The sequence below is a fragment of the Armigeres subalbatus genome, chromosome 3 (genome assembly GCF_024139115.2).
Source record: "Armigeres subalbatus isolate Guangzhou_Male chromosome 3, GZ_Asu_2, whole genome shotgun sequence".
NCBI classification, from domain to species: Eukaryota; Metazoa; Arthropoda; class Insecta; order Diptera; family Culicidae; genus Armigeres; species Armigeres subalbatus.
This window is the reverse complement of record NC_085141.1, coordinates 73,624,541-73,746,436: the sequence shown is the minus strand read 5'-3', so window position 1 is coordinate 73,746,436 and position 121,896 is coordinate 73,624,541. Positions and strand designations below refer to the sequence as shown.

General features: G+C 39.8%; 1 protein-coding gene across 4 annotated transcripts; it reads right to left on the bottom strand.

Annotated features, from left to right (window-relative positions):
• Positions 1–399: 399 nt before the first annotated feature.
• Positions 400–63,783, bottom strand: LOC134220209 (protein takeout-like). 4 transcript variants are annotated; one of them, XM_062699200.1, is made up of 5 exons: positions 63,627–63,783; positions 52,062–52,329; positions 1,369–1,743; positions 1,157–1,306; positions 400–1,085 (listed from the first exon to the last, which is right to left on the bottom strand). In XM_062699200.1, exons 2-5 carry the CDS (start codon positions 52,162–52,164, stop codon positions 931–933), a joined length of 783 nt encoding a protein of 260 aa, XP_062555184.1. In that variant the 5' UTR covers positions 52,165–52,329; positions 63,627–63,783; the 3' UTR covers positions 400–930. The 4 variants fall into 4 exon arrangements, with proteins under 4 accessions (XP_062555184.1, XP_062555185.1, XP_062555186.1 ...); XM_062699201.1 differs by having other exon boundaries at positions 63,611–63,748; XM_062699202.1 differs by lacking the exon at positions 63,627–63,783 and adding an exon at positions 63,385–63,531.
• Positions 63,784–121,896: the final 58,113 nt, after the last annotated feature.

The window sequence follows — 121,896 nt, the reverse complement described above, 5'->3', positions numbered from 1 at the left end:
CATCGGTTTGGGTTGATTTTTTCATTACCGTGGGTTTAAATCGGTTATAAATCGAATCTGTTTGTTTGGTAGAATTACCAGTTAATTGGCATCAAAGGAAGATATATGTACACTAATTGCAAACACTTGTCGTGTGCCATCTAGTGATATAAACTCCTTCCAGATATATACATCATCCTATGACGTGTCTAGATGAATATAACAAAAATTCGATGATTAGACAAACAGGGTATTATGAACTTGAATGAACTCGTGCAGTTTGTCATGGAGACAAGATTGGATCGACGGTAAAATTGGGTGGTCAAGCGAAAGTTATAAGCTGATTTGTTGGAAGGTGATGTAATATTTGGCAACGATTGCACTATACATTTGTTATCAACACTTTCCCGTTGAGAAAAATTTCCTTGATTTTGCTCACGTATATTTTTTTATTTCGGCTTTCCTCGTGTTGATTTTACAATTTTATATAAAAATACACGATAAAATACTTTTAGTTATATTTACATTCAAATTGAACTTACGGGCTAGACGATTATAATTCGCAATAAGATTTTGTACGTTTCTGTTTTCCTTTTCATTCTACCCCTCGTGTCTAATTCAGAGAGGCAGCGTTCGACAAAGAACCACGAACATTAGTTTAATAGAGAAGACACATTTTACAACAGTAATACTACATCTTTAATAAATAATAACTTTTTGTTGGTTTGGTCTGTTTTCGAGAAATTTAAATTACTATTCATTTCGTATCCAACGTATGACGCTATTATTGACCAACTATGTAGAAAACAGAGTACTTCTCACTACGCTGAATCAATATCACTTAGCAGCTAGGCAGAAGCTCTTATCATCTATTCACAAACATTCGAACATTCAGCAAAGATCTAGGGATCTTTTTCTCTCGCACTCGAACTCGCATCATTCGACAGGGTCTTAGTTATCCAGCAGCCACAACCGTATCGGAATGTTGCTGAACGCATCGTTCAGGAACTTGCGGAACAGTTTGGCAATACTCTGCGAGGCCGCTGGTCTCATCTCCTGAATAAGTTCGTTGGCGTTCTGATTCAGGAACTGGTTGATGGCTTCGCCTGTAGAGCGGTAACAAGAAAACAGGGTGGATTTAAAACGTCGGAATTGTTATATTGAATGCTGCACTTACCTAACACATTTTGGGTGTTGATATTGTCCTTGACCTTGAAGCGGGCATTTTTCATGGTGAAATCTACGATCATCTTTTCGATCATCATGAAAGATTCTCCTTCTCGTTCCACCGGCTTACCATAGATCTTGGCGATGGCACTGATATCAGCTGAAGATATGTAACGTAACATTAGTTCAAATCCTTGAAAAAAAACTAAATGTGGAACTCACAGAACTCTGTCCAGAATTCTCCGTTGGAGCGCACCGGCAGCAGCAGCACGTTGCCGATGACCTCGTATTTACCGCGGGTTTCTACTCTGGGAATGCCCAAGCTCAAATCGATCCTCAGCTTCTTGACATCACTGCGGACGTCCTTGACGGTGTAGTTGCCCGCACCGTGAGCAACGATGTCGGTGAAGAGAGCCTTGATCCGCACCGCTCCGGCGTTGTTCTCCATAGCGAGCTGTTCGATCCGAAGTGGTTCCAAAGGGGGAGTTTTCAGTTCTGCCAACCCACTGGCAATGTACGGCCGGATGTAGTTGAACGAATTTTTGATGCATTTGTTAATTTCTGGATCACTTTTCCGACAGGGCAGAACGTACGAGGCTGTAGATAAGAAGGAAAGACGAAGAAGCATGTTGGTGAGATTGGTTGCGCTGATTTATAGCAATGTATTGATGGTGGTATAACTAAAGGCGTGTTTTACACACTAAGACGTACATATTCAAAATCTTAGCGTTCCCAACTTATTTTGTGGGACAACTAAAAATTCAGTAAAATATGATACTTAAGTAACGATTTCATGAAAATCTTCTAGTAACGATCTTGCCAACAAATCTGCCGAACTATCCGAGTGAAATTTACTGCAAGCAGATCCTGATTTTTTTGCAGCAATCATTATTTACTATTTTTTTTGGGCTGTCCCATATCGCACGAAAATGAATTGAATTCACAGCAACTTTCAGTAGGGGTACAGTGATCGTTCGATAGGGCACGACCTCACCCCAATTAGCGAATGCCGTTCGTTTATTGGGGCGAAGGAAGACAATCATGGGCGTAACCAGGATTTCGAGAAGGGGCGGTGGGGGCAACTTTGTTGGTCTTCTAAATCGTAGTTTTATAGTAGTTTTTGTAAAAACACATGAATATTACCACGTGAAACCAAATCCAAACCAAATCGAAACAATAATGATTAAAACAATAATGGATTTAAAAATGCGTGATTTATTGCTCATCAGATATTTTTAAATAAAGTGAGCAAAATATTAACGAAATTAGTATTCAGAAAGAATAGAAAATCGGCTATAACAATTATTATAAAAATCCTGCATTCTTCCATAAGTTAAAGAAAACTAGAATCATACATCTGAATTTCTAAACAAATCTTCTCTGAAATAATATTTGTTATAAAATAGGCAGAAAAATCAATATGCAAGCTTTCTCCAGAAATTACTTCGACAATTCCTCCTGGCATTCTATCCGAAATTCTGTCAGGGATTCTTTAGGAATGCCTCCAGCAACTTCTTCGGCAGTGTCTTCAGGAATTCCACCATAAATTTGGCCGGGAATTTATCCGAAAAATCCACCATTATTTACTCCAAGAAAATCTTCACGAACTTCTTTATGAGTTATGCAGAATTCCCTGCATTAATTCAAATAATTTCGTGCTGCTTCCCATTATTTTTAAGAATAAGAATATTCCGTGGAAATTCCGCAGAATTGCCAGTAAACATTCCTGAGAATTTCACGAAAAATCTTCGAATTTCTTGTGTAAATTCCATAAAATCAATCCGTGAATTGTTTCGAATAATTTCTTGTGAAAATTTCAAAGAACTTCTCCAGGAATTCCACCGGAAATTTATACAGAAATTATACCGAAAATGAAATCAACAATGGAATTTTCAGAGGAATTCCTAGATTAATTCGCAATAAAATCCTGAAAGAATTCCGGTGGAAACTTCAAGATTCTCCAAAAATTCCTCCTGGAATTCTTCCAGGAGTTCCACCGGCATTTCCACCAAGAATTTCTCTAGGATTTCCTTCCTCTGAAAATTCTTCCGGGAATTTCGGCAGAATTGGAATTTATTTAGGCTTCTTCAGGAATTTATATAGATTTATATTTATATAGCTTCTTCTCCTCAGGGAATTCTCCGGGAAGTCCTCTGATGATGATGATGGTCCGGCTACAAACCCCAACAAAGGTTTCAGCTAGACGAGATTTGTCTATAAGATGAATTCTCTTGTTTCCGAGAATGCTTCTGGTAGTTTCCCCGGGGTTCCTTTGAAAATTCTCCCGGGAGTTTCTTCAGAAATTCTTCCAGAAAATTCCTTCGAGAGTTCCTCCGGGAATTCCACCAGCAATTCATCCGGGAGTTTCTCCGGAAATTCCTCCGGGAGTTTAACCAGAAGCTATTCCAGGAAATTATTCAGGCTTTTTTCAGGAAACGAGAATCTACGAGAATCCCTGCGGGAGTTTCACCGCAGTTTCTCCGGATGTTTCTCTGAAAAGGAACTCCCGGAGGAACTCCCAGAGTAATTTCCGGAGGAACTCCCGGGGGATTTTCTATAGGAATTTCCGGAGAAATTATCAGAGGAATTCTCGGAGGAACTTCCGGTTGAACTTCTGGAGGAATTTATTGAAGAACTACAGGAAGAATTTCCGGAGGAAATCTCGTAAGAATTCTAGGATGAACTCCCAAAGGAACTTCTGTAAGAATTCCACGAGGAACTCCTGGAAGAATTCTTAAAAGAACCTCCCGGAGGAATTCCCGTAAGAACTCCCAGAGAAATTCTCCGAGGAACTTCTGGAGGAATTTGTAGATAAATGCCTAAAGAAATGCTAAATGAATTCCTGGAAGAAAGCCTGATTGAATTCCCGAAGGAACTACTGGTGGAACTTCAGAGGAACATCCGGTGAAATACCCTAGAGGAATATATTTCTGAAGGAACTTCCGAAATCCCATTTCCCGTGAAATTCCTGCCAAATATCGTCCAGGAATTCCCTGTGAAGTTCCTGGAGGTATTATCGGAGAATTTCTTGGAAAAACTCCTGGAAGAACTCCCGGAGGAACTCCCACAAGCACTTCCGGAGGAATTTCCACATGGAAGTCCTGAAATAATTCTTAGAGAAGTTCCTTAAGGAATTTCTGAAAAAATATCTGAAGGAATTCCCAGAAAAATACCAGGAGGTATTGATGCAGAAATTCCCAGATGAAATCCTGAAAGTATTCCCAGATGAATTGCTGAAGAAAATCCCTGCGGATTGTTCCGAAGAAATTTCTGGAAGAACTCTTGGCAGATATCCGAGTAAATTCTGAGTGAAGTCTGGAAGGAATTCTAGTACACTTCCGCGGAAAATCTCGGAATGATTTCGCTATTGAATGTTTGGAGGTATTCCCGGAAAATTTCCTGGATTTAATCCCGGAGGAATTAAAGGAAGAGTTCCGAAAGGAATGTCCGGAGAAGTTCCTAGAAGAATTTCTTATAGATTTACAAGTGAAATTATGGAGCTAAATCGGAGGATTTCCGTATAAATTTTTGAAGAAACTTCTGGTAGAATTTTGGGAAGAAATTCCGTATGTATTCTTGACGGAACTCTCGAATGCATGCCTGAAGGAAATGCCGGGAATAGCCGAAGAAATATCTAGAAGTAAATCTTGGAAAGAAGAAAAGAAACCTTCAAAGAATTTCCTCGTGAATTTTCTAACAAAAATTTGGTGGGGGTTTCTAGATAAGGAGGAATTACAATTACATGAGAATGATTACATGAGAATGATTTTCGAACGATTTTCAGAGGAATTTGTGGATAACTTTCCGGAGGAATTCAGAAGTTCCCAGGGGAGCTTCTAGAAGGATTTTAAGGAGAATTTTTGAGCCCGAAATGTTTCGAGTTGTTTTGCACTCCATAATATATATCCATAATGCATGGAACTTCATGATTTCATAAGTTTTGGCAATATATGCATGAAAACAAATGCATACCTATAATCATGAATGAAAAATCATTAAAATCATGAACTGACAATTTTATGAAATCATGATCATAAATCATGATTCCAGGAATATTATTCATGGTACTGTACAATCCTAACCAGTCGACAAAATGCACAACCTGTTATACTAACACTCCGTTCCCAAGAAGCAAGAACGGCTGAGAAGTAGCAGGCCGGATTCTTATTCAGTGGACAAGCTCAAGCCCTGTGTTGATTTATTTTTTATTTTTTTTAATCTCAACAACCAAATCGTAACGCATTGGATGCGTTACGCGAAAATAAATCATGAAATCATGAATTATATTCATGGTGTATTTTCATAACATGAAAACACGATGGATTCACGAAAAATCATAAATCATTTTCTCATTTCGGGGAACGGATTTCTACCCGTTTGGTAGTTTTGTACTTCCTTTTGTATTTTAACCTATTCGAATTGGTAGACAGATTTACCGAATATCGGTTCAGTTAGAATCTTGGGAAATAAGTGAAACCCATCATGATGTGCCGCATGATGGGTTTTACTTATTTCCCAAGATTGACTTTTGAACCGGTACTCGATAAATCCGTTTACCGATTCTAAACGGTTTATGAAGTTTGAAATCATAAATTTTGATATGCCGCATGATGGGTCTTACTGATATCTCAAGATTGAACTTTGAACCGGTACTTGGTTCAAAACGGCCCAGGAAGTACAAAGCGTCGTTCGGGGTGACATTGGGCCTAGGGGGTAAGATTGGGCCAAAAACGAAAAATGTTTCCACTCCTAATATCTCAGAAACTGTTACGAATTTTTCAGGCTTCGTCATCCGAAGCGATAACACGTCGTTATTGAGCGCGCTAGAATCGGTCGAATTTTCGGAGAAGTATTGTAAGTGCAAAACGTGGCGTGTGGCCCGGAATCCGGTGCCGGTAATATTTGGCAGTACGGGCATTCTCGAACATCAGTTCGACCATGAGCCACCAAAAAATTCGCGAAAACACGTTCCGCGTGGAGTTCGCGAAACTACCAAAAAACCCACCTCTGAAGAGGTACTTGTCGGGGTACAGCTCGGCATCACACGTTCTCAACTGGTTCGCATACAGTTGAGTCACACAGACGAGTGTGCCTTCGTGAAGGTCACAAACCATACCATCGCGCAGCAGGTGGTGGACAAATACGACGATAAGCTTGAGTACGATGTCAAAGGAGTGAAATACAAACTCCGACTTCGTATGGCTGATGGATGTGTTGACGTAAGGCTCCATGATCTATCTGAAAATACAACAAACGAGCAAATTCGTAGTCACATGGAGGCTTACGGAGATGTATTGAATGTGCAGGAACTGTTATGGAGCGATAAACACCACTTTCCAGGCCTCTCATCTGGAATCCGTCTAGTGAGAATGGTTCTCAGAGAACCAATCAAATCTTACATCACGATATCCGGAGAAACTACTTTCGTGACATACCCGAAACAAAGACATACATGTAGACATTGTGGAGAGTATCTCCACACTGGCATTTCCTGCGTCCAAAATAAAAAGCTTTTGGCGCAGAAAGTCAGCTTAAACGACAGACTCAAAAAAGCTTCATATGCTGGAGCGGTGAGAGGTGGCCCTACAACACATGCATCAGATAAAAAGGAGACTGATGTAGCACCGAGCGAAGATACAGCGGAGACATCGAGCTCTTCATCACCTAATGAATCTACCACAGGTTTGTTGGACAATGGCAATACAGCAAGTGAAATTGTGGAGCTGCGTAAAGACCCTGTTATGGAGACAGTCAACACTAACCAGGTGATCAGAGACCCGCTGACAAGGGATGTCGATGTATTGATGTCGGCCCAGGATGTGCAGAGCAGCAATGCTTTGGAAGCAACTGATGATGCTGGTCCATCTGCAAGTGGGACAGGGATAAGGGCACGCTCATCTAACCGTTCAGTTGGAGGGTTACCAAAGGACATAGGTAGATCTTCTTCTTATGGTTGTGGCATGCGTGAGAAGTCTCAATCAGGGGATAATACCAATTTGAAAGGGAAACACAAACAAGATGATGAGAGCACTAGTGAAGATTCAAACGTGTTCACAATCGTTGAGAAACGTGGTCGCGGACGGGTAAAGAAACTCAAACAGTAAATCAAGACAACCGCAAGTGTTTGAAATGGATCAATTTAGCTACATTATTAGTACCATCAATATTAATAACATTACTAACCAAAATAAGTTGAATGCTCTACAATACTTTGTGAGATCACAAGAAGTGGACATTCTACTATTACAAGAAGTAGAAAATGAGAGTTTGCATATAAATGGTTTCAATATCATCTTCAATGTAGACCATTCACGTAGAGGTACGGCGATAGCGTTGAAAAGCCACATTAGGTTCTCTCAAGTGGAGAGAAGTTTAGATTCACGTTTAATCTCAGTTAGAATACACGATAATGTGTCTATAATTAATGTTTATGGCCCATCAGGCACACAAAACAGAGCATCTAGAGAAGATTTTTTTAACACAACCTTAGCCTATTACATTCGACGAAGTGCAGAAAACGTTATTGTTGGTGGAGATTTCAACGCAATAATACATCCAAAAGACGCTACTGGAGAGAGTAACTTTAGTCTCTCACTTAAAAACACAGTTCAATGTGCAAAACTTGTTGATGTCTGGGATCGTTTGAAGGGTAGTCATACCCAATACACATACGTGACACATTGCTCAGCATCCAGAATTGATCGTATCTATGTGTCAGCTGGCATGGCAATAGACTTGCGAAACGTGGATGCACATGTATGTTCTTTCACCAACCATTATGCGCTGACGCTAAGGCTTTGCTTACCGAACCTAGGTAGACCGATTGGGAGAGGATGTTGGTCTATCAGATCACATGTTTTGACGTCAGACAATATGGATGAATTTCAATTAAAGTGGATTCACTGGACGCGTCAAAGACGCAACTATAGTTCTTGGATGCATTGGTGGACATCATTCGCCAAAAACCGAATTAAATCATTTTTCCGATGGAAAACAAATTTGAAATACAAAGATTTTCATGATCGCTATCAATCTCTATATGTACAACTTCGGGAATCATATGGCAGATACTTCGGTGATCGTTCGGTCCTAGCAACAATCAACCTTATAAAGGGGAAAATGCTACGGTTACAGAGATGGTTCACTGGTATGTTTGTATACGACAACGAAAAGTTGGTATCGGGAGAGCCAGTATCAGCTTTTCATTTGGGAGAGCGTAGGCGTAAAGCAACGACAATAAGCAGATTAGATTTGTCTAACACGGAATACATCGATAATTCGACAGACATAGAAAGCTATGTGTATAATCAATTTCGCGAACTGTATTCTCAGAGAGAAGAATATGTCAATACTGAGTTTGTAGTCGACCGACTTGTCCCTGAAGATAGTAATTCGAATGCTAAATGTATGGACCCTATATCTACAGAAGAAATATACTTTGCAATTAAAGGTAGTGCTGCAAAAAAAAAGTGCTGGCCCGGACGGAATTCCAAAAGAATTTTATGCTAAAGCTTTTGACATAATACATGTTCACCTCAATCTCGTACTCAATGAAGCGCTATGGGGCGAAGTCAACTCTGACTTCGCGAACGGAGTCATCGTCCTTGTGAAAAAGAAAGGGTCAAACAATATGCTCAAATCTCATCGAGCAATTTCTCTTTTAAACACAGATTTCAAACTTCTCTCAAGAATTCTCAAGTCTCGTTTAGATAAAGTTTTGGCTGAACACAACGTAATCAGTAGTTCTCAGAAAAGTTCTAACCGTGGGAAAAACATATACCAAGCAACACTCAGATTGAAAAATCAAATTGCATATCTCAGAGAAAAGAAACGAAGCGGAAAGCTGGTGTCATTTGATCTTGAGAATGCTTTTGATCGTGTCGATAGGCGTTTCCTTTTCGGCACCATGACTTCACTAGGTATCAATGCAAATTTAGTTGAACTTCTGGCCAAAATCGGCTGTCTATCTAATTCTCGGATACTAATAAACGGACACCTCTCGCGAGAATTTCCTGTGCAACGGTCAGTTCGCCAAGGTGACCCACTGTCAATGCATTTATTTGCTATTTACCTCCAACCGTTAATGATAAAGCTTGAACAGCTTTTCGATGAGAGAGATGATGTTATAGTCGCGTACGCTGATGATATAACAATAATCACAGCGAATAAGCAAAAAATTGAGAGAGCCAGAGTACTATTTGAGCTTTTCGGTGGTACGTCAGGAGCTATTCTCAGTCTAACTAAAACGGTTGCCTTAGATGTAGGATACATAACAGATGATAATCGATTGAATGTGATCTGGTTGGCCACTGCTGACAGAGTAAAAGTACTGGGAATTGTATTCACAAACTCTATTCGCTTGATGTCTAATTTCAATTGGGATTCTTTGATATCAAAGTTTTCTCAGAAATTATGGATGAATAAAACCAGACCGCTATCACTACAGCAGAAAATCATTCTTCTTAATAATTTTGTTACATCCAAGATTTGGTATGTTGCATCAGTTGTGCATATAAATAAGATGCACATAGCTAAATTAACTTCGATGATGGGTTCATTTTTATGGGCAGGTTGTAAAACTAGGATACCAATTAATCAATTAGCTCTCGACATAGATGAAGGAGGGTTGAAGTTACAACTTCCAAGTTTCAAATGTAAATCGCTGCTAATTAGTAGACACTTGAAAGAAGTGGAGTCAATGCCTTTTCTCTCATGCTTTCTTAGAACCGTTGAAAATCCACCAAATTTGGGAGTCGTGCCATCCAACTGCCCATGTATACGAACAATTGTACAAGAATGCGCGTATTTATCAACACAAACAACACAAAACCCGACATCCAAAGGGATAGTTAATTCATTATTAGAAAATGTAGAAACACCTAAAGTAATGCGAAAATATCCAGAAATATACTAGAAACATGTTTAGAACAATATAGCTTCAAAAAACTTAACTCTGAAGAACGCCATCTTTATTACATGCTAACAAAAGTAGATGTACTCCATGCAATTAGCAGATGCAGCAACATGTCTCAACTGTGGTTCAGCCGATGAAGAACTAGAACATCGCTTCTCTAAATGTATACGAGTATCAGGGGCTTGAAGTGTGCTAATTAGTATAATCAAAACTTTGACTGGTCGAAATTTTAGTTTCTCTGATTTGTTATTCACAAAAGTAAATACCACAAGAGAGAAGAAGATGAAAACAATGAAATTGTTTATAAACTACATCAAGTATATTAATTCTGTTAATAATACTATCGATCCAAATGCTGTAAAATTTTATTTAGAAAATTTGTAAATATAAATGTAAAACTATTAATGTAATTATACCATTGACAAATAAACGATATTTTATAAAAAAAACATTTTGATGAAAATTTTAAACAGTTCGAAATTATATTTAAATTCACGTGTAGGAAATCACAAAACAAATTCCAAGAACTAATTGTTCTCGTACCATAATGCTTGGAACTTGAATGTAAAACTATTAATCGAATGAACCCGTATTAAAATAGTGTCAGTAATGCCCCACAAATCTATTACATAACTTATTTTTAGATCATTGGGTTATCATCTTGTTATCATCTTACGATAATCTGTTGTTGTTTTGTCGAATTTTATGGATATTTTATATAGTGGTTCTGGTTTTACAACTTAATATACAGTTTGTTAGTTAAGTAAATCAATTGCATTATTCAATGTGATTAGGTACCAACGTCGATGAATCGTCGAAGCATTAAATGTCACAATTTTATTCTATACTAAACAAGAAGGAAATAACATTCATCGTCCAGGAAGTGATAATTCTATGAACAAGCATGATTTATGCCCATTGCCATAAAATCTGTTTTCATAGGCAGAAGCACGGGCACTCTCTTGAAAAGGGTGCCACTTAATTCGTGAGTAGCTAATAACACAATTGATGGCTTATAGAAAACTTGTTTTCAAGGCAACACGTAATGAATAATAATAATGTACTTAGCTAATGACAAACATGTAAGAAAAATCTTCTTGCAGTTCAATTCATCACAAAACATGAATCTTCACGATGAGCGTGATCTGCACAGACTGCTGATATGCATGGTACCATGACGATTAATAATTGATTATTGTTTGGTTTTGAAGATTAAACAAAATATGATCATCGGTTGTCATACACTAGGCAAATGTGAAATTGCAAAGTACTTAAACATATAACGCAGCCTCACTTGTACATGGACATCGTGTTCCTACACCCACTGGTGATTGTTAGCAAATCTAACAGTCGCGGGTTGGGTGGACAAAATCATACAAATAATTGTTATTTGATGCTATCGGAGAAAAAAACAAAAAGGGTAAAATGACTTTAATTGCTGATTTTTCTCCATACCACTGATATTTGAGGAAGTTTGCGATGAGTCTCGGATATTGTGATAGAAAATCCTATATTTACCTTGCATGTTAATCCCAATCAGACGAGAATAGCTTAATATCAACAAATCGCTATTGATAGCAAAATGTGATATGGACTTGATTGATCAATGCAGATACAATAAAATGCAAATTTGTTGACATCCTCTGCTGGCAGGGATCAAATTTCATATTTCCTGCAAAAAAAGTTGCCACGACTTCTTTTTTGCATGATTCAGCATTTTCAAAAAATAAAACATCACTTTCTTTATATAATTTAAAAAAAAAATCGTTATACTAAACATCATTGGTTGAATGAAATTGCGTCGGTTAAGCATAGTTCAAGGGCGGCTATCGAGAAAGGTAGAAAGCAAAACATGGATTATGAATCAATTTTGTGAACCACCGAAACAGTTGCGATTACGATGGGCGGAACGGTTTAGGTAGTTGTGCCACATCGTTGGTATGGCTGAAGCTGCATTGTTTTTGTTTTTGTTTTACTCGCCACTTTGAAACGGTATCGTTTCCCATTTTTTTGTTTGATAAGTGGACACAATCGAATGGCTATGCATAACGTGATCGTCACAAGCATGCCGACGATGGTTGCGCTCGCCGCGGTTTTACCACCGCGCGCCGTTGCGTTCACTAGCTGCTCCACCTTGACCTTGTCCTTTTCATGCATAGCCGTAGTATCGATGCGATTCGGACGACAACAGGTTGGCCTTGGAGCATCGGAGCAGATACGTATCCAGTCCCGTTTGAATTACGATAGCAATGATCTTCACCATATGCTAATTATTTGGACAAAAAGTTTGCCAGCTTCCGACTTTGCCGAAGGTCCCTAATGGTTAGCGATGAAGCGATTATTGTAACCGGATGATAGTTTAGGCAAGTTAATTTTCTCGTGCTTTCAAAAGGGGGTGGGATGGAATGGTGAATCGCTTAACGCATATTTTCGTTGTTGTCATACTTCTGCTTAGCGTAGCTATTGGACCGTTGCTGACTGACAGCGCATATTAGCACGTGCTTCGAAATTTTATATCAAATTCGCGGAAAGAGTTCATGTTACAATTCACAATATAGGGAGGTAATCTGTTGAATACTAAATCACTTGAAGATCTCCCAAGTTGAGAAGGTGTAGACTGTAGAGAGATTATCATGCCCTGGGAATTGGGAACTCGGTTTTAAAAAGATTCTTTTTTGAAAACTGCATTTTTTTCCCCGTCAATTCTAGATGTAAACTGTACAGATGTTGAGCATCATTTTCTCTTCAATTGTATAACATGGGTGCTTGACAATCGAACTCGGAAAGATCAACATCATAATTGAAAAATGTTGCTCAGCATTTTGGGCATTTTCTCCTTGATTTACTTGTAACACAATAAAAATGAGTTTTCACCTTATAACTTAGTACTTGGATGAAAGCTTTCAAATATATCTATCAGCTGAGGATATTAAAACGAATATTGGTGTTAAAATCACTCCGTACGACATGATCAAAGTAAAATTGCAGTGCGGCCCGCGGGCCGCACCTTTGTTTTGCTTTGATCGTTTCGTACGGAGTGCATTTAACACCAATATCCGGAAAAATATATTAGCTCTTTTAGTGGAATGTATTCAACCGTCTAAGACGAATTAAGTACTCTTCATTTAATTCCACCAGTTAATTTTCGTTATCTTTGCAGATACGTATTTCGACCACAACTGTGTGGTCGTCTTCAGTGTCTCGTACTTGACTCGACTTCAAGTACGAGAGTCGAGTCAAGTACGAGTCAAGTCAAGTTAAGTACGAGACACTGAAGACGTCCACACAGTTGTGGTCGAAATACGTATCTGCAAAGATAACGAAAATTAATTGGTGGAATTAAATGGAGAGTACTTAATTCGTCTTAGACGGACCAATATCCGTTTTATTACCCTCAGCAGATAGATATATTTAAAAGCTTTCGACCAAGTGGTAAATACAGGAAAAACGCCCAAAGTGCTGAGCACCACTGACATAAATTATTGGATATGCGCTTGATGGATATAGAATACATCACCCGAACTGGAAAAATCCAAGGTGTATATATCGAGGTAATATCGCTTTATCAGTTTGGCACAGTGTGCGGGAAGAAATGAATTACTGGCAAAGGCTGGTTTTCTACTCGCTGCGCCTGCGCCTGCCACATCTAGGCGCTATAGTATATGCCCAAAATAGCCAGCATGAGTTAACCGTCAGAAATTTGTATGGCGAAAGACATCTAACGCGGGTTTTCTCAAAATTAGGAACTTTTCATGAAAAACTATTTGGTACCCTCAAAGCGGCTGATTCATTGTGACAGTCAATGAGTTTATCAATATTCTTGATTACATATATTTGGAAATCGAGATCACTTTTCAGTACTTTTATTTGAAATGGAATATTTTCAAGCACTTAAAGTTAACAAACAGTACAAAATAATTTGACGACGCTTTATTTTAGCTTTGCGGTGATTATTAATTCTGAAGAAATAAATTATGGAACCACACTGCACTCTTGTTTGAAAATTGGGTAAATTTTAACAAGACAATCTCAAGTTACATGTGTTGCAAGCAGGCCCTATCAAAGCAACCGTGTGCCTCACAAAGCTCAGAAGCCCAAAGAGTGCAAATCGGCGTGGAGTGTGTAAAACAATATTTTAGTTACAAGATTGTCACTTCGATTCCCTTTGTTCTGCTGTCCGAAACATGTTGGGTACCGAACTGTCAAATCGTATGTATTTTTCCTTCATTGACATTTAGCACCCTATCCTCGCCAGCAAAAGATGTTCCGGACAACGACAATCTTTATCTTGTACACTGACCACACATATATGGGTCACTTTGTAACAATAATCAGTCACTCCAATTTGCATGTTGGGTAAATGTAAATGACTCATATTAGTGTGTGACCAATGCAATGATTGTGGGGTTAGTGTGGGGATAGTAGAATCTATAGATGAGCGAAAGCATGGCTGAGTCGGTTTTTTTGACCGTCACAGCCCTTAACATTTCCATTGAAATCGTGACGTCATGCTCGTTTGGAGACACGTTTGACAGTTCGTTTGGAGACAGAGGATTTACTTATCTTTGCTCATCTATACATATATTCCACTATCTATAAGTGTAACTAAAATATCTTTTGGTATATCCCTACATCGGTAGGGTAGCGCGTGGGCTGCTTTGGCAGAGAGTGAGTGATCTATATGTGCTGAGGCAGGAGTGTCAAAGTGCGTCACCACTATAGTCACCTCGAGGCAAGGCAGAGGATTGAGAATGGACTGCGCATGCTGAGGCAGGAGTGTCGTAGCGTATTATTTTTAGGCCCAGCCAGTTACCGCTATCGACACCGAGGTATGGCAGTGCTTCCACATAAGACTCAAATGGTGCTAATACCTGGAACTATAAGTTTGGTTCGATATATCGGGATCTATGGGATTCAGAAAGATGCTTCTGCAGAAAAATGTCTTCTACAAAGTTCTTCGGAGATTAGAAACCAAGTGACCATGAAGCTATATTTGCTTGTAAAAAAAGTACAACCCTAAAAGATAAGTGGAGAAGGGCAGCTCTACGACCGAAACAACGGCTCAATACATTGTCAAAACTGATTTTATGCACTGTTTACGTGAAAGCTATCTATTCACCGAATACGACGAATATCATAACTCAATTATCAAACGTTTTGAAAACAAATGTCGAAAAGAAAAGATTTCGTGAAGTTTGCAAATTTCAAGGTGCCTTTCCAGTAATGCTGGGTAGACACCTTTACGTTGTGTGCCACGGGGTAAGCTCTACTAGTCAAATCTCCAGTTAAAGGCAAATTCTGACCCAACGAATACCTTCACAATATTCAGTTCCGTGGTACTTATAAAACTTTCGGGAGTCTCTCGTTAAGCATAATACATATCAACATTTCCTTACCGTCTCCAGTTGCGGTACAGATAGGCATGGTCAAACGAAGTGATTCTCATGCTTTTCTAATTTTTGGCTTAAATTGAAGTCAAGGACTACACCTACTTTGATTTCTGGCAGCAATCTAATTGTCGAACAACATGCGGTGGCGGTGGGTCGTTTCGTTATCGTAGGGTAAAATATAACGCGCCTCCATCGCAGCATTTCGGTTGCCTCATATGCATATCATATGTCGCCTATAAAAAAAATGGAGCATATTTTACGGTTATGAATTTACACCTAATCGTCAAATTCGTACAAAACATACGATAAATGCACATAATTCAAGTATATTTTTGGATTTGGAATCTATAGGACAAATCTATTAAGAAATGCAATGTTATGGACAATATAGCAGTACAGAGGTTGCACATGCGACGCCTCTGTCTAATCCAACATTTTTGTTTTATACTCTGCATGATACGGGTCTATATTTTTCTGATGCCACACATTCATTAACTTTTTGTACAGTTCGTTTTCATTATCAAAAGAGCAACAGGTTGTTGTTTTCGGCTGAACTATGCTTCGGCGCTTATAGGGGCCATGCACAAAGTACGTCACGGTCTTAGGGGGAAGGGGGGTTCCAAGCAGCGTTACGACTCATACACAAATTTTAGAGGTTTAATACAAAAAGTGTGACGAAGGGGGGAGGGGGGGTCAAAAATCGCCGATTTTTGCGTAACGTACATTATGGATCTTCCCATACAGGTGTACGCGGTGTTTATATGGACGTGAGGAAAGAAATTCCTACCTCGCTCCATTTTCTCAATAGGTAAGGACACTTTCTACAACAGCAAAAACAATAAATGTTTCCTTTGTAAAACGGGTGGTAACCGGATGAATTCTTATCCCAAAAGGAAAACAAGGAAACAACCAGCGAAGGGGTCGTTCAAAAATGATGTCACAGGTTTTAGGGGGGAAGGGATATAAGATTTTGTGACACTACATGTATTAGGTATACAAAAAACGAACAGTGGGTAATGTCTGTGACATGACCGCTAAGTGGACGTAGGACTTGACTTGACCATGCCTTTAAGATACATAATATGTCCAAATTTCTCACATCAACTATTTTGGATAAATAATCGACGTTGCATACCATTTCTTCAGAAAAATATATTAAGCTCTTTTAGTGGAATGTATTAAACCGTCTAAGACGAATTAAGTACTGTCCATTTAATTCCACTAGTTAATTTTCGTTATCTTTGCAGATACGTATTTCGACCACAACTGTGTGGTCGTCTTCAGTGTCTTGTACTTGACTCGACTCGAGTCGAGTCAAGTACAAGACACTGAAGACGACCACACAGTTGTGGTCGAAATACGTATCTGCAAAGATAACGAAAATTAACTAGTGGAATTAAATGGACAGTACTTAATTCGTCTTAGACGGTTTACCATTTCTTGGCAAAATCTTCTCATCAAACCGACACAGAAATCAAATCTACCTCGAACAAGAATCATCAAAAAAAAAAATTCAGGAAGGTCACGAAATATTAGCCTCGACAGTGGCAACCTTCCCACTGAAGGACAAGTTGGCTCAACAGGGGATGTAGACTGTATCTCAGCCCTTCCACTGAAGGGCCTTCTAATCCGTGCGATAGCGACTGAAGGAGAACATTATTTTTAACTCTTAGAACTTTGAAAAAGGCTGTTTGCTTCGGCTAAGTGTAAAAAGTAAGAAAACGATCTTTTCAAATAACCGCGAATTTCTAGTGATGGTATAAAAAAGACTGAATGCTCTGCGAGCGAATGCACTTTTCTTTTATACCTTATTTTGAATCTTCTCTGCTTCCCAATTGGTGGGCTAATCAGCTAGTGTCTTGTATCCCGCTTCTTTGTCAGCCAAAGCGTCATCATCATCAACGCGTTCGAGAAGCGCTTCTTCTTTTTTACGCTTGTTGCTCGCTGCTGGCGTCTATTTCCTAACGGGACTTTTCGCTAGATACAGGCCAATAAGCCGGGCAAGCGAGCTTAGAATTGCAGTTCAGGTGGGAAGTACGTGTTCTTTTCTGAGACAACATTGTTAGTAGTAGAATGAAGGAAACACCCGGACATGGGATTTCGGATGATAAGATTTAGAATTGGTAACATGGGACGATCATTCAGTCACGTTCGCTTTGTGTGCGGTCAGTATCAAACAATGTTTATCTACATATTTTTTTTATCAATGCCAAAAAATCCAACATTTGATGAAAAATCGATTGATAGTTTATTAATGTTTGAGCTGTTATCGGTGTTTTTTTTATCTAAATAAGATTATGTGAGAGATTTGGACATCTTATGAATCTTTAAAGGCATGGTCAAGCGAAGTCCTTCGTCCACTTCGCGGTTAAATCAGAAAACGCTATTTATGAAAATCACGCATAAAATTTTATCTCTAGAATATTGGATTTGGCACCCAAGTACAATTTCTATCCCGAAGGGTATTGAAAGCATTGATTTTGATCTCTATTATTGGCTCTCTGAAGAACCGTTTGTTTTTTGGACATACATGCTGCATCATGTGGCTTTTCTTCAGCCTGTCTCGGCTCAGCACCGATGCCGGCCGGTCTCGGCTCGACTCTGCTGCTGCTGCCGGTATCTGCTCAGCATTGCTGCTTTGTCGGGTCTGTAGGGTGGACTGCTGCTGTACTGGCTAGGTTTCGGCTGATGATGGTGGCTTCGATGACTTCATTCCCTGCTAAAAGGTGTGAGTGCTGTTCAATCGATGATGCGGTTGCTTCGCTTGTCCCGGTCAGAATGAAAGGAAAAAGTCGCGTTGCGCTATTTTATGGCTTTTCGGCAGACCCAGCGACTGCTCATTCGCTGGTGTCTGCACCAATCAGAACGTGGTAATGGAATGATGCAAGAATTATGCGGTACCCATATTTATAGGTTCCCTTGATCTCAATGTTTTTCATTGAAAACAGTTTCATGCCTATTGAAACAAGTTTTTCGGGTCTTATCAAGCATGGACATGGAAGGCATACTTGAAATCTGTCGATTGAGGGGCTTACCGCAGAAATTCGTCAACTGAGACGAACGCTATTAAAGTTTAAAATCTTTCACCACAGCGTAACGCGGTCGATTTGAATATTTTGAAATAACACCCGGTATAGAGAAGAGAGAAGTAAGTCCTACGAAAAAAGCGTGACAGGGGGGGGGGGGGGGGTCAAGAAATCTCAAAAAGTAGTGGACGTCATATTTGAATCGCCCCCAAGCCATAAGATCGGTAATCAGCAGGAAAATAAAAAGGGAAACAGTACCAACTATAGCATCATCAACGTGCACTGCCCACACGAAGGGAGACCCGACGATGAGAAAGAAGCGTTCTATGCACAGCTGGGCAGACAACCGATGGATGCCCACTGCGGGATATCTAAATCGTCATCGGCTACATGAAAGCTCAGGTAGGAAGGGAAGAAATGTACAGACCGGTCTGTCTGCATACCGCATCGAACGACAACGGCCAACGCTGCATAAACTTTGCAGCCTCACGCGGAATTTCCCCGCAAGAATATTCACAAGGCCACATGGAAATCACCTAATAAAGAAACGGAAAACCAAATCGACGGTAAGTTCTTCTCCGACATCACGAACGTACGCACTTACCGCAGTACGAATATTGAATCCGACCACTACCTCGTTGCAGTATGCCTGCGCTCAAAACTCTCGACGGTGTACAACACGCGTCGAAGTCGGACGCCGCGGCTTAACATTGGACGGCTACAAGATGGTAGACTAGCCCAAGAATACGCGCAGCAGCTGGAGCTGGCACTCATAACGGAAGAGCAGCTAGGCGCAGCGTATCTTGACAATGGCTGGAGAGATATTTGATCCGCCATTGGAAGCACCGCAACCGCTGCACTAGGCACGCAATATGGTGTAAAAAAGGTGTGGAGGAAGTCCATACTTGTTGGTGTTAGTAAACCAAAAGTATAAACAAAATTTGAGGGGAAAGCTGTTACGTCACACCGTCCCATCCACTCATGAACCTCCATGAACCATGTTCTAGAAAACCTTATTTTTAATTGATTTTTTACCCAAGAAGTGAAAATATCATATCATCTGGAGCTAAATGGAAGTAGCATTGGTCAATTAATAACTCTTAAGCTTTAACAATTTGAAGTTCGAATTAAAAGGCCATTTTAATAAGCGCTTCTGCTATTTTCCTTGAGGCATACGTTTTTCATCACAACACTTTGCTGTAGTATTTCCACATAATCATTGGGAAATATCAATTCATATTCTGCTTCCTTGCTACAAAATTAATCGGCGGATGCCGAATATCCTGGATATCCCGAAATATGAGCAATAATCTGAAATAAGATTAAAAGTTAAATGATACAAAAAATTTAATAAGCTGAGCTTCCCTCACCGCGAAATATTTTTCCATGTTATTGTTTGCATAACAAAATGCTGGTTGCCCCTTGATACAATGGTGCACTGCATGACGCTAGGAGGGGAAACCGAAAAAAATTTCATAACAACTTCTGTGACGTCGGCCGTTGTCATGCAGTGAAAAGGTTGCTAAGACGCGACAGAAACAAACAACGAAAATCTAGGATAGGATGTGCCAAGTAGTCAGTACCGATTTGCTGTCACAATCGTACCGGTTGCTGATTGGTTGAAAATGACAATCGATTACTTCGATTGGTGGCGGCGCGTTTTTCGTAGGGCAGCATGTTGTTAGTTTGGCCGTGCTGCAGGTTTGTAAAGTTGATATTAAGCAAAATACGAAAATGTTTGTGTTCCAGTTTTTTTGTAAAAAATAAATTTATATTGAACTGCAAACACCATATAAATTATTCTCAAGGGTTGTAAAGGTTTAAAACTGTTGATTAAAAAAAATTGTTGCATTATCCTTTCCATCATTTTCGACCTCAAAGTCATTTTTTCAGTAGCGAAAACTTCTCTCTGTTAGTCTCTCGCTTCTCTGACAAGAATAATGGATGGAACGGGAAGAAAAACATCAAGTTTTGATACATAATATTTGGAAGATTTTGTATCAAATTACTTTGGCTGCACTGGCGACCACCTCGTCAGAGCCTAGGATAGGATGTGACAACTCAATTAAGACTGCCTTGTTGTTTTTCAGTCGGTTGCTCTGACGAGGTGGTCGCCAGTGCAGCCAAAGTAATTTGATACAAAATCTTCCAAATATTATGTATCAAAACTTGATGTTTTTCTTCCCGTTCCATCCATTATTCTTGTCAGAGAAGCGAAAGACTAACAGAGAGAAGTTTTCGCTACTGAAAAAATGACTTTGAGGTCGAAAATGACGGAAAGGATAATGCAACAATTTTTTTTAATCAACAGTTTTAAACCTTTACAACCCTTGAGAATAATTTATATGGTGTTTGCAGTTCAATATAAATTTATTTTTACAAAAAACTGGAACACAAACATTTTCGTATTTTGCTTAATATCAACTTTTACAAACCTGCAGCACGGCCAAACTAACAACATGCTGCCCTACGAAAACGCGCCGCCACAAATCGAAGTAATCGATTGTCATTTTCAACCAATCAGCAACCGGTACGATTCTGACAGCAAATCGGTACGATTTTTACTGACTACTTGGCACATCCTATCCTAGGTCAGAGCAACCGACTGAAAAACAACAAGGCAGTCTTAATTGAGTTGTCACATCCTATCCTAGAAGAAAATGACTGTGTAATGCACTAAAACATCACCTCACCTTCTTTACACCATATTGCTAGGCACGGTGCCCCGGATCAGAGACTGGTATGACGGTGAATGTGAGCAGTTAGTTGAGGAGAAGACTGCAGCATAGGCGAAATTACTGCAACACCTCACGAGGGTGAACGAGGCGCGATACGAACGAGCGCGGAACAGACAAAACTCGATTTTTCGGAGGACAAAGCGCCAGCAGGAAGATCGAAACCGTGAAGAGACGAAACAACTGTACCGCGCTAATAACGCAAGAAAGTTCTATGAGCAGTTAAACCGTTCACGAAAGGGCCACGTGCCACAGCCCGATATGTGTAAGGACATAAACGGGAACCTTTTTACAGACAAGCGTGAGGTGATCCAAAGGTGGCGGCAGCACTACGAAGAACACCTAAATGGCGATGTGGCAGACAACGGTGGCGGTGTGGTAATGAACCTAGGGGCACGCACGCAGGACATACGATTTCCGACTCCGAATCTTCAGAAAATCCATGAGGAGATCGGCCGGCTGAAAAACAACAAAGCCCCTGGGGTTAACCAAATACCAAGAGAGCTGTTTAAATACGGTGGTGAGGCACTGGCTAGAGCGCTGCACTTGGTGATTACCAAGGTTTGGGAGGATGAGGTTCTGCCGCAGGAGTAGATAGAAGGTGTCGTGTGTCCCATTTACAAAAAGGGCGATAAGCTGGATTGTAGCAACTACCGCGCAATCACATTACTGAACGCCGCCTACAAGGGACTCTCCCAAATTTTATGCCGCCAACTAACACCAATTGCAAGAGAGTTCGTGGGGTAGTACCAGGCGGGATTTATGGGTGAACGCTCTACCGCAGACCAGTTGTGCGCCATACGTCAGGTATTGCAGAAATGCCACGAATACAACGTGCCCACACATCATCTATTTATCGACTTCAAAGCCGCAAATGATACAATCGATCGAGACCAGCTATGGCAGCTAATGCACGAAAACGGATTTCCGGATAAACTGATACGGTTGATCAAGGCGACGATGGATCGGGTGATGTGCGTAGTTCGAGTTTCAGGGGCATTCTCGAGTCCCTTCGAAACGCGTAGAGGGCTACGGCAAGGTGATGGTCTTTCGTGCTATTCAACATCGCTTTGGAGGGAGTAATACGAAGGGCAGGGATTGACAAGAGTGGAACGATTTTCAATAAGTACGTCCAGTTATTTGGTTTCGCCGACGACATTGATATCATGGCACGTAACTTTGAGAGGATGGAGGAAGCCTACATCAGACTGAAAAGCGAAGCTAAACGGATTGGACTAGTCATCAACACGTCGAAGACGATGTACATGATAGGAAGAGGCTCAAGAGAGGTCAATGTAAGCCACCCACCATGAGTCTCTATCGGTGGTGATGAAATCGAGGTGGTTGAAGAATTCGTGTACTTGGGCTCACTGGTGACCGCCGATAAAGATACCAGCAGAGAAATTCGGAGACGCATAGTGGCTGGAAATCGTACGTACTTTGGACTCCGCAAGACGCTCCTATCGAATAGATTTCGCCGCCGTACCAAACTGACTTTCTACAAAATGCTTATAAGACCGGTAGTTCTCTACGGACACGAGACCTGGATGATGCTCGTAGAGGATTAACGCGCACTGGGAGTTTTCGAAAGGAAAGTGTTGCGTACCATCTATGGTGGTGTGCAGATGGCAGACGGTACATGGAGGAGGTGAATGAACCACGAGTTGTATCAGCTGTTGGGAGAACCATCCATTGTTCACACCGTGAAAATCGGAAGACTGCGGTGGGCCGGGCACGTAGCCAGAATGTCGGAGAGTAATCCTGTGAAAATGGTTCTCGACAACGATCCGACGGAAACAAGAAGTATACCGGTTTTGGCCACCTTAGTGCCTAATTTAGTCAATCCTGAAAAATACATATTCTCCAAAAAAATTTGATAAAACCTTCGAAAATTGCTTTACTTTTGGAGTTATGGGAAAAACTGGCCAAATTAGGAATAGCTGTCAGGAGGCCACCTGCGGTCATAAATGAGAGAGAACTGTGAATTAACTGTCAGGTCATTGACATGAATGATTTCGAAAAAAATGCGCTACCTAAGCGCACTCGAGTCCTTTATTCAGTCATATTTACCCGAGCCTTCTATCGAATCACTTATTAAATTGAAAAGAACTAATATTGTGAAGAATGATACATGGTGGTTTGGTGCAATTTGACTAAAATATATATCTCACTTGTACTCAATGTGTCGTACTTTTTATAACAGTGCGAGTCCCGGAGGGTTTAGTATAAGAATTCTAGAATATTTCCAACAAGTGAGTTACTAAGCGGTGGAACTTGTTCCAGTGACATATATTAATAATGCATGGGCGTGAGATACCGGACTCGTTTTAGACAGTTCAACTCCCAACCTAGAAAGCGACTAGAGCGACTTCCTTTCACCTTTGTAGAACCAATTTCCGCAGCAGCCTGCACCGAATTACCATACATTACATTCCATCGTCACCGCAGCGCCGTGGTATCCCCACAAACTCGCCGTGCAACACACCGTTCAAACGAGTTTTGCATTTCCCAACCCACCGACCGATCTGTAGTCAGCCAACAGGAAAACTAATTGACTGGGTCTTATGCTTTCTAGAAGTCTTGCTGCAAAGCAGCCACCAATAATCTTGCCGAGCAGCGGTGGCGCAGTGGCAGCAGTGAAAAACTTGAAACCGGATTGCTAAATCAGCTGACGACTAGCTGAGACGACGACAACGGTTTTAGCCGTAGAGCAGCACGCCAGCCAGCAGCCTTGCCTTACCTTGCCACTAGCATCAAAACGCACATTTTCTGCGTTTGGTCTCTGCCGCAATTTGCAGTTCCCCACACGGCAGAGGAAAAATGCATTTTTGCGCTTGCTGTGGAGTTTAGACACAGACACTATACGGTCGTTTGCGAAAGATCTTAGTCCGTCATCCGTTCGTCGTGTACAGAGACTAACCCGCATGGGTCAGTGTTGGCATTTCTCATTTTGTTGCTATGATCTGTTGATTCAATGCTATTTTTTGCTTCATGATTTTTCCACGATTTCTTATATTCAGCAGGAACTGCGACCACTTGAAGTTTTAGATTGTCACGAGATGAGCCCAACCAAGGAAGAGACGAAAGTCTCTTTAATAAAGACAATAATAATAGATTGCCGTGAGAAATTGTGTTTGCCTTGACTTTGGTCATCTGTGACAATTTCGAGGAATCTATGGAAGTGGCAACCATTTTTCCGGTAGGTATGACGAACTTCATCTCAATTTGAAACACCATCATCTTAAATGTTCGATTTCTTCGGTTAAACGCTGCGAAGTCATGGACGCATGGCTTCATGCCGTCGCGCGAAAAAGTGGCATACCTTGTGGCGGTGACCAGTAGCCTAAACCATCCCTTCCAGAACCGGTTTGGAGCGCGTGCCGGCTTAGTGCATGTCTGGGGAAAGTGCTCTGAAACGCACCTGTAACATGGTATAATGCGACGTGAAATATGATCAGTTACAATAACGCACTTTTAGCTACCAGTAAGTTCCTTTTTAACCGTGGATTTATGATTATGATGACAATCAAGGATGACGTTTGTAGTATTTTTATGGATAGTAAATCATCGAATGTCTGTCGTCGGCGTCAGCAGATTTCAAGTGAAATTTTCTCTGAAGATTCCTCGGTTGCTGGCATGGTGTCGAAACGCATTACAAATGGCGGCGCGAAAATCCCCTCCAAGAACATTCTGACAAGCAACGTGTTCTCATCGTTACCACTTGACGACGCTGGCAATCCATCGAAAAAAAAAAGTAAGAAGCAGCAATCGCAGCTGTCGCAGGTGCAACGAGAGCGGAAGGAGAAGTGACGCCGGACCTGCGCCCAAAGCTCCGCCAACTGATTGCCAGTGGCCCAAACTGCACATTCCGACAAGGATCACGACAAGTCTGTATTGGAGTTCCTTCATGTCCACATGTATGAGCACTACACTCATCACCTCCCCTGCACGAAATCGCTCAATGCTTTGCTAAGTGGATTCCACGATATGGATGAGTAGGAGCTCTTTACCGAGCTGGAAGGGGTTGCGAGCTCAAGCATGTCGCCTTCCACAAAATCGTCACGACAAGACGAGAATGTATCGGGGTCAGCTGTACCTGGTCTACTTCGAGCACGACCCAATCGCTTGAAAGGGCCGGAAGCTCATCGGTACAATAAATTACACGGTCGTCAACTGAGAGCAATTCCGGGCTGTGCACCGCAACGTGTCACAGTGCACCAACTGTTTCAACCTTGGGCATGCCAGCCAGATTTGTCCGCTACAACCAGTGTGGCGAACCGCACCCAACGGATGAGTGCGATAAGATGGAGGTGGCCGATCCGAAGTGCGCCAACTGTAGCGACAAACAACGCGCCACCACAAAGGGATGTCCGAAGTGAGCGGAGCTCCTGGAAATAAGAAAGAAGACGACCACCGGGACCATCCCGAAGAAGAACTGGGTCGGAGCAACTGATGCCGATCTTCTTGCAGCTCGCTACTCAGTTGGGCGGTTGCAAAACCCGATTCGACCAGGTCTTCACTCTTGGCATGTTCATCATCGAAAATGGCTGCTAGGGTGGGGTCTGGTCAACTGGAACGCTTGCTCGTTCAAGAGCAAAACCTTCGAGCTTAAGGTGATTATAGAATGAAGCCCGTGGTGAATTTCAAATTCACCACACGTTTATCTACATACATTTCCAAAAGCCCAAATCTGGCGTAATAGTTTTCGTACAGTGCCGAAACTCAAATTATGATTGTTCAGCTTAACTAAACAAACGATCTACCATTATTTCAGCCCCATACACGTTATGGATCTTTCATCTCGTGCTCTTGAAAAAAATATTGGAAAAGCACGTGGTTTACAAAATGGCCGATTTCTGGCTTCATTCTATAATCACCTTAAGGATTTCCTTGAGGAAGGAAAGAAAATAGACAAAATGCAGGGACATCTTCAAGCTATCGCAGAGGCGAAATCAGTAGATCATTGCCGGCGACCTGAATGCCAAGTATCAAGCATGGGGAAACAGTCGCTGCAATCAAAACGGTACCATCTGGAGCCACTACACGATCCTAAGCCCGGATTCCCCAACTCGGTTTAGTCGGCGCGGCGTCCTTTCGACAATAGACTTGTTCATCACAAACAGTGACCACATCTCGCAGCCGGTCGTCTACCAGGAGCTCGGCACAGATCGCTACCCGGTCGGTGGTGGCGGAAGTGGGCTCCTCGGTAGATCGGCGTCGGCAGCTCCGGCGAAATTATCATCGGGTCTATCGGTTCCAAAGATGCGTGGACGACTGCCAGCTGTGCGCCATCGAAGAGAGCAAAAGATTTGATCCGAAATGTCACACGTAGGCAGTACCAGGGTACTGAGACAAGACACGTTGCAATCGCTTGACAAAAATCATCCAGGCCAGAATGGTGGATTATATCTCCAATATAATCCGTGCTCTCCCGGACTGTGCTAAGCCGTTCTGGAAAAAAGCCGTTCTCGGCCCATCCGACCTTTGATTCCATTAGACAACAATGGTTATAAGAATCGCTCCTGCAGAGAAGATCACTAAAACAGGTCGTTACTTTCTTAGCTCGCACAATCTTGGACAGAACATCGTCAGTCCACACCAAGCAGCCGTCAACGAGCATGCTAAAACATCCATTTAACCCCCAACGACTTTTCGGAGGAGTTGGAGATCTCAGCTGGCGAATTGATGGTTTATATCAAATCATCGAAAAACATGAGGGCTCCAGGTTTCGACAACATCCTGAATCTCGAACTCAAACACATGAGTGCTCCGTTTTTCGAGCACCTTTCGCTGCTCTTTAAAAGGGCAGGTATCTCGCAATCTAAAACAAAATTCACTCGCGTTTTCAACGGCACACCACTCAATATGAAAGCATCGCACAACTGTCATTTTCATTATTTTACGCATGCTACGACGCTGCGACGCTGAAATAATAAAAACAAAAGTTGTCCACTGCCTCCGTATTGAGTGGTGAAAACGTGAGTGAATTTAGTTTAGGATTCTGTGATGCTTGTCCTTAACCAGTGTCTCCGACTAGCTCCCATCGTCAGCGAAAGTATTCCCCATCCGGAAGCCTGAGAAGGTAAACCAAGGAGCTCGATGGAAGGAAAAATAATAAATGTAAAAATAGCAATACAAGGGGAAGCTCGATTTTTTAAATGTTTCGGGTACCGTAAACTTAGTTCCCGGGAACCATAAAATCAGCATTAATTTGTTCGGACCCCAACATCTTGATAATTATATCTATGATAATACGTTCCTGTGCTACAATCGTTTAAAACCAAAATTTGAGTTTAATTTTATGCGTATCCTACTGCTAATTACACTATTTCCTACCTTGATGATACATAAATGTAAAATTACAATGCGGGTTGAAGAACTTCACAAATGTTCGTCCAGATTCAATGAAATGTTTACATGGAAATATACCTAATCTAATCCGCCTACTCTCTGTTAACATAGGCGTGGTAAGAACACGTGTGGCTGTTTTTCCTAGTAACGTAATAACGAAAGCAAGGAAAATCATCAAATCATCATAATTTCTATCGCGATGTAAATCTACGTTCCTACAACAGATATGACATTGAAAAATGATCACGCCCCTGCCTGCTTACTTGCAATATGCATGTTGATGCATTAAATCGAACTACTGAAAACCGAATGTTGAATCTATAAGAACGGCGAGGTGATAAGTGGGAAAGAGACTAAAGATAGGAAAAATAGCACGGTGCGGAGTGCCTCCCCGTGATTTGTCTAGGTTCCAACGCTGACTTGAAACCAATAAATAAAATGTTTGGTTTTCCTGGTGGTGCGGGGAGAATATAGTTTTTTTGGCGCGCCGACCACGCATCATTGGTGGTTAGGGCAGGGGCGTGTGTAAAATTTTCGGCGGCGGTGTATGGCACTAGTTAGTCTATATAATGCCAAAATTTTATACAGTTTCTGTAAGGATCTTATGCAGAACTGTATCACACATTAACATCTGCTATCAGCTGGTTGGGTATGGAACAACATGTGTCAACACATTTTTTTTGTGATACGACACATGATATGATTCTCCTTGATCACAGTAACCAGAATTTTTGAATTAGATAATTGAATTGCAAACCATGAAGCCTTGGTTTTATTTTAATTGTTTTCCAATTGATAATGGTAGCATTATCGTTGTTGAAATCTTGGTCTGGTTGTGAAATACCAAGCTGTCCGAAATAAGTAATTATTATTATTTTTATTATCGACATTTTGCACATTGTAGATGCATTCGTGTCTTAAAATAGTGTAAAAATAACAATCTTATATATAAAAATGAAATGGTCTGTGTTCGTATCCGCATAACTCGAAAACGGCTGGATGGATTTTTTTCATTTCTTCAGCAAAAACATTCGTTATTAGTTTCCGACGGGTTTATGTGATTTTTCCTAATGGGAAAATTACGAGTAAAGTTGAGCAAACCGTGAATAACTAAAATTGTGATTCCTACGCGAACTTTACATGGGCAGTTCGAAATGCACATTCTCGCCTACTATGCAGGACAACGTCTGCCGGGTCAACTAGTTGATTATAGAGATTTGTTTCGTTATGAAGTATTGGTGAGTGAGTCTTGTATATCTGATTCTGAGCCTTGTTAACACTCGTTGGTCTGATGGCACTTTATTGTTATTCCATGAATCTGTTTTATTTCACCGAGTTTGAGGTCTTGTAAGGAATTAAGGAGCAGGATGACATAGCCCGCGACGGTCAAGCTGTGGAACCATCAACGCTGAAAAACAGTAAAGCTGCTGGGAAGGACGAGATTCCGGTTGAGCTTCTCAAACACGAAAGTGAGCAGCTGCATCAATCAATTTACCACATTATCCAGAAAATATTGGAGGATGAAGAACTGCCTGCCGGCTGGTTGGATGGCCTCATATGCTCAATCTATAAGAAAGGGGCACAGACTAAAGTTTGCCAATTACAGAGGGATCACCCTTCCGAACTCGGCATACAAAATCCTGTCGCGTATCCTGTTTAACAGACTGAGACCGCTTGAGGAGTCCTTCGTCGGCGAGTACCAGGCAGGTTTGGTGAGGGCCGATCAACGACGGATCAGATGTTTAGCCTGCGAATGATGCTTGATAAATTCCGGAAGTAAAACTTGCCGACTCATCATCTGTTCATTGATTTCAAAGCAGCGTACGATTCAGTGAAGAGAAATGAGCTGTGGCAGATATTGTCCGAACATGGTTTTCCAGCGAAACTGATTAGACTGATACGTGCAACGATGGATGGTTCGAAATCAAGTATTCGGATTGCAGACGAAGTGTCAACCTCGTTTATGACCTTAGATGGATTGAAGCAGGGTGATGCACTTTCGAATTTATTTTTCAACATTGCACTCGAAGGCGCTATTAGGCAGGGTTTGCAGAAATCTCGCTTAACTTTTCAAAAGGTCCTAAGTAACATTTTTTTCATGAATTAATTTGAATAGCGCAATCAACAGACCAATATGAAAGCTTCTGATTGCACTACTCAAATTAATTCATGAAATATATGTTACTTAGGACCTTTTGAAAAGTTAAGCGAGAAATCGATCTCAACAGATAACGAACAACGATAAAAGAGAGGCAAAAACTGTTCCGAATCATAACAAGCCATGATAACAAATTTATCAAACTTGTATACACTTGCGAAAAAACAGAATCGGATAGACAGCCCCCACGGAAAAATGGTGATTCTCGCTTTGTTTTCGAATATTTCGTGTTGGATACAGCACATCTGTGTAGAACAAGTTGAAATGCATCATCAGAGCCAGTGCTCCCCGCATTTGGAGCTTTCTAAAAGAAATTTATCATGGGGTATAGCCTCCCGAATCAGTTCTCTATCATGACAGCTTGCGAAAAAAGTCTCTCGCGTTATGCTACATATCGTATATGTATACAGAGATGATAAGTGAGAGACTATTTAATGCTCTTTAGGATTCAATCCCTGCTATTAGGAGATCTGGTGTGCAGAGGAATGGCACTATCATCACACGGTCGCATATGCTCCTGGGCTTTGCGGACGACATCGACCTTATTGGAATCGATCGCAGAGCTTTTAGAAGAGGGAGTCGGCGAGGATAGGCTTAACCATTAACTCTACCAAGACAAAGTACATGGTGGCAGGTAGAGGTAGGGGTAGACCTAGTGGTGTTGGTGCAGAGGTAGTGCTTGTTGGGGATGTGTTTGAAGTTGTTGAAGAATTTGTTTAACTTGGAACGCTTGTGACATGTGACAATGACGTTCACCGTGAAGTGAAAAGACGTATTGCTGCTGCGAATAGGGTCTTCTATGGATTGCGTAACCAGCTTAGGTCCCGCAACATGCAGACGGAAACGAAATTTGCTCGATACAAAACTCTGATTCTACCAGTGGCCCTTTATAGACATGCATGGACATTAAAAGAGGCGGAAACTAGAAAATGGTGTGTGGCGCAGACGCATGATTCATGAGCTGTAGCAAGTATACAAAGAAGAAAACATTGTGAATCGTATGAAATATGGCATACTTCAGTGGGCTGGTCAATTAGTGCGAATGTCAGAAGAAAGAATAGCGAAAATAGAGAACCAGATAAGAGCAGGCGACTTCATGGAAGGCCACGAACACGGCTGCACGCGGTGGAGTCGGACCTGAGCACCCTGAACGTTCGGGGAAACTGGAGGAACAACGCCCAGGACCGACGATTATGGAACTCTAAGATACGCCAGGCATAAGTGTATCGACGCTGTAGCCAATCAGGTACCAGGTAGGAGGACTGCCAAACCTAGTCCCAGCGCTGTCGTATGGGCCATTTAACTTCTTTTATTGCATCTCTGGCTGGAATCGGAATTTCCGAAGATTGTTTCCTTCTCCCTTCATTAGCTAGTCGGTCTGCCTTAATGTTGCCTTGGATGCCTGCATGACCTGGTACCCAACAGCATAAAACTTTTTTGTTCTTGATGTCAGCTACGATGTTTTGGATCCATGGATGATTTGATTTGCCCATTTCTAAAACTGAAAGACAGCTAGCAGAGTCAGAGAGAATGACTAGTCGGTTATCTCGGGTTGATTTGACTGCTAGGTGGATGGCGTATGCTTCAGCTTAAAACACACCACACTGTCTTGGGAGAGCTACGGAGATGTTGATGTTTGTACCGCAGATCCCAGCTCCGATACTTTGTGTCATCTTGGACCCATCAGTATAAAGTGTAGTGAATCCTCGAAGACGATGTTCAAGCAATTCTTGTGCTACAAGACGAACTTCATCGGAGACGAATAGATAGAAGCGCTAGTGTAGAGCCAGCCATTCGAAGGAGAGATCGCCAGATTCTTTCATGATTACTGGTGAGTAGAACTGGTGCAGAACGCACCAGAAGCCAGCTTAACTATGTTATCGTTCGTCGGGGAAAAACATATTATTGGGTTTCCCCTCTGCTTACCAAGCCTACTCCACAGAGAAGGCGCGAAGTGATAATAGCTGATCCTACCTGTAGAAGTGATCGTCGTGCCCCTCGAGTCAGCCGTGATCCCAGCATCGAAAGAATTTTCATTCGCGAAGTGCAGTTTTGACTGATTTTGTACAATGTGTTTTGAAGTTGAAGGTTCGGTCTATAGTGACACCCAAAATGGCCAGCTGTTTTTTCCTTGGGATTGCCATATTTGATTAAGGAGTTCCAACATTACAGTTTTAACGGAAAAGGAGAGTCTTTGAAGCAACGGATAGCCAATACAGTCCGGCCTGTTTGAATGAGAACGTGTTTCTTGGAAAGCTTGTAGTGCCTCGAGTTTATTCGGATCGTTGTTGGACGGTCGTCTCAGTCCTCCGTCGTTTGACAGCAGCCTTAACTTCTGGAGACCAACATGGAATCGCTTCGAGGACCATTTTTACGCATGTTCGAGGTATGCTTGTTTTCGCTGCCCAAAGTATCCGATCAGCAAATGAGTCAAGGTCCATTAAAGTCCCCGGTCGTTTGGAATTCGATGTTAACTTTTTGTATTGTGCCATACAACCATTTACATCACGCCATAGTTGATTTTGTTCACCCGGGAATGGTAATCCGGATTGGTAAGTAGTCACTATTACATGTGTCTGGTAGAACAAGCCAGGGTAACCGTGATGCAAAATGATCGGAACATATTGGTCTAGGCATGACGTTGACGCAGTAGCTGGATTGAGACGAGTGGGCGAACCGTCAGTCAGAATAATTTGCTTGCGAATCAAGTTTTTTAACGCAATGAATCGTCCTAGAGAGTCCACGATTCGAGAGCCCTATGCCGGGTGGTGAGCGTTGAAATCCCCGACTGCAAGAAATAATTCTGGTAGTTTGCTTAAGGAGATTATCCAGTGGTTCAAAGATTTGTTTAGAATTAGGCGGTAGGTATATCGAAAGAACTGTGATAGGCTGAAGTAATTGAAGCCGAACTGCGATTACATGAAGGTTGGTTTGAATGCGCAGCCACTCAAAAGGTGTTCCTTCGTGAACTGCGAGTAACCAGGGATGGCTAGGGCCGCTCTCGAGCATAAGAGTAAAGTCTTGATTGATGAAATCAGCAGGTATAGTTTGAGCGCTTGCCTTCATTTCCCGGGGTGCTATAATAGCGGGTTGCAAGTTCTAAGCGAGTTATTTCAGATTTGCACAGCGGACGCGAATATTCCATTGTAGTGCAATACATCTGTCTTAGTGCAATACATCTGTAGTAGTTTCACCTTCCGAAGGTTGTTTTCTAGAGATGAGTGGAGATTTCTGATGTGTCAGTTACTACAATTGGTGATTTAGCAAAATTGATACTTAAGCCCTCAATTAAGTATATAATTTTGCTACGGCTAGATATATACTGTGAATTTGATTTACCAGGTAAGAAATGACAACTAACTGATGTTTTTGAAGGCATTATTTTTTGAACTTGAAGACGACCGTGAAAGTGATCCGGTAGTCTTTTGGTTGCGCATTTCTGACCGTGTTGGCTGGGCAATGTCGACGTTTACTGCCAGTGGTGACCAAACTGCGGTCTCAATGGAGGTTACCTCCGACGGGAACTCCTCCCCCTTTCTATGAATTTCCGAACACTATACAGCACCTAACAGCAGCAACAAACGTAAACAACCCAAAACTCAGCCATTTGCAATCACAAACGTCTACAGAGAGAGTTCTCCTTCATGTACCGACAAGCAGAACGGACAGTAAACGTTATATTCACCTCCGCTAGTATGCTGATGGGCATTTCAATCGTTGTCATCTATATGTTGGATCTGGATCGTTGTCGTTGCTCGTCCGTATTACTGAATTTGCGGGTGCTGCTGCGTTTCGCTCGTTTCACCTAATGCACGAAATCAGCGACGGTCAGTCGCTCATTGACCGATGCAATGGTCTGATGAATTTGGTATATTCCGAACAGGTTTGCGAATAGTGGACGTTGCGGCCGCAGTATTTGCAGGTGGCCAATTGCCCTCGTGACTAGAGTGACTAGAGTTATTTCTGCATCCACGGCAACATACAATGGAATCGGTTTGACGAGCTTCATCCGGAGTAATCGAACACCATTTGGAACACCGGGAAAGAAGTATTTCCATGTTTCTTCTCAAATGGAGAGAATTTGTCCAAATTCCCTCATCCGATGCACTAGCTGTTGATTGCTAGTTCTTGGTCGCAAGTCGTGTACCCTATCCTCAATAGTACCGTTTTCCACGGATAGTGGTATGGTATATAGCTTCCCCTCGTGTTCCACTTGATACATCATGTTGTGCTCTTGGACCATGTTTTGTGCAATTTCTGGTGATGATTTCATTGGTGGTTTGAAGATGTTAGATCCGGGATAGTTCGAAGGAAAGTTTATGGACAATAAAGTTAGATATGTCGGCATACTTAAGTTTGACCGGAAGAGCTTTGAAGTTGATAACGAACGTGCTTTTGACCGTAGAAGCCATTTAAGGGCATGAGCTGGTTCCGTTGGCAGAATTGAACGAATATATAACTGATGAACGGACCGTGTCCGCAAAATTACCGGTGAAATCTTTTTGTATTTACGGTGCTTCGAAAACACGAACAAAAGCTGTTATAGAACAGGAAATAAGTAACTTGAGCTGCGGTAGAGCTCACCATTTTCAACTCCAGGAAACTGTGATACAGACAGCTTACTTCCATAATACCTATCACCGCCAGCTAGTGAGGATTTGATTGAATTTGTGTTCATCACTACCAACAGACATATTTTCCCCTGTCATAAGACGAGTTTATACAATCCCATTGAATTCCACCACTTAATTGTATCTTGACAGATACGTATTTCGACCTCAAAAGTAAGGCCGTCTTCAGTGTCTCGTACTTGACTCGACTAAGTCGAGTCGAAATACGTATCTGTCAAGATACAATTAAGTGGTGGAATTCAATGGGATTGTATAAACTCGTCTTATGACAGGTGAAAACATTCCACTAAAAAGCTCAAAAAATTTTCTTGTCAGACATATTTTACCAAATTCAGTAAAATTTATTACTCTTCTTTTGGTCTTTTTGTTTTGCAGATAAAAGTATAATATTCAGGGATGTATTCTAGACCATTCCCCTGCACTGTGAGCGATTGTTGAAATCTTCGTGTGCGACCGCCTCGGTGGATCCTATGGCCTCACGGTGCGGACCCGGCTAACAAGGGTGCGACTCGTTTGTTTTGTCAACAAACTGTGGCGGTGCTGTGGCTATGGCTGCAATTTGTGTGGTTTCTTGGTCACCTATCGCTCGGCGTTGACAATTACCTACATGTGTCGACCGCGACATACCTGGCCGAATGGTAACGACCTCACGCTTCGCTTTGGGTTGAATGCGACGACGGGTTTTTGGTGAGTAAAGTTCTTAAGATAGGGCTTAATGATTAACAGTTCCCAATCGTAAATCTTTACATTTCATATTGATTTCCATGCATTTTGTAATATGATTCAACTTGACTTACCTTCAGGGAAAATTATAAAAATTGCTCGATTAAACTAGCCATGGAGGATATCCAGTTAAACCGGTAAAATCTTAAAGTTCTTATGTTGGAACAGATCAGGCTAGCATGGATTCACAAAGAATCAACAAGTAAAAAAGAAATAAAATGTTCTTATAAAAACTGGACATTCTACAACCAAGAAAACTTCTGCTCAGCTAATGCTCAAACTTCCGCCGTCAAATGAAATTCCCAGCATTTCTTGGGACGGTATCGCGATCAATACCACACAGTAAGATATAAACTCTGCAGCTTAGTGTACCACTGGAATTGAAAAATAAAACCGCACAGACAACATAGAAAGAGCATAAATAGCATATAGATCACTCAAGCCGGGGCTGCAGCCACTCCGACTACTGCTGGCTGGCTGCACATTGTGCAAGACCGTTGTACCCGTGCTCGACTTGGCTTGGTCTCAGCCATGTGTAGGTCAACGGTTTTGCACAACATTCGCTCATGAAAATGTAAATAATGATAATGAACAGCTGGAGTTCACAGCCACAACTTCCCTTGGAGGTCCGGTTTACTCTGCTGGGCACTGGCTGGCCAGACAGGTCTCGCGTTTTGGTGAACCGATTGTTCCGTTCGGCTGTTCATTCATCCCCGTGTCTGCTAGGGTGTGCCAGTTTGGTCTTTACCTTTGTTTCGACATAATTTATACAAACTAGAATTCTTGTTCGGGATGATACTCTTTGTATCAAATAGTGGACTCGAACCCATATAAGTTTAATCAAAAATTTATCTTGTTTTTAGTTATTTGTTAGTTTTGTTCCCAAAATGTTTTCAATTTATCGTAAAATACTCGAAGTGCAAAGTGAGATTTTACGGTGCAGGGCAGCATCTATTCACCCATACTAGACTTAAATCGGGGAGCACTTGAATTAGCAGGTATTTTTGCTTACTCACCGACTTTGCCCGCGTGATATTGCGACATAGTCGCACAGACAGCAACCGGTGAGCGACGGAATACGAAGACGACAACGCCGAATAGTGCACATGGCAAACCCTTGCGGCAACAGAAAATGGCAATCTGTAGTGGGGTTCGAGAGATCCGAATGCACTTTACTAGACTGGCTGGGGTGTTGTTCCTCAGAGATCATGACGTCGTCGCGACTTTGAATCGTGGCGTTTGGCTGCGGGCTGTGGAACACGGTAGATGGTGGAAGTAGGATCTTGAAACACCCTCTCGAGATTTGTGCATTGAAACGCGCGGGGTTTCGTCATTCGATGGTTCGGTGGCACGATTTTGTTAAGTTTTGGCATTTTTGAAATTGTACCTTGCTGAAATTTTACATCTGACAGTTTTTTATGAACTGTGATGAAATATTGGATGATAAACTTAGTTTAGAATTAGAAATCACTTACATAGAGGCATTGAAAACCTAATTTCCACTGATCTTGTACTAAACCCGAAGACATAAATTAGCGGATGAACGCTGAAATATTTGTATGAACCAACAACAACTATATATGGTATAGTAAGTACTTTATAAAATCGTGTAGCTCTGTACTGTCACTATCAAAATACAAGAGAAGAAGTTAAAATAAATAAAAAAAACTTCGGAACTCGAAACTTGTAGGGGAACTGTTACGTTTTCCATCTCACTGAACATATATTCATCTCATCGCAAAACAAAGAAATACAGCATCAATCTCGTCGCTTATTTTTGCTAACACGCGTGCTCACTGTTGAAAAAAATCACAAAAATAAGAAACAAACCAAACCAACAAATTCCTTTTCATTGCATTGTTTTTGATAGGATGGAAATAGGAGCTATGGGATGAATTGCCGAACCGTTCCCCTATTTGGAATATCTTCTTCCAAGGATTGTTTTGAAAAAAACAGTAATGAGGAAAGCTGGAATTGGACTTCTAAACCTAATATGAGTGAAAATAATGGGACGTTTGATTCTAAATAATAACAATAAAATGATAAACGTTGTCGTATTCTACGTCTCACTGATCAATAATGAATTTGAAATCTATCGGTTGTTGCATTTAATAGTTAGTGACGGAATGGTTAAATCGAACCAAAAAAGAACCGAACCGTACTTATAATATTGCAAGTTTAGGCAAAAAAATGTACACAATATAACGACTTTTCTGCTAAGAAAATAGTTCAAATTGTCTATACATTCATTAAATAAAATAGTTTAATAGGTTTCCCACTAATCATGCGCACACTCGCTGTAAACTGTTATAATAGAACTGTTGGTTAAAATGAAGGCAAATATTCAAAACAAGATATCAAACATAAATGGTTTTGCTAGTTTGCGAGGGGCAACTGCGTATCCAACGCATCCGCAGAGAAAATCAGGTTTTCCCAAAACGATGACACATTTTGCTATGAATGTATGGGCGAAGGTCTCCATCGTCTACCTCAAGGTTCGTGGGGTTAACGATGTCGGTATTGAAGAGCGTAGTGTTGCCGTTTGCAACAATTGGCACCAACTTTTCTAACATACCATAAAGTTCAATGGATAGTAAAGGGCGAACTTGAAATTATTGCAACACCTACAACTGGCTGTAGCTTTTTTTCCACTTGACTGAAACTAACCAAATTTTACACAGTTTATCTTTGAAGTGTATTCATACATTCTGCGAATGACTTAGGGTCTGTCTCATTTGGAGAATTAAACTTAAAAGTGACAGTTCGAAAATTAAAAAATCACCCCGTTATAAGAATGGCTGGTGCTACCCAGCAATTCCAATAGGACATCGATGGAAAATGATTCGATATCTGTCAAAAGTAATCTTGCTCTGCGAGCAGGGTTATTTGATAATTATTGAAATGTCACTTTTAAGTTTAATTTCAGTTTAATTATCCAATTGAGACAGACCCTTAGTTGTGTGGTTTGTTGCGCTCAAGATGGAAGTGAGTCAAGTGGAAAAGCGTGAAAAAAAATTGTACGCCGACTTGGAAAATTCGAAGCTGTCCTATCTTGCGTTAGGAAAACATGCTGAAAATCTGTAACTCAACCGTTTCAAGAGTGCCAAAAGTGTTCAATGACCCATTGACTTTGGATGATAAGCGTGTTGCCAAGAAGGTCTGCGTTTTTCTATGTTAGGAAGCTCTACACAGAGCTGTTGACCAAATACAAAACATACGTGAAAGCTACAATAACAAACGCCAGGGCAGGAATAGGCCTTTTCATGTGACACTGCCGAAACTGCATTTGTTTACAACCGCTGAACAGGCCTGCAAACCCGAAGGAACATTCATAATCACTTTCATAGAAGAACTGACAATTGATGATAAAATCAGCTGTTCTTAAACGCCACTTTTATAGAAGAACTGTCAATTGACGATAAAATCAGCTGATTTCAAACGTCTCGTGAAAAGGCCCATTTTACACTGGGAAAGATAAACTCCAAGTAGGTGACCGTTTTAAAAGAAAATAATGTCAAAATTTGCATCGAAATACCTAATTCGGCAGTCCATTTGCACCTGTGGAAAGCAAAGCGAAATTTTCGTCACAACAAGTACCATCAATAGTGAAATTTTTGAGACTGAGTGCCAACAAAAAAGTCTTTTACCATTTTTGGAGTAGCACAATGAAAAACCTTTATTTTGGCCGGATTTAGCTTCATGTCATTATTCTAAAAGCATACTGGAATGGTATGCGACTTATTCGGTGCATTTCTGGCCTGAACTACGTTTGATCGAAACCTATTGGGCCATGTTGAAGCGGGAACTCAGGAATACCAATAAGGTAGTCAATGATCCAAAAAACATGCGAAGGAAGTGGTTGAAAAATGATTAAATGTTTCAGATATGACTGTACAAGCTCTTTTAGACGTAGTGGAGCGAAAGCGTCGAGAGTTTTACCTGATAACCTGCAATAATTGATTCAATGTATGTAAAGTTATGTTAATATATGTATAAAACATTGCTCTGCAATGTTTGTTTTTCATCCGATAGATTAATGGAAAGTTATAGCAAACTAACAGTGTTGCAAAAATTTCGTGTTTGCCCTTTATGTTCCGAATCGGAAATCCGTTAGAGTGGCATCGACAGGTGACTTACCTTCTGAAATCATTTCCAGACATAATTAAAATAATGTCACGTCCCAAGTGTCCAAACCTTTGCCAAATCGAGCTTCGACTTTCACTGACATCCATTTTCTCTGTGGGGAAGCACCGTTTGGCCAGAAGACATTCGGCCGAAAGCCACTAGCTCGAAAGTTGTTTGGCCGAACAAACAATTAGGTCGAAAGTCATTTGGCCAAACGTCATCAATTTTCTGTTTAGCCAAAATAGTCGTTTGACAGAAAGGGCCTAAGGGATTTTCCTGCCCTTAGGCCCTTTCTGTCAAACCGAATGAGTAATACGACCAAACATGTCGTTTGGCTGAACAGGAATATGGCCGAAAATGTCTTTTGGCGAAAAACTCGTTTAGCCGAATAGGTCGTTCAACCGAAAAAGCCATTTGACAGAAATAGTCGTTTGGCAGAAAGAGTCATTTCATTGGACGAACGGGCTTTGGGACAGTTTGTCGAATGACATTTCGTTGAATGACGTTGAGTCAAATGACCTGTGTTCGAAAAGATATTTGGTAGAATGGAGATTTAGTCGAAAGGCAATTTAGTTGAATAGACATTTGGTCGAATGGAAATTTAGTCGAAAGTAAAAAGCAGCAATGGTTTCCTGGCTGCTGGACGAAACTAGCTATAATGTTCTTGTTTCGACGTTTCGGTCCGTATTTGGGACCGAAACTTCGGGACAAGAACATTATAGCATAGATACAGTTCGTTTGATACAATAATGAGACTGCTAAGCCAAGAAAACAACACGTAATGATTGAAATTCAGTCGAAACTCCACAACATACCTCATATTTTATTATTTTTATCGAAAACAAGCTCAAAACCCGGTTTGGGTCATTTCGTTGAATAACATTCAATCGAATGACGTTTGGTCAAATGATATTTCGTTTTAAGAACGTTTAGTAGAAAGGACATTTGGTAGAATAGGTATTTTGCTGGAAGTAAAGTGAGGCATATGTGGATGATTTTTTCATTTATGAAATATTCACACAATAATAAGTTCGGTATAAAATCATATTCAATCATATCCAATCATGTGTGTCATTCGACAAAATATCTTCTGACCAGGTGCTATACATTTATTGTTGATGACAAGAGGGGTTCGCTAAACGCAATATTCTGTCAGAAACATTTCCCATTTTCCTTTTATTTATACTTTTTTATGAACCCATCATTCCTAGGTCAATCTATATCAGAACGTCGGCTCCAGGGGCACGTTCACCTCAATTCAGGAGATTTGTGCCACAAGTCAATCTATAGGTCAATATATGAGTCTTAATTAGATGATTTTTTGAAACATCGCAAAAAACCATTTAGTTTTTAACTTTTATTGATTGAAATTTCTTTCTTTCAAATATTCATTCGACGAGACGACATTCATCCAAATGTACCAAGATTATTTATTCAAAATCTGCTTTTGGCTCAATGTCCATTTGATCAAATGTGCATTCGATCAAATGTCCATTCGACCAAATGTCCTTTCGACCAAATGTCCTTTCGACCAAATGTCCTTTCGACCAAATGTCCTTTCGACCAAATGTCCTTTCGACTAAATGTCCTTTCGACCAAATGTCCTTTCGACCAAACGTCCTACGCCTCTAATGGACTATACATTAATTTGCAACTAAATGTCCACTCGACCAAACGTCCATCCGACGTAATGTTCTTTCGAAGAAATATCATTCGAATAAATTTACTTCGATGAATTGTTCAGGTGATGGTTTTGGCAAGGCTCTAGAGGTTTACGATGTCGGTCTCGAAGAGCGTAATGTTGTCTATTGCAACAATTGACTCCGTCTTTTCGAACATACCATAAAGATTAATATGTTCTTGATTGGAAAATCGTCAAAATTGAGTCGTTTGGGGACTTTTCTTAAAGTATTTTCAGACATTATTAAAATAATGTCACGTCTCAAGTGCCCAAACTTTTGCCATATCGAACTTCGGCTTCCACTGACAGTCATTTCTTGTGCGTTAAACCTCCATGAGTCGATATTGAAGAGCCTATCGACTCATGAAAATATCGAGATGTGGAATAGAAAATCTATTTGAAAGAACATTTACAGTAACCTAGAAAATATGATCGAGCCATATAACATTGACTCATGGACGTTTGGCTATAATTGAGAAATGAGGATTGCGAAGTGAGAAGGGAGAGATGAGGAGTGAGAAGTAAGAAGCGATACGTCTTACTCCTCATTTCTCACTTCTCACTCCTCAGTTTTTTACTTCTCATTTCTCAGCGACATTTTCGGCCGTATGGCCAAATGTCATTTTCGCTTAAAGGGTTCTTTCTGCCAAACGGTAACTGGTAGAATCAAAGCTTTATCTTCTTCTTCTTCGTATCTTGTGTGGTAAGTACAATGAATACAATACGCCCAGGAAGTCGAGAATGTTTCCTACCAGTAAACATCCTAGACCCGACCGAGAATCGAACTTGTCATCTCCGGATTTGCAATCCAACGCCTTTTCTTGCAAAGAGGTCGAGAGACCCAAACAAAGAATATTAAGGAAAAGAAGGAGTGCCCATGAGAACAATAAGAAAATCTAAGATGCGATTCAATTTTGACGAAATGTCCATTCCAATTTTGACCAAATGTACACCCTTTCGAAGAAATGTCATTTGACCAAACGTCTTTCGACTGAATGTGCTAATGGCATAAGAACAGATACTGTATTATGATTTGGCACATACAATTTCGGAAGATTTTAATGAAATCGTTGCATCGAAATCTTACAATTTTGTATCTTTTTAAAAATCTTCCATTTTTTGTATTATATCATTGCAGAATTGTATATGCCAAGAATTTATACAATAATTATAGCATGATTTGTGAAAACGTCGTGTGTCCAAATGAAAGGCCAAACCTTTGCAAGCCACGGCCCATTTTCAGAATGGCCACTTGCTGGCGGGCCGTAAATATTTTTTATGCATGTTCAAAATAACCAAAGTAAAATAATTTGTTTTTCAGAATGGCATTTTGATTTACACGATTCAATTGCGTTTGAACTACTTTTTTGTGTGCCTATTTTCTTTTTCTTTTTACGTAACAGGACATGGAATTGTTGACTTATTTCCAATACTCGGCGCATATTGATTTCACAATCAAGCGTCGCTACATCAAGAATATTGATCGTTTTTGCATATCCAGCTTTCCACGCTCGCCATAATGGCGGCTGCTATAATAAAAGTGACATTAACTGCTTCCCGACACTGAACTGAAATTCCGGTCGAAGCAATCGTTGAATTTTCTGGTAACCAATGACTTCAAATGAGTTGTTTATTCCTCTATCAACAAACAATATGCACCAGAATTGAAATCTTATAATTTATTACTTTTTCTTCTATTTTTAGCTGGCACTTCTCTATTTCAGCGATTATTGGATGAAAAAACAATGTGACCACAGATTGAATCATGGGACATTCAACGTTCATCGCTGATGTGTAAATTATTATGCAATATTCAAGCACATTCAAGGCCGCCGTCTGAATTTATTGCGAAAGGATTCATTTAAAACGAAAGGTGAAGCTTAATGGGCTTTCAAAACGATGAACATCCTTCTGTTCATAAGGAATCCATCCAACAGACTGACCATTCAAAAATTTCCGATACTGGGTAGACATTCTATAATACTGTTCAATTAGTCACGTCAAAACTACAATTTCCCGGATAGCTGTACGTTTGATGCTCATACGCTACCTAGTCCAGACAACCACCGATGAAAGTTCCTAGATGATAGCGTAAAATTTAATTTGTTCGGTCTTTTATCAAAACCTGCTGCAATCTATTATAGATTTGATCATCTTATAATCATCTATTTAGATATTCAAACATTGATGTTTGTATAGTAAACACTGTAAAGTATTTCCTACGAATTTGTTACAGGTTCTGGTACTGTGCAAACTAATGTGGTCCCATATCTCCTCAAAGGCACACTAATAATAAAACATTCTTCAATTAGATACGCTTCTCAACAGATAGATTTATCATTTTTAAGTTTGATATTTTTCTACGTATAGTTATTCAGATTCTTCTTTATCTTCTATGGCTCTACATTCTATATCCTCGACAGGACCGAGAATCAAGCTCGCCATCTCCGAGTTGGGAATCGTACGTCTTTGCATGCAAGGCTATCTGGAGCCCATGAATTCAGCCATTCGCCCATATTTTTTACGTATACCGAAACTTTCTTACAAATCTGGTTCAGTTAAACTTAAACTCTTATAGGTCTTAAAGTAGGACACGGGAAATTGTATAAAGCAATATATTCATTTATAACCATGTGAAGCCTGCATTCAATATTTCAATTGTGTAGTTAAATAGCGCTAAATAGGTATTCGAGAAATCATCGCCAACATTCAAATAAATGACTCTCATTAATTCTAAGACATCGATTCATTGACTGGCCTCCTTATTCCATACTGATAAACTATAGACAAATGTCTAATCGGTAATAATGTTGATGTAATTATGTTGTAATTTGCAATTTATTAATGATGTTTTAGCCTATCGATTATTAACTATACATCAAAATATGTTTGGTAAGGTGGTAAAGATGCAATCCGATTCACTTTGGGAAGTAAAGCGGCCTGAAAATGAACCATTTTTTGAAGAATGAAAATAGATCCCAAAAGCAGAGAGAGGAACAAGTTCGTGCCGTGGAACCAAAGATGATTTAAAAACCTCCTAGTACGGCATCCGGCTTAGTTGCAACTGACGAAAGTCTTTAATAAATGTCAAATTGTTCCAATCAATTATCTGAAATGTGCGTATATGATAAGTAAACTAGTTGATTGAAAAGTATTGTTGCAAACAGAACGATGTTCATCGTTCCAAAAGCCCATGAAGCTGCACTTTTCGTTTTAAGTGAATCATTTCGCAACAACTTCAGATGGCGACCTTGAATGTGCTTGAATATTGCATATTAATTTTAACATCATTGATGAACGTTGAATTTCAAAATCCAATCTGTTGTCATATTGTTTAACTTTTATTCAATAATCGCTGGAATAGAGAAGTGCCAGCTAAAAATAGTGAAAAAGATATTAAACTTCAAAATTTAAATTCTGGTGCGTATTGTTTTTTTTTTTTGATAGAAGAATAAACAACTCATTTGAAGTTATTGGTTACCAGAAAATTCAAAGAATGCTCAGACTGGAATTTCAGTTCAGTGTTGGGAAGCAGTTCTTGTAAAAATTTTTATGGCATCCGCCATTATGGCGAGCGTGGAAAGCTGGATAGATCTTTTTGGTAAAAAAAACGCAATGTGCAGAGACATATCACAAATTATTTTTTGTGGCTGATTAACAATCGTATAACAAATAAACAAATAGCTTTAATTTTCAAGTGGCATAACGCCCGTGTTGTTTCCCGTCATTGCCGGAACTCCATCAGTTTTTAGGCCTTAAGTTTTCGAAGATGAAATGAAGCTCCTTCATACAGATCATAATAACAGATTTCCTCATGTCTATACCTGAGATAGATGATTCCTACTTTGAGATCAAAGCTGCTTATTCTTCTGTAATATGAAGATAACCATGAATTCCCCTCATGAAGACATGCATTGTTTTTTACATTCAGTATTTTCATCGATTGTAAGCAGGTAGATTCAAAAGCGGTTAGTCTTTTCACGTAACTTAGCTTTCAAGTTTTTTTGAAAACTCTAACTCTTAACCTTGTATTACGACAAACTAATAGACTAACGCAAAATGAACTCCCCCAAGAAATTATGACGTTTGAGCGGGTCGCATAATGAACGCAAAATGAACTTTTGTTCGAGAAGACGACCCGCTCAAATGTCAAAATCCATCGGGTGAGTGAATTTCATGAACTCCTGCACAGGTCTATACTACTGAAGGAGGCTATTTGTTTAGAGCACACCATATCATATCAATAACAGCCGATATGCATTCTCTAACAAGTTATCCGTCCTGGAAAGGTTTCATCCGTATTGCCAAAACATCATTAACGGCAAAACTGACCCGTGTTGCATTATTCGATTCCGTGCTTAACCAGATTTAATAATACACGCAAAAAAAAACGTTCCCGAATTCGTGAACCACTAACAATACACCGTGATTTGATTCATGTATTTGGGAACACCAGTCACGTTTTCCAGATCGTTCCAGGAAATGTGACTGTATTCCCGAATCCGTGACAGTTGTTCACGAAAAATACACCGTGAACTCGCTAGTTCACGAATTCATGAACGCTTGTTTTACGTGTATTAATTAGTAATAATCTACAGTATTTATTAATAAATGATAAAAAAGAGCTTTTCTTCAGATCTGTGCTAAAAATTCGATGTAAATATTATCAACGCTTAGCAATAATCTTTTGGACATACGACCTTTTAAAAAATCAGGCGATAATTGTAAGATTTGGTTTTTGTCTGTATATACCAAGATTAGATGTACTAAATCCTCCTATTCCAGAAATAATTTGTAACCGCCTATCGTCTGGGTTCAAGCATATTATCAGAAGAACAAGATTGAGTTAATTTCTTCATCATTGTCTTTGATATAATTTACACCTATCCAAAATTGAACAATCCATAGAAACATAGAAAACATACATGCAATTGTCATTGAAGAGCTCAGTCACCGCGAAGGTTTCGTTGTGGCGCCAGACTAAATAGTTACTCGTGTAACTGACTGCTGCCTGCTGCTTAGTGGGGTAGTGGGTATCAACCAAACCTTCCGGACTGTACACGAATTCTGCTGTATCGGACAGTAGTTGCAAAACCACTGCTGATTTTATTATTGTTAACACGATAGACGATACACGATCATTATGACAACAAAATGTTTAAACTGTTATTCGTAAACCAACTTTGCTCGGTGTATTTGCTGAAAGTGTGCTGTTGTTTGGGGCATGGTATTTTGCATTGGGACAATTTTTATATTAGCCATGCTAAAAAGGTGGGACTCACCGTCTACATGAAAAACACACACAGCTTTCAAATAAAAAAAAAAGTTTTTTGATATGCCTTACTCGCATAACAAAATTGTCTCGAGAAACTCACTGCAAAAATAGACCGTCAAGTTTTAATATTATTATTACGTACTTTGAGTAAGCTCCCAAAACTTTACCAAGAGTTTTTGAGTTAAGAAATATGAAATTTCAGATTCCAAAAGGTCTTTTTTTCGCGTGACTCAGACTCTTTTCGGTATAATGTTCTAAGAGAAGACCAATGCAAAACATACAATATTCCACCTTCCACAACCTCTTGAGGATGCTCAGCATTTATCGAGTTCGAACTGCACCGGCTGCCTTATTCAACGAGCGGACAATTAATCAATGCAACCGGCAGCGGGTTTCTCGGTTGCATAAAAGTGCACTTGAGCTGCCGAGCCTTCTGTTGTTTCATTGTTTTGGCGGACTCCGGAGCGCATCGCGCACCGTTCGTTAACCACTTGGATGACCATTCGGGTTGCTATGGAATTCCGTTTTCTAACCACCATTCGTCAAACGTAGGCCCACGAATTAAGTTGATTCGAATTGACATCATGCCACCAGTCACGTCAGAGAGTTGTCGTTTGATATCTATTTCTATTCATCAGCGATGCAATCAACTTTTTTTTCAAACTCTTCAGTACGCACTGCCTCGAAGAACCGAAGTTAGAAGTTGATGCAACCGAAATGTTGTTCCGGCCAATTTGGAGGTCGAAAAAATAAAACGATGATGCAAGATCACGATGTTGCTGTTCTGATCCGCGATGGGCAACCGGATGGATTCGCTTGAAAGAATCAAAATAGAATCGTTTGAAATCGATGCTAAAAGCTGATACTGAAAATTATATACCAATAGCGATAGGGTACCGGTTAGCGGCGTCCTTGCCATGGCGTCGTTCGATAACCGGTTGACCGCTTTCTCGATCGAACTGGGTATAGTCAATCAAAACCAAGTGAAGTATTGGGTCGAAATCGGCGGTTCGTAGTGAAACGACGACTATGTGAGTGTTTTGAAATTTCTATCGCAAGGTCAGGTGCGAGACTTCAACTTATCAGCAGGATGTCGAACCCCATGCCTCATGCTCGATTCGAAATTTACGATCGTTTGAACGATATAAAATGAGATTTGTTGGCTCTGGATCAAACGTATTTGCATTTTTTTTATTAAGTTGCTTTAACAATATTTTTCCAACTCATATTACTCCTTTCGAAAATTTGAAGCAAGGTGTATGCATCGCAACTTCAGTTAGGTGACGTACTCGAGAAAGGAACAGTGGCATAAGTTGAAAACAACAGTTATAGAACTGATACGCAAAGTTTAACACAGCAAAAAGCAATGGAAATTCAACGAGATGGAAATATGTACGCAACTGGGAATACAAACAAATTAATATTCCATAGTCAATGGAATGGGATTGAAATTTACAAACTATCGCAATTTGATAAAAAATAAAAAGCAAAAAAAATCAGTTAGTCTGTACTCCAGGAAATGATTACATGAACTATAACTGCATATATAAGGCTTGTCTAGCTAATATAGATGCGAACTCATGCAAAAATGGGAAAATTATGTTTAAAATGACAGTGCAACGATTGTAAAAGATGACGGATGATTCAACGAAATGATGACCCTCGAAACTCTAAAGCATAGATGATCAGATTTGCTGAAACATTGAATTCATGTTAGGTAGGGTGAGACGTGCTACCTAGTCATTTTACTAGGACGTGGCAAAAAGAAAAAAAGCAAAGCCATCTGAATCCAAGCAATTGCTGTCATGAACGCCCAGCTGCTTCATGCATGAAAGTAGTATTTAGCCGAAAGGGTCATTTGGCCGAAAGGGTTGTTTGGCCGAAAGGGTCGTTTGGCCGAAAGGTTTGTTTGGCCGAAAGGGTCATTTGGCCGAAAGGGTCGTTTGGCCGAAAGGATCGTTTGGCCGAACTATGGGGAAAGTGGTGGCCAAAAATCGAAAAATTGATTTGCTTTGAATGATGTGTCTTGTATACCATTTGATAGACGGATAGTTTAAACCTAGATACCCAAAATTTCAGCTCTTTGTGATGAAAATTCATTGCGTCACAGACATCAGACTTAGGAAAATTGTAAAAATTGTAGAAAAATGCATTTCAAACAAATGCAATTTTCTCAGCGAATAATGGTCCAATTTTTTGAATTTGATACACCGTTGGAAAGATAATTGTCTAAACTATAAAATGAGTATGTTGTTAAGGATACACGGGAAACAAAAAATGGTAAAAATTGGGTGATTATTGAAAAAAATGTATATTTTTGCCTATGTTGGACTATATCTAACAAGCAGGGCCGAGCAGTCTCAAGAGACCACCACCAAAGTTTAGTTTGGAGTCTATTACTATCTGCGGAACGCGAATCCAGCTGCGGATAGCTGCGGATGAGCGTCATTTTGGCACAAAGTCTGAAAAACGGATTTAAAAAAAATCTTCATTGGTGTTGGTGTCCGGGTGTGGGAGATGGGCTTCCACTTGTACCTCTCCTATTTAATCTTATGCACGTTATTCTAGCTTTGATTTGCATTTGAACTACCCCTAAAATTAAAAACAATCGTTAAAGTTTATTGTGCAAGAGTAGGTAGCTCATTACTGGGTTAAATACTAGTTACACCTTCCTCATGCTAATCTTACTAGAATACTATAAAAAATGCAGAAAAACCAAAAAAATATTATTGGCCACCACTTTGATTGGAACCGCCCCATAGTGGAATGGGTCATTTGGCCGAATAGGTCATTTAGCCGAATAGGACATTTAGCCGAATAGTTTTTGAAAAGTGAGAAATTAGGAATGAGAAGAGAGACGTCCCACTACTCACTTCGTGCTTCTAACTTTTGACAGCATGGAGTGAGAAATGAGGGAAAAGATGTGAAACGTCTCACTTCTCACTCTGCATTTCTCACGTCTCACTTCTCACTCCTCATTTCTCACTTCTCGCTATTAAAAGTGAGTAGTGGGATGTCTCACTACTCACTTCGCACTACTCACTTTTCACAGTAAGAAGAGAGAAATGAGGAAAGAGAAGTGAGACGTCTCAGTTCTCACTCCTCATTTATCACTACTCGCTGTCAAAAGTGAGAAGCGCGAGGAGAGAAGTGAGACGTCTCACTACTCACTTTTTACAGCGAGAAGTAAGAAATGAGGAGTAAGAAGTTATACGTCTCATGTCTCACTCTTCATTTTTCTCTTTTCACTGTTGACAGTTGAGTCCACTGTTGAGAAGTGAGACGTTTCCAAACGACCCTTTTGGCCAAACGGCCCTGTCGGCCAAATGACCCTTTCGGCCAAATGACCCTTTCGGCAAAATGAGCCTTTCGGCCAAATGATCCATTCGGCCAAACGACCCTTTCGGTAAAATGACCCTTTTGGTCAAATGACCCTTTCGGCCAAATGACCCTTTCGGCCTAAAGACTCTTACGGCCAAATGATCCTTTCGGCCAAACGACCCTTTTGGCCAAATGACACTTTCGGCCAAATGACCCTTTCGGCCAAATGATCCTTTCGGCCAAACGACCCTTTCGGCCAAATGACTTTCGGCCTAATGGCTTGTTATGCCTAGTGGCATTCGGCCAAATGGCTTTCGGCCGAGTGGGTTTCGGCCAAATGACCCTTCCCCGATTTTGATGCCTCCGGAAGCTCCCCCAAAGATCCCGGAATTTACCTCAAGGTGGCCAATACCCCAGAATACCATAACCAAACGAGCAGAACAGTGATAAAACCAGGCCAACACAGCAAAAAAAATACGAAATGGAAATTATTTTAATTTTTTCTTCGCTCAGGACGATCTCCGTCGTCTCCGGAAATATCTCCGTCATTTTTCAGCCATATTTACATGTTTAATGTTTATATATCCTTAATAATCGTCAGCTCATCAATTTTATAAACTGATCCTGAAGTTCCTCTAGAAGTTTCTCCGGAAGTTCCTCCAAGAATTCCCCCCGGAAGTTCTTCCAGAAATTCCCTCGGAAGCTCGTCCAGAATTGTCTCAGGGAGTTGCTCCAGGAATTTCTCCAAAACATTCTCCGGAAAATCCTCCAGGAATTCCTCCTAAAGTTCCTCCGGAAATTCTCCAATTCACCATGAAATCCTGCAGAGGTTCTTCCAGAAATGCTTCTGGAAGTGCCTCCAGAAATGCTTTCGGAAGTACCTCCAGGAGTTCCTCCGAAAGGTCATCCATGAATACCTCAGGAAGTTCCTCCAAGAAATCCTCCGTAAGCTCCTTCAGGAATGCCTCAGGATGTTCGTCCAACAGATGATTATGTAACTTAATGCTACGTTAATTTCTTAAGGAATTCTTCCGAAAATTTCTCTAGGAATTCCTTCACAGATTCCTCCAAGAATCTCTCCGGAAATAAGTAATTCCCCCGGCAATTCGCACGGAAACTTCTCCACAATTTCTCCAAGAATTCGTCCAGAAAACACTAAAGAATTTTTCCGAATTTCCGAAACACTAAAGAAATTATCTTGTAAACTCCTCCGACATATCATAAGGTAATTACTCCGTAATTACTTAAAAATGTTCATGAAGAAATAATAATTTTGTTCTCATACTGTTTTTTGCGATTTTCACTTAAAACAATGATCATTCATCTGCTCAACGCAGAAGAAATAAGTAAAAAGTTCTTGAAAATTGAATTTTTTATTGCCCAAATTCTAAAACGGAATTCATAATCGTCACATTCAAAGACCCTTGACCCAAACACATAATTTATAATTATGTCTCCGGGGCAATGAATACGTAGCGATAACTAAACAATCAGATATATACATTTTTGCAACATCCTGCGGCGATAGACCAATATCCCGCAAGGAGGTAGCTTTCTAAGATTGCTAGCTCGGACAAGATCAACTAATCGGCGGGGTTATCCAATTGCTAAAATATGGCGGCCAACTATTTCCACTGTGCTTGCACGGTGCCTGAACACTGTCAACAGTTATTGACCTTACACGCCGGGCTAGCATTTATTGCATTTGAGGTTTGCCGGAATTTCATAGCGGTCGAAAAAATAAAACATGTTCATAGATGATTCCATATTATTTTTGTTTCCACCGTAACAGAATGATAACAATCATTCTCTCCCAAGACAAAGTTTTCGAAGTATTTAAAGAGATAATTTTAAAAACCACGAGGAAATTGTCACTATGTGGATCAATCATCAGTTTTGTTTTGTTTAAAGTGCAAAGACCATGCATTTGATGGCCACTGTTTTTGGTAGACACCGGCAAGTTAGTAGAGGTAGGTATTTACTTTTGGCAATGCGCCACCGCACCGAAGAGGTGGTCTCTCACGTTTACGCCTCGTTCGGTGTGGGTCAAGGTCGCCACTACTTAGCAGGTGCTCGAATTGATTGAGTAGCCAGTCAGTGTTAATTGAAGTGACTTGAGAGTTCATTATCCGGTACGCATCGATGCCCATCTCATACAATAAGTGCTGGTGGCATTGATATTTACGAATATTAAATCGTACTTATGACGACCACCGAAAACTGAATCAAATTTTGGTAAATCGGATATAAACACTATGACGCGGTTGAATTTTTAAACAGCTCACGAGCAGCCCCAATGACGATTCCGTTTTCATTAGCGATCGACATAAGAAGCACGGAATTGCCGCCGGCAACTTCCAGTTGAATATAGGCGAACGAATAAAGGAGCTAATAGCTTTTGGCAAACTGACATTTCCCATTCTACCATCCATCGTCCAAGTGGCCAATTTGCTTTGAGTTCCTTTGTGTTTCCCATGAGGTCGTCCTTCATCAAAAATACGGTGCATTCAGGTTTACACACAGCGCAGCGTGAAGGGGTGATATGTAGTTGAAAATGGAATAATGGATAAAGAGAATGTACTTACGTCTTTCGTACGCTGCCCAGGAGGTTCCGGCAAGGACTGCCAGGCAACCGATCACGCTCCATATAGATGTCGTTCGGTGATGCATCGCGACGGTGCTGCTCATTCGCTCAAGTCAAGGAAGAACTTTACGGACTCACGTGAAGGCGATATGCTTCTTAAACGGGCTGGTAATGGTCGATTGTAAAACTATTGATTGCTGTGCTTTCCACTACTCGACCTCTCGGTGAAGCGATTCGCTTTTCGTGGATCCGACGCTTCTTGTTTGTTGCTGTGGAATCAATTAATCGGATGGGATATGGATCGAAGATGAGATTTATTTTACTATTAGAAATGGCTTAGCAGCAGTCGACTGGAGATACTATGGAGCTTGAAAAGGGATTGAAGAACCAATGGTTTTGTTTTTGCTTTTTTAGGTCAAAAATGCAAATAAAGGGGTGCTAAACTAGGACATCCACCGAATAAATCTAAAAGTTTTTTTTTCTTAGAAGTTGTGCCTGGATGGCAGCAGCCAAGAACCTTTAGAACAAAAAGTAATAATTATCACAAAATAGCAAACACCTGAACTAGCATTGATTTTACTGTTAAACCATAAAAATATCTGTCTAACTGGCAGGCATTTTCTTACAAAATAAAAAATGATTATACCCAACCAGCTGTTAGACTGTTAGATTTTTTAACAATTTTGTATGAGAACCTTTCCAAACTGTTTAAGAACTAGACATATGCGAACTTGTTAGATTCTTCTACAAAAATGTAAACTCACGAACGAATATTGCAAGAAAAGCTTGCAAAATAGTTAGTAAGGTATCATATAATATTTGAAAAATAATCTAGCATTTTCGCATATTCCCAGTTCTTATACAGGTTTTGGTAGATTCTAGTACAGACAGGTAGGGGAAGGTTGCGTGGGAGTGCTATCAGATTAGACAAATCGACGTTTGAATCTTTGTTTACAAAATCATATACGTTATTTTTGAATAAGTACCCAGATTATGGTTTGCGCTAAAAGAGTGGCAACCACCGAACTGGGAAGACGGTTTCCATATCACATCTGAACCCTCCTTATCTAACCCATCAACACATGATACCAGGTCCTACAGCTTTACTTTCTACAGTGGGGCATCGAAATCCGTACACTTAAGCACCTTAGTATATGAAAATGTCATTGGAAAATAGGAATCGAATGTAAATAAAACGTTTTTCATTGAAATAGGAGCATGAAGGCTTCTACTTTTGAAGTGTTTCACATTTACTCATTAAAAACTACGAGAAACATTACCAAATAATGAATAAAGTCAACTACTTCTGACTCGAAATCCGTCCACTGTGGACGGATTTCGAAACAAGGGATCCAAATGCGTACAGCTATTTTTTAACTGAATATTTAAATTGAAACAGTGTGATTGACTGAACTACTACTGTAAATAGTTCAATACGCACCTTGAGAAGCGATCCCTTGGATTTGTATTCCGCTTATCTTATGTAATGATTCGCAATTAGCAAAGAAACACAGTTACTTTTGGTGCAATAATGCTCTACCCAAAAACAAAATGGCGCCAAAAACTCCGCGTTTGGCGGGTGGCGATTTGTTTTTGATTTTTGCTGTTTTAATTTCAAAGCCTTCTTTCCATTTCTATGCCCTAAATGCTTACTGCCAAGTATCTGAACAGTACAAGATAAATTATTTCTACATTAATTACCTTTAACCCCCTTTAATTTATTAATATCTCATGAGGTGGACGGATTTCGGTGCTGTACGGATTTCGGTCCCGCACGGTATATACAAGGACAGTGCTGGCGAACTCATTCTCGATCGTTAATAATCGAACGAACATATAGAAATAAGCTCGCTTACGATTCTGTAGGAAAACTTCATCAATGAGTCCGGCTGATGTGAATCGTTCGTGAGTTTTGAAACCTTGAGTTTCTTTCTAACACTGTCAGAGAGAAGGCATGGCCATATATTTTACGTTTAATAAAATGGTCAACGGTACCAGCGAGGACTGACCACTCAATGACCGGCGTTATCAATCCGATTAGTAGGGTAAAAGCTCCAATAGTCGTGGGTGTTTCTATTGTTGCGGTAGTACAGATTTTAGGGAATCAACAAATTAATCGCAGCAACCCACCGTACCGGTCTGTTAGTTGACCTGTCAACAAAATACGATAGAGGCAAAAACAACATTGGAATTCCTTCTAAATTGGTAAAGTATCTTTAAAATAGCTTATATTTTGTCTCCTTGCGTCAATAGTTGGGATAGTGTTCCAATCGTTGCGAATCTCATACAACCTATGGGATTCGCAACTATGGGAACACAAAATGCCGCAACTATTGGAACACAGCGCCTATAATTTGAGTAATTATTTTAGGTAACAATAATGGATTTTTAAGCAGTTACGCCTTGCTCCATATAGAAAAGAAGTAATTGAGCTTCCGGATACACTCTCAAGGTAAGGAAAATGTAGTATATATGAAGTATAATCGAGCAATCAGTGCAGGAGCGTGCTTAGTTTCTCCACTATTGGGCCTTTTATTATAATAGCACAGTATTTAACATAACTATAAAATTTTAAAAATAACACCTTTATAGAGCGTTTAAAAACTAGTAATATCTACCTAGTATAATTGGAGATATTTTAATTTGATTTTTTTCTAACAACTTGAAACAAATGTTTGCGTTGCCTCGGTCGTAGTATTCTATAAATTATGAAAAGCGACGGTTTGTTGCTGATTCTTAGGACAACAATTACATCACTTATTTTTTCATTTAGTAAGTATTTCAGATAGAAGTACTGATTCATTCCGATGAGGGGTACAATCGTGATGCTTTCATGAGAATAATAGATTCGTAGAGTCAATTTAGTAGCTCTTCTAAAAAAAGAATTGGAATTGGGACAGAGGATCAAACTAATTGATTATATGTAGTCAAACATTTGAAAAGGGCGTAACAGCCAAAATTTATTCCTTCTGATTCTTTGTCCACGCATATAACTATATATATAGACGAAGAATTAGAAGGAATAAATTTTGGCTGTTACGTCCTTTTCAAATGTTTGTTCTAGATATTACATGAACTAACACAAAAATCCATCAAAATAAACCTGACATTGTGTTACAAATATCCAACATTTTGTTTAAGTACAACATACAATGCTTGTGACGATCCAACCCAAATTTTTAGATGCTCCATACGAGTTGTGTAATATAGAAAGGAGGAAAAGATGATTGAGAATGGCAAATTTTCACATTACAACATTATTGGATCCTCCCCAAGATCTTTCACTATTGAAAAAAAAAACTTACGCTATGAAAAATCCAAAAAATAAAAAGGTTTGTAAGTTAGTAATTGGGAGGAATTGAGTAGATTTAGAAAATAATCTCTTGCTTCCGAAGCAGTCGAACCAACAATGAGTGTTAACAGTAGATGAAGATCCCATTACATATTGTCGACATAAAAGTATTGAACATATCGCCAAAGCCAAAACCGGGCCTGTGCTTTTTTACATGAAAAAACACTGTTTCATCCACTTAGCGGCGTTAATTTTTTTTTTTGCCTTGAACAGTATGAATGAAAGGTCTAAAATAGCTCTTATAGTTGAATAGATATTCTTGGCTAGAATCCTTCTCGAGCCCAACATGCTGCGAGCAAATCGGATGAGTATATGGTCGGGATTCTGCCAAATCGCACCAAGCGCCCACCATTCTATTTTTCTGTCCAAGCTTTCGTTTAGCATATTTAATTGCTTGTCATAAGACAAGTTTGTACATCTCCATTTAGCTCCACTACTTGATTGTATCTTTAACTAGAGGTGTGCGCCGGTCCTATATTCGTCGGCGGAGGCGTTTGTCAGAATTTTCGTCGGTAGCCATTTAACCGGCGCGGATGCGGAGGCGTGAATCGGCGTGGCGATTTTTTCTTCAAGTTTTTTTTTAAGATTTTCTTTTACATTTTTTTCGGTATATTTTCAAGACAATAAAAGAAGAAGCTTTTGAATTTCGCATGAAAAATTTAATGAACTTCTCCAGAAAAATCTAAAAGTTTTTCCAAAATTTGGAAAATATTTTCGGATTTTTCACGAGAACTACTTTGAAGTTTCGAGAAATCTTTGGAATTACCGAGAGAAGCTCTTTGAAATTCCAAAATAAAATTGTATGTAATTTCACCAGAAAAATCGTCGCAATTTACATTATAAACTTCAGAATTTTCACAAAAAAATATTCTCAATTTCTACAGGAAAAACTTCGGAAATTTACGAAAAGTTCCTGTTGCTGTTGTTCCTGTTCCAACGATAAAACAGTAAATTCTTAACAATTTCCGCGGGAGACTCTAAGAAGTTTTCAAGAAAAAATCACTGGAATGTTCACGAGAAATTCTCCTTCCGCGGAAGATTGTTCAAAATGTTTCAACGAAAAATTGTTTGAAATCATTGGATTTCTACGGGAAATTCTTTGTACAGTACACGTTTGACAACTGAAAGTCATTTAACCTAAATGCTTTCAACTGTATTTCGACCGTTACATCAGTTTTGCAGTTATCGAACAACTGAGCTTCAAAACGATGTCAAAGTCGATGATAGTTGCATACTGAACAATCAGGTGCACTTCTATTCTGACGTCGTTTGACAATTGTTAGACGTCTAGGATACGTCGCAGTTATTGAGCGTCATTTGATAGCTGAAACGAAACCATCTTGCAGTTATCGAACGACTATTGTATTGTCCATAAGTTTTTTTTTTTGGGAAATTCCATTGGCGAAAAAGTTGTTTTGATCAGCCCAAAAATGCCGTTAGGCCAAAATTGTCGTTTACTGGCTACGATTTGCCGATGGACTAAACCATAGAATGTCAGTAGCCTGTTGAAAAGGCCTTTTATCGAACGACTTCCCTATTTTTTAAGTCGATATTGGCCTTTAAGCCAAAAGACATCCAACCAAATCCAATTGGGCCAAATTGAACGTTTATCCGAAACTGTTAGCAGGTCGAAAATGGCTTGACCAAAAAAGTAGTTTGACCGAAAACGACATCCAACCGACATGGACATTCAGTCGAACGGGAAATTTGGTCGAAAAAAATCGTTTAACCGAATAGATCATTTGACCGAAAATGTCGTTTGGTAGGAATGGTAATTTGGCCCGAAAATGTCCTTTCTGCAAAACAACCCTTCTGGCCGACCGGAATTTTCTGTCAAATGTCCTATTCGGCTAGACGTATTTTTGACAAAATGATCAATTCAGTACATTTTTGGCCCAAATGGCTCTTTCTGCCAAATGACATTTTCTACCAAACGGCATTTTTGATCAAATGATCTATATTCGGTCAAACGACTTTTTTATCCGAACGACGTTTTCAGCCACATGATCTGTTAGTGTAAACAACTTTTTACAAGTCCAGCCAAATTTTCCGTTTGGCTGTACATTGCTTTGGGCCAAACTACATTTTCGGTCAAGCCAGTATCGACTTAAAAATAGAGAGGCAACGGTCAATAGACAAAAATACCATTTCGTCGAACAAGTGGCCATTTCTGACCATATTACCCGTTAACTACGAGGTTCAGTCATTGAAATTTGGCCGTATGACACGTTGGACCAAATGACATTTTCGGCCAAATGGCCTATTCTGCCAAAACACTATTTCTGCTAAATGACATTTTTGGCCAACGATCGTTTCGACCAGACAACCTGTTAGGCCAAACGGCTTTTTTTACATGAGTTTTTAGGTGTTTTTGTTTTTTGACCTTTTGTCATAGATTCGTTTTCATCAATTAGTTTTCGAGAAATGAGGGTGGGCGAAAACTAGGTTGAGGGCGATTTATGGGTGTTTTACTTTTGGGACTAATTCGACTGGGAATCCGGTCACATTGTTTGCCATTGAAAATTGGTCCGATCGGACATTGCATTTCGGAATTATTTAAAAAAGAGTCCAAGGGTCCCTCCTTGAACAAAAAATGGAATCAAGATTTTTTTTCAATAAACAGTGGCAGTCAATGGATGCAAACAATTGTAAATTGGTGGAAATATTGGGATTTATCGCTCTAAAGTAATTTTTGACCTTTATAATGCACGAGAAAGTCATTACTATTAGATAGATTAATCTGGGTTTTTTATACATCCTGGTATACAAGAACGATAAATATTATATATTCGTGGAAATATTCAAGATTGTTATTAGATATTATATGCAATCAGCCTCTCTTGTACAAAAATATCTCGTTCAAATGATTCAACCCATTTTTCGACACTTCCTCGTCCCAAAACAATGAAGTTATCGTTTGATGATAATGATGAGACTGTAGAACATTTTAATAAGAAGTTATTCGCATCATGTTTTTGTTGCTAACGCTTATTAACTTTTAAAAATATCGATGAAGCTTTCAGATCCAACTGTTTCTGGCAAATTGACGCTAGTTTGATTTTATTTCATCAAAATTAACATGGAACAGTTTTGCTTGGAACGACAGTCGAAATATTTAAAAAATCGAAAAAAAATATCCAAATAGTTGCATAGTGATGCGGACTGCTGAATTGAACTGACTAGAGAGTGTGTTTTTTTATTAATATTTTTTTTATTATTTTTTTATTAAAATTTGTCGATGCTTGTTTGACAATATCTAACACGTCGGTGAGTGGAACTTAAACGGATTTTATGAAGCACAGAGAAAGCGAAGGTGATTCGATGGCGGACTTTTTATGAGATCATTTTCTTTGTATTATAAATTCTTGGCTCTGAGTTATAACACAATCAAGTCGATTGATAAAGCAAACCTTGAAGAAAATTATTACAGTTGTGCGTAAAATGGAAAAATGGAAAATTTTCAGCTATGAGTGAAAGCTCTTAAACAAGGATGTTTTCGATCATTTAGAAATTGGGATTCGAACAGTTGATAGTTTGTCAAAAATTCATTCTAGAGTCGAGTCTCCGTCAGTGGAATTCAAACAACAAATTATTGGGAAGAGTTGTGAAAAAACCTTTTCACTAGAAGTCCACCACACAGCACATTTTGAAATTCAGCCTCTGGAATGAGTTGTTGATAAACTGCTACATGATCGATAACATCCTTGCTCTCAAGCATTGCTTTTAGGTAGGTGGGTTCAGATTGTTCTAAGTCAAATCAGCTCAAATTTTCAGAGAATACTCAGTAGATAAGACAGAATCGAATGAGTTCGGTAGAGACAAATTGATTGTTTGAATCACGCTGCGAAACAACAAACTAATGCAATTATTTGCTCTGTTGTAAACATTTTCCTACAAAAACATTTTGCGAGGAGACTGCGATGAGAACGGAACCCACATTCCGCAGGACAATACGATTGAATGTCTGTTGATACCAACCACACGACCACGAAGCCTACATACTAAGAATGATGGAGCTGAACAGAGTTGTTCAAGAGGCCAAGAGCTTAATTCCCTGGACATGACAGTGATATCCAAAAGATGTTGCACTGTGGGAGCAGAATCAAAGTAGTGACTGCTTTTTGTCCCCGGATGGCCACCAATCAGACCTCCGGAAGATTTGGAACGGGTTTATTGGCAGTGTTTTGTTAATCGTTTATTATACCCGACTAGAAGAGCATAACTAAAACTTAACACAATTTTAACATATTGTGATCTTTCTAACTTATTTTGATACAATTTTGTTCTTAGTAGCCATTATCTTTCAAATGTTGTAACAGGATTTTAACATAATAAGATTTAAAAAATGCTTAATACCGAATTGCCCAACAGTAGGCAATTAAAATAGATGTAGCAAAGTCTCCTGCCATAGATTTTGTGACATCTATGACATGACGCTGATATAATTTGAAAAAGTTGTCTAATTTGTAATGTTCATAGTTTCATGTTCTTGAAAAATATTTTTGTTCAGAAAAAACTAATATTTCTGAATGTCGATCACAATCTGGAGAGCTATCACGACCTGTAACTGCACAGTAAACAATATATTTTGTATCTGATTCTGTTATAAATTTTTAACAAAATATGTTATTTTTATGATAAAATTGTAACAAAATTTTATAGTTTTTTGTTTCGAGTAGTGTAATTTTTGATAGAAATTTAGATATTTTAACAACATCCTGCACCATATTTCTAACAAATTTTGTTATAAAATTTTTGTGTAACATAATAACATATGATGATATAATTTTCATATGACCTTCTAGTCGGGTAGCAATTGTGGTTGTGCCAATGCCTCAAAACATCTAGAAATTATTATCAAGCTTTTTATGGAAATATTGTATTAAAATATTATAAAATTGTAAGATTTCAATACAATGATTGTATTAAAATCTTCGGAATTTGTATACGTCGAAATTTTATACAGAACTGTATTATAATCTGCCATCTGCTGGTTGAGTGTGGGAAATAGTCACTTGTAGGAATACGACCTAGAGAACTACGGTTGCTCTTCAGCTTCTGTTATTGACAGATTATCTGAAGAAGTGCGACACTGCCAAAGTCAATGAAAACTATTTCAGTGTTTGCTCTCTGCGCTACGCGAGAACGAGTTGTTTAAATCTATCAATTGTATACGTGATATTAGTTATCCGGGATCACTTGGTTGCCACCAAGCCCAAGAAACATACGTAATTTTATTTTAAACGCTTGCTGGCCACCGATGGACAATGAAACTAGCAAGCAATTATTAATGAAGGCTAAAATCAACAAGCCGGACCTCTCTAAGAGGAAAGATGAAGGTCGGTACATTCCTTTGAAGCTTTCAGAAAGAACCATTTGATGGAATTTCAGGGTCTAGAAGAGGTGACTATTGATTAGGCGTCCACATGACTGAAAAAGTTTTTAGAATAAGTCTAGGTCGAAATTTAGAACCGGTCTCCTTTTCGAAACTTCTCGACGATCTCTTGATGGCATTCCTGTGTCAAGGTATACTCATGACGTTGTTTTTGCCATCACAATGTAAGAGAAAAACCTTTAGCAAAAGTCGAAGCTGTATGATGATAATCTATAACTGAATAATACTTAAATGTGCAGGGACATTCTATACATTATTTTCAAGTATTATGAACATATTTCGTAGTGATTCAAATTATTCACAACATTTGACGAGATTCCATTTCGATAGGGTAACCGTACCCTTAGTGGAGGTAGCACCAATAGTGGAGGTAGTGGGGTTTTAATGAGATTTATCATATTTATACACTTTACGATTATTTCAGTTGAAGCGTCGTGCTTTAAATATCCTGTTAAATGCAACTTATCTTAAGATTTCGCTTGAAAAACTATTGAAAACAATGATTTTCCTTAACAAAATTGACTCCCTTGCACCTATAGTGGTGCAACTGTACCAATAGTGGCGAGACTCATAAGAAACCAATGGATAGCACCACTATGGGAACCAAAATTAATTTTTACCGCCACTAAAGGCACAGTGTACCCATAGTGGTTAAAGCAATATTTGATAATTGTTAATGTTAAATGACATCTATCTCATTTTTGTTAGCAAATTTATTAGTTTATCTATTGGCTAAGATATTAAAGCTGTAGATTTCCCACAATTATCAATTTTTAAAAAATATTTTCGTTTGTGGATCTACTAATACCTCCACTATTGGTACCGTTACTCTATAAGCTATATTTTTTTGACATTTTGTTTTTTAATTTAGCAATCCGAAATTAAGCAACAAAAACAGAGTCAGCCAGTTCTAATTTGCTCCCAATTCCGCAAAATTTTGTTAAGAATTATCTGATATGACAACTTATCATTTAGTACCTATATGTACGTAAAAGAATATAAATATATTTGAATTTGTGAACAATTGATTTGAAGGGTCGCTTGTATTTATCTTAATTGGCACGCATTTGGCAGAAAAAAAATGCAATGGCAGACATAGAAAAACTTTAGATAAATAATTATGGAAATTATGAAAATAATAAATAATATGAATCCACATTGTTAAGAAGACCATTTTGCAAGTTCCAGTTGAAATGTCGAGCCATTAAATAAGAACAAGAAGAAGAAGAAGAAAAAGAAGAGAATTTTAACGGAATATATATTATAAATTATATATTCTCTCAAAAATACCAATATTCGTAAACGAAATAATAAAAAGTACTAGAAAAATAGAACAAAAAATCATTAAAATACATAGAAAAAATCCAGCTTGTTTTAATAAGGATGTACTTTTCAAATCGAAAACTGAAAACAAATAAAATTTTTCCAAAAGAATATGTTAAAAATTACAATTTTAGGGTGCGAAAATAAAATTTCATGAATTTCCTCAACATTGTTCCGCAAACCCGATGAGCCTCTGAATTCTATTTATTTTAATATTTATATATGTTTATGGTTGTTGGAAACAGTTATCGTTAAACATTTTTAACGGCCTAATTTAATTATCCATAAAATTTTATTGTTTCATTCAAAGACCATGGTATATTATATTGCATTGGTCTATTTCCGTCTTTACGTTTTGCTCAGTTTGCTATTAAAGACATCATAATTAGACGACGAACCTGCATGATGCGCCATTGCCAATGTTCGGCTAATGAATCATGTTATTGCTGTTTTTATAGCTCAAGAATGACTTCATTGATCTATTGGTAAATATGAAATCATTCAATTGCCACCACAATTGTAACACTATTTTTACATAACACCATGTTCACGTATCAAATATTGAATTTTAATCGCCGTTCAGACCAGACATTTCCTTTCCTGTAGACCAAATAAATGGAACATAAAAAACTCAACCAATTTAGATCACAGATAAACTGATTTATAAGCCAACACCCGTTTCAAGCTGTGACAATGAACAAAATGCAAAATTTAAAACCCCCGAATCTGCATATAAAAAACCGAAGAATGCATAATCGCACACTTTTCAAGTTTATTTTTTTCCATAACTCTCGACTGCTGCTGCCGTGGAAATCGACCGTCAAAATTTATAATATTGTTGAGCACGTTAAGCATATTGAGAAGTCGCGTTGATCCATCCAACGTTTCCTCCAAGCATTGTGCATGAAGGATTATTCCGTCACTTAATATCTGTACGAATCCTAAGAATGAAGTCCATTGTCTGCACACTTTATTCACTATTACTCGTTAGTCTTCACTGTCCGAATCACTTTCGGTTTCGTTTGAAATGTATGCAGCTTATTAATAGTCCTCGTTTTATTTTTACCCAAAGCGATTATCCTTTTTCACACAAACTTTATTAAATGTCACTGGTCACACTTTTGCGATTACTAATTTGCTCAAAAATTCCGCCTCATCCTACGAGTTTCTTCGGAACCGTCCACACCCCTAGTTCAATATATTCGTATCACCAAGAGATGCGCGCCCGAAGGTCGGCCTTCATCGGAACTTCACCTTTTCTGCAGTTTTAGTGTTTTTTCTTCTTCTTGTATTGCTTCAGAGGATATCTTCTCGGCCAACACCATGCATCAAGCACAACACTCGGCAACCGTCAGGGTGTACAAGTTTTTACTTTAATTCCGATCCAAAACAGATATGGACACTCTCGCAAGCGGTAAGCCTTCACGGTTCCAAAGGCAACAAAAAAATTAAAGAAAATGCGCAACTCTAAAAAACGAACCAAAAAATAAACTCACTCGCAGCAACAGCACTCTCTTGTGTAGCACCTTTGGACAACAAATAAAGAAGAAATTATGAATGCTGTACACTTTTATATAGATTTTTTTCGGAGCGACAGGTATCAGCGGTAGTACAAGCACTCTAACTGACAGCAGAAGCTCTACAGTGCACACATGCACCGGTGCTGCGGTACGACGACCAGTCAGATATAGCAACCCAGTCGAGCTTTTAGGAGGCGACTTCTAGTTGCGTTGGAGTTGGAGCAGCGTTCTCTCCGGTGTAAGAAAACGCCTGACTGAGTGGACGAAGTTCTCTCGCCGGTGCGTATAGGGTGAGCATAGTATACCGATTCTCAATAAGTATTTAGGGTTAGTATACCTCGATATGTTAACCAGTGGCGTATCCAGAAGTATCATTTTTAATATTCTATAATAAATCAATCAAATCATTGCTAACCGACTGTTAAATTGACAAACCTGTAATCATTGTCATGCTTGTTTTCACCTCATGCTACAGTTAATAAACTTGCTACATGATGCCTTTTCAAAATTCAAGAAAAACTCGATAATATTGATGATATAAAAACAAGCATTTATAATATACGTGTTTGAAAAATAAATATCCTGTTGCCGGAAAATTCTTCGAGGCAACACGCCTTCTAGCAAGCAAAGGCAGATAACTGAAATGATATCAAACTGATAACACGATAAGTTATCCTTATTATCATATTGACATTTAGTTATTATATTGATATTTAGTAGATATCAATCATGTGATTAACTGATATCTAATTGGTATTTTGGTATTTTCTTCTAAATTTCGCTTTGTTCAGATATCGGGCTAAGCATTCTATTCTTTCAAAAAAATCTACTCATCCGCTTATTTTTCGTCGCAACTTAAAATAAGCGCCAAATAGTCGCCTAAGAAAAACATACCTGTAGAAAAAAGCCACTTTGATAATTTTAAAAATGTGACCGCCACGTGGTGGTTTGTAGCGATGAATGCTTTGATAGCACGTGCTGCGGAAAAAAAATTCAGATCTGTGGAAGCCTTAAAAAATCATCTCGAAAATTTTCATTTTGTTGCAAGGCACAATACTAACTACTGCTAAATGTACCCGGCCTAATGCTATGAATAGTGTGACAAGAACTGTCTCCAAACACTGAACTGAAATTTTCGTCTAAGCAGACAGTGATTTTCCTCGTTACCAACGATATCTCATTTCATTTCATTTATTTAGTCTACATCTAAACAGATAACACTGAATCAACAACACTGACGCCACAATACACGGTTCGATGCCGCATCTCTCCATCCTCGAATACGCCCCACGCTCGCCAAGTCGTTCTGCACCTGGTCTGCCCATCTCGCTCGCTGCGCTCCACGTCGTCTCGTACCTGCCGGATCGGAAGCAAACACCATCTTTGCAGGGTTGCTGTCCGGCATTCTTGCAACATGCCCTGCCCATCGTACCCTTCCGGCTTCAGCTACCTTCTGGATACTGGGTTCGCCGTAGAGCTGAGCGAGCTCATGGTTCATTCTTCGCCGCCATACACCGTCTCCTTGCACACCGCCAAAGAGGGTCCTAAGCACCCGTCTCTCGAATACTCCGAGTGCCTGTGAGTACTCCTCGAGCATTGTACATGTTTCATGTCCATAGAGGACAACCGGTCTTATAAGCGTCTTGTACATGACACATTTGGTGCGGTGGCGAATCTTTTTTGACCGCAGTTTCTTCTGGAGCCCGTAGTAGGCCCGACTTCCACAGATGATGCGCCTTCGTATTTCACGACTGACATTGTTATCAGCCGTTAGCAAGGATCCGAGGTAGACGAATTCCTCGACCACCTCAAAGGTATCCCCGTCTATCGTAACACTGCTTCCCAGGCGGGCCCTGTCGCGCTCTGTTCCGCCCACAAGCATGTACTTTGTCTTTGAGGCATTCACCACCAGTCCAACTTTTGTTGCTTCACGTTTCAGGCGGGTGTACAGTTCTGCCACCTTTGCAAATGTTCGGCCGACAATGTCCATGTCATCCGCGAAGCAAATAAATTGACTGGATCTGTTGAAAATCGTACCCCGGATGTTACACCCGGCTCTCCGCATGACACCTTCTAGCGCAATGTTGAACAACAGGCACGAAAGTCCATCACCTTGTCTTAGTTCCCGGCGCGATTCGAACGAACTGGAGTGTTCGCCCGAAATCTTCACGCAGTTTTGCACACCATCCACCGTTGCTTTGATCAGTCTGGTAAGCTTCCCAGGGAAGCTGTTCTCGTCCATAATTTTCCATAGCTCTACGCGGTCTATACTGTCGTATGCCGCCTTGAAATCAACGAACAGACGATGCGTTGGGACCCGGTATTCACGGCTTTTTTGAAGGATTTGCCGTACAGTAAAGATCTGGTCCGTTGTCGAGCGGCCGTCTACGAAGCCGGCTTGATAACTTCCCACGAACTCATTCACTAATGGTGACAGACAACGAAAGATGATCTGGGATATCACTTTGTAGGCGGCATTAAGGATGGTGATCGCTCGAAAGTTCTCACACTCCAGTTTGTCGCCTTTCTTGTAGATGGGGCATATAACCCCTTCCTTCCACTCCTCCGGTAGCTGTTCAGTTTCCCAGATTCTGACTATCAATTTATGCAGGCAAGTGGCCAGCTTTTCCGAGCCCATCTTGAAGAGCTCAGCTCCGATACCATCCTTACCAGCTGCTTTATTGGTCTTTAGCTGTTGGATGGCATCCTTAATTTCCCTCAAGTTGGCTGGTTGGCTTCCATCTTCCGCTGAACTGACGTAGTCATCTCCTCCGCTGCCTTGACTTTCACTGCCTGTACTCTCAGCGCCATTCAGATGTTCCTCGTAGTGCTGCTTCCACCTTTCGATCACCACACGTTCGTCCTTCATGATGCTCCCATCCTTATCCCGGCACATTTCGGCTCGCGGCACGAAGCCTTTGCGGGATGCGTTGAGCTTCTGATAGAACTTGCGTGTATCTTGAGAACGGCACAGCTGTTCCATCTCCTCGCACTCCGCTTCTTCCAGGCGGCATTTCTTCTCCTGAAAAAGGCGGGTCTGCTGTCTCCGCTTCCGTCTATAACGTTCCACGTTCTGCCGGGTACCTTGCTGCAGCGCGACCGACCGCGCTGCGTCCTTCTCCTCCAGAATCTGTCTGCACTCTTCGTCGAACCAATCGTTCCGTCGACTTCGACCCATATACCCGACGTTGTTCTCCGCTGCGTCATTAATGGCTGCTTTAACTATACTCCAGCAGTCCTCAAGAGGGGCCCCATCGAGCTCACCCTCTTCCGGCAACGCTGCCTCGAAATGCTGCGCGTATGCAGTGGCGACATCAGGTTGCTTCAGTCGCTCTAGGTCGTACCGCGGCGGTCGTCGGTACCGAACATTTTTGATGACGGATAGTTTTGGGCGCAGTTTAACCATCACCAGATAGTGGTCAGAGTCGATGTTAGCGCCACGATATGTCCTGACGTCGATAATGTCGGAGAAGTGCCGTCCATCAATCAGAACGTGGTCGATTTGTGATTCTGTCTGCAGTGGTGATCTCCAGGTGTACCGATACGGGAGGCTGTGTTGGAAGTAGGTGCTGCGAATGGCCATATTCTTGGAGGCGGCGAAATCAATTAGTCGTAGGCCGTTTTCGTTCGTCAGCTGGTGAGCGCTGAACTTTCCAATAGTCGGTCTAAACTCCTCCACTTGGCCAACCTGAGCGTTCAAATCTCCTATGATGATTTTGACGTCGTGGCTTGGGCAGCTGTCGTACTCACGTTCCAGCTGGGCGTAGAATGCGTCCTTATAATCATCAGTGCTTCCAGAGTGTGGGCTATGGACGTTGATTATGCTGAAGTTGAAGAACCGGCCTTTGATCCTCAACCTGCACATTCTTTCATTGATCGGCCACCACCCGATCACGCGCCTTTGCATATCGTCCATCACTATGAAAGCTGTTCCCAGCTCGTGTGTGTTGCTGCAGCTCTGGTAGATGGTATGATTACTTCTGAACGTTCGCACTATTGATCCCTTCCAACAAACCTCCTGCAGCGCTACGATGCCGAATCCACGGTCCTTGAGCATATCGGCGAGTATGCGTGTGCTCCCGATGAAGTTGAGAGATTTGCAGTTCCACGAACCGAGTTTCCAATCGCTAGTCCCTTTTCGTCGCAGTGGTCTTCGCCGATGGTTCCGGTCCGTACTCTCTTGTTGATTGTTCGTTGCTTATGATTTTTTAAAGGCTGGCTTGCAGGGCCTGACACCAAACCCCCTAAATTTCCGGAGGACCATTCCTCCTTATTTCCGGTGGACCATGGTGCACAGTTTCACTTAGAGTCCCTCGCTGGCACTCGGAAGATGATCAGCCGCCCCTAACATGGAAAACAGACGCTGTTGCGAGCCGATCCTAACATGGATAACAGACGCTCAATAAGATTTGCACCTCCGGAGAGGAGCAAACCCCCCCCCCCCTTTCCTGTCAGCATACGACCATAGTTCCCACCGGGGTTGGTTACCCGATCTTCCCTAAGGTTGCTTGTATCCCGGCCAGCACCGCGGGGAGGTAGGGATAGGAGTTGCTGGGTAAGAGGCTAAGGACTGATCCATTATTTTTAAGAATACATTTGCCCACCAGAAAGCAGAAGACGATATGGTTCCTGCTTTCAGTTCTGAAATTTACTTGATTGAACGCAACGTGCCCAGGTAACCACTAGCACTATATTTCGCCTTTTCGACTATATAGGGCTATTATAGAGTCACTGTAAGGATTGTTAGCTATGTAATAGCGTTGTAGTCGCACGTACGGCTTATTAAAATGCTTTCGGTTACCTGGGTAGAATATGAACCTTTCCTGCAAAAGATGTATCTTTAGATGTAAAGATGTATCTCGATAGACGGCAAATAAGATATGCTTCCTTCTTTCATAGAATGCATTTGCCCGGCAGAAGGTGAAAGATGATATGGTTCCATTTTTCAATTCAAGCAGTTGCTCGCTTTAAGGCAAAGGATATGGGCCCTTCTTCCAATTTAGGCATTTGCTTGGTTTAAGGCAAGGGAAGATGATTATTTCTTGAAAATGATGCATTTGCTAAGCAGACGGCAAGAGACGATATGAATCCTTCCTTCAATTTGGCCATTTGTTCGGTTAAGGGAAAAGTAAGTAATGGTCCCTTCTTTCGAAGGATGCATTCGTCCAGCAAAAGTTAGATAGGCAATGACTTCTTCTTTCAACTCAAACATTTGCTCGGTTCAATACAAGGGGAGATATGATCCCTTCTTGGAAAGGATGTATTTTGCTACGTTTAAGGCAAGCGAAATATAATCCATTTTCTAAAATGAACCCTTTTCAAAAATCATTAATTTTTCCTCTCTTTAATTTTTTTATTTTTAAGCATGCATCAGTCTTTCTGACCTGATAGAAGGCCTGGAGTTCCATCAATAGACTCAGCTTGAAAAATAGAAGATATGTAATGTCTTATTTTGGGAGAGCGCGGAAATATTATTCCTTTTTTCCACGTTCAATCCTGTTTCCAATTATCATGTATTGCCCATATGGTGGAAACAACATAACTGAATGGCTCGACAAATCCTACTTATTAAACACACAGTTCAAATAATAATTATGCCAAACGACCATTAGACCAAACGGCCGTTATGCCAAACGGCCATTATGCCAACGACATTATGCAAAACGGCTTTATGCTAAACGGGATACAATCGCTGTTGTCCCAGCATGTTGCATAATCACCAAATGAAAAATAATGGTTTCAAAATCTATAAAATTATAAAATAAAAAAAAAAATAAAATGTTTTTTTTTCTTCATTTTAACAAATTTTAAATGTTCTTTTCGTTAACGTTGTTTTTACTATAAAGAAACATTTTCTTGAACAATGTTAACATAGGGTAAAGATCCACCCCCATTCCTCTCCGCATCGAGCGCATTACAATCGAATAACTTGCTTCTTAGTACATTAGTATCCATAGAAATCAAGCAATTTGGTTGCGTGGGAGAACACATTAGTAAGGATTGTGCCAAGTTATTGAAAAGTTGTATTAACGACATTTTTCACACAACACATTTAAAACACAAATTGTAATATTAACTTTGCATGCAGGCTAAAACCTCAGATATGCTTGTTTCTGGAAGCCTTAATTTGATGATGGGAGTGTCCATATCGTTTGCAACAACTCAAATGTAACCGATTGTGATTACATATCAGTAACAAAAACTTCTGTACAACTTTTGTACTGCTCAGAATCCACAGTCGCATTAACTAATCTTATCAGTTTATCCGGAAATCCGTGTTTGTGCATTACATAACTGCCATGCTTGATTGTAATACTTTTAGTTTAAATTTGACATTAGCACATGCGGGGAGGGGTTTTCCATATATGATTCTTCTCTTCTCGTTTCAGAGAGCGAGCAATGGCGCTTAAACCTAGCCTTATTAGCCAGGGCAAGTCTAATACCTTGTCCCATCCCAGGAAGTTAAACATCTAGGAAAACGGAGTGACATAAATTTCTTAGCATGGTCACTCCCAACGTTTGAATAAACTTATCATATCATTTGCTTATGATGATATTCCAAAACTAAATTCCCTACCAACCATCCAACTCCTTGACATCTATGAGGGCGTCGGTGAGTCGCTGACCTCTCACTAAGTAGATGTCATATCATCATTTCCTTCCCTTCCCTAGTAACGGAGAAGATGGGCGTGGCCGGCAATGGTAGTTTTCATGCTTTATCATTTTGGACCTCCAATTGGGTTGCTATTAATTCCCAAATAGTAACCCATAAGCAGTTGGGGTAAGAAAGTTAAAGAATATACATGACAGCTATCAGTATGCAATCTACGAAATACTCCGTTACAACGCAACGCAACGCATAACTGCCATGCTTGGTTGTGAATATTGTGCCGTATGCGGCTTCGAAGTCTATGAATAGATGATGCTGCGTCATTAGGCCGAATGAGAAGTGAGAATGAATAGCGAATAGTGAACAGTGAAAAGGGAGCCGTGACAAGTGAGATATGAGAAGTGTGAATTGAGAAGTAAGAAGTTAGAAGAAAGAGTGAGAAGTGAACAAAGGAAAATAAGTAGGAATGGAAGAAACGCGAAATGAAAAGTTAGAAGAAAGAACAAAGAAGGATGAAGGAAAATATATATACAGATTTGAAAGCGGCTTTTGATAAAATTGATCACAAGATACTCCTTCGGAAATTGTCGCAATTGGGCGTTTTGGATAGACTCATTACGTGGTTTATATCATACCTGTCTGGCAGAATATTGCGAGTTAAGTACGGAGCTGGTATTTCCTCATCGTTCACCTGTTCTTCAGGTATCCCACAAGGAAGCAATCTGGGACCGTTACTGTTTGTCATATTTTTCAACGACGTAGCAACTTCTCTTGGATTTAGATGCCAGCTGAATTATGCCGATGATCTGAAAATATACATGGTAGTGCGCTGTATTGAAGAGCTTGTGATCAGCGTTCCAAAATGTGCTTTGATGACTTTCCATCGCTCTAAGGATCCGATAATATTTGATTACTACATCGATAACTGCTGCCTCAAGAGGGTGGACCACATAACAGATCTGGGCGTAGTATTGGATTCAAAGCTCAGTTTTTACGCCCATTATGCGTCGATCATTTCCAAAGCCAATCGTCAATTTGGCTTTGTAACTAAAATTGCAAAAGAATTCACTGATCCACATTGCATAAAGGAACTGTATTGCTCCCTTGTAAGGCCAATTCTCGAAAGCTCATCCATTGTATGGGCGCCAAACGACGTAGCGTGGAATCTGAGAATCGAGTGTATCCAAAAACGATTCATCAGGCTCGCATTGAGACATCTTCCGTGGCGGGACCCGCGAATCTCCCTGCCTATCCCGAACGATGCCAATTGCTTGGTCTTGATACCTTGCATCGGCGAGGGAAAATTCAGCAGGCTACGTTTATTGTAACGTTGCTGAACGGAGAAATCGATTGCTCCCATCTACTTTCGTTGATTGGATTCCGCGATTAAAACGACTGAACCTAATTTAAACTAATATTCATGTTATTCATTAAGACTGTTGAATGTCAGATGAATTATAAATAAACAAATAAACAAATATACAAAAAAAAGAAAAGAAAGAAAAAGTGTGAATAAAGATGAGAGAGAAAGAAGGAAGTGGGAAGAAGGGAGAGGGAAGAGTTACAGAGAAGAAGGTAAAGGAAGAAGTAAAAAAAGAAGAAACAAGGATAAAAGAAGATGGAAGAAGGAAAAAGAAAAAAAGAAGGAAGAAAGAAGAAAGGAAAAAAGAGCAAGGAGTAAGAAAAAAGTAATAAGAAAGAAGAAAGACGGTGAAAGGATAAAGGAAAAGAAAATAGGAAGAAGGACAGAAGAAGGAATAAAAAAGATGGAAGAAGGAAGCAGAAAGGGGAAAGAGGAAGGAGGAAAAAGGAAGAAAGAAGAATAAAGAATTGAGATCTAAGGAAAAATGAAGAAGGACGAAGAAAGAGGGAAGAAGGAAGAAATTAGAAAGAAAAAAGAGGAGAAAAAATGAAGAAGGACGGAAAAAAAGAAAAATAAAAGCAGGAAGAAAGAGGAAGCGAAAGAAGAAAAAGAAGAAGGAAGAATAAAGAAGGAAGAATAAAGAAAGAAGCAGGAAGAAGAAAAATAGTAGAAGGAAGAAAAATAAGCAAGACGGAAGATAAAAGGAGACGAGAGGAAGAATTAAGTAGGAAGAAATTAAAGAGAAGGAAGAAGAAGGGAGAAGGAAGAATGATGGAGAAAGAAGGAAGAATGAAAATTGAAGAAGGAGAAGAAGGAAGATGGCAGATGAGAGAAGAAAGGAAGAAATAGAAAGAAGGAATAAGGAAGAAGGAAGTAGTGAGAAAAAAGGAGAAATATGAAAGAAGAAAAAAGAAGAAGGAAGAAGAAGGAAGAAGAAGAGAGAGAAAAGAAGGAACAAGAAAGTAGAATGAAAAAATGAAAGAGGGATGATAAAAGAACGATGAAAGATGAAAGAAGAAGAAAAAAATAAGGAATTAGGAAAAAAGAAAAAAATATGAGGAACTAACCTCTTACTTCTCACTTCTCTTTTTACTATTTACTATTCATTCGGACTTTTCATTCGGCCTAATGACTATTCTGCCCAAATACCTTGGGCCAAATGACCTTCGGCCTAATGGCCTAACGATGTAGTATGGGCAGTAAGATGGCTCAAAAAACACTTTTACAAATTTTTTGATGGGCCGCCCTCTTAATCAGTTCTATTTGATGCCCTGATGCTCTGGATAAAATTTCTGCCAAATCGGTCAACGTTTGGGCGGTGCTAAACTCGTTGGAAGTTTATTTAAAAAAAAAGTAGTTCTCCTGGTTGTTGATCAACTGTAACTTGGACTGTTACTTGGCGTGCTTTTCAACTTAGTATAATTTTAGCACTTCTTCAGTTATTTTTTGAAAGCTTTTCTATGTTCGCCATTGCATGAGTATGTATCTTGTGTAATAAGTTCATTGGATACACTTTGTTCAGTGAGCCGTAATTGCCATCTCTGGATTGGCAGTACAACGCCTAACTGGAGACCTTCTTTTGAGTATTGCCGGAAAAATCAGCAATATTTCCTCAAACATTTTGCGGAAAAAATCAGGAGGAATTCTTAAAGGGATTTTCAGGAAAAATCCTGAAGGGTTTTCTGGGTGAATTCATTGAGATATTTTGGTAAAAGTATATGGAGAAATTCCTTGGGGACTTTCGACAGGAATTCCGGGGAGAATTTCTAGAGAATATCCGGGGAGAATACGCAATCCAGAGAAACATATGGAGATATTTTCGAAGTAGATATTGAAGAAATTTCTATAAAGGACTTCTCGGAGGTATAACTGGATAAATTTCTAGATACGAATATTCGGAACAATTATTGTAAGAACTTTCAAGGAATTCCTAAACGATCTTCGGGAAAAATCTTGAAGGCCTTTTTGGGTTTTCTGGAGGAACTCGCAATAAAATTTTCAAAGAAATTTTTGGATAAATTTCCGGAAAGATGGAGAGACTTAGATGGAATTACTAGAGAGATATATTCACATGTAAATTTGAAAAGAAAACCTTGGGAATTTTTCGAATAAAAAAAAAGGGGTATTTAAGAAACTCCCTGGGAAATAATTGAAATATTTCACCCTAGTGGAAAAAGCTAGTGGAGTTTTTGGACAGATTCTCATTGCTAAAGGAACTTCTGGAGGAATTCTTAGAGGAACTTACGGAGGACTTCCTGGAGCAATTTCCGCAAGAAATCCTTGGGGATCTTTTGAAAGAAAATACGGCGAAATTTACGGAGGAGATCCCAGAGGAACTAACAGAGGTATCCCTGAAGGAGGATTTGCCAAAGAAACTTCCTAAGCATTTTCTGGTGCATCTTCCAGGGAAGTTTCTGGACGAGCTTGCAAAATAATTCCTGAAGAAACTTACAAAGGAAATACTGGAGGTGCTACCGAAGGAATTTCTGGAGGCTTTTCTGGAGGATTTCTCGAAAAATTTCTGGAGCGATACGTAAATAAGTTTACGGAGGATTTCCTGGGAGAACTTTTAAGGAAAGTGCTGGGGGAGCATCCAGAGAAATTCCTGGTGGAACTTCTGAAGGAATTCCTGGATGAACTTCCAGAGGAATTCCTGGATGAACTTCCAGAGGAATTCCTGGATGAACTTCCCGAGGAATTCCTGGAGATACGGATGATTTTTTGGGGGAGCAACCGGATAATTTTCTGTAGGAACTTACGAAGGATTTCTTAGAGATATTTTTGGAGAAATACCTGCATGTGCTACGGGAGAACTTCTGGAGGAACCTCTGGAAAAACTTTCGGAGACCTTTCCGGAGGATCTTCTGGAGGGATATGTGGAGGCACTGCCGATGAAAGTCTAGAAGGAACTTCCGGAGGATTATGTGAAGAAGCTTCAAAAGGAATTCCTGGTGGAAGTTCTGAGGGACTTTCTGACGGAAGTTCCGTGGGAATTCTAGGAGGAACTTTCGGGGGAAATCTTGGAGGGACTTACGGCGGAATTTCTAGAGAAACTTCCCGGGGAGTAGGATGAACTTTTGAGGGAATTCTTGGTGGTACCTCCTGGGGGATTCCTGGAGCAACTCCCGGAGGGATATATGTTGGATCTTTCGGAGGAATTCCTGGAGGATCTTCCGGAGGATTTCCCTTAAGCTAGAAGATTGCCTGAAGGAATTTTCAGAAGAATTCCTAAAAGTACTGTTAAAGTAAATCCTGGAGGAACTTCTAAAAGCAATCCAGGAGGAGCTTCCCGATGAATCACTGGAGGAACTTCCTGAGAAATTCCTGGAGGTACAACCGGAGGCATTCCTTGGGGAATTCGTGTAAGAATTTCCTTAGGAATTCCGGAAAATGTTTAATGTATGAAATAAGTTCACGCCAACCTATGTCACCGCGCTCCACCACCGATCGCCAAAGGCGGATGCAGCCAAGCCCTTTGACTGATCCATCGCGCCACCGCCGATAAAATTTCATTAACATAAAACAGGTTTAATACCAGCTGCTTATCCGGTTCTGTAATTTTTTTTTTTCGCTTCAGGTTGCGATAAAGTTCCTTTGATGGCTTATAACGATTGTTTGAGATTTATGCCGCACACTGTCGACAGCTTTGAACTCTGGTATATTCTGCCGTAATCTGAAAAAGTGACGTATACGCCATTTTTCAAAAATGGTGTCATCGAGCTGTTTAACAGAAAAATGGAAAACATGAATGTTGTAATTTGACGCTTAAGTCACTTCCTCAGATTACAGCAGTATTGCAACGAAGTAGTGGTCGGATTCAATTTTCGCACTGCGGTAAGTGCGGACTTTCATAATGTCGGAGAAGTGTAGTCGATGTGGTTTTCCGTTGTTTTGGTAAGAAATGTGGTCATCCGTCGGAAGTTTGATTTAGCTGTGCACAGAGCGCTTCTCTCTCGCCGTCAAGTCTACTTTCGTATGAACAATATACTTTGATGATGCTGTGTTTTTTAAATTGCTTTTAATACTCAGTTTGCATGCACATCTACTAGTCAGCTGCCACCCAATAACGCGTTCGCACTTCTTGCCCAGCACTATGAAATCAGTTCCTATTTTGGTGGTGCCACAGCTTTGATAGAAGATTGCTGTTGCATTGTTATTTAGAAATAGCCGTTGCTTCCTGAAACAAATTCCTAGAATACTCAACATTTTTAACACTAGTAAAGCATTTAATTTAGAATTATCAAAAAAAATGGACTTCAATAGATATAAATTGTAACATATCAATTTTATTCCTAATTTAGACTAACTCAGCTATTCCGTTCAATCTACATGTATGTACATATTTTTGTAAATTTTTATACCAACAAACGAACACTTATCATACCTAATTCTAGCTTAGACACTGTTTAAATGCATCGAATTATGTTTTTAGCTTCATATTAATTTTTTACTCTCCTTGCACCAAAGAGCTCACTGCATGCACTTATCCACCGAAAGATTGCCATCAACTACTCGGTGAGCTTTCAAAATGAGAGAAACTCAACCACACGAACCGCACGTAATATCATCCGATACCGATGGCTTCCACGAGCGAGCTCTTTGGATTAACTGTCGGGTGGGGGTGGTTGGTAAGACAACCGAGCTTTGGAAGGATCTTTCGTATGTACTATCTTCTGAAGAAGAAGTTCAACGATGGCTATTCGCGGGCACTCCTTTCGTCAGCATCTTTTATTTTTTCCACCGTTCATAGACTACTAGTACACACTTAGACTTTGGAATCAGTGTGAGTTTGGAGTTGCTGTTGAGGTTTCACGATTTTTGCAATAATGGCGAGAGATACCATTTGTTCTCTCTACCTTTAAATTTTTTATAGCTATGAGTCATAGGCCAATGGGTTAACCTCTTCATCGGGTCGACTAATATAATCCGGATGATGATATTTGACCTAGACTAGTTTGTTTGTGTACATGATGTTGTTATAATACAGTTGTAGCTCGAAGGTCATCATTTCATATTTGAAGCACGCCTTTAACGTATGCTCTATGCATCAATCAATTGCCACTTTAGTTTCGTGTCGTTATATCTGTCGGCCGGTAAACATTTCATGCTGTGACAGCGAGAGAACCTGCTTGGAATTGAAAGCAGTTTATAATGTTTAGCTGATATCCAGAAAGGTAGAAAACTTATTTGAATAATATCTGACATTAGGTTATTGGTGAATTTATTAAATCTCCACGTGGAATGCTAAATTAATGGGAATTTTTCACTTTGTTTGGAATGTGGGACTCAGCATATAAATTGCGTATCTCATCCAATTCTTTATGGCAAGTATTTAGAATTTTTCCAAACAAACACAGTTTGGAACATTCCTTTCCAAATCTAGTTCTTGGTAGTTCTTGGTAGTTTGATACTAAAAAAGAGTATCCATATTTCATAAAGACATTAGATTAGATTTGTAAAGCTAAATTTGATAACTAAAAACGACAGTCACTAAGCTGAAACAGAATTCCCCATGGTCAATAGCAGCTTTAACAACCAATCTCATACTGATTGAATGATTTCGTCCCTGCAATTAATAGCAACAGTTTGCAGTTAACTACTACAATAAGTAAATTTGGGATCAATGAAGCCACCAGTTTCAGCACTAAAGAATGGCACTTGAACGCAGAAGTAGAAAGTCAATCAGTTGACGCAACAAAGCGGCCAGCAGCAGATTAACACATGCTCGATGATCGGCCCGTAAATGTGCATTCATATGGGCACATTCATTCGGAAGGGGCAAGGTAATAATAACTGTAGTGAATTGATCGGAAGATAATGGTCGCGCACGACCCGGAGCGCCGGGCGATTCTGAGAGCTTATTTTCATGCTCGACAAGGGTAATGATTCGTTTGAATGGATGACCCTGTCCCTGGGGATGAGCACTCACTTGGTCAAGCTTGTGATAGTTACCTATCCATTAGTGAGTCTAGCTGATGTAATGACGATCGAGGCTAGTGACAATTGTTTGATAATGGGGGCAGGTGGGTTGAATGAATACTTATAGAGTAACATTATTTGAACTTAGTAGATAATATTTATAGTCACATTTCTCGTGAATGGCAATCAAGGGCATAGCCAGAAGAGGGGCAGGGGGGGGGTGCATCGCCCCCCTTAAATTGTGGAAAGATTGAACGGATACTGAAATGAATTCCCTCAAACATGTGGACTTTACGAACCAATCATATACAGAAATAGGTGGTTGAAATTCAAAAGATTCCCAAAACTTATTAGGGCATCCAGAATCCATAATATATGAAAGTTCAAAAAAACTCGAAACATTTCGGGCTCAAAAATTCTCCTTGAAATCCTTCCAGAAGCTCCCCTGAAAACTTCTGAATTCCTCTGGAAAGTTATCCACAAATTTCTCTGAAAATCGTTCGAAAATCCTTCTCTTGTAATTCCTCCTTATCTAGAAACCCCCCACTATTTTTTTTTTAGGAAATTCACGAGGAAATTCCTTGAAGATTTCTTTTCTTCTCTCCAAAATTTACTTCTAGATATTTCTTCGGCTATTCTCTCTTCAGGAAGAATCCGGCATTTCCTTCAGGCATGCATTCGAGAGTTCCGTCAAGAATACATACGGAATTTCTTCCCAAAATTCTACCAGAAGTTTCTTCAAAAATTTATGACAGAAATCATCCGATTTAGCTCCGTAATTTCACTTGTAAATCTATAAGAAATTCCTTCGGAAATTCTTTTAGGAACTTCTCCGGGCATTCCTCTCGGAACTCTTCCTTTAATTCCTCCGGGATTACTTCCAGGAAATTTTCCAGGAATACCTCCAAACATTCAATAGCGAAATCATCTAGCATTCCAAGGGGCCCTCCTTAGCCGTGCGGTAAGACGCGCGGCTACAAAGCAAAACCATGCTGAGGGTGACTGGGTTCGATTCCCGGTGCCGGTGTAGGCAATTTTCGGATTGGAAATGGTTTCGACTTCCCTGGGCATAAAAGTATCATCGTGTTAGCCTCATGATATACAAATGCAAAAATGGTAACTTGGCTTAGAAACCTCGCAGTTAATAACTGTGGAAGTGCTTAATGAACACTAAGCTGCGAGGCGGCTCTGTCCCAGTGTGGGGATGTAATGCCAATAAGAAGAAGAAGATCTAGCATTCCAATCTGGAATTCTTTTCGCAATTACTTCAGAATATCCTTCAAGAAATCCTCTAGAAATATCTTCATGAATTTCTCCTGGAATTCGTCCATGAATCTCCCCAGAAATTCTTACAGGTATTTTTCGGCAGTTTCTTCAGGTACTTCTCCAGGAATACCTTCAGGAATTTCTCCGGGAGATTTTCCGCGGAAGTGTACTAGAATCCCTTCCTGACTTCACTCGGAATTTACTCGGATATCTGCAAAGAGTTCTTCCACAAAAATTTCTTCGGAACAATCCACAGGGATTTTCTTCAGCAATTCATCTGGGAATACTTTCAGGGTTTCATCTGGGAATTTCTGCATTAATTCCTCCTGGTATTTTTCTGGGAATTCCTTCAGATATTTTTTCGGAAATTCCTTTAGGAATTTCTCTAAGAATTATTTCAGGACTTCCATGTGGAAATTCCTCCTGAAGTGCTTGTGGGAGTTCTTCCAAGAGTTTTTCCAAAAAATTCTCCGGTAATACCTCCAGGAACTTCACAGGGAATTCCTGGACGATATTTGGCAGGAATTTCACGGGAAATGGGATTTCGGAAGTTCCTTCAGGAATATTTTTTCTCTTCCTCTAGGGTATTCCACCGGATGTTCCTCTGAAGTTCCTTCGGGAATTCAATCAGGCTTTCTTCCAGGAATTCATTTAGCATTTCTTTAAGCATTTTTCTACAAATTCCTCCAGAAGTTCTTCGGAGAATTTCTTTGGGAGTTCTTACGGGAATTCCTCCGGGAGGTTCTTTTAAGAATTCTTCCAGGAGTTCCTCCTGGAATTCTTACGGAAGCTCTTTTGGGAGTTCATCCTAGAATTCTTACGAGAGTTCCTCGAGAATTTCCTCCGGAAATTGTTCCTGTAGTTCTTCAATAAATTCCTCCAGAAGTTCCACCGACAGGTCCTCCGAGAATTCCTCTGATAATTTCTCCGGAAATTCATATAGAAAATCCTCCGGGAATTCCTCCGGAAATTACTCTGGGAGTTCCTTTTCAGATAAACAACCGGAGAAATTGCCATTGAAACTCCCGGAAGGATTCTCGTAGAAACTGCTGGTGGATCTCCCGGAGGAATTCCCGAAGGAACTGCCGGAGGAGCTCCGGTAAGATCTCCCGTAAGAACTCCCGGAAGAATTTCAGGAGGAACTCCTAGAAGAATTCCTAGAGGACCTCCCTGATGAGCTCCCAGAGAAACTATCGGAAGAACTTCGGGAGGAATTTCCAGCTTAATTTCTGAAGAAAGCCTAAATGATTTCCTGAAAAAAGCCTGAATAATTTCCTGGAATAGCTTCTGGTGGAACTCCCGGAGGAATTTCCGGAGAAACTCCCGGATGAATTGCTGGTGGAATTCCCGGAGGAACTCTCGAAGGAATTTTCTGGAAGAATTTCTGAAGAAACTCCCGGAAGAATTTTCAAAGGAACCCGAAGCATTGTCGGAAACAAGAGAATTCACCTTATAGACAAATCTCGTCTAGCTGAAACCTTTGTTGGGGTTTGTAGCTGGACCATCATCATCATCAGAGCACCTCCCAGAAAATTCCCTGAGGAGCTCGCAGAGAAATTCCCGGAGGAGCTTCTGGTGGAAAATCTATATAAATTCCTGAAGAAGCCTAAATAAATTCCAATTCTGCCGAAATTCTCTGAAGATTTTTCAGAGGAACTGCCGATAGAACTACCGGAATAATTCTCGAAGAAAATCCTAGAGAAATTCTTGGTGGAAATGCCGGTGGAAGTTATTTAATTTCAATTGTTAAAAGCAGTCTTTTCCAAAATAACAAAAACTCAAAGGTTCAGCCCAATCGGGTTGTACGCAAAGGTGACGTTGAACTACGTAGCTGTATGTAATGTACAGGTTTTCGACTATTCTGTGCGATGAGACCAAAGCAAGCGTTTTTCAAGCCCAGCCTGAATCTGCTTTCGATGTTTATCCTATGCTCCTAAGATTGAGTGAGCATTGTGGGATCGGCCATTTGCTTTGCTGCCGTATCAAAGTGACGGCGAATTACTTACTCAAACGTGTGCTTCCGTTGACGGTTACGATAGAGATGCTGGGTGAGCGTGTTTCGCGCCTCGCCTACTTCGTTGTCAACCATCGTCATATGAGAGTGTCCTTTATGGGCGCTCGTCGTGAATGAAGCCAACACGTGGTGGGATGCTATAAGCGATATGTATCATATCTATTTAAGGTGAATGCATACCAAACTGGTGATGTATATAGTTTTTGAACCAACATTTGAAAATGAGGGTAAAAATAAAATTTTCAAATAATCGAGGATGAACAACACTCTCAAGCGTTCACATATCCAAATTACCAATTGATAAAAACTCGCTAGAGAGTAAGAATCATTCGATAATTGTATCTAGATTCGAACCATTGGTAACAATGCCAAACATCCGATTGAACTTAATTGTTGACATTAAATTGGTATTAGGTTTACATTATTTTAAATGATAATCGATTACACAATTTGAAAAGCACAAGCCTGGCTGATAGTGTACAGCTGCAACCATTACCGACGCAAACTGCTACAGAGACTTACCACCCGTCGCTAAGTCAGTCTAAACACCTGGTGGCTCATTACAGAAAAACCCATTGCGAAAGCTGGGCTGTCAACGGCGTTATTGATAATAATAATTATTCCTTCACGTGAATTGACTTAGCTTTTACTCCTGCAGACACATACGAATCAGCAAAAACGAGCCAAAGAAAGTTTACCAGAACGCATTCACTGCAACAGCGAAGAAGATTCCGAGCCCCTCTACTGGCATCAACAGACGTAAGCAAGAAGCTACCGTCAAACGCCCCTAAACTTTCCAAGGAAAACGCACGTTTAAGTTAGCATAAACGAACTGCACCAGCTAAAAGCCCTGCAATGGCGGACATAAAAAAAACTTTTAATGAATAACTAAAGAAATGCTAATAAATTACTAAGTTGAAAAGCAGGCCTAGTTCTAGTTGGAATGTAGTACTATGGAAGAAGAAGCTTATGAGATTGACTGATTCACCGAAACCAAGTGCTAAACTGTTTTTAATAGTAAATATTATTATACATAGATATTGTAGCACACTAGAGTCGGTTTTTACGCGGAAGATATGGGCCGCGTAAATTAAAACAACGTAAAAAAACGCGTAAATCCCGTAAGTATGTCTGAAGGAACCGCGGAAATCCAGAAATTCGCGTGAAAAAAAAATCGCATAAAAAACGATTCCTGTAAAAATTACCGCGTAACAAACGACTTCAGTGTACCTGACGCTGACTCTTCCTTGATCGAATGGTCCAAGAAAATTGAAAATCCATCGAGAAACGGCTGAGATATTAACGTTCAAAGTCTATCATATTTTCGTGACGATTTTCAATTTTTTGCAATCGTAAAGTGTACCCCAATATAGAAAACACAGACGTAGTTCTACGTCAAAATCGTGACAAATCATATACAAATGTAAAATGGCTGGGACAAGAAAATCGATGATCGAGATCGCTATCGGATTTCGGATCAAGAAAGAATGAGTCTGTCAGTGGTTTGGAGGTACTTTGTTGGGTTAATAACATCCAACTTTGAAGTGGTCGGAATCGACATCGCAAGCAGGAGGCCCATGTGGGGAAATGAGGCTATGAATGCTTTGATAACACATGGCTTGGCACATGTTGTATGTATTGCGGATCAATTTTGCTAATCTACGAGAGCTTTGAGAAATGATAACCAAAGAAGTCATTTAAGCAAGGCACATTATCACTGCTTATCGTAATTCCGCCAGGTCAAATGCGACCATGGTGATAATTTTTCGGACTAAATGAAGTTTTTCTGAATGAAATGAGCAAATTTGTCTTAAATCTACACCATTCTTACCCTTACCCCTACCCGATATAAGTCATTAGCGCAAAAGGTCTTTTACACACCTGTGGCAGTAATTGTGCCCGAAAATGGTAACAATCCGATCTACAATTTTCAAATAACTTTTTGAATATAAGTTTTCTAGACTTTTTCTTAGCCCCTTGTAACCGGTTCCGAAAGGCTCAGAGAAACCGAAATGTTAAGACCAAATCATTCGACTTGTATATTTGAGATAGAAAAAAGATTAGATTTCTTTAAATATCTCCGCCATAGACCTTTGAACTTTATGGTCGGTTTGTTATTATTTGGCCATGCAACGAATAAAATTGTTGTGTTTCCTGTACCGTTATTCTTGATTCCGGCGCCCCCTGAGGACTGACGCCCTTGGCGGGGGCCAACTCGGCCAACCCCATGCTACGGCGCTGATGTTAAGCCTAACCTTCATCATGCCTAACATAAACATACTTATGCCAGACGTATTTATTCCTAACGTACTTATGCCTAACGGGGTATATCCGAAGATATCCGAGCTCCTCTATTGGCATCAATAGACGTAAGCAAGAAGCAAGAAAACGCACGTTTAAGTTAGCAGAAACGAACTGCACCAGCTAAAAGCCCTGCAATGGCGGACATAAGAAGCTTTCAGTTAATAACTAAAGAAAAGCTAATAGATTGCTAATAGAATAGTTGAAAAGCAGACCAAGTTCCAGTTGGAATGTAGTGCTATGGAAGAAGAAGTTTGCGATGCACTTACGAGATTGACCGATTCACCGAAACCGAGTGCTAAAATGTTAGCAAGTTTTAAATAGTAAACATTATCATATATAGATATTATAACACACTAGAGCCAGTTTTTACGTGGAGAAAATGGGCCGCGTAAATTAAAACAACGTAAAAGAACGCGTAAATCCCAAAATATGTCTGAATGAACCGCGGAAATCCAGAAATTCGAATGAAAAAAATCGCATAAAAAGCGATGCCTGTAAAAATAACCGCGTAAAAAACGACTTCAGTGTACATCGGGTATGAAGCGTTGACTCATCCTTGATCGAATGGTCGAAGAAAATTGAAAATCCATGGAGAAACGGCTGAGATATTAACGATCAAAGTCTATCATATTTTCGTGACGTTTTTCAATTTTTTGCAATCGTAAAGTGTACCCCAATATTGAAAAGACAGACGTAGTTCTACGTCAAAAATCTAATAATACGTAAACAATTAAAACACTAGAAAACTTTCCGTCCGATTACATGAGTGATGTCTAATGCTACAGTATGTAACCATTATAAGTATAGAACACTTCTTCTTCATTGGCATTACATCTCCCACTAGGACATTGCAGCCTCGCAGCTTAGTATTTCCGGTGGAATTCCTGGAGAAATTCTTTGAAATTTTCACAAGAAATTATTCGAAACAATTCACGGAAAATTTTATGGAATTTACACAAGAAATTCGAAGATTTTTCGTGAAATTCTCAGAAATGTTTACTGGCAATTTCCACGGAATATTCTTATTCTTAAAAATTATGGGAAACAGCACGAAATTATTTGAATTATTGCAGGGAATTCCGCAGAACTTATAAAGACGTTCGTGAAGATTTTCTTGGAGTAAATAATGGTGGAATTTTCGGATCAATACCCGGCAAAATTTATGGTGGAATTCCTGAAGACACTGCCGAAGAAGTTGCTGGAGGCATTCCTAAAGAATCCCTGATAGAATTTCGGATAGAATGCCAGGAGCAATTGTCGAAGGAAATCCTGGAGAAAGCTTGCATATTGATTTTTCTGCCTATTTTATAATAAATATTATTTCAAAGAGGATTTGTTTAGAAATTCAAATGTATGGTTTTAGTTTTCTTAAACTTATGGAAGAATGCAGGATTTTTATAATAATTGTTATAGCCGATTTTATATTCTTTCTGAATACTAAACTCGTTAATATTTTTCTCACTTTATTTAAAAATATCTGAGGAGCAATAAATCAAGCATTTTTAAATCCATTATTGTTTTAATCATTATTGTTTCGATTTGGTTTGGATTTGATTTCATGTGTTAATATTCATGTGTATTACTACGATTTAGAAGATCAAAAAATTCCCCCTCCCTTCTAGAAATCCTGGCTATGCCCATGATGGCAATAAATTTCAATTGTTAAAAGCAGTCTTTTCCAAAATAACAAAAATCTAATATATACTGCAAACAAATAAAACACTAGAAAACTTTTCGACCGATTATATGAGTGATGTTTAATGCTACAGTATGTAACAATTATAAGCATAGAACACTTCTTCTTCATTGGCATTACATCTCCCACTGGGACATTGCCGCCTCGCAGCTTAGTATTCATTAAGTACTTCCACAGTTATTAACTGCGAGGTTTCTAAGCCAAGCTACCATTTATGCATTCATATATCATGAGGCTAAGGGGCAAGCCAGAGTAAACGCGACGTGCGATGCGACGTGGGAAGTCGAAACATTTTCCAATCCAAAAATAGTCTCGACTGGCACCGGGAATCGAACCCAGCATGGTCTTGCTTTGTAGCCGCGCATCTTACCGCACGGCCAAGGAGGGACCACTAACGATTTCGAAATCAGTTTTGCTCTATGTCTCCCTCCTGCTTTCAACTACCAGGACCGATATCAACCAAATTTTTTTTACACATTGTTTAAACACGGTGGTGAGGCATTGGCTAGAGCGCTGCACTGGGTGATTACCAAGGTTTGGAAGGATGAGGTTCTGCCGCAGGAGTGGATGGAAGGTGTCGTGTGTCCCATCTACAAAAAGGGCGATAAGCTGGATTGTAGCAACTACCGCGCAATCACATTGCTGAACGCCGCCTACAAGGTACTCTCCCAAATTTCATGCCGCCGACTAACACCAATTGCAATAGAGTTCGTGGGGCAGAAACAGGCGGGATTTATGGGTGAACGCTCTACCACAGACCAGGTGTTCGCCGTTCGTCAGGTATTGCAGAAATGTCGCGAATACAACGTGCCCACACATCATCTATTTATCGACTTCAAAGCCGCATATGATACATTCGACAAGTTATGCCAGCTAATGCACGAAAACGGTTTTCCGGATAATCTGATACGGTTGATCAAGGCGACGATGGATCGGGTGATGTGCGTAGTTCGAGTTTCAGGGGCATTTTTGAGTCCCTTCGAAACGCGCAGAGGGTTACGGAAAGGTGATGGTCTTTCGTGTCTGCTATTCAACATCGCTTTGAAGGGAGTAATACGAACGGCAGGGATTGACACGAGTGGTACGATTTCCACGAAGTCCGTCCAGTTATTTGGTTTCGCCAACGACATTGATATCATGACACGTAACTTTGAGAGGATGGAGGAAGCCTACATCAGACTGAAAAGCGATTGAACAGATTGGACTAGTCATCAACACGTCGAAGACGAAGTACATGATAGGAAGAGGCTCAAGAGAGGTCAACGTAAGTCATCCACCACGATTTTTATGGTGATGAAATCGAAGTGGTTGAAGAATTCGTGTACTTGGGCTCACTGGTGACCGCCGATAACGATACCAACAGAGAAATTCGGAGACGCATCATGGTAGGAAATTGTACGTACTTTGGACCTCGTAAAACGCTCCGATCGAATAGAGTTCGCCGCCCTACCAAACTGGCTATCTACAGAACGCTTATTAGACCGGTAGTTCTCTACGGACACGAGACCTGAACGATGCTCGTGGAGGACCAACGCGCACTGGGAGTTTTTGAAAGGAAAGTTCCGCGTACAATCTATGGTGGGGTGCAGATGGCGGACGGTATGTGGAGGAGGCGAATGAACCACGAGATGCATCAGCTGTTGGGAGAACCATCCATCGTCCACACCGCGAAAATCGGAAGACTGCGGTGGGCCGGGCACGTAGCCAGAATGTCGGACAGTAATCCAGTGCAAAATGGTTCTCGACAACGATCCGACGGGAACAAGAAGGCGAGGTGCACAGCGGGCAAGGTGGATCGATCAGGTGGAGGACGATTTGCGGACCGTCCGCAGACTGCGTGGTTGGCGAAGTGCAGCCAGGAACCGAGCTGAATGGAGAAGATTTTTATGTATTGCACAGGCCACTCCGGCCTTAGTCCGGTAATAAATAAAAAATTGCTTGAACATTTTGCGCTAGTAAGAGTGCACTAAGTCGAGTGTGGCTCTAGTGAAGCGAAGAAGTAGGTCGGACATTGTTACTGGCCATTATTACATAAAATGCCAGAGCCGGCAAATGATCAATTCGAACTCTCCTACATTTCTCACCACCGAACTCTATTGCAAGGAATTCGTTACACTGACGTAACCCATGAGGGCTTTGTCAAAGTCTTTAGTGAGACTAAATGAAAGCCAAAGAAGTTGCTTCGGATCTCTACCTTCATTCACAGTCAACGCCTCTTCCCCTACCACCTCCTAGAGGCCGCGATGGCTTTATGATGCCGTCGACTGGGAGTCCTTTGATAGTATGGAGCACCCGACGCGCTTTACGGCACAATGCCCCGATAACTCCAAGTTCTCCAAGATCGTTCTCGATGCTGCGCTTGTTAATCCCGCAGACCAGTACTCGGCGAGGACGAAACGTCCTTCGTTGGTGGTCAGACAAATCGTGTCGTACTGTGGAGCCCTGGAGGAAAGCCATCTTAGCGCTTAGGAGGCTCTTCCCTGGGAATCCGAGAGAGGTAAGTGTATTGGAAAAGTACAAGCAACATGAGTGCCGAACGTCGATTTGGTAGGCTGGTGGCCAATACAACACGAGCAGCACACATGTTCAACATAGGTCAGTCTAACTTATATACAGCCAGATTCGGTCATAACTAAGTTGTTGCACTTGTGTGTCGGTAAGTGGATGCACACTCGATTTTCAAAGACTCATAGCCGCTAAGGCCCTTACGCTACAGAACCTTCGAGTCGCACACAAGCACAAGCACAATCTCAACAAGGCCAGCTCGAGTGATCTATGCGAAAGGGGAAGGCTCGGATACAAAAATTTCCAAATTCGAGACCGTTACGAAATTGGGCGAGGTTTGAATCGCTAATATCGCCTATACTTTTAAGACTTTCTTATCAATTGACTCGGTCTTCTTCTTCTTCTTATTGGCATTACATCTCCACACTGGGACAGAGCCGCCTCGCAGCTTAGTGTTCGTTAAGCAATTCCACAGTTATTAACTGCGAGGTTTCTAAGCCAGGTTACCCATTTTTGCATTCGTATATCATGAGGCTAACACGATGATACTTTTATGCCCAGGGAAGTCGAGACAATTTCCAATCCGAAAATTACCTAAACCGGCACTGGGAATCGAACCCAGCCACCCTCAGCATGGTCTTGCTTTGTAGCCGCGCGTCTTACCGCACGGCTAAGGAGGGCCCCAATTGACTCGGTCAAATCCATTGATTATCGACTTTAAACTTCTTCTTCTTTGTTGGCATTACATCCCTCGCTGAGAGAGAGCCGCCTCGCAGCATAGTGTTCATTAAGCACTTCCACAGTTATTAACTGCGAGGTTTCTAAGCCAAGTTACCATTTCTTCATTCGTATACCATGAGGTTACCAAATTATGGACGAGAACAGCTCATAAGACTGGTAGTCCTCTATGGACATGAAACTTGTACCATGCTCAAGGAGAACTTGCAAGCACCCGGAGTATTCAAGAGACGAGTGCTTAGGATCATCTTTTGCGGTATGCAAGAATACGGCGTGTGGCGGCGAATGGTGAACCACGAGCTCGCCCAGCTCTACGGCGAACCCAGTATCTAGAAGGCAACTGAAGCCGGAAGGGTACGATGGGCAGGGCATGTTGCAAGAATGCCGGACAGCAACCCTGCAAAGATGATGTTCGCTTCCAATCCGGTAGGTATAGGCCGGCGTGGAGCGTAGCGAGCGAGGTGAGCTGATCCGGTACAGAATGACTTGGCGAGCGTGGGGCGCATTCAAGAATGGAGAGATGCAGCCTCGAATCGTGTATTGTGGCGTCAAATTGTTGATTCAGTGTTATCTGTTTAGATGTAAGCGAAATAAAAGAGTATTGTATTTTTGCTCGCTTAAGATCCCTAAATTGGACCTGATGGCTGTTGATTCCGACCCCTCTACCCTTTCCAATTGTTTCCTTAGCACTGGCGATAGCCTGATAAGTGAAGAACTGCAGACATTTGAGAACTCACGATATTGATAGGGAACACAAAAGTGCTTTTTGAAAGATTTTGCATGTGCTGCATGGGATCTATTCATCGATTTCAAGGCGGCATATGTTAGTAAAGCCGCTTAGAGCTAAGAAAAATTTCGAGTTCGAACTATCTAGATTCGCTCGTAATACATATTCACACAATTTTACACATAATCCACTTATAAGTCTTGTAAGTTTTCTGGGAAAACTGTTCTCGTCTATGATTTTCCATGGATCTACATAACCAAAAGGTATATGGGTGTCGATGTTGAATAGGACATAATATTCCAGACATTTTTGAAGAATTTGTCTCACAGATAATGGCTTTCAGCGAAGGTCTCTTTGTGTTTGATTCTTTTTATATAAATTTAAATTACTAATTTACGAAATAATTCTGAGCTCCTCAGAGAACAAAGTACTGTAATGAAGCTCAATCAATTTCATTCATCGGAAATGCAAACTAACCGTTTAGTCTGTTTGGTTATCTGTTAACAAGTGTTCAGGCGTTCACCATTAAATACTTTGTCAGATTTTTCTGTGATAAATAAACACGCTCATCGGTGTGAGACAAATTCTATAACATTATTTCGAGGCAGGGATTGTCATCTTGTTCCAAATACTCGTGGTGCTTTTAAAATCTAAACAATGCAAAATATTTTACCTTTCCGTAATTATTAGAATTATACTAACGTTGATCATTGTAATAAATTCGGAATTGGCATTGAAATCTATACGATTCAAAATGATGCGGGGGTGGATCATTAGCATTAGCATTAGCATTGACCAATTCGCACAAATTCGTAGGTGGTACAAGCCAAGACTATTGTAGGAGAGTAGCATCACTTTCATCCGTTACCACAGATATTGATTTGGGACTAATCACTATCTCTTAGATGGAAGCAATGCTCTCTCCAATAGTCGAGATCTGTCCTGGCCACGTCCTTGCGAATGCTGAGTAAGGGGAAGGATGGTTAGTTGGACACCTACTTAAGAAAGATGCAGAGAACTCATAGGTGCCACTGGAGGTTTTGGGATTGTGTGGAAGGTTATAACTGTAGGAATCGTTTTGGTAGAACGTGAAACACAGAAAGAACTAAGATAGAAACACAAAGTAGGAAAGGGACAAGCCTGGAATTGAAACCACGACCTTCTGCTTATAAGACAGAAGTGGTAGCCTCTAGACCACCGAGCTCGTCTAAAATGATGCGGGGGGTGGATCATATTCCTATTTTCTTCAATACAAATAAACATATAAATAAATTGCGTCTTTGCGCCACATTCAAGGTGTCGCCAAATAATTCAACATTCGAGTCGAGTCAAGTACAAGACACTGAAGACGACCACACAGTTGTGGTCGAAATACGTATCTGCAAAGATAACGAAAATTAACTGGTGGAATTAAATGGACAGTACTTAATTCGTCTTAGACGGTTTAATACATTCCACTAAAAGAGCTTAATATATTTTTCTGATTTTTGCATTATAATATGGAACTGTAGAATTTTTTTTTAATTTAAACTAACCCATTGTAAGCTTCTTTTAGGTTTAACTTATCAACATATTTAACAAAATTCAACCACTGACTTTCCCCACCCGCGCCTATCGTCTCAACAAGCAAATGCACGATCAGAACATTCACGTCTGTTTACTCCTTGAATGCCAAACCAAGCGTCGTCACTGATTGTCGTTTCGGACTGCTGAATGCCATCGGCGACAACAAAAACGCAATAAACATAGGTACCTGTTGACGGTAGTGTAGTTGAGCTTACTCGACAAACGGTTTACAATGTATTTACCTATTAATATATTAATAAACCAATGATGTCAACTTCGTCACTCTAAAGCGTACTGGAAGTGACCATTGGGCAAACCTTTCCGAGCTGTCAGATTATTTACGCTACGCGATTGTTGTCGCTTCGGTCTACCCTGGAGCATGATGTTGGAACAATGATAGTAGATAGATACGGTCCACCCATGTGTAGTTGTCCAACGGATCAATTTACTCCAATATGGTGCGAATGGGTGTTTATTTTTATTGTGGCTGTCCATATGGGGATTTTATTTGGAAGAATGCGAAAAATGAATTCCGTATCATCTATGTGCCACCATCAACGGTTGATTTTGGGAAGTACGGAAATTTGAAGAGCTTTACAAATTGGTCGTAGTTGCGCTAGGCGACAGGTCATGGTTCGCAATAAAGAGCACCATTGATGATATTGATAATTATTTCCAACGTAGGCTATTCATACTATCACCCTCAGTTAGTAAAAAGGTCACAATCACAAAGAAGTTGATAAATATCCATGACGGTCCGTGAATAATAACGCAAATCATTTGTTTGATCGTGCGACGCAATTACAATAATAATTGAAAAGATTCTTTCAAAAGTAATCTCAACTTTCAACCCGTTCATCAGCGGTTATTAATCATCAAGTTTGGGGGTCACAAGTGACAAATCGTTTCATGCAGTCCACCATAACGATTCATGCTTCAACTTCGATTCGTTTGTTCTCTACCGACGTCTATTTTGCCTACTTCGGACCGGAAGGCTACCGTGAACGGAAAGGATGTGACACGGATTGATTGTCTCCACGTTCAGTACCCAATTACATAATCAACGTGTAGGTTATCGGAAGTGCTTCACGGTGGCAGCGATTTATGCGACGGACTTAAACGCGATATTTCGCCAAGTCATCCAAGCATGATGAACCACCAAGTTTGTTTAATTTTCAGAAATATTTTGCAGATTAGTTGCGAACCGTACATGTTTTTGATCTTTGCACAGGCCTATCATGGGCATTTATACGATGACCATGTGGATCCGTGCAGCGGGCCATGGTAGCATTGATCATACGCGGAAGCGATTTTGGAAAAATCAGATAACTGAAGGGAATAGAAGAATATGACACCGATGAGCTGAAGGTTTATTTTCAAGTTTAAATTCATGCATGTTTGCATGTTTTGATAGTTATTAGAAGACTCAATTTTTTAGGACAGAACGATTGGCACAGATTTCGGCGATTCCATGGTGATTTTTTATTATTTTAAAACCTAGGCTGAAAAGGATATTAACATATCTGTAAAACCAAAATTTTCAATCTCTTCTTGATCAATCGTAAAAGAAGCTTAATCTAGTCGAACGTTCCGCAGCGAAAAAAGATCAGGTCGTTAGGCGTGAATTAGGAACACTTTTTCAACGTTGAGAACTTGAAGAGCGAATCAAAAAGGGAAAGAAATAGCTTCGCAACTGTTTGAAAGTTTTATATTTTTTTGCTTATTTTAAAGCAACAGCATTATACAACCTTCACATGGAAGTGGAAATTTTCCATGAAATATTGAGAATAAAATATATGCAAATAAAGAAATCTGAAAAGACGCAGGATATCGGCAGATATTAACGGCAGGCTATTGCGCTTCGGCAAATCTAGCTACATCGTAAAATCTTGAGTGAGCGCACACGATTAAGGAGGAGTTTTGCAAAATAATGTTTCCATCTTTGGTTTTTGAACAAGTGCCGGGAATACCATCTGTAATTCTAATTAACCATCCGGGACTCGCATGGTCCTGCATCCTGGTAAATTCACGCAATTTCGCCGCTGTAGTGAACGGTCAGTGTGCTTTTTCGAAGGTGTTGATATAGTACAACTGATAGGTACACTGCGATTGCGAAAATCGGAGACCGTCACGAAAATATGATGGACTTTGAACTTTAATATCTCAGCCGTTTCTCGATGGATTTCCAATTTTTAAACCATTCGATAAAGGATGAGTCAACGCTTCTGATTTTTGACTACATATTTATTATCGATATTTGATAAAAAGTTTAGAAATAGGGGCACCAACCAACATCGCACCCATGCATCGCAAGCACAGACATCAAAATCAAGCAACTTGCGGGTTCGGATCTATCCTTCAGCAGGGTTTCCATTATACCAGACATATCTGGCACTGCCAGACTTTTTGGCACCAAAAAGAGAAAAGAAAAACCATCCACAATGCCAGACTTTTCAAATTTCAGACAGATTTTTTGTGACCAGGGTCGGTAGGATATGATCACAGAAAATCGTCTAATACAATTGTGGTGCACGGGATGCTACAGCAAAAATAGTTATAACACAGTGCATTACCAAGTCTAAATGACTTTAATGACAAACTCATTTAAAACGATTTCCGATTTCAATCTTTTGTAATCAAGTGAAGGTGTGGTTTCTAGGGATGTTGTTACAGACGGCAGTTTAGCCTTTCTGATTCCCAGATATTGGTTTTAAAGTAACAAAGATTCCAAGACCAACATTTTTGGCGTAATTTCTACCGTTTCGAGCTCTGGAAATACTCACAACGTTCTGTAATAATAATCCCAATGAAATGTAATCATTACCTCTTTCCATGGCTTATCACATTTCCTGGTTATTCGACAATGCGGTATCCTTCTGGAAGAACAGAAACATCATTAAACTCATTTCGTTGGACCTGTGTGGCCACCGTATGGCCTTCGGAAGATTCCGTATCCAGTATTTTGCGCTCGATATGGCGGCCGAGTGAGTTCCTTTTTGACATTCAAGAGGTAGAAAATATTTACACTTTTAATCAACGTAGGCTTTGATTAATTGAAAAATATTGGCACTCATCGGGAATCTACAAACAAATAGAAATGTCAAATATTTTCCATTGTGTTATTCAAGGATATGGTAGCTTTCTAAAAACATTTTTTTTATAATAATTTTATTTTATTTTCTAGAAATGCGAAAGCTACAAGATATCGAAAAGAAATCTGGATGAGACGATACTCAAGTTGTGTAACGATGAGTTTACTATACGCTGGACTCACTATTTTTTTCTGAAATCAAATCCTCTCTGGGCTCCGGCATTACTTCCAGGAGCAACGATTGAGTATTTCGTGGATTATTAAAAGGTGATTTAGGAAATAATTTTGCACCGATTCCTAATAATAAAAACTCTGACAAATCCGCTGAGAATCAGCCTAACATAGTATGAGATATCTGTTGGAGATAGCGGCATGTCGGTAATGATGTGCCTGCCCCATGCCTATCCACGGCGGACACTACCGTCGTCCTGAATGAAGAATGTTGTAGTACAGGTGGTGTCATAATGTTTTTGTGCACAGGATGTGCAATGCACGTTGTTCATGCAACGGTTAACAGTCATTTCATGAAGTCTTTTTTGATTGCTGGCCGGAGGAAATAGGTTTGTGCCAAAGGAGTTGTTTTTAGTCTAGGTTTTAGTGAGTTTAGCCTTACACTATCTGAATATCGCTTCAGCCAGGAGTTTGATTTCAGATTTCCTTTCCATTGATCATTATCGATGTGTAAAAACCTTTTGGCTTTCACATGCCTAGAAAATAAAATAAAATTATAACAAAATTTCAACATTTGAAAATTACCTGCCAAATATTTGAAGAATATAATCAAGAATATTTGACATTTGTTTGTATATACCGGATGAGTGCCAAAGTTTTTCGATGAATCATGGCCTACGTTGATTAAAATATGTAAATATTTTTTACCTCTTGAATGTCAAAAGGCACTCACTCGGCCGCCATTATTGAGCGCAAAATACTGGATAAGTGGACAGTTCATAAAATTCATCCGTCCTTAGTGGCCACCGGAGGTCCTCTGGATCCGGAACCTTCGTAAAAGTGGTCAATTCATAATACTCATCTTCTCATGGACTTGTGATGCTCCGGAGGATTAAAATCCTTGGTTGTTATGGAAAATTCATAAAAGTTATTATGGCAGTATTTTTTTGTTACACAAATTTAAATATTAACTATAGTGTTTAACATATTAACATATATGTTTATCGAAATTCATTTTGGAATATATAAGAGGCTACCATTTATTATCTGAATACGTTTTAACTTGAGCTCCGTTTGTTAATCAATCACATTTAGAAATTCAAATTTGAAACGTACGCCATTATTTTGAGTGAAATCAGATTTCTCCAATAATCTAATCCAATAGTTTAAGTTTCATTCAATTAAGTCTGACTTTTCTGAAATATTTAAAATGTTATGAACTCTATGAATCTATTTTTTTACGGATATAGAATTGTTTCAACTAGTAACTTGGCTAATTTTTTGAAGCCTCTAACCACAGAGAAACAGACGTCTCACTCAACACATGGTTCCATCGTTTACCTTTTTACGGGAGATTCAATTTTTTGTAGTTGGTCGATCGGTCAATCGGTGCTTTCATCGGATTTGCTTATGTTTGACGTTTGCACACGACCTCCATCTGGTTTCCGCTTGGCCACACACAGTGTATTTAGCACTAGAGGCCTGAATAAGAGAAACGCGGATAGGTATGTGCCGCCAATCGAACCAAAAAACAAAACCAAAAAACGAAGTCAAAAAACAGCAGCCAATCGAGCAGGAGACCTGTCAAGTAGCTAAAATGTTGGCCCAAATACTGAAAACGGCTAAATTTGTTTTTATGCCATTTTTAAATTTAACAAATTTGAATGCATTTTACATTAGTTTGCAATAATATATGCAAGACATTTATAGATTATGAAATGAAAATGCATTGTTTATTGGATTCTATTGTCATGTGATGTGGACACATTAAATAGCGGATTGTAAGATTTTAACTACATAAACCATTTCTTCCTTTTCATGTGTCGCTCTTTGATGAAGAAGATTGAATTAAGGGTATGCGATAACACAATTTTTCCTGACGAAACGAAACGAAACGAAATTAGAAATGCTACTGTTGGATCGGAACGAAACGAAACGAAATTCAAATTTTCTTCCGAAACTTCGAAACGAAACGAAATCAGGGTCCATTTGATTCGAAATTGTTCGAAACGAAACGAAATTAAATTTTTTTTTCGCGGATTTTTTATTAAATAGTAATATAGATAATGCAAAAAACGTATAAAAAAATCCGCTGTGAAAATAATTTTGTTTAATATTTTTAGAGTCAAATAAGGTCGATACAAATATATAAAAAAGTTTGCCCTCCCTAGATTTTTTTTCTCTAAAATACAATTTTGAAGCGACCATAAAAAAAAACTCTGAAAATTATAAGGATTTTCAAAATATTCTTTAACAAATCCGAGGAGGTTGTGATTTTTTTTTTCATTTTAATTTCTTTTTATTTCCCCCTCCCCCTTGACCTTTCCGGCATCAGAAGGGCATAATTTTTATTAAATGTAACGGGCTCTGAGCAAAACCAGAAATGCTCATTTTGAATATGAATCTGAAACATTTATTTGCCCAGCAGCTATTTTAGATTCAGACACCTGTCTGATTCAGTCAACTGTCAAAACCTAAAACTGGCAAAACGCTCAGTTATATTTTCTGCAGATTTGAACCACCAATGAATCACGAGTTTCAAATATTTTGGTTTATGAATGCGTCATTTTATCTACGGATCAACCCACTTTGCAATTACGGCGCCTTTCTTGGCAGCAACATAATGATTTCATTTAATTGAAAATTCTAAAAACATGTGTTGGGGAAACAAACGAGTTCGTTCTATTTTGCTCCAGATTCAAAGTTGAGTAGTGATCGTAAATTTAAAATGAAACTGAATCAATACTGATTTCATTCTACATAATTGTTACCCAAATGCCATAAGGAAAATGTGACTTAATTTTACAAAAGGGCATAGGTAAGTAACATCATTTTGGATCTATTCACCATTTTCAAAAGTATGCCCCTCACCATAAACAACGTGAAAATATTCATCGCTTAATATCGTTCAATATTACTAACAAATTTCAAATTGATTAGATCTGTTCACAATTTCGAAAAGAATTACAGATTCAAAGTGCCACCCCTCCATTTCAATTAACATCTTAAATAAAGTCTCCAGGTAAATTTTCGACCAAATTCATGAAGATTTCTTGAATCTGTAAAACTTTTCAAAATGGTCTTTTCAACAAATCTAAGCAGTATGAAAGCTGTTGATTGCAATACAAAACTGGACTTTTTGAAAACATTTGCTAAGGTCTGTTGGAAATATTACTTTTTTAATTTAAAGTAATTTTTTAAGTTGTTATGGTGAGGGTCATTTTTCATCCATCACAGCCTTGGAAGATAAACGAAAATCGTGACTGCTAGATGAAAACCTTTTTTCGTTTCATCACTTTTTCACAAATTCTTTGGTGCGCTGCGGTGGGAGTTGGACCTTAACAATAATATCCCTGGAATGCGCTGACTCTAGCAACATTTTCACGCTCTCTGCATGTAGGCTAGAGTGATTCAAATTTTGAATTTTTCGCTTCCTTATGCTTAAACGATGGCATTTAATATTAAAATAGTTTTCCTATTTTTCAGCTAATTTGGTTGTAATTTGACTGAGCACATGCAGTTTGAAGTTTGTATGAAAATTACTATGAAAACAGTAACTTTTGTGAAAAACCGTTTCGCAGCGTTGCCCACTAAGCTTAAAAATACATGAATACACTGCCAATATAGACCATTTAGCCAGGAAACAGATCGTCTTTGTTGCGAAACCATTTGATGCTGGCATGAAAAGTTATTACGGAAATACTGAATCGTGTGAAATTAAATTTAACATGTAAAAGAATAACATCAATATCAATAAAGAGCATTTTTGTTTTCTTTATAACTTTACTTACAACAGTCAGATCCTTTCGCAACAATTACTGACTTTTAGCTTAAAAAGCATTCTACAAAGATCAAATATAAATTATATTCTAATAGTTTATTGGCCAACTCAGGAAATATTCTTTCACGTAAGTGGCGTTTTCCATAGCAAATTCCGTACAATCTTTAGATGACGCGTGCACAGTCAAATTACATCCAAATTAGCTAAAACTTTAGGAGGTCTATTAAAATGACAAAACCAATCGTTTAAGCATAGGGGAGCGAAAAAGTGAAAATTTGAATCACTCTAATGTAGGCATTACGTAGGCTTACAGTAGTGGCCAAACGTCTCGGATTATGTGGAACAGTGGCACAGTCTACTTGTCTCGCATTTCCTGGTGCCCCGGAAAACGTTCCGTATTCCATGATGAATCTGTAAAACCGTTATTTCCGCAGCTCAGCAAAATAAAGAACAAATTTCCGTAAAAAATATGGTTATTTGCTGGTTTTAGCAATACAATGAAAGCTAGGACATGATATAACAATTAAATCGAGACTGCTTTGTTACTATTCAGTCGGTAGCTCTGAAAAGTTGATCGCCAGTGTAAACTAATTAATTTAGCACAGAATCTTCCAAATAGGGGTCCCGTGGCTTTATAAGCATATGGTCATGGGTTCGATTCCCAGCACCCCCCCCCCCCCATCAACTTCTCGTCAATCGCCTCTTTTCGGAGGCATACCTCCAACGGACTCGATACATGGCAAACGGAACAAAGCATCTACATGGGCTCACAATATGGACCAATGAACGGACGATGATATGGACAATAGGTGGTCATCTAAAAATAGATTCTGTGTGGATTCTTAGAAATGAGAATACCACAGTAGATCTCGGCACAGTAGCGGTCGTCGAACACAGAGTGCCTACTAAATACATGAAGGAATAAATAAAGAATCTTTCAAATACAGGTTGGACTCGATTATCCGGAGTATAGATTTTATTTTCACTCCGGATAATCGAATCACAATAAAAAATTAAATCTGCAATTAAAAAACCTATGTTTTATTTTACTTGCAGCGGTGTAGTCAGATATTATTTAGAAAAAAAAACTCTGAATAATCCACCTGCGGCTTTCTGGTGTATTATGGAAAAATAGTATTTTTGCCATAACTTTTGAGACCATAGTCCGATCCAGCCAATTTTCAATATGAAATGATAAGACAGGATTTTCATTTGAATGCAACTTGTTCGTTGAGAATACGTGCAAGAAAAAAAATGTCTGGACTATTTATACGCTTTTTGTACATTACTTACATGTACTTTGGTCATTACTTATTTTATGCCAACAACTCAAACGCAGACATTTACGATTATTGCTAAATATTAACTGTTAAAAGCAGCATCACGTACAAACTAACAACAAGCTGCCCTACGAAAAACGCACCGCACCGCACCGGCACGATAATGACAGAAAATCGGTACGATTTTGAAGCATTTGAATAATCTGGATCTGATTCTGATCAGATATAGATTTCCATTATATACGGAAACAAAATTATTACAATTATTTTTACTTCACTGAACAATATTATTATTATATTATTTAAATTAACAAATATGCATTACGTTTTATACTTAAACACTTTTAACAAAACATCGAAGAAATTTTCAAGCGGAAAGCTAAAGGCGTTTCTGTTGAAGATACAGAATTGTATTACGTAGTGAGATTTAATGAAAGAATTTATATGTATAAAATATTGAGTGGAATTTGATTGGCTTCATTGTGCGGCGCAGCCGAATTTTTTCTATAACATAGAAATTGGAATTGTTAAAAATAAATTTCGAAATTCCGTTAAATTTCGTTAAGAGAATGATTTTTCTGTCTAATTTTTTGAAATTTAACGATACGAAACGAAATCAGTAAATCAGATTTCGTCATACTAAAATTCCGCGGAATTTCGTTTCGAATGCCCTAAAACGAAATCTTTCGAAATACCGCATATGCTTAGATTGAATGCAGTGTTGACAGAGTCATATTTTCTATCCTCGTTTCTCTTATTCAGGCCTCTATTTAGCACTGGACGATAATGCATCTGTGACGATGATTTTGATTGCATTTTGTTCTAAATGAGACATCTGTTTCTCTGTGCTCTAACTATTTTTAAAATCGAAAATAAAAATCGCTGTTATTTTAAAATTGGACCGATTTTGAACGACTATTGGGTGCATTTTCCAGGCCGGTTCACATGTGCAAAACTTTTTGGCTTTTGTTTTCAATTTTTAAATAGTTAGAGGCTTAAAAATATATGTGTTCTTTGGGAAAGCGATTCTATGGCTTATTTGAGGCTTATTTAAGGTCAACAAGCAGGAACTTGTACATACCCACTACAACAGTTACGTAATCGCTGCGGAATGAATCAGAAATTGAACTAATTATGTGATATTCATGTGTGAAATATGTAATATACACCCAACCGGCGGTTGTTAGATCATCCAACAATTCCGCATAAAAATCCACCAAAACCTGTATAAGAACTGGGCATACGCGAAATTGTTAGATTCTTATACAAAACGTGTATAAGAATCCAGCAGTTTCGCAAATGCCCAGCTCTTATACAGGCCTTGGTAGATTAATTGTCAGAAAATCCGTCAACCGCCGGTTGGGTGTATATGAGATATTTCAAGTATATTAATACGTAGACTATAACTGATGGTGGGAAAATAAATAAATTATAAACGGAGACTTACCTTCACTTATTGCTTTGGATTGAACAAAGTTCAACTAAGTGCTCACAGTATCATCCAGGCTGTCACCATTGGTGCCCACGTCGATCATTCCTTTCTGTTTGGTATTTCCAATGATTGAGATGTTGAACAGCAGACCTTCATCATCGACGTCATCGTTAGTATCGTGCTTGAAAATTCAATCCGTTAACAGAATGGCTTGAAACCATTTTTTTCCATTTGATCTATCACTACACTGGGCTTCTTGGGCGTAGACCCCGCCTCGTCTATGCGACTGAGTGTGCACTAGACTGGCCCAGATTACTATGGGGAGAAAAAAGTGTTGTCGAATTCCACGGGGCACCCCCCAGAGTTGTGTCTTTGGGTGAGAAAATCAATCTCTGAAAATTTCAGCTCAATCGCTTGTTGCATAAGCTGGCGCATTTGATTTGAAGTTTGTATGGGGATTTCAGCCAAAATGTATAGGAAAATACACCTCCGTCACTCATTCGATCTGGAAATTGGTTCTGATTGCTCGATTGACCTCAGAATTGCAAAAACGGCAGTTGGTGTGCTACAGAACAATTTCACAGAATTTTTTTTTTTTTTTTATTCTTTATTTAGGTGTTTTTTTAATTCTAGATTAAATTCAACACCAAATTTCACAGAACATTGCATGATGATTAAATGAACTTTTATATAATTTTCGGCTGATTTATTAGGAGCTGATTTGTGTATTTTTGGGTTTTTTGATCGAATCGCATCAGCCGAAACCTATATAAAAGTTCATTTAATCATCATACAATGTTCTGTGAAATTGTTCTGTAGCATACCAACTGCCGTTTTTGCAATTCTGAGGTCAATCGAGCAATCAGAACCAATTTCGCCAGCTTATGCAACAAGCGATTTAGCTGAAATTTTCAGAGATTGATTTTCTCACCCAAAGACACAATCCCGGGGGTGCCCCGTGGAATTAGACAACTTTTTCATTCCTGGGTCAGTCTAGTGTGCACTCCATATGACGTTTCAATTGAAGGTGAATTTTGATCTTGATAAAATTAGCACAATTTGTCATTTCTTTCGGAAGGGAATCGGCCGAACGATAGGTAAAACCAAGATGAATACACCACTAGGTGTTCCAATCTGCCAAATTCACGATTCAGCCATCTTGGATTTTAGTATGGGAGAGCCAGCCGGTTTGATTATGTTTTGCACCGAAAATGAATTTTTCACCCCCGCCTTCTTCTCGTCCATAAATTGGGAAGATTGAAACACCTAGCTGTGTATTCATCTTGGGTAAAACTGTCGCAAGATCAGAAAAATACGGAGCAGCAAAATTTAAAACGGTCATCCTCTAGAACGGATTGCTTCGATCGTCCCTGAAAAATTCTCGCGATGTTCATTCAAAATCGGGCAAATGTTAGGCCAATCTTGAAAAAACAGCACAATTTTGATTTTTTGTTTTAAATGTAAAACATACTTAGGGTGAAGCCAGAGTAAACGCGACGTGCGATGCGACGCGACGCGATAGTGCAATTTGACAGCCTGTTGATAATGATTGTTATTCTTTTACGTGAATCGCGTCGCGTCGCATCGCTCGTCGCGTTTACTCTGGCGGGCACCTTAGGCTGTGAACCATTCCACCGATTCGTTTAACTTTTAGTTAAAATTTGACACTTCGATAATTAGATTCCCATCGTGGTTAAATTTTTACTCCTAAGCCGACCCATTTGAGTTTTGATAGTTTGACAGTTATTCGGAACGAAATGGATTTGGCGCCAATTTTCTCGCGAACAAAGTTTAACTATCGAACTGTCAAATCTAACCATGCTCCGGAGCAGGATTATTTTTAACCACGGCGAAATAACCACTGAACTGTCAAATTTTAACTAAAAGTTAAACGAATCGGTGGAATGGTTCACAGCCTTAGAAGCGTCGAAAAATATTGGTTCTTTGGGAAAGATGACCTTAAATAAAATGAAGAATCAATTGAACGAATAAAAATGTTGACGGGAAAGGTTAATTCTCGAGCGTATGATATTTTGGGATACTGTACCAACGTAATTGTTTTCCATATCAATTAAATTCGCTGGGCCTTATGTATTAGTTTTGCTGTTTTTAAATATGTGTAGCCGCCAGACATTCTAAATACTCATGCTTCTCTTATGTGAACGTGTACTGTACACATGTGGAAATGTTGGCTTGAGAAATGGATTGTGACTGATACGACTATGCGTCAAATTTGGCAATCTCGGGGTCATTCAGTAGCCGTTAAGTGGCGAAGGGCGACGGAGTTCCTTCGTAGCTTAGTTGATTAAAAGCACTAGTATAGCGTACTGAGGGTCGTAGGTTCGAGTCCCATCGTAGGAAAGTAGTTACCTCAAGTACATTTTTCAAATAATAATCTTCCACATAATAAACATATTCACATCTGAGTTTTTCAGATCATTGTAAATTAATGTCCAAGTTGGGTGGTCCAATACCCGGAATATAGGCAATTAACTTTGATTGAACTGCTTTTAAATAGTTAGCTCCGTTGCCCGTTTGTTGTAGCGTAAATCTGTGTTACATCCACCTTAAACTCCTGCAGCACACGTATGACCTCGTCCTTGATTATTTCTACTGTATGAGCGGCAGTTAGCTCATAAATGGCGAGTGTTCATTATCTGTTGCCTTTTCTGGTTGCAGAGTCGAGTTTGAGGCATATCATCCTTCCTTTCAGCTCTTCAATCATCGCCATTTTAAAAGCATTAGCCGTTATAGCCATATCTTCAGGAATAGTTTTTCGCCTTATGAATGGAATCTTCAGTGCACTGGCAAGAATACCGAGAATATATTTCAGCCCTGGTTGATCCAGTATGTTGAAAGCCATTCCGCCAGTTGTTACCATTTTCACATTTAGTTCATTGAGCAAATGATTGTCGATGGGCACTGAAGCTGACTGGATCTTTCTTTTTGAGGGAACATTTTCTTCTGCTTCATATCTTTGCATTATATCGTCGGATATATGCAAATTCTTAAGATGCCTCTTCTAATTGTTAACTTTGTCCACGAAAAGAGTTTTGGAACACAAGTTACATTTTGGTGGGGTTCCATAACCTATGAATGTTTCATTCACCGCTGAAGCCACACCTTTTGGCATTTTTTTGTCGTTTTGCGTCAGACTTGCTAAAATAAGCCTAATTACCAACAGCTACAATATCGCAACTCTGAAGCGCACGCACAGAACGGTAATTATCACACTTGGTATGTCACCATTTCGTAGAATCCGCCATTTCCCCTTTTTCCTATTGATACGCCAAATATTTAATTAATTATGTACAATCAAAATTAATTGCCTATATTCTGGGTATTAGCCTAAAAGATCTTGGCCAAAAGGGTCGTTTGGCCGAAAAGGTCGTTCGTCCCAAAGGGTCATTCGACCGAAAGGGTTGTTTGGTCGAAAGGGTCATTAGGCCGAAAGGGTCAATTGGACGAATAGGACATTTGGCCGAATAAAGGTTCCCCCAAACACATGCGACGCGACAGTCGCAACGCGATTCTATCGCTTGGCGAAAGCGATTCTGTCGCCGTTGGTATGGAAGCGTAAATAGAACATTGCCTGCAGCGACCCAACGATGGAATCGCGGCGACTAGTTGTCGCCGTCGCGGCGATGAAATCACTTAGGTTTAGGGGAGCCTTAAGTCATTTGCAAAGTAAGAAATTAGGAGTAAGAAGAGAGACGTCTCAATTCTCATTCCTCATTTCTCACTTCTCACTGTAAAAAAATGAGAAGCGCGAAGTGAGTAGTGAGACGTCTCATGAGACGTTTTACAGCGAGAAGTGAGATGTCTCACTTTTCACTACTCATTTCTCACTTCTCGCTATGAAAAGTGAGAAGTGCAAAGTGGGTAGTGAGACGTTTCACTCTTTCTGTCAATTGATCCTTTCGGTCAAATGACCCTTTCGGTCAAATTACTCGGCCAAATGACCCTTACTGCCAAATGAGTCTTTCGGGCAAATGACCTTTTTGGCCTAAGGACCTTTTCGGCCTAATGACCCTTTCGACCAAACGACTGTTTAAACCAAATGACCCTTTCGGCCAAATGACCTTTTCGGCCAAATGACCAGATGGGTTTCGGCCTAATATGGTTTATTCGGTCTAGTGGCATTTGGCCAAATGACTTTCGGCCGAATGGGTTTCGGCCAAACGACCTTTCCCCTTTATTGCCTTTATTCAACGCAAGCAAAATGGTTTGTGATATGAACAGCAACCTATCTTTATCTTTCGTATGTTTGAAATCTATGGGCCCTCCTTAGCTGAAAAATCATCCACCTGATAGGTGGTGTCGACATTTTGTCCATTTCGCTCGAGACTTTTGCTGGTTTAAATTAAATAAGATATTGCGGACATCCATCGTCGTTTTTTGCTGTTTGTCGTCATAATCAAATGTAAGCAAGCGTGGGATAATTCTGGTTGGAAATGCAATATAAGAAGATTTCTAGACCAACATTTGAAAAGGGCGTAACAGCCAAAATTTATTCCTTCTGATTCTTTGTCCACATATATAGCTATATATGTAGACGGAGAATCAGAAGGAATAATTTTTGGCTGTTACGCCCTTTTCAAATGTTGGTCTAGATTTATAACAATACATGTGCTCAACCATAGCATAAAGGGCCAAGGTTTGAGCCGTTAACCCTAAATACATTTTATTCCTAGAATTTCTCCGTGCACTTTGACACAAAGAAAGGTCGTTGCAAACTTATCTCATTTCTCGTTTTAATTCTTTTTTTTTATCAGAATGGCTATAAATAGATTCCCAGTTCTTTCTCAACAGAACTTATATTCAGAATGATATATGCAGTTCTGCATTCAAATGAGCGGAAGAGACGAAAGAACGTATTTTTCTGGGATGAAGCAATTTGGAAGATCTTTGCATATTTTAATTAGCCTGGCTCAACAAAATAAAATAATGGCACTGAATTTCTTAAATTAACAAAATGTTTTAATTGATATTAGAGACATTCTAAAAAAAAAATACTTACTCCTTCTAGCACATTGAAATTGTATTTGATTTCCTATGCACATATTTCATATGCAAATCGCCTCAGCTTGAAAAACTGAACAAATGTCAGTCTGTGTTTGTACGTACCCTGTATGTGATCTTTCAATTCAAGACAAAATTTTCAAAACGACAATTAGCGGCAACCTTCATCTACCTATTGGTGGTGTTGGTTTGCGTGGGAGAGCGATCAGATTTGTCAAATCGTCGTTTGAATCTTTGTATACAAAAGCAGAAAAGTCGTTTTGAAAATTTTGTCTTGAATTTTAAATAGGTGGACTTAACCGATTCGAGTGCGATACATTTTTGTTCTACGGTGAAATCTTCCCAATTTGTTATTATTATTTTGATTTTCCAATAAATAAATCCGTCTGAACTTTATTTGTAACAATTAAATTAATTTCATTCACACATTGAATCTTTACTGAGTTCAGCGAAGGTGCCAACCATGAAGAGTACAATAGACACTGAAGCTGATGATGGTTTTTCCAATGTGGTTGAAATACATATGCGCAATGTAACAATCAAATGGAAAAGTATTGAGTATTATAATGGACATGAATAGAAAACATGACTGGCAACATCGCAAGTGTAGGGTAAGCAACAGCAAGTCGGAATACATATATTGAGAAAAAAAATAAACTTTTGGTTTGGACATACTGCTGCAGCATATGTCAGCATCAGTGAGCATTTTGCATTGTCTGTGCTCAACAATTTTCAGGTTTAGAACCTATTAATTATTATTATTTTATCTCATTGGTCCTTTGTTAAGGATATTCAGTCATGTTCAACTCTCTTGGATTCTATTGACTAGATTTACAAAAATCTGTAGAGTAATGCGGTATAATATGCCTCCTAAGACAAATACGTTTATTAGTATTTGATCTAGGTTGAAAGCCCCTATGTGCTTGTCATTAAAAAAACAGTATTTCAATACCAAATTTTCAAAACGACTTATCTGCTTTCGTAAACAAAGACTCAAATGTCGATTTGTCGAAGCTGATAGCCCTTCCACGCAAACCAATACACCCGATTCTGTTTTTACAAGGATCCCATACAAAATTTTTGCAAAGTTGCTACATTTTCCATGATTTGTCGAGAAATTATGAAACTTTTTATACACGGATTTTGAACTGAAAACTTTTTTTACACGGAACGCATCTCCCGTGTAAAAAAAAGAATCGGGTGTACCATCAACTGGTAGCAGAAGCCTTCACCTACGTATTGATGGTGTTGGCACAGACTGTTGATTTCAGTTAGTTGGACAAATCACGAACCAGATGGCGGTAGTGAGCAAACGTCAAACTAGAGCAAATCCGATTCGCGCGCCACGAGTGATCGATTGCCCAACTAATGATTATTTGAATTGATCAGTAAATCAGTGAACGATGGAAATATGACAAGTGTTATGTCTGTTTGTCTGTGGTGTTGGTTTGCGTGGGAGTGCCATCAGATTCGTCAAATCGACGTTTGAGGAAACGCATAGAACATTGTACGTTAATCGCACTAGGTCGTTTTGCTTCGCCAAATCGATAGATGTTTCATCAAAATGTGATAATTTCGGTTTTCCCACCTTCATATCTATTATTTAAACACTTTTCCCGCCTAACCAAAATAATTTTAGTATTAAGTTTTTTTATGACCATCTCAAACATGAGAAATATGATGGAATTCACAACAGGCGTTTTGCATTAGGTTAGGGGGATAGGAGGTGTGAGATGTTGGTGCGTTTTGGGGTCTATTTACCTACAGATTCAAAACAAAGCCAGTTTGTATCGGATGAAATGAAAAACCCTTTTTCTGTTATTCTCAATTCTCTGAATTGCATTCGTTAGGAATGCTTGTGCAAAACATCAGTTAAACAATGGAAAACATATACGCTCCCCATGTGTGGACCAGCTCAATGAGGGCAACGAACATTTGCAGTCCCAGCGAAATTGCAAACCATCGATGGTATTCACATTATATGATCTGGTTTCTGATTCAAATGATGATGCAAACTGTGACGCAAATCCGCATAAATTTATTTTGTCGAAAAATCCTGATTTAACAGAAATTTTACTTGTGGTTAACACAACAAACGGGTTTGCTGATTTTGCAGTCTTGCCAATATACTGATTATCCGATTAAGTTTTACTAGGTATTCAAACATAACATCAACGGAAACGTATTTTATCTTCTATAAATAATATTGAGAATGAACTGTTGCTATTTATAAGCAAACATTATGATTAGTTCGCATCATGGATGAATTTCTTCAGGTTCGGACGAGAGAGCATGCCCATTTTCGTGAAATTATGGAATCTGTAACTGTGTTTTGTCTGTGTGAGGAGAAGACCGCCAGCTGTTACCGAGAGAAAAAGTAGATTCATGGAAAATGAAGTATAGGGTAGAGAACCATTTGTGCAACCCTCCTTATTCCCGTCAGCAACGTTCATTACTCAAGCGCATTACAACCCAATTACTTGTTTTTAGTACATGATTAGTTTCTGTCGATATCTAGTGATATACAAACAATCAAACTATTTGGTTGGAACACGGTCGAGTTATTAACGTTGTGGACGGGAATAGGGTGTGCTGCCCAAATGGTCCCGCTCCCTATTTTGGTTATAAATAATAGGTATATTATCTCAATTTTTATAGTTTGATTTTTATTAAGTAGCCGAATTCTAAGATTGTTGAATTTTGAACCGATCAAAAATTATTCAAATGAAAATATTTTGTAACGGTTTAGATGCATTTCAAACTTCATTTCTTATTAACCAGGCCATGTTTAATTTTAATGTTTCAAATTATTTTATTGGTGACTGCACTGATGAAGGAATCCTTTCTATGTCGCACGATGATGGCGGTGGCAGGGGTGCCGAAAACAAAAGAACACTGACGGTGAGCTCACACGTTATGAATGAAATGTGGTGCGTGTTCAAATGCTGATCAGGGATGTTTACACTTTCGGAGCCACTAACAAGAACAAAAGGCACGGACCGGTATTAAATAAATTACAGTGCGTACTACTCGAGTTATCAGTATCAGCACACTTATTGACTGTACAGTGCGCTCACGATGTGGCATTACAATGCATTGGGAAGAGCTTTGTATTGAGGGAACTGTTCCCATTTCATTCAATCACAAAAGAAAGAAGTACAGCACAAAACTCGCCGCTTCTTTTCGCTAACACTGCGTGCTCACTGCTGAAAAAAATCACAAAAATAAGGAACAAATCAAAATCCTATTCATTGCTTCGTTTTTATTGGGATGAACATAAGAGCTATGAGCTGATAAGTCTACTCTGGTAATTACCTTTTCACTGAGTAAAAATAAAAACAGAAATTTTGGTTGTTTTCTTCTGAATTCTCCGAAGCAGCTCTCGAAGAAAGTCAGCTTGCTACCCCATTTGTCGACCTAGTGAAGGCGCATGATGAGATTTTTTTGCTTGGGAAATCTTTCGAAAACTCCAAAAAATCCATCTTGGTATCATCAAATTAGTACATCTAAGAAAACTAGTGTTCGTCGTCGGTCTGGAAATCGTTCTAGCATTGCAAGAACGATTTCCATTTCTACGGTGTTTTAAATGTTATTTATTGAATTGGGAAAGTTGATCGGTTGAGCATTGCTCTCGGACAGTCAACTAAAAACTTTAAAAAATCTGTTTCATTAGTGTAATGATCCACTGGGAGGCGCCTACCCCAAAACGCCACCGTATGGGCTGCGGATCTGGCGACTGTCGAAGGTTTGGTGGAGGTGCTGGGAATCGAACCCATGACCGTCCGCTTGTAAGCCGAACGTGTAGCCAACTACGCTACGGGACCCTTCTCAATTAAATGAAATTATTATATTGTGTTTTCGGACTATGTTTGGGTGTACAACAGGTCCTAATACAATTTCATTATTTCGCTTCAGTGCTTTGTTCGCAAAGTCCTTTCTTACACCAAATTATTTCAACTTATCCTTAAAACTTGTGATTATTTTCGATTTCTGTCCCTTTTTTCCTTTTAGTTGAGGATCTTTACGCTTTAGAAGTAGTCTTATTTCGCCGGGAGATACGGGTTTGACATCAGAACTTGAAGACTCACATGCGTACTCTTGCCCCACCCGTACCTGCGTACTTTTACCCCACAGCCCCCCCCCCCCCACATATCATTTTTTATTACATCAAAAAATCGGAAACGTACACAGTTTGAACGAAACCTGTAAATTTCCGTTCAAGTAGATGTAACAAATTGACCTCCGTGTTTAATAACATAAAGTTATAGGTTCTTTTAAATTTACACGTGCTGTAATTTATTTGTTTATATTTTTATTGGAAAATAAAAACATAGTGCCAACATGGGGAATCGAACTTCGATCCGCAGAGTGAGGGCAGATCCAAATAGAACAGGTTAAGCGTCCTGGTGATTCAATTACTCTCTAGCAGACTAAACGATAGCTTAAATTTACATGACACGGAATCTCTTCCAAAACGGAACTGTTGGAGATTGAGTTTGCTGGAAGCATCACAGATTACTCGTCGGAATAGGCAACAAACGAAGAGTTACAGTGATGAAATGCAGCGCAATAAAGGCTGCTTTGTTTTTATGTGTGCAGATATCCATTTTGGTTGATGCTTATATGAATAAAATTGATGCCAGCTGCGATTTGATTGAAACACAATGAAGTTTGTTTTGATTTATTTTGACAGCCACGTGCTAGCTCATCAAGGTTTCTGATAGAGTCATGTAAAATTAAGATAAACTGAATTGAAATTTCAATTATTTTATCGTTTCCATCACAGAACTTAAAATTATGGTCTTGTACGCATTCTGATACCGAATTTTCGTTCAATTATGAGTTCCGTCGTGTCTAATTTTCATGATATTTTACTGTGTAGATTTCAATATTTGGGTGGAATTTTAGTGAAGATTAACGATTTTGGTGTAATAATCATTTAAAATTTATTGCCCAGAATTATATTATTTTGCGGGCGCGTGGTTTTCAATCTTATTTTTGCACTTGCTTTCACCATGAAATCGAAAGCGCACCTCATTTCCATGAAAGTACAGGAAAACAAGCCTGAAAAAATATTATTTAAATGCATCCTCATCATGCTTTTCATCATCATTTATTTTGTTATTATTTTTCTACAAAGTTTTGTTTCTCTTTTTCAAAGCAACATTTTTGACAGCTGCCGCAGCCAAATTCTCTTTTTTTGCGGGCGACTTGAAACGGATTTCTATATACTCTTATAACAAGTTTATAGTGATAATCTAGAGAGGGCCATTTGGCAATATCTTACTCTTATAGTGGTCATCAGAAAGTTGTCCTTTAGTTGTGGGTTTTATTGTTAGCTCTTATAATTCGATCTTGAAAACCATTCCTAGAGCGGAATAAAACTTGAAATGTTACTTGGGTTACCAAGATTGTCACGAAGATCGTCCAGTTATTTGGTTTCGCTGATGACCTTGATATCATGGCACGTGAATTTGAGAGGATGGAGGAAGCCTACATCAGACTGAAAAGCGAAGCTAAGCGGTTTGGACTAGTCATCAACACGTCGAAGACGAAGTACATGATAGGAAGAGGCTCAAGCCACCCACTACGAGTTTCTATCGGTGGTGACGAAATCGAGGTGGTTGAAGAATTCGTGTACTTATGCTCACTGGTGACCGCCGATAACGATACCAGCAGAGAAATTCGGAGACGCATCATGGCAGAAAATCGTACGTACTTTGGACTCCGCATAACGCTCCGATCGAAAAGAGTTCGCCGCCGTACCAAACTAACTATCTACAAAACGCTCATTAGACTGGTAGTTCTCTACGGACACGAGACCTGTACGATGCTCGTGGAGGACCAACGCGCACTAGGAGTTTTCGAAAGGAAAGTGCTGCGTACCATCTATGGTGGAGTGCAGATGGCGGACGGTACGTGGAGGAGGCGAATGAACCACGAGTTGCATCAGCTGTTGGGAGAACCATCCATCGTTCACACCGCGAAAATAGGAAGACTGTGGTGGGCCGGGTACGTAGCCAGAATGTCGGTGAAAATGATTCTCGACAACAATCCGACGGGAACAAGAAGGCGAGGTGCACAGCGGGCAAGGTGGATAGATCAGGTGGAGGACGATTTGCGGACCCTCCGCAGACTGCGTTGTTGGCGAAGTGCAGCCATGGTGAAGACTTTTATGTATTGCTAAGGCCACTCCAGCCTCAGTCTGGTGATAAACCAATTACGTACATTTGAAAAAAGGTCCTAGATATTTAATCATAGAGTTGAATGATTTAATTAAAACAAATTTATTCATTCATTGAAAGTTTTATTCATTGACGCTCTGGTCTCTGGTCTATGATTTAAAACAATTATTTTTTATGCTAAGTGGAGATATATCAGCTTCCACACTGATATTCTTCCCTCCCCCTTCATACGGGAGCTTGGCAGAAGGAAGGTCGTGTGATATGTGCCATCACAAATATTGCCCTCCGCTCGCTTTCAAATCGACTTCTATAAAAACATTCTTCATGCCTGCCGTATCCTAACGGAACCATCAATTCTATACTTTCGCCTCTTATTCTATCATGAACATATAGGGGAAAAAAAGGCTTTGGCAGGTTTTGTTCTGTTATTGGCAGGGGGGTTTTTGTCGACCGAATTTTATGAAATTTGGCCACAATATTCTTTGATATGCTAGAATGTTTGAGCCAAATGTGAGCATAATCAGAAATAAAAAACCCCCCTGACAATAATAGAACAAAACCTGCCAAAGCCGTCATTCCCCCTACGTCTAAGTTTGGAAGATGATAATAGCATTTCCATATCATTATTTTTTATGGTTTCACCAAAAAAAATCATGGCATACCTTTGAGCATGTATAGATGTAATCCTTTTTGTTTCTGATTGCAATCCATTCATTGCAAGAAAAAGAACAGCTGTTCATTTATTCGTTTGTTGGTTGTATCGACGTCTTTAAAGGGTCGTATCATGGTTATATATTGGTTCTTAAAACCACCAGGTCTGGAGTAGGTTTTATGTAGCATGTTTTATGTGAGACTTGGAGTGTATTTTCAAATCGTTGCTCCTGAACTGAACTTAATACAGTTATATAGAATTTAGTTTTTTGAGCGCTTTTTATTTCTCGTGAAAAAAAATCTAAGTATCAGTGAAAAGATAATTTTAAGCCCTGAAACAATGGTTAAATTACGGAAGTATTTAAATGGTTTGTTTTTTTTATCAGGCATATCAGAAACAATTGCATGATACTTAGTAATGCCATCAATCAGCTGTTTAGCACATCGTACTGCCATATCGACAGATTGACTAGCACCTCATTATGTATGCGGTTTCGCAAAAGAACAATCATGATCCACAGCACGGCTACATATGGCCCCGGAAATGTTCGCCACATCAAGGCTAACCGGATCGATAGGGTTGAAGATGCTGCTAAGGATCCTGCAGTGCCAGCCAGTAGTGTAGAGGAAAACACTTGATGAAACGGTTCGCATACTTCGACGATGCACATTTGGATACTTCCTTATAAAAAGTGTCAAGTAATTTTTCGTTTTTGTAGAGTCATACTATGGTAAGTAAGCCTATAGTTTGACTATAGTTTTTCACATCATTCTTTTTTTTATCCATAACCTAAAGAAATCAGTGATATAAAACCAACAGATCAATTTTTTTAAATCCTAGCCATCCAATGGAATCCTATTTTCAGACATAATACTCCATCCCAACTGGGATTTCTGGCCTTTCTAGCCGTGCGGTAAGATGCGCAAGACCATGCTGTATGTGGCTGGGTTCGATTTCAGGTCCGTTCTAGGACATTTTCGGGTTGGAAATTTTCTTGACTTCCTTGGCAAAAATGATGACAGAAACCTCGCTGGTAATAGTTATAGAAGAGCTTAATGAGCACAACGCAGCAAGGCGAGAGTGTCCCAATGGGGGATGTAATGCCAAGAAGAAGAAGAAGAAAAATCCTTCCCAACTAATTTACTAATAATTCAAAAAACTCTATCAAAACAGTCGTGGCAAAAAAATGTTCATGTTTTTACATACGTTAAAGAAAAAATTTTCACCCATCTTTCAGTCACAAAGAAATAAATCTGTGGTAGATTGCATGGTGAATAATTTGTATTAGCCTATGAAAGCTAATTACTTTTGCAAATTAATGTATGTACCTATTGCATATGTAACTTTTGTTGTATTTATAAAATCTGATGATTGTACCATCTTTGACTGAATTTCTCTCATTGTTCGATGGTAGCGTCTGCGAAAAAAGGACCGATGTCATTCACTTTCGGTTGATAGCCTGACTGGTCAGATAAGGAAAAGGTAGACTCACCACTGAGAGCAGCAAATTGCTGTTCGATTTTGGTTTCCTCACTGTCGTCGCATCAAGTGGTACGGGTGAAGATTTTACAGCACAGGTTTGAGCAAGTCTATGCGATGCAGTCGACGGGTGCGAGCAGGAAGTGAATGGAAAACATGTCTCAGTGTAGAACGGAGGGAGAATGTTCTGTGAAATTGCATGTTAAACGGGTGTTCCACAGAAAACCGGTACCTGGCAGCGCTTTGGTTCATGTTATCAATTATTCATTCAGGCATTTGGACTGAAACTGAAAGATTGGCCTTTGGTGAGATAAAGTAGGAGACCTGACAGTGTTGACAAATTTATCTCCTTTGTTGACAGAAACAGTTTCTCTTAGTGCTCAAAATTGCTATTATATTTTTTTTGTATATTGTGCCTGTGCCTTGCAACAAAATGACAACTTTCGTGATCATTTTCCAAGGCTTCCACAGATCTGAAAAATTTATCCGCAGTACAAATAGCACGTGCTATCACAACATTTAGCACTACAAACCACCACGTGGCGGTGAAATTTTCAAAATTATCAAAGTAGCTTTTTTGCTGCAGATATGTTAAGCGATTATTTAGCGCTTATTTTTGGTTGCGAAAATAAGCGGATGAGTCGGTTTTATTATGCGTGGCACAATACTTTCCAATTTTATTTAGGTGAATTTAGAGAAAACTTTATCAAACTTCTATTTGAGCTAGTTGACCCGTCGAAATTTGTCTCGTCCATTATTATTTTTGTTAGTACAAACATTTTTATATATGGAAAGTATGACCAAAATGAGCTCCGTAGGAAATCTCTCAATTTATGCAGATTTCACCCGGAAGAAGTTAATACATTCTGTATGACAGCATTTGTACTCCAGCCGATCTCGCAAAAAAAACAAAATGGGCATCCCTAGAAACATAACGAACTAGCAAACAACAGGCAACTAAATGAGACAGTTGTGAAAGAATTGTGAGAGTTGCCTAAAAATTATTTCTCATGATTTCTGACACTACACGTTTAATGCTTCCAGTGAGCCATTTTGCTCTTTGAAGGAAGCATCACATTAGTGCATAGAAATGGCATAGAATGGAAGAAATTGCATAAATCCCGCTTTTTTTGGGAGTTCATGGGAACAAAATCAATTGACAAGATTCCCGAGGTGTGAGGCTACTTTTTTGTCATTTAAAAGACTGTCATTTGATCATTTGATCAAAAAGGACTGACATTTTTTCTCATGCGCTATTATATTAATTTGACATACGAAAAGTTTTGCTACTGAGCTGAGGTGGGAATCAAACCCACACTGCGCAACGCAATGTGATTGAATGCCTGTCGACACTAACCGCACGGCCGCGAAGCTTACACTTAAACAAATATATAATTGAACGGATGTTATGAAACTATGTCACAAGATGAATCATTGCACAAATGTACCAAGCGTCGCCATATGCTGTTACGCTTATAGTACTGCTGAATATTTTTCAATATCTCTACCTACCGTTTCCCTTGGGAGGCCCATTTTTTCCTGAAAAACACTCGTGGAGACATACAGATGTACCAATAACTTAGATTATCGTATTAACTTAGTATGTTCACTTTATAAACATGCAATAATGCAAACATGAGAACAACTTTAACGGGGTTTAACGGCTCCTACCAATCGATCAACTAATGCCAGTCACCAGTCGATTTCGGAGGTCGACAATAAGAAATGCAATACATAAGCATCGCGAATACAAATTTACTGTCGACCAGTGTAATCTGTTCCGATCATTTGTACAGATACAAAACATTCAAGAAACAAAATCACATGAAACTGCTTCCGGAGCTGTCCGTAAACCGAAGCTAACTGACCATCACATTCTAAGGTTAGTGTCCCTTGACTTGCTGGTAGCTTGTCACAGTGTGCGAACGCCAAGAGCGTAATTGTAGCAAGAAATGGGCATACGAATGGGAAATATAAAGCATTAGACTCTGTGAACAATGCTTTGAGCACTCTATGGACAATAGGCCTGTTCACCATTTTCAAAAGTATTCTAGATTCCAAGTGCCACCCCAGTCAACACAAAATCGCATATGCTAGCGAATAAGTATACAAGGTGGAGGCGATATAGGCGCATTCCTCCATTTGACTGCATGCAAAATGCCGTATATGGCCTCCACTTTGTACACTTATTCGCTATGATATACGATCTTGTGTTTGCTGGGACCCTTCTATATCTATAAGTATTTAAAGGGAGTCTCCTGACAAATTTTCAGCGTAATTCATTAAACGAGATTTGTGATTTTTCAGACTTTTTCATAGAATTAGAAATGCCGTCTGAATGCATCAATTTTACTCCACATAATAGCAGCATTAACCGTTAAAGCGCTACTACTGATACTAGCATGTTTGGAGTGTTATTATATGACTTTTTAGTAGATTTAGCTGAGAAAATGCCTAAAAACCAGAAACATAATTTTATGTGTTTTTGGGGTAGTAGGAATTTTCATTATTTGCCCAATTCAATTCTTCCGTTCATTTCCTTCGAGTGTTGCGGAAGTTTCGTCCATACTTAACTTTATTCTGAAAAAAAAGCTTCGGTATGTAATAAGGGTAGTTAAGAATAGGGTAGTTAAGGTTAGTTAAGCAAGACCATTCCCCCATTCTAAAACAAAGTTGACTATAAATTTATGACCAATGTCATCCAGTATGCTCAACCCACTGCAAAGCACTGGTATGGATCTAGAGTGGGCTATGTGGCTGAGTCAGGGCCTGCAGATCAGAAGGTCTACGGTTCGAGGCGTCGAGTAGATGAAGATTTTTTTGTCATTCAAATCCAATCCAAATCCAATCCAAATCCAATCCAAATCCAATCCAAATCCAATCCAAATCCAATCCAAATCCAATCCAAATCCAATCCAAATCCAATCCAAATCTAATCCAAATCCAATTCAATCCAAATCCAATGCAAATCCAATCCAAATTCAATCCAAATCCAATCCAAATCCAATCCAAATCCAATCCAAATCCAATCCAAATCCAATCCAAATCCAATCCAAATCCAATCCAAATCCAATTCAAATCCAATCCAAATTCAATCCAAAAAAAAAGTTATATATGGAGAGAAAGGAACTGGTCGAAAAATAAATCTGGTGAGGCCTCCATATGTATGTTTTAGATTCATGCAATGCAATTTAAATCACCTCAGATTTTTTTTGCTGTAAAATTCTAAGATATAGAAAATAAGGAACAAAGTGTGCCTCAATTGTGATCGGTGTTTGTTTTCGTATAAAAATTGACATCCTCCATCCATCAAGTTTCAAGTGATTAGAAGAAGCAGCTATTCGGCTAGGAAATTGAAGAACAGTTGTTGACTTCGACTGTAGTGTTAATTTTTAATATTTTTCGGCTATGCAGTCTGGTTTATTAGACCACATTTTTAAATTTAAATTCAAATTTTTGGGACAAAATTCAAAAATTTAATCTAATAAACCAGACTGCATAGCCGAAAAATCTCGAAAATTGAAGAACATTACAATGGCTGATGGATATACAGAAGCTGGAGATTTCTCGCTTAACTTTTCAAAAGGACCTAAGTAACATTTTTTTCATGATTTAATTTGAGTACTGCAATCAAAAGCTTTCATATTGGTCTGTTGATTGCGCTATTCAAATTAATTCACGAAAAAATGTTACTTGGTACCTTTTGAAAAGTTAAGCGAGATTTCCTTTTTCGAGGTGTTTGAACTGGAAATAGCTAAGTTCATCAAATAGTTCAAAACATCATAAAATAGAGGTAATAAATTATAGAGGAAGATTGTCACTGTCGTCACAGGTGTAATATCTTTTGCTGGCGAGGATAGGGCGCTAAATCAGTACGTTGTGACAGTTGTGTACCCAACATGTTTGGCACGAGAATAAAAGGAACCGCAGCGACAATGTTCCTCTATGGTTTATTACCTCTATTCATAATAACTTTTTCCCTATTGATCTAATATTCCGCCGGAAATAAGTATAAAGCCAAGCTTGATTTTCATACATTTTCTTCATGTTTGAAGATTGAAATCTCGGTTCGTAGCGATTCGTTTTGGCTAAAATTTTACTAGGCACCTGTTTTCAACTTGCACTTTAGATCTTTGAGTGAATTATAAACATCTCTATTGATTTTGACCTCCGAATCTTTAATTTATTTATTTATCATCAGACTAAGGCCGGAGTGGCCTGTGCTGCACATAAAAGACTTCTCCATTCAGCTCGGTTCATGGCTGCACTTCGCCAACCACGCAGTCTGCGGAGGGTCCGCAAGTCGTCCTCCACCTGATCGATCCACCTTGCCCGCTGTGCACCTCGCCTTATTGTTCCCGTCGGATCGTTGTCGAGAACCATTTTCACCGGATTACTGTCCGACATTCTGGCTACGTGCCCGGCCCACCGCAGTCTTCCGATTTTCGCGGTGTGAACGATGGATGGTTCTCCCAACAGCTGATGCAACTCGTGGTTCATTCGCCTCCTCCACGTACCGTCCGCCATCTGCAACCCACCATAGATGGTACGCAACACTTTCCTTTCGAAAACTCCCAGTGCGCGTTGGTCCTCCACGAGCATCGTCCAGATCTCGTGTCCGTAGAGAACTACCGGTCTTATAAGCGTTTTGTAGATAGTCAGTTTGGTACGGCGGCGAACTCTATTCGATCGAAGCGTCTTGCGGAGTCCAAAGTACGTACGATTTCTAGCCACTATGCGTCTCCGAATTTCTCTGCTGGTATCGTTATCGGCGGTCACCAGTGAGCCCAAGTACACGAATTCTTCAACCACCTCGATTTCGTCACCACCGATAGAAACTCGTGGTGGGTGGCTCACATTGACCTCTCTTGAGCCTCTTCCCATCATGTACTTCGTCTTCGACGTGTTGATGACTAGTCCAATCCGTTTAGCTTCGCTTTTCAGTCTGGTGTAGGCTTCCTCCATCCTCTCAAAGTTACGTGCCATGATATCAATGTCGTCGGCGAAACCAAATAACTGGACGGACTTCGTGAAAATCGTACCACTCGTGTCAATCCCTGCCCTTCGTATTACTCCCTCCAAAGCGATGTTGAATAGCAGACACGAAAGACCATCACCTTGCCGTAACCCTCTACGGGTTTCGAAGGGACTCGAGAATGCCCCTGAAACTCGAACTACGCACATCACCCGATCCATCGTCGCCTTGATCAACCATATCAGTTTATCCGGAAATTCCTTTTTGTGCATTAGCTGCCATAGCTGGTCCCGATCGATTGTATCATATGCGGCTTTGAAGTCGATAAATAGATGATGTGTGGGCACGTTGTATTCGCGGCATTTCTGCAATACCTGACGTATGGCGAACACCTGGTCTGTGGTAGAGCGTTCACCCATAAATCCCGCCTGGTACTGCCCCACGAACTCTCTTGCAATTGGTGTTAGTCGGCGGCATAAAATTTGGGAGAGTACCTTGTAGGCGGCGTTCAGCAATGTGATTGCGCGGTAGTTGCTACAATCCAGCTTATCGCCCTTTTTGTAGATGGGACACACGACACCTTCCATCCACTCCTGCGGCAGAACCTCATCCTCCCAAACCTTGGTAATCACCCAATGCAGCGCTCTAGCCAGTGCTTCACCACCGTGTTTAAACAGCTCTCCTCCTGGATTTCCTGGAGATTCGGAGCCGGAAGTCGCATGTCCTGCGCGCGTGCTCCTAGGTTCATTACCATACCGCCACCGTTGTCTGCCATATCGCCATTCAGGTGCTCTTCGTAGTGCTGCCGCCACCTTTGGATCACCTCACGCTCGTTCGTAAGAAGGTTCCCGTTTATGTCCTTACACATATCGGGCTGTGGCACGTGGCCCTTACATGAACGGTTCAACTTCTCATAGAACTTTCGTGCGTTATTAGCGCGGTACAGTTCCTCCGTCTCCGTCTCCGTCTCTCCTGCTGGCGCTTTTCCTCCGGAAAATCGAGTTTTGTCTGTTCCGCGCCCGTTTGTATCGTGCCTCGTTCGCCCTCGTGCGGTGTTGCAGCAATCTCGCCCATGCTGCATTCTTCTCCTCAACTAACTGCTCACATTCGCCGTCATACCAGTCGTTTCTCCGATCCGGAGCCACCGTGCCTAGTGCAGCGGTTGCGGTGCTTCCAATGGCGGATCGAATATCTCTCCAGCCATCTTCAAGAGATGCTGCGCCTAGCTGCTCTTCCGTTGGGAGTGCCATTTCCAGCTGCTGCGCGTAGTCTTGGGCTAGTCTACCGTCTTGTAGCCGCCCAATGTTAAGCCGCGGCGGACGACTCCGACGCGTGTTGATCACCGTCGAGAGTTTTGAGCGCAGACATACTGCGACGAGGTAGTGGTCGGATTCAATATTCGCACTACGGTAAGTGCGTACGTTCGTGATGTCGGAGAAGAATTTACCGTCGATTAGAACGTGGTCGATTTGGTTTTCCGTTACTTGATTAGGTGATTTCCATGTGGCCTTGTGGATATTCTTACGGGGGAAGAAAGTGCTTCGGACTACCATTCCGCGGGAGGCTGCAAAGTTTATGCATCGTTGGCCGTTGTCGTTCGATACGGTATGCAGACTATCCGGTCCGATGACCGGTCTATACATTTCCTTCCTTCCTACCTGAGCGTTCATGTCACCGATGACGATTTTGACGTCCCGCAGTGGGCATCCATCGTATGTCTGCTCCAGCTGCGCATAGAATGCTTCTTTCTCGTCGTCGGATCTTCCTTCGTGTGGGCAGTGCACGTTGATGATGCTATAGTTGAAGAAACGGCCTTTATTCTCAGCTTGCACATCCTTGCGTTGATTGGCTGCCACCCAATCACGCGTTGGCGCATCTTTCCCAGCACTATGAAGCCGGTTCCCAGCTCGTTGGTGGTGCCACAGCTTTGGTAGAAGGTAGCCGCTCGATGCCCGCTTTTCCACACTTTCTGTCCTGTCCAGCAGATTTCCTGCAGCGCTACGGCATCGAAGTTGCGGGGATGTAATTCATCGTAGATTATCCTGTCGCAACCTGCGAAGCCTAGCGACTTGCAGTTCCATGTTCCAAGCTTCCAATCGTGATCCTTTATTCGTCGCCTAGGTCGTTGCCGATTGTATCGAGTCGTATTATCTTCTATGTCGTTCGTAATAGTTGTTTTTAAAGGCGGCTTATTGGGCCTGCGCAAACCTCCTGTCTCGTCGGAGGGCCGTCGTGTCAGGGCTGTTTAGCGTCCCACCTAACACCAGGACTTGGGCTCCGAATCTTTAAATAATTATAAAGACACCACTTTTTGATATGGAGCTCCGTACAACGAAACTGTCTTTAAAATTATTTACAAAAACGCGTATAACCAGAATATATGCATAAATGTAACTATCATTGAATAAAAATTCATCTTAGGCCTGCTGGCAAAAAATCAGCCCATTCGAATCGCTAAGAATCGAGATATTGACCTCCCAACATGGCAAATTTGTGTGAAAATCGAGCTTGTCTTTATACTTATTTCCACCAGTGTATTTGTTTGTACTTTGCATAATATTTCGTCTTGATGATGATGATGATGATACTACCATCTATTGTAGCAAGGCACCTGCCGATAGTACTGGGCATATCTGACAAACGATTTGATCATGATCATGCTATTGTTTGTATTTCATCAGACTCCTGTATGAAGGGCCAAAAATGGGTGGGGTGGTTCCATAAGCAAAGACGCTTATGCGAATCCACGGGATGAATAGAGAATCCCCTTCCAGAAGAAAGTTCGTACATGCAATATAATAATCTTGGGAAACGAAGGCCCAGATTGACCCAATAGATGGGGAGAAGAGCCCGCCCTTCATCCACGAAATGTTAACAATAGGAAGTTGGCGATTCCACTCTTCCTATCCAAATCGCTTCAATTGGGTATGGTTATATTTTTTTTTGTATATAATCATATAGTTTCAATATAATTTGGTAAATATATCTATACTAGCTGTATGTACCCGGCCTTGCTCGGAGTTGCCAGTTTGATTAGCAATTTTTCTACAATCGGAAAATGAATAAATCAATTGGTCAAAAGGATAATTGTGTTTTCTTATGGATACTTCATCATTTGATTAAAAGAAGGCAGATTTCATTTGAAAACATTGACTGTTTTTGAAAAAGGGATCAAACCCAAAATCGCCTTATTCCGGGCAAACGTCTATTTCTAAAGAAGGAAAAACATCCACCGATGCTTTATTCCGGGTAAACGTCTATTTTTAAAGTAAGGATCAAATTCACCATCCAGAAGGAAACACATTAATCATTGCTTTTCACTGGGCAAATTATGATTTCGATGAAGTGTTGAGTTGATCGATAACTAAACAATACAACTCCCCCACAACCAAAATTTGGTTGAAATCGGGCAAGGGGTACAGAAGTTTTGCTGGAACATTGGATCATTGCATACCTTGCTTTTATTCATA

Excerpts from the sequence above, each read along its gene's own strand:
- LOC134220209 (XM_062699200.1), bottom strand. The coding sequence starts at position 52,164 with ATGAGCAGCACCGTCGCGATGCATCACCGAACGACATCTATATGGAGC. Across the intron at positions 1,307-1,368 it reads AGAATTCTGGACAGAGTTCT|CTGATATCAGTGCCATCGCC; the intron begins GTGAGTTCCACA and ends ACATATCTTCAG. Across the intron at positions 1,086-1,156 it reads CAACACCCAAAATGTGTTAG|GCGAAGCCATCAACCAGTTC; the intron begins GTAAGTGCAGCA and ends ACCGCTCTACAG.